General features: G+C 43.8%; 2 protein-coding genes across 2 annotated transcripts; one reads left to right on the forward strand and one right to left on the reverse strand.

Moving 5' to 3' along the window:
- The first annotated feature begins 332 nt into the window (after positions 1–332).
- Positions 333–9,584, forward strand: dusp28 (dual specificity phosphatase 28). The gene is made up of 2 exons (XM_060834332.1): positions 333–887; positions 7,082–9,584. Exons 1-2 carry the CDS (start codon positions 540–542, stop codon positions 7,199–7,201), a joined length of 468 nt encoding a protein of 155 aa, XP_060690315.1. The 5' UTR covers positions 333–539; the 3' UTR covers positions 7,202–9,584.
- Positions 9,585–18,167: 8,583 nt separating this feature from the next.
- On the reverse strand, positions 18,168–70,246 carry LOC132821372 (claudin-7-like). Its single transcript, XM_060833955.1, has 6 exons — positions 70,148–70,246; positions 48,117–48,258; positions 27,410–27,574; positions 21,819–21,900; positions 19,472–19,576; positions 18,168–18,249 (listed from the first exon to the last, which is right to left on the reverse strand). The coding sequence occupies exons 1-6, from the start codon at positions 70,244–70,246 to the stop codon at positions 18,168–18,170; spliced, it is 675 nt and encodes a 224-aa protein (XP_060689938.1).
- Positions 70,247–144,179: the final 73,933 nt, after the last annotated feature.

Consider the following 144,179-nt stretch of genomic DNA (forward strand, 5'->3'; position numbering starts at 1 on the left):
ATGTGCAGGGTAGGTAGATTGGCTGTGTTAAATTGCCCATAGTGTCCTGGAATATGCAGACTAGGTGGGTTAGCCATGGGAAACGGTTGGGATGGCCTTCGGAGGGTCAGTGTGGCGTTGTTGGGCCGAGTGGCCTGCTTCTGCATTATGGGGATTCTAAGTGCAAGAGAAGGGAATAACAAAATATTTGTGTTTGCCTCATATAATTTTTTTTAGTTCCCTAAACTGAGGAGACTAACTCTCCTGCTTATATATTTTTGTAGGAGTCCTTTCTGTCAAGAGCAGCCAATTTGCAGTGTGCTTTAGGACCTGGTGGATTCCTCCCACGCCATGAGTTGACTGTAAACAGAGCAGATTTATTACTCGTGCACACTCAGCTGGGCTGCTTTCAGAGAGAGATGCACTTTTTGAGGATGTCCCAATTGGTTCACCTTGTTGCTACCTGGACTGGGGTAAACTCTTAGGGAGTGGTTCTGACTCCTGTAATTCATTCCAATTGCCACCCAAGCCCAGCTCCCACCCCACCCCACCCTTGTCAGATGTTGCATCTGTGCGCGCTGAGTGACTCGGTGCTGATCAGTAACTCCCGGTCCGCCTGTGACAGCGAGCTGCTCTCCCGAGAAGGGGTCACCTTCTGCATCAATGTGTCCAAGCAGCAGCCCTTCCCGGCGCTGAGGATCGGCGGCATGCGAGTGCCGGTCTTCGACGAGCCCGCCGAGAATCTGCACAAGTACTTCGACCGGTGCGCGGACGCGATCGAGGAGGAGGCGGCCAGGCGGGGCGGCAGGACGCTGGTGTACTGCAAGAACGGCCGCAGCCGCTCCGCCGCCGTCTGCACCGCCTACTTCATGAAGTACCGGCGCCTGTCCCTGCGGGAGGCGTTCCAGGTGAGTCGGACGCACCGGCCACTCCCACTCACATCCCCAGCTGCTGCTGCAACCGTGCGGCAGGAGGCCGTTCGGCCCCTCCTCCCCTTAACTGCGCTCCCACCCTTGGGGTTGCTGGCTGAGTGGTTGCCCTTTTTTGCTACCACCGGCATAGAATCCCCTACAGCGTGGAAACAGGCCATCCAGCCCATGCCTACCCCCCTCTTCAGAGCACCCAGAAGACATAGGAGTGGAAGTAAGGCCCATTCGGCCTATCCCACCATTCAATTGTGGCAGATGGGCATTTTAATGCCACTTACCCATACCCCTTACACGATCAAGAGTTTATCAATCTCTGCCTTGAAGGCATTTAACGTCCCAGCCTCCACCGCGCTCCATGGATTCCAGTGGCCCCACCACTCTCTGGCTGAAGAGATGTCACCTCCCCCCATCACCCTCCCCCCATCCCTGTAACCCAGCATTCCCCAAGGCTAGCCCACCCAGCCTGCACAGCCCTGGACACTACAGGCAATTTAATACAGCCACTCCACCTGACCTGCACGTCTTCAGGCTGTGGGAGGAAACCGGAGCAGGCAGAGGAAACCCACACAGACACGGGGAGAACGTCAAATTTAACACAGTTGACGAGGCTGGATTTGAACCCAGGTCCCTGGCGTTGTGAGGCAGCTGTGCTGATCTCTGAGCCACCATGCTGACCCTTGGGTTAAACCACCACCAGTCACATCTCTCTCTAATGGGAGAGCAGTCCTGTGTGACAGTAAGGCTGTGGCAACCAGAAACAGTGCAGGCTGAATGGCCTCTTTCTGCACCATAACACTCCATGAGAAGAGTCAAATGTTTTCTCCACTGAGTCTTTTACCAACAGCAAGGTTTTACCACTGAAAATTCCTCTGTGTGCTGCCCTCCTGCCACAGTCTTGCCCTATTTACTTTACCAAAGCCCCTCATAATTCTGAACGTCTCTATTAAATCTCCCCTTAACCTTTTCTGCTGCAAGGGGAAGGATGTCAACCTCCCCATATAGCTGAAAGCCCACCTCTGGCGCAATGCAAGTAAACCCAGTCCACACCCTTTACACGATCCTGACCTCCTGAATCAAAGTGATCAGGATGGGGCAAGGCTTCAGCTGAGGCTGGGTCAGCGAGTGAGAAGGTCCAACCAAACGCCTCTTTATTCTTTCATGACATCGTGGCCAAGGCCAGAAGTTAGTGCCCACCCCAATTGCGCTCAAAGTGAGTGGTTTTCTGGGATATTTCAGAAGGCAGTTAAGAGTTAACCACATTGCTGTGGATCTGTAATCAAATATACACTAGCCCGGTTAAGGCAGGCAGATTTCCAACCTTAAAGGGCACAAACTACTGAACCGGATGGGTTGTTTTTAGAATAATCAATGATCGTGATCATTATTACTGGGACCAGCTTTGGAAGGTGATCAAGATCGTATTACCACAAGGGAGCACCTCCCTTCTCTGAACTCTCCTGTTTCTGGGACATGGTCCAATGGATGCTAACAGATCTCATAGGCTGCTCAAACATTGCGGGGCAACACAGGTCAGCCTAACTCAGACTTTGATTGCTGTTCACAACCATTCTCTCTCCAGGAACACTCATAGGATGGCAATCAGGAGTGGGAAGGCAGCTCTTCGAATCCAGCCCGGGGTCAGTGGTAGAGTGGGGGAGGAGGATGGGATCAGGGGCTGGGGAGGGTCAGTGGGATCTTGTCAGTGACTTAGATCAGATACTTTGGAATGAATGGGTGAATTGAAACTGACACCTCCTGGCGTGAGACTTGGCCCTTACCACAAGCTATGGGCATCACTAGCTAGGTGAGCATTCACTTCCCAATCCTGATTGTCAACTGCCCACTGGGCAATCAATCACTTTTGCTGTGGGTCTGAAGCATGTAGGCCAGACCAGGTGAGGATGGCAGTCCTCTTCCCTAAAGGGCTTTAGTGAACCAGATGGGTCTTTTCCTGACAATCGGCAATGGTTTCATGGTCCTTAATAATGATACTCTTAACTTCAGTTTTTTTTAATTGAATTCAAATTCCACCATCTGCCGTGTCAGGATTCGAACCCAGAAGATTACGTGGGTCTCCTGATTAATAGCTTAGTGATAATGCCACTCGGTCATCACCTCCCCTCACCATCGCCACCTTGCTGTAGATTGAGAAAAAAGCCCGGGCACAGTGAGCCCTTGCGTTTTGAAATTTGACAGGTGAGGTGTTTACAGTAATAAAGGAGTTCAGCAGGGTAGATGCAGAGGGATTATTTCTCCTGATGGGGGTCATCAAGAAAGAGAGGCTATAATTTTGAGAGCCAGGACTAAGCTATTTAGGAGGGAGAGTGGGAAACTTTTTTTTCTCAGAAAGGCAGAAATCTGACACACAATCTGGAGACCGAGTTTGACAGGGTTTTGTTATGGATCAGAAGATACAGAGTTGTACTGGCTAGATGGGGTGCAGGCTAACCATAAGCTGATAGAGTGCTGGAGCAGGCTTCAGGGGCTGAGTGGCCTACTCCTATACTTACCATAGAACAGCTTATGATCGAAACGTTGATTCTCCAACTCCTCAGATGCTGCCTGACCGGCTGTGCTTTCCCGGCACCACACTGTCTGTCCCAACCTCCTCACTGGGGAATGACCCCCTAGAGAGCTGAGGCGATGTGAAGTGTAAACCAATGCCAGCCATGAGTCAGCACTTTATTGGTATGGATGTAGAGGAAATTAGGGAGGAATAATAAACTGCTATGCCTGTTGCGAAATCTAGCTCATGACATTATTGGGATGGTTTCTACAGCAACACAGACAGGCAGCCTTAGTTTTACTCCAGTATTATGGGTAACAACACACAGCCATACTTTGTCCCTTCAGAGTTCAGTGTGGTTGTACGTGATGTTCTCAGAAAATGTTATTTTACTGACCAAATTGCTTTTATGGAAATCAATAAGGAAGGACTGTGAGCCATCAGACAGAGGGTCTTCAGTTAGTCCCATTAGCTAAATTAAATTGCTTCAAAGGTTCAGTTCAACCTTTTCCTGCTGCTGATTTATTTTAGTACCGCTGCTTGAACCTCTATTGCTCTCAATATTTCCAGAATGATTAATGCAGGTTAGTCTGTTAGTTGGGAAAAAAAAATCCATCACCACGTTTAGTGTCTGTAGACCAGCGTGCGAAAAGAATGAGCACAAGCAGGAGTTCTTCCTGTTTGATGTGAACTGCACAGTCTCTGCCTGCGAAATGTGGCTCTGCAGCACTTCTCTGTTGCACAAGTGCCACTGGTTGGCCAAATGGTACCCGGAACATCTGCACCTCTGATGCAAAGCATGCTTGGTGAGAGCATAATGAAAGGGTGTTTGTGCCAAAGGTCTGCAGTGCAGACAATGTGTGATATTAATCAGTCAGAGTTTATATAGCAGCAACCTAGCCTTGCTTGACTTTACTCCGAGCTTCCACTTGTTCCACTCAAACTTGGAGATGCACATCGATTCCTCTCCAGCCCCACTCCCCCACTGCTCGCATTTAACCAGGATGATGGTATGACCGATTATATCAGTCTCAGGCTTTAACGGGCTTAGTATTAGAAGTAAGTCAGCCAGGCTTCTTTAATCACGAAAGAAGAGTAATGAAGCTTACCCAAACAAACATGCAAAGGTTATTGACATGAAAGAAGGGTTTAGGTTGTTTTAAGGTAGATAAGACTTATATTCTAACATCCCAAACTTAACGTGATGCAAATATGGGTAACCGGCAAATGATAGTCGAACAATACCACAGAACTCATCAATAATGAATTTAATCAAACAGATCCCTCAGCAATTTTCCCTTTCCCTCCCAGATGTGAATGAAATCGTGAGTCACCAAATCTCATTAAAATTTCACAAGGGATTTGGCTTTCACTCTCGATGATCTGGCCTTGAAAAGTTGGTCTGTTGTGTACTGCCTCAAGCACTGCTGATGTCCTGGGAGTTCACCTTCCTTTCCTGGGAGTACGTTCCCTAGATCTTTGAAAATGGCACTCCAGCACGCCACAGTTATACTGCACTATTGATGGTACACAGATTTCTTTCAAACTCTTCTAGTTCTTCCGACTTCTTTGAGCCCTCGCTTGCTGACTTGCGCATCTAGCAAGCTTGATCAAGCCACTGATGCCCTGGATTAGTTTCCTAAACTCTAATTTGGTTCAGTTGAACAAAGCAAGTGCTGCACTTCGGTTTTTGACCCTCACTGTCTATTGTGCTGAACTATTAATTATTCATTGCCTTCTTATAGCCCTTCACAGTTTCAGACATTCCCTGAGCCCTCACTATGCATTGTTATTCATTTGTTCTAAGACTTCTCTGTGCATCAACTGCAAATAACGTATTGTGTTCAGATTTGAATTAAAATTAGAATCCCTACAGTGTGGGGGCAGGCCTTTCGGCCCAACCAGTCTGCACCGACCCTCCGAAGAGTAACCCACCCAGACCCATTCCCTTGCATTTACCCTGATTAATGCACCTCACCTTTACATCCCTGAATACTATGGACAATTTAGCATGGCCAATTCGCATAACCTGCATGTCTTTGGATTGTGGGAGGAAACTTTAGCACTTGGAATTCCTGGGAATCTAATCAGGATTCTGGAGGAAACCCATACAGACACAGGGAGAATGTGCTAACTCCACACAGACAGTCGCCCGAGGCTGGAATCAAACCCAGGTCCCTGGAGTTGTGAGGCAGCAGTGCTAACCACTGAGCCACCGTGCCATCCAATTAACAATTGTCTAACTGTTAATTCTGTTCTTTGTCTCCAATATCTTCACTGAGCTGTCACAATGTAAAGCTATTCAACTGTGAAAGACTTTTCTTTGCCCCAACTATGCAGAACCTAATGCAGATTGGTTACCTTTAGACAAAAACAGCCATTCCTGATGTGAAATTTGCTTTCTGTCTCTCTCCCAGTCTCTTTCATACATACATGCACTCACACACAGCCTTATAGTCTCAATGGCTATCACCTTTCAACTCCTTTCCAGTGACATCTCTCCAGTGACCTCTGAACTATCCTCAGAAACCTATTGTAATCGATGCAACATGCCCTAATCCCATTGGTAAGCAGAAATGACATTTATACTTTGGGATAATCAACTGTTGCAATTTTAGAACTGACTGCATATTGAATATTACAATCCTCTCCTTGTGTTTACACGTGTAACACGATACAGACAATGGGGGACTTCTGGAAAAACTCAGCAGGTCTGGCAGCATCCGTGGAGAGAGAAACAGAGTCTAGCAATCCAATGTTGGAACTGACAAAGCTGGGAAACGGTGGTTTTTATGCTGATGATGAGTGGTGGGGGAGTGGACATGATGCTCAGAGAGGGGCAGAGAGAGAGAGAGAGAGAAAGTAAAAAAAGGGATAGGCAAACAAAAAGATAGCTTATGATAAGTCAAGAGAGTGATAAATACTACAGGAGTTGCTAATTGGAAGAAGGAATAATTGAAAATGGGTTGGCTGTACAAGGATCAACCTGTACAAAGTGAGACATAAGAGTGTGGGAGACAGTAACTGATGTGGAGGCCAAATATTCTGAAATTATTGAACTCAATTTTGAGTGATCAAGGCTGTAATGTACCTGGTTGGAAGATGAGATGTTGTTCTTCCAGCTGCCCTTGCACTTCACTGGGGCATTACAGCAGGACTGAGACGCTGCATCACAATTGGGATCACACTTTTGCAAATTAAGTTGAACACCATCTCCACTCTAGAAAGGATGGCCTCCAAGTTCTCCATGTTCTAACAGAACCCTGTGCTAAGAAGAGATTGAACCCCTCTATGATCCTTGCCATTGACCACAGGCTTTCTCTCTGGCTTCCTGACAAGACAAGCATTTCACTGAGCAATCCTGTCGACTCTCTTCCCTGGCAATTCCATCATATTCCTCAATTAAGTCCTGATGTGGTATAAGACACCTTCAGCAGGTAGGACTAGAAGATGGACATTCTAGTCCTGAGGTAGTTATGCTGCCACTGTGCCACAGGACCTTTGCATAGAGTTCAATGATGCCAGCTAGATTGGCAATGGGGTTACAATAATTGGCCCCTGGTAGATTTAACTTATGACGTGAAGCAACCCAGCCAGCATTTCCACTTCCCTCTTGTAGAACCTGACTGATGGATTTTAAACCTGTCGTTGTGTTTTATTCTCACAGCATGTGAAATCAGTCAGACCAACAGTGGAGCCCAATGAGGGATTCTGGGAGCAACTTCAACGATATGAAGGGGAACTTCAATCCAGGCGGACTGAGGCTGTTTCTTCAGCCAGTGAATGAATACGTCAAGCAACACATCAGCCTTTGCACTGAAATAGTTCCCTTGAGACTTGCTTCACTGATATTAAGAGAGAATCTATATCGGATGCTACTGTCATTCAGTTATTTTGCCTTATTTTGTCATAGTTCACTGTTTCAACAAGGATGTCATTACAAATTCATCTGGCTATAATGTATGATACCACTGTTCTGTATTGCCTCATGTGTAAGCATCTGCAGATGCTGTTGTAACAAAATAGTCTGAGGCTGGAGGGTTTACAACGAGGGACTGGTCATGAGTTTATTGGCCTTCCAACATTGCACATTACTGTCCATCTCCAACCTTTTCTCTCCACATTCTTTAAACATATGTCACCTCTCAAATCTGTGCATATCTCTCCCAGAACACCATTTAGAATCTTTCCAATTAAGTTTCCACAGAGCCAAAACATCTCCGATTAGAAACCCAAATAACATCCTGTACAAATGTGGCTCATGTACAAAGTTTCTCCTCGTCTTTCTCAATATGATTGCAACCTTTGATATATTGATCACTCCATTATCTGCCAATATATCTCCATTGTTGTCCAACTAGTTGGGACTAGAGTGTCCTGGCTACAAACATCTCTTGCCAGAGAGTCATCTCAATGATTTTTTTTTCCCTGTCCTACATCATCACCTCTAAAGTCCCCATATCCTTGATACCTCCTAATTGTCATCCAAACGCTGCCTGTTGCTGATAATCTATCAGTTTCCAAACATAAACTGACGACACCCACCACTTGGATGGATATTTTCCATCTCTGTCAAAACCCCTGCCTCAGCTTATTGTTTTCTGAAACCCTCCCTCATTGATGTCTGTGTTCCCTCGAGACTTGACTACTCAGCCTTGCCTGACCGCCCACAATCCACCCTCTGTAAACTCCAGTGATCAAAGCTGAGCTTGCAGTATGTATTTTAACTCCCACTAACTTCCTTTTACCCTTCTTCCCTGTGCTTGCAGATATTCATCGGTTCTCAAGCAATTTCTCAATTTCTGAATTCTAGTCTTGTTTGAAAATCACTCGCTGGCCTTGCCCCTCCTGACCTCTGTATTCTCCTCCAGCCTCTCCAACCCACCGAATTACTTTTGTTCCTCCAATTCTGGTATCTTGTGCATCCCTGATTTTAATCACTTCATTGGAGACTTTGTTTGGATCCTCTTGAATTCTATCCCTTCAGCTCTCTGCCTCAAGTTTCCTCCTTAAGACATTCCTAACCTGTCTACCGAATCTTTCAATTATTTCTCTGATGCCTTCTTATGCAGCTCTGTGTCAAATTTGATTTTACATTGCTCCTGTGAACCACCATGTGATATTTTATTGCTTAAAAGCAGGATGCCAATTCAGATTGTTGTTGATGTGACAGGACCAGAGTTACAATATGGCTTGAGTTGTTTATATTGTAATTTGTTTGCCTTAAAAATGTGACCACAGAGGTCTTATGGAGACTCGGATCCATATATAGACTAAGCTTAAGTCTCATTCTAAGACTTGATATCAAGGAGGATGTATCATAATGTGGCTGAACAGGTTGAAGGGTATTAACCTGAAAATCCTTTTAGTGTATGTCAATGGTGTAAGTGGGAGGGATTCCTGGTCAGACCTAGAAAGGAATTAAGGCATTTACATCACTACCTATTGCTCTAGGTGACAACATACAGGTAGATTCGTGTTTTGCCACAGCAACTCAACCCATGGAGAGCTGGTTTGGATCAGATTGGCACCAAGAACATGGGTTCGATCCCTGTTCCAGCAGAGATGGATATGGGACATGATTCCCAGCTTTACCAGTGATGGTAATCACAGTGTCATGGGTCAGACCTGTCTCTGGGCAGAGAATTGAAGAAATAGTTACTTTAGCAACCATTTGTCATGTCCTATTCATCATTGAATTAAAACTCAGGTGACAACCAACTACAAATTCTGGCTTACATTTCCTTTTGCCCACCTTTCTGTCCTTTCTTGGTTTGATTCTTCTTGCAAGGATGGTACTACACTGTACTGTCCTCTCCAAAGTTTCAAATACACAGCATTGCCCACATTTCCTCAGCACTACATTGAAAAAGATGTGCAGGTCAGGTGAATTGGCCATGCTAAATTGTCCATAGTGTTGGGTGCATTAGTCAGAGGGAAATGGGTCTGGGTGGGTTACTCTTTAGAGGATCAGTGTGGACTGGTTGGGCCGAAGAGCCTGTTTCCACACTGTAGGGAATCTAATCTAATTTAATCTAGAATTGTGTTTTGTTTCTCTTCTCGAATTATTCCTTTTGCAGGATTCAGGATCAGTTTAAGACTTCTCACTTCTGCCTATAGTACAAAAAAAACTTTTAAAGATACTAAAACAGAAAAAACAATAAATGCTCCTCCTGTATATTTAATCCATCTGCCTTTAAAACTTAACTTGGCATAAATTTGTTATATTCTATCATATCATTGGTGTTGACCTGGACTGAGTTTCTTGAAGGTTTATGCCTGGTCTCTCAGCAATTAACAGAAAATGAACCAACAGAACAGCGCTATGAAATCCACACTTCTCATTGTTAGCTGTCAGAACCTATTTAGCAGAGGCTACAATTAGAACTCATCAATATTCACTGTGGACTGAGTTTGAAATTTAGCCGTGAAATCATTCAGCCCATCTTTTGCCCATGTCAACTCCTTGAGATCACGTTGCATTTAGTCCCATTGTCCTGCTCTTTCCCTATTGCCTCGTGGATTTTGTCCATGCAAGCCCTTATCCATCTTCTTTTGGAAGTTACGACCGAATCTCCTTCTGTCACCATTAATGTTCGAAATGATGCTGTGAGAAACAAGGCTGCAAATCCCGGGTGCCCCTGAAAGGTTCACACAGTGTATTTTAAAGGTTGTAAGCATGCCCCGCCAGCAATAAACATGGCGGCACCCAAATGGGCACAATAAATATGGGTAAACTGGATGGAATGATGTCATTATGGTTTTCCACCCCAGGAGCTATAAAGGAGTGTGCTGTTTGGTGATCTCTGCTGATATTTTGCTGACTTGGTACTTGTTTAACACCCAAGTTGAAGATCTCTTAAGCAGAAATTCACTGCAGACACAGCTCCAAGTATAGTAACCAGATAAGGACAGATATAGAATCTGGAATGTCAGAGTGACTGACAGGCACCAGCTGTGAGTTGGAACTCACCAACTACATTGCTGATGAATTAAAAAGTTGGATAGGTTATAGGCTTGGAATTCAGGGCAGTGGCTTGTTAACTGAGAGTCAGTCGAGTGTAATGGTTTCATGGATTTCAGAGTTGTACTGGACTTGCTCAAGAAGATGAAGTTCTCCAGCTTGCCTTAGGACTGATCCAGAATCGGGTAAAGTCACCATAGTTCCATTCCCTCACTAGACAGAGGTGGGTTTAACCTGATGGTCAGTGTACCTCAGGCAAGGGGAGAAGCTGAAACAAAAGGACTCTCCTTCAATTAGTGCAGGAATTGCACCTGCACTGTTGGCGTTGCAGAGCAGCCAATTGAAAGAACCAGCCCCCATTTTCAAGAATGAGGTGATTATCCTTTGGGGAGAAATTAATAGGCCCACATACCCTCAATTTGGAAAAAAATGAAAGGTGGTATAATTGAAACACATTGAGACAGGGTAGATGCTGAGAAACTGTTTCCATTGGTCTGGAACTCTGGGTCTGATCACAGTCTCAGAATGAGGAGATGGCCATGTAGGACAGACATGAGAAACTTCTTTACACAGAGGTTTTTGGAGGGAGAAGTGGAAACTCAGTTCCTGAGACCATTTTAACACAGGAATTGATCGATTTTTGGTTACTAAAGAAATGGAAGGAAATACAGGTAGTGAGAGCGGGTGACAGTGAGCAGAAGATCAGCCATGATCTTATTGAATTATTGATTAAAATCCAGTAGATGCTGGAATCCAAAGTAGATGAGCAGGAGGTTGGAAGAACACAGCAAGCATCAGGAGGTGGAGAAGTCAATGTTTTGGGTATAACCCTCCTTCATGACTGGGGTGGGGGTGAGGGGAGCTGCAGATAAAAGGGCGGGAAGTGGGGAGCAGTGGTGAAGCAGTGACAGGTGAACACAGGTAAAGGACACGACCTGATTGGTTGATGGGAGGAATTAATCTGGTTGGTAGCTGGAAGGAAGGGTCAGTAAGGGAAATGGAAAGGAGGAGGAGGAGCTGGAAAGGAGGAGGGGTTTGGGAAGGGAAGTAATTTGAAATTGGAGAACTCAATGTTGAGTCCTCTGGGCTGTCGGCTTCCCAGGCGGAGGCTGAGGTCTTATTTCTCCAATTTGCGGCCTGATTCACTGTGGCAATGGAGGAGGCTGAGGGTGGACATGTTGTGAGAAACAAGGCGGCGAATCCCGAGTCCCCTGAAAGGTTCACACCATGTATTCGAAAGGTTGTAAGCATGACCCGCCAGCAATAAACATGGCGGCACCCATGTTGGAGAGGGAATGGGAAGGAAAATTGAAATGGGCAGTGACTGGGAGATCAAGTTGGCCGCTGTGGGCCTGGCTGAGATGCTCGGTCTCCCCAGAGTAGAAAAGACCACATTGGATGCATTGGATTTGAATGGCAGAGCAATCTCAAACAGGCCAAGGGGCCCATTCCTGTTTCTCGTTATTATATCCAGTTCAACCAGTGTTGGTTGGAGAAGAAGTAGGAGAATGGGATGCATAATTAACCCTTCACAGGTAAGCAATCTATGGGGATCCAAAGTAGGAAGCAAATTTGCAAGGGTTTCCACAGGTAATAAGGAAATGGGAGTGCAAGTGCCTCCTCTCCATCATCCCCACACCTCACTCCCTGCCCTGCCCCACCATCTCTGATGTGAATCATTCTAACTCAAATGCTCATAAATTACTGATACTGCTGATCCCCCAGTTGTGAGAGCGGGGACATGATGACTTTGGAACTGACTAAGGTGCATTGGAGGACTGTTTCTGACAGAGACATGGGGCAGAATGCTGGTGGGAGCTCATTGTTGCCTTTCCATTGGGCCTCATATAAAGGCTGACAGGGTGGCTGCCATGAGGTATGTATCTATAATGATGATTACACAACAGTTTTGCCTTTCAAGAAAATTTGCATGAAATAGACTTTTGTGGCAGATTGGTAGTGTCCCTATCTCTAAGCTAGGAGGCCTGGAATCAAATCCCTTCTGATCCAAAGGAGTATCATAGCATACCTGAATAGGTTGATAAGAAAATATGAAAAATAAAGGGGCCTCCCTCTCTTCCTACCCTGCCCTGTTGTTGGTGCACTGCTACTGGTGAGTCATACTTGTATATATAATTCACTCATGCTTGGTACGTCAATCAGCTGACTGTTATATAAATAACAATAAAATAGAAAGGGCTTCATCAAAGTTCTGGAGGTCTGTTTTAGAAGCAACATGAGAAAGTAGAGAAATGATCTTCACAGGCCCAATCTATTCCTAGTTCACTTCAGCTTCAGTTGATAGTAAAACAATCTCCCTTTTCAGGCTCAAAGGTGAACAAGTGCATTTGGGCAGTTGAACTTTTGATTCCAAGTGTCAAATTTGGAGGGAATTATACTATAAGAGGGAATCAAGGCAAAATTTGGTCCAGAAAATATGAGAAACTGAGAATTTAAAATGTTCACTGGTATGACTAACAGTTCCACTTTGGCACTATGAAATGGAGATGAGTTACAATTGTTGGCATGGACTGCCATATTAATAGGTACCTTTATAATAACACTGTGAAAAGCAGCTAGCACAAAACTGAGTTTGGACGTTTAAGTTTCCAAAATACAGGTAACATTCATGAAACCTTTACTGTGGTTACATACTAACTGATCAATGATTGCATAGACTCGTTTTCTGATTGAATTGAAAGTGCCTCCATTCTCAACAGCGTAACATCCATGACTCGCTGCATTTATTGGAATCCAAACATTGCAGCAGATGCATCTGATGACTCTTTATAAGTAGTGAAGAGGGCATATAGTGTGGCTTTGGGGGCAAACATGGCATTAATCACCAGGGCAGCAGTTGGTATCAGTAGACCCCAGAAGGTGACAGTAGTGAAGAAATTCAGGACCACATTAATGAGCATTGGTAGTCTGTGCCCACCTGGCCCGGCTGGAATGAGGTCTTGCTTTGGGAAGTTGGAATTGTCAGCAATGGCCTCCTGAGCCTCCTGAAGCACTGTGGTTCAGTCATACTGTGGAAGCTGACCCACTGCACGTGTACCCTGAGGAGCAGCACATGGCTCATGAGCAGGCATTCATTAGAATCATGGAAAGTCTGCAGAGTGGGAAGAGGCCATTCAGCCCATCAAGTCCGCATTGACCCTCCAAAGAGCATCTTGTCCAGGTCCGACATCCCCTCCCCCCCGCCCACTCTACCACTGTAACCCAGCATTAACCATGGCTAGCCCATTGTTCCCTCTGCTTCTGTTACTCCTCTTTGCTGTTGATTTTGACACTCCTCTTGCTTCTTATTGAAGGCCCAAGTTAGTGATGCTTAAACTGTCCCCATGTTGCAGAGGTTGCCAGCAGGGAAGTACAGATTGAGGCTAGTAAACATACAGGTTGAAATGACCTCCTGGAAAGCACCTGTGAAGCAGTGAAAGTACATTGTCAGGAAGAAAATCCCATGAGTGAAAGCCTTTCACTTAGGCTTGGAAACAGCTCGTCAGTTTCATTTCTTAAAGGCATTCCAGCCTGTCAATTTCACAGTTTCATGAACCTCCACTCCTTACTGACTGTGGTGACCCTGATAAATGTCACATTCTTCAGTAAAGCTGCCTTCCAGCATTCAAAGAGCTCTGTTGAATTCTGTATTAATTGGCTCTTTAACATGTTAGAATGGAGTACAACACAGAAACGGGCCCTTCGGCCCACAATGTTGTATCGAATATGACGCCAAATTAAACTAACCCCTTCTCCTGCCCTTGGTCCATATCTCGCCATTCCTTGCATATTCTTGTGCTTAGCTAAATGTCCGTTAAACACCTCCTATTGTATCAGCTCCACCACCACCCCTAGCAGCGTGTACTAGACTCCTACCACTTCTTGTGTAAAAAACTTGCCCCTCACATCTCTTTTAAATCCCCCCCCCCCCCCCAACCCTCACCTTAAATACATGGCCCCTGGTAATAGAAATTGACATTCTCCATAGATGTATTCTGGGTGCCTGTGAACACACCCGAATAAAAGCTGAAAATGAGCAGAATCACGTCAACTGCCTTCCGCCCAACCTTTCACCATTAAACTGCTGCCACACATAGAGAAATCTTGTTCTCAATTTTTATTTATTGGGCATGTTATAATTTCAACAAGAACAAACTTTACACTCTATTGAAGCATTTACACAAACAATTAAGAACTTTATTTTCTATCAATCTTATTATTAAAAACTACAAAAAACAGCTGGAAAAATACACAATTATGCAAATACAAAACAATGAGCAACCAATAAATGTTCAGCACTGCAAACTACACAAATGTGTATATAAAAATGAAAATAAATCAGATGAAATAGATTCAAAGCGACGGAGTCGTCCACCTTTCTTCTCAACCATCTCTATTTCTTTGTGATATCTTGATGAGGCACATCAGTTGCGAACTGACTCCACTTGTTTTCTCATTGACTTTTGAAAGAGTTTGTTAAAATACTGTTTTTTTTTCCTCCAAACTGTGCTATTGTGTTTTGGTTCTGAGGTACATCTATTGATGAGTACTATGTTTTTGGACCTCTTAAAGGAGCTTGGTTGTTTTTATTAAATCTCCATTCCTCCCCACTTTTGAAATGTGGTTTGCCTGTTAGCCAAGGTTTACTGGCTGCTGTCTACATTTCTGAGTTTGATGGTTGTGGGTTTTGTCCTACTTTAGGAACATTGACTGTGAAATTCTAGGCTGATGTCCAAGAACAGCATCATTGGAGAGCTTGTTTCATTATGACTGAAACTTTAGGCCCTACCTACTCTCTGACATGCACATAAATGATTTCATGGTACTACTTTGAAGTACAACAAGATATTTTTCTCTTCTGGATGATCTGGACAAAATGTATCCTTCAACCCAATATCACAAAAAACAAATTAACCAGTGAATAATGCTCCTGTTTCCAACATTGCAAAAGTGTCTAGACTCTAAGAGTACTTCATCGGCACTTTAGGACATCCTAAATTTGTGAAAGGCACTGTATAGATGCACCTCTCTGTTTTCCTTTTCTTTAGTTTTTAGATGCAAGGTATTACTGAGGATAGCTTTGGCCTCTGACCTTTACAGATTTGTTTCGTATGTGAACCTCTGGAAATGATATTAGAAGCACATTAAGAGCCATTAAACAATAAAACTTCAAGGTCATTTTGTAACTCCTGAAATTCACGTTAGTAAATCCCCCTGTTCTGGTCACCAGATCTGGAGTTTTAGGTATTAGGTTCTGATTATATTATTGATTGACTTTGTCTATTTGTTTGAATGTTTTGGGGCCTGATAATACCTAGCTTTGTTTCTATGCACAGATTTTAGGTTGCTATTTTTGCGTTCTTGAGGCCTACATCCCAATATTGAAGTTTGGTGATTGAGAAGTCAGCGATTATAAAGCCAGAGTGTTTTGCTTTACTGTGAATCCTATAAGAGCTGTGCAGTCAACGCTACAAAACTGTACTGTTTCAGGATTTTAGACTTTAGACAGTCTTGCTCGTAAGGATTTGTCATGCAGAATACTAAATATATAGTGCAGCTTTCAAACACTTTAAAACTGCCTCATCAGGACTGAAGGGGTTTTGGTTACCAAAGGTTTTTAGAATGGTAATTGGAATCCCTACAGTATGGAAACAAGTCCTTCGGCCCAACAAGTCCACACCAATCCTCTGAAGAGTATCCCACCCAGACCCATTCCCATACAGTTACCCCTGACTCATGCACCTAACCTAAACATCCCTGAACACTGTGGACAATTTAGAATGGCCAATTCACCTAACCTGCACATCTTTGGATTTTGGGAGGACCCAGAGGAAACCCATGCGGACACACAGAGGGAGAATGCGCAACCTCCACACAGACAGTTGCCCAAGACTGGAATCAAACCCGGGTCCCTAATGCTGTGAGGCAGCAGTGTTAACCAGTGAAATGCTTTTCGTTATTTGTGGGGTGGTTAAACTTAGGATTAACAGAATTGAATTAGATTAGATTACTTACAGTGTGGAAACAGGCCCTTTGGCCCAACAAGTCCACACCGACCAGCCAAAGCGCAACCCACCCATTCCCCTACATTTACACCTTACAGGCAATTTAGCGTGGCCAATTAACCTGACCCGCACATCTTTGGACTGTGGGAGGAAACCAGAGCACCCGGAGGAAACCCACGCAGACACGGGGAGAACGTGCACACAGTCTGAGGTGGGAATTGAACACGGGTCTCTGGTGTGCTAACCATTGTGCCACCATGCCGCCCACTAATTCTCACTTTCCAATACAGTGACCTGTGACAGCGTTACTTGAAGAACAGAGACCAGTACACTGATTTACAAAAAGCATTTCTGTCTGTGAGCTACCTCCCAGCAAAACACTTTCCTGATATGACACATGTCTGGAGGTATAATGCAGGTGATCCAAGTGTACTTGGACATAATGGTGGAAGTAAAGTGAAAAATTATATTTGTGCCATTTTTCAGCCAAAGCTAAGAAGGACAAGCAGAAAGACTCTCTGTGAGAATTCACTTATGCTTTCTCAACCGTACACAAAAACAGAAAACCAGGATAACTTTGCAGAAGTGCCATGCCATAATAAGCAATAAAGGTGGAAGACGGACAGCTACTGTGTTTTAGCATGCCCAAAGGTAAACAAAGTTTGTTGACTCCTCCAGTTTTGTTCAATATCTTACTGATTGATGAAAAGAAATGTCCCCTCCCTTATTCTGCCATGAAAACTATGATGAGCTTTGATTACATTTTGCTCTGAGTTTACCCTTACTGAGTTCTGCACCAAGCTTAGTTATTATATGTCTGTGCAGAAGTTAATTATAGTGTGGTCTTTGTATAAGGTAAACACAGTGGAATCTGTGTGGGTCTTAAGCCTAGAAACCCATCTGAATTTGAAACACAGAAAGTTGGTACTGCAGCAAATCAGAATTCCAAATGACAAATTCTGACTACAGTTAGGCTCCGGGTAGAGTCAATAGAGGACTCAGACAGTTCCTGCACTGTAATGGTGTCAATATGTTTATGTCTAAACTGATTTTCATTAAAGAAACACAAGGATTATTTATTTGGTTCCAGTGAGCTGTGCACACAATATACATAGAGATCACAAGTCTTCTCACCTTGGTGTACCACATGCTTAAATTAATGGATTACAAACCAAGGCCTTCGCTTTATGTCTACAGCTCTTTGTGATCACTTGTCCTCACCAGAAGTGTTCAAGTGGGAACCAGCCCCCATCAAGACTACAATTTTGGTGCATCTCATTCTCTGAATAATATCCACTGCACCCTCATCATATTCTAGCTTCCATCCTGGCAACTCATCTGCCCCAATGTTTCAATGAGACATTCCCCCTCTTTAAAAGCCTGGGATAGCCAAACTCGCAAGGTGATCTATTCCTGGCTGATGCTGGCAGGTAGATCTTAAACAGATTTTCCTTCCCTTTGCTCACTCACAGGGAGAATGCCTATTCTCAGTCCAATGACAAATCCCAACCCAGTAAAGCAAATGAGACTGAAACCCAGCCATATAACTACAATACTCTACAAATGGATTCATGATTTATGTTGTGTGGCAATTAAAACAAAACAAAAATCTCTGGCATTATAATTTTAGAACCTTCAAAACATTTAGCATTGCAGTGCAGATATATGCTCTACTTATTTAAATGCTTCACAGAGTGGCATAATGATTTTACAAAATACATATGATTCAAGCAAGGCTCTCGAAGACCTGAGTAACATAATTTTTTTTTTGGTCAGTCTCTGATTTAGACGTAAGCTTTTGAATGAGCTGACTCTGTCTTTGTGTAGATCCGTTGTCCACTTTGGGCAGAAGAATATTTGTAGCCACTGTTGAAGAGAACAGAGTGTGGTCATTACTTGTACTGGGACATACCACTCTCCTTCCTATGTGCCCTCATGCAAAACCAAAGCTTTGCTCCTGCCTGGCTTACATCGGCCTTTCTACATACATTCATTTTTATCTTGTTGCCCTCCTTCAATTTTCCTACAGGAATATAAAGGCAAATGGGTCTCAAAATATCATGAAAACAAAATAGAAATAAGAAAAACCAATCCAAACAAGTACTTTGACAAAGCTTAGCAAGTCATTTTATAATGGATGAAGCTGCTGTAGCAAAAATAGCCTTGGGCAGTAGATTCATCTGCCAGACACTATTTTGGCCAAGAATGAACAATTATGCTATCTTCCTTGGTAATGGAAAAGAAGTCTCTATGGAACTTGCTCAGGCGGAGTCTAGTATGTAGCCTACTCATAGGCACATGCAGTGCTGACATACAGTTGGACCTATGGAGAGCCAGCTTATCACTGAGTCTATTTAGAATCTACTAGTTATGAGACCTATCTGAGGCTATATCAGCAGGCTATGTAAAAAATACAAGTTATTGCAAACCTTTAAAGAGACAACTCATCATTTTGAGTCCAGGAGTAAAGAACTCTTGCTTCAATTGCATAAAACACCACTCACATGACACCTGAAATATTGTGTGCAATTCTAGTCCCCTTGCCAAAGCAAGGATATATTTGTTGTTGATGGAGTACAGTTGACATTCACCAGACTAATTCCAGTGAAAGACATGACTGTCCTATATTGGGCTATTGAGGAAACTGAGTAGGTAGCCTCTGGAGTTTAAAAGAATGAAATCCCTATGTGTGGAAACAGGCCCTTCAGCTAAACAAACTGTAACCTACCAAGACCCATTCTCCTAACCTATATTTACCCCTGACTAATATACCTAACTTACACATCCCTGAATACTATGGACTACTTAGCATGGCCAATTCACCCCAACCTGCACATCTTTGGATTGTCAGAGGAAACTGGAGCACCCAGAGGAAACCCACGCAGACACTGGGAGAATGTGCAAACTCCACACAAACAGTTGCCCAAGGCTGGAATTGAACCCAGATCCCTGCCGCTGTGAGGCATTACTGCTAACCACTGAGCCACCCTATGCTGCCCCAATGGGAGTCTATCTTATAAAAAAGTGCAAAACTCTGAAAGGGATAGTCAGGATGAATTAAGTAACCAACAGGAAAAATACCACTCACCTTGGTTGCACATTTCTTTTACAAGAACAACACAAGAATGCACCTCCCAAGATGAGGAGACATGCTCCAGCCCACCCAATGTAGAGAGCAGATCCCAGCTCATATCTGAAAACAAAGAAATCATTAAACTTATAAATCTTAAAGGTGATCATTTACTAACCAATTGGACCAACAACCAATTTTTGGTGACACTTTAAACACTAATGCCATCAACTACTATATTTTATTAACTTACATGAATCATTAAGCCACTGATTACCAATCTCTGCATGTTATGTTTGGGGTGCTACTCAGGCAAGGAGAATAACAGGATTAACCAGCTTTAATCACTATCCAGTATATGGACATTGAGAAAACACTTAAACATCAAACATAGTAATCCTTATGAACGGTACCTTTGAAAAGTAACATACTTAGACAGAAACTGGCATCAACCCACATATATGATATTAAGGCTGATGAGGATATTTCTTGAAGGAAGATAGAGATGTAAAGAGCCTGGAAATTTAGGGAGAGCATTCCGGAGCTTTGACCAACTTAAATAATTGTCATGGTGAGGCAATGCAATCAGTGATGCTCAGGAAGTTGTGGAGGACCTCTTTGAGGAATGTTGTAGAGTTCAAAGAGGTTGCAGAGAGATAGAGAGGGGGTGAGGCCATGGAGATGAGAATCTTCAATTTTTGGGTGATGCTGGAGCCAGTGTGTTAGTGAGAATGTCTGTGACCGCTGCTCATATGCACTCATTGCATAGATAGTGAATGGTCATGTGGCCTTTGGTGGCGGAGGTGTTTCTAGTGAAGGGCAAGGCCTTCTAAGTGAGAACAGCAAACTTAAACAGATAACTTTTGTTGAATGACACAGGAAAGCAAATTTGAACAAATAACTTGTGCTATTAAGCCCAACAGGTTTTATGGTTACTATCGTCTCTATTTACTGTCAGGCTTAAACTCACAAGATCACAAACTGTTCCTTGTTTCTGACAGATTTCTTTCACCAGATAAAACTAAATTACCAGGCTGTGAATGTGCTAAATAGCAAGACCCATATGAACAGTCAGCACCTGCTGATGCAGTTGATAGACTTGCAAGTGTGGAGCTTATCAGTCTCAAATCTGCTTTGGAAACTAAACATTTTGGCAACACAAGGTGATGCTGGAAAATCGCAGCAGGTCAGGCAGCATCCAAGGAGCAGGAGAATCGATGTTTCGGGCATGAGCCCTTCTTTCGGGCATGCCCAAAAAGTCGATTCTCCTGCTCCTTGGATGCTGCTTGACCTGCTGCGCTTTTCCAACAACACATTTTCAGCTCTGATCTCCAGCATCTGCAGTCCTCACTTTCTCCCAACACAAGGTGGTGAACTAGTAAACACAGTGAACATTTGTACAGAGCCTTTTAAACGTCATGACATTTAGCCTTCTAGTCTCAACTTTGTGATCAGCAACTTCAACTTGTAACCAAGCTATTACTAATGAATTGGTATGTGCCAGGTATATCCCTATTTGCCGGATCCTTTATTTCCTTGCTCACTCCATTACAAACTCCCTTTGTCTTTCACATCAACCTTTTTGAAAAAAATTAATAACTTCTGCTACCCAGCGTGGATGATTGCTTTGGTTCTTTGACCCTCGAGTACACTATGTTCATTGAAGTTTAGCAGAATGAGGGGTGATCTCATAGATGCTGATAAAATACAAACAGGACTAGACAGGATAAATGCAGAAAGGATGTTCACGATGACTGGGAAGTCCAGAACCAGGGATCACAGTTTAAGGACACAGGGCGAAGATGAGGAGAAAGGTCTTCACTCAGAGAGTGGTGAGCTTGTGGAATTCTCTAGTGCAGAAAGTGTTCCAGGCCAAAACATTGAATGTTTCCAAGAAAGAGTTAGTGATGAAGGGCCAAACTGATGAAAGGGTATGGGGAAAAGCAGGAACAGAGTATGCAATTGGATAACGATCATATAAAATGGTGGAGTTGGCTCAAAGGGCCGAATAGCTTACTCCTGTGTTTTCTGTGTTTCTAATTTCCAGTTCCAAGAAAGGTCATTGACCTGCAATGTCAAATCTGTAAGACTCACTCCACAGATGCTGCCAGTCGTGCTGAATGCTTTAATCATTTTCCCAATGTACTGATTACGAGATATAGAAATTTAAGTATATTTTGCAAGTACAAGTATTTAATCCTAGTAAAAATCTTTTCCCCATCCATTTGTTCTCCAATATACAGACACATGACTGCCAAGCCATTCTCAAAGGACAAGGTAGAAAAATTGATCCTTTTGAATGTGTTTGACATTTGAAAGAGTACAGCTGATAATACCACACTTTAATGAAATGCTATATACATACTTTGTTCCAGCGTAGACAGGATTGTAGAACCCCGTAACGATGCTGTGAGCATACCAAGAAATGGGAACCATTCCACAAATACCTGTCAACCAAGCAGAAAGAATGTGTCAAACCTCAGACGTAAAAGCAGATAATGAATGGAGCATTTTTACTGATTTGCTTAAGTTCTACTTAAGGAGTGAATCACAGAATTGTAGAATGGTCACATCACAGATTGAGGCCATTCGGTCTATCAAGTCTGTACTGGCTGCTGCAATAGCAGCTGAGTTAATTGCACTCCATCTCCCATTTCCTACAGCTCTGCATCTTTTTTTATAGATAGTCATCAAATCATCCTTTGAAAAACACGCCTGACTCTTCCTTTAGAGTATTCCACATCCTAACTACTCACTGCATTAAAAAAAATCTTTTCCATGTGTAATTGTTTCTTCTTTGAGTGATTACCACAAATTGGTGCCCTCTGGATCCTAATCCTTTCGTTAATGAGAAGTACCTTGATCAGGATGCCCTGTGATTTTGAACTCTTTTTTTCAGAACAATCCCAGATTCTTCACTCTATCCTCATATCTGACATCCTCCAACCCTGGAACCATTCTTGTAAATCTTCTCTGCACCCATTTTAGTGAAAGACTTTGCTGAAGCCTTTTAAGACTGGAGCCCATTCTCCAGCTGAGGGCAACCCCTTGTGTTTTCTACCTGTGTCTCATAGTATATTGGGTTACTATTCAAATAGTCCACTTTTCAAGCCTGGGATCCATATATCTTTTTAACCACTTTTTCAACCTGCCTGGCTAGGTTCAACCATGTGTACCTATAGTCCTGTGAATCTTTCTGTCCCTGAAAACCCCTGCAAACACTGTAGCCTGCATTTTGTGTTGCCTCCATGAGACCAAATGAAGTAGGACCACAAGGAGGCCATTCAGGCCCCTAAAACCTGCTCTGCCATTCAATAGGACCATGGCTGATCTGGCATTCCTCAATCACAATTTTCTGCTCTTCCCCCCTAACCCTTGATTCCCGACTAATCAAAAATCAATCTATCTCAGCATTAAATATGCACAACTCTCTGTGGCAAGGAGTTCCAAAGACTCACAACTCTCTGAGAGAAGAAATTCCTCCTTGCCTCAGTCTTAAATTGTCACCCCTTCATTCTAAGATTATGGCTTTTGTTCCTAGACTCTCCCATGAGGGGGAACATCCTCTCAGCATTTACCCTGCCAAACCCCTTAAGAATTCTATATGTTTCAGTGAGACCACCTCCCCTTCTTCTAAACTTCAATGAGTAAAGTTCCAACCGGTTTAACCTTAGTTTATAAGACAATCCCTCCATACCAGGGATCATCCTAGTAAACTTTCTCTGAACTTCCTTCAAAGATATCTTTCCTTAAATGAGGGGACCAAAACTTCTCACTATACTACAAATACAGTCTCACCAGCACCTTGTACAGATGCAGCAAGTCTTCTCTACTCATATACTTCAATTTCCTTGGAATAAGGGTCAACATCTTATTAAATTTCCTGATTACCAGTTGCACCTGTGTAGTAGCTTTCTGTATTTCATGCACAAGTGCCACCATATCCCTTGAGTTGCTGCTTTCTGCAGTTCTTCACCATTTAGCCGTTACACTGTTCTTCTGTTCTCCCTTCGAAAATGAACAACTTCACATCTTCCATACTGCATTTGCTTAACCTGTCAATATCTCTCCATAAAGTGTTCCTATCCCTGTCATTGGCTGCCTTTCCACCTACTTTGCCGCTTCCTGCCAACAGAATCACTCCATAATTCTCTACGTTAAATTTCATCTGCTAAGTGTCTGCCCATTTTACCCGCCAGTCAATGCCAGCTTCAAATCTGTCACTGACCCCTCAAAGTTCACTTTCTACTTAAGTGCTATCTGAAAATTGCCCTCTACACCAAAGTCTAATGCATTAGTATTTATCAGGAAAAGCAAGAGTCCCAGTTCTTGTGGTTCTGTTTGCCGAGCTGGGAATTTGTGTTGCAGATGTTTCATCCCCTGTCTAGGTGACATCCTCAGTGCTTGGGAGCATCCTGTGAAGCACTTCTGTGATATTTCCTCCAGCATTTGAAGTGGTTTGTCTCTGCCGCTTCCGGTTGTCAGTTCCAGCTGTCCATTGCAGTGGTGGGTATATTGGTTCCAGGTCGATGTGCTTATTGATTGAATCTGTGGATGAGTGCCATGCCTCTAGGAATTCCCTGGCTGTTCTCTGTTTGGCTTGTCCTATAATAATAGTGTCCATCCGCATCCGTGAAATCCAACTAGCCATGAAACGACATGACCAGCTATCCATAGTAGCCACACACACAGATGACAAGCAACATGAATTCGACTGGGACAACACTACTATTACAGGACAAGCCAAACACAGAACAGCCAGGGAATTCCTAGAGGCATGGTACTCATCCACTGATTCAATCAATAAGCACATCGACCTCGACCCAATATACCGGCCACTGCAGCGGACAGCCGGAACTGACAACCGGAAGTGGCAGATTCAAACCACTACAAATGCTGGAGGAAATATCACAGAAGCGCTTCACAGGAGGCTCCCAAACACTGAGGATGTCACCTAGACAGGGGACGAAACGTCTGCAACACAAATTCCCAGCTTGGCGAACAGAACCACAACAATGAGCAACCGAGCTACAAATCTTCTCACAAACTTTGAGTCCCAGTTCTACTGAGAAACTACATTGTAGACCCTCCTCCAGTTCGGCAAAATTATATTCTGTTTCCTGTCAGTCAACTTTAAGCCCGGAGCGTAACCTAAGTTGGAAGAAATTTCGATTATGAAATATCTTTTGAATAGTGACACTCATCCTTGGCAATGAATAATCAGCTCAATCGATATTTATATGGAAGTTCTGCTAATGTTAAGTGGGCTATTCAATAATTGATCTCAATGCAGTTCCTGAGGAACTAAATGCTATCTTCAATCACAGCCTCTGCATAAGTTGTCACTCACACTGAGTTGGTAAGAAGCTCAATTGCAGAGAGTCAACATTTGAACCATGATTGATTAGTACCTGGAACTCAGTTACTGTTGATGTAGGTGCTTCCAATCTGGAATCTGTTGTCTGAAACAAGAGTGGAAGCAGATTCAATGGGAATCTTTCAAAAATAAATGAGGACAGCTTCATGAAAAGCATCAATTGGAAGGGCAACATGGAGTCGGGGGATGGGGGAGTGATAATGAGGTGGGACAAAATGGATAGCAGTTTCAAAAAGGCAGCCCAGGATCAATGAACTGTGTCCCCTCCTTTTTCTGTGCTGTATGTTTTTATGGTGCTATAATCGCTAACTTGATCTCAAGGAGAAACACCAAGTAAAGCTTACTCATACAACTAGTACTTTTATTATCAATCTGGCATTTCAATTACAACTAGTCATTTACTTGTGATCTGCAGCACACAATGTGACTTATGTATTTTTTACATGCAAACATATGGACATCCAAATTAGGAGCAGGATCCTAAGGGTCTATCAGTCCCTTTGCCATACAACAAGATAACGGCTGATCATATTGTGGCCTCAACTTCATACTCCCATCTAGTCCCTAAAACAATTGACTCCCTTCAGAGTCAAAACTCTATCGACCTCTATCTTTAATGTACTCAATAACATACGTCTGTTGTCTGGAGAATAGCAGTCCATAGGCTCACGGTCCTCAGAGAGAAAAGGTTTCTCTTCACTTCTTTCTAGATGGAAGATCCCTGATTTTTAATTCATGTCCTCTAGTTTTAGTAACTTCCATGAGGAGAAACATCCTTCAGGTTAACTCACCCATCTGATATCAGTCGAGTGTGCCTATCCTGAACTGTTTATGATGCATATACATTTTTCCTTAAATAAAGAGACCAAATCTTGTATAAAGTACTGGAAATGTGGCCTCACCAACACTCTGCACCACTCCAGTGAAACATTCTGACTGTTAAATTCCATTGCCTTTTCAGCAAACAGCATAATTCCATTGACCTTCCTAATCACTTGCTGGAGATGTATACTAAAGGTTTGTGATTCATGTACCAAGATATCTAGATCCCTCTGTACTTCAAAGCTCCTCAGTCTCTCCCCATTTAACTAATATGCTGTTTTTCTATTCTTCCTGCCAAAGTGGACAAATTCATATTTCTCCCATTATTCTCTTATCTGCTTTCTATTTGTGTCTGTAAACTTATCCAATCTATACTGCTTTGCAGACTCTTCTATGTCTTTTTCACACCTTGCTTTCCTATTGACCTTTATATCATTAATTGATTTAGCAATAAAATATTTGGTTCTTTCTTCAGTTCATTGGTATAGTTAGGAAATAATTGAGTTCCAAACACTGATTCCTATGGTGCACTATAGAGTCATAGAGTCATAGAGATGTATAGCACAGAGACAGACCCTTCAGTCCAACTTGTCCATGCCGAACAGATATCCCAAACTAATCTAGTCTCACTTGCCAGCATCCAGCCCATGTCCTCACAAACCCTTCCTATTCATATACCCATCCAGATGCCTTTTAAATGTTGCAATTGTACTGGTTTCCACCACTTCCTCTGGCAGCTCATTCCATACACGTACCACCTTCTGAGTGGAAAAGTACTCCCTTGGGCCTCTTTTATAACTTTCCCCTCTCGCCTTAAACCTATGCCCTCTACTTCTGGACTCCCCCACCCCAGGGAAAAAAACCCTTGTGATTTTATACATTTTTATAAGGTCACTGCTCAGCCTCCAACACTCCAGAGAAAACAGCCCCAGTCTATTTAACCTCTCGCTATAGCTCAAATCCTCCAACCCTGGCAACATCCTTTTAAATCTTTTTGAAACCTTTCAAATTTCAACATTCTTCTGATAAGAAGGAGACCAGAACTACACACAATATTTCAAATGTGACCTAACCAATGTCCTGTACAGCCATAGCATGACCTCCCACCTCCTGTACTCTTGTTAATTTGTGCTAATCTAAATGCTGCTTATTAATGCCCAGTTTCTGTCAACTTGCTACGCTATAAGCATATATTTTATCTTTGATACAGCATTTTGTCAAATGTCATCTGGAAATCTAAGAACAGTACATCCATCAATTATCCCAAGTCTGCCTTCTCAGGAAGATATACACTATTCCACCGTGCTGAAAATGTGTTGCTGGAAAAGCGCAGCAGGTCAGGCAGCATCCAAGGAACAGGAAATTTGACGTTTCGGGCATAAGCCCTTCATCAACACATTTTCAGCACTGATCTCCAGCATCTGTAGACCTCACTTTCTCCTCGAAGACTATTCCACTGTGCTCTTTCAAAAAAGAGCAAATGAGTTCCTGGCCACTGTTTAACCCTCAACCATAAGAGGCACCATCTCGATGATTTTACAAATGTTTGTGTGTCCTTCTCATCAGCCTGCAGCATGTGTTGGGGGATTTCAAGTCAACACCCACACTTTTCCATCCATTCTGTAAGGTTCTAATGTATTCTCAAGCTCCATTTAAAATATATCACCAGCCATGGACTAGTTATTCCTATTGTTCAGTATGTAACACACCATTCACCTGCTTAACCAATTGTTTGAAAGTTCTTGTCGTTGTCTTACCTGATAGAATGAAGACAAGACCACCAGAAAGGGCTATCTTTCCTTTAGTTTTCTCATCCGTGCTCCCAATATTGATACATTTCATGCCAAACAGAGCTATCAGTGTACCAAAAACTCCCAGAACGATGGCGATGATCATGAGTGCCCGACATGCTTGGACATGTGCTGCAAGAGAAGGAAATAAATGTTTTAAGTGTTGGTGCAAGACTGAGCCAGGCATGGTGTAGAAACAGCCACAAGGAGACATCCTTCATATGAGCCACCACAGTGTGCATGGAAACATTTGAACATTAATATACCCAATATTTTTCTCAACAGAGCTTCAAGAGAATTTCCTTCTTCCCTTTCTAGCTACCTAATCCAGCATGCGAATTCTTCTGGCCATAAGAATTATATGTGAAGTGTTTGGATGAACATGAGCCACCCTTAAGAGCATGGGTTTGCCATGCTAATAGGGAATCTCTCTCAGAGATGGCACAAGAATGATCAAATTGTAATGTGGAGGTACCTCTTTGACATGTTTGGGACTACTCCCCTGAGGCTAGAAGACATACATCCTGTTGGGTAGAGGTTTGAGCGCTCTCTGTTGATTCTAACCGTCTTCTGCTGTCCTGGGAGCTCTTCCTACTAAAATGGAAACCTGAATTTCCCCAGGGATGGGATGAGGTGCCTCTGCTGACTGGTTTCTGTGAAGTTGTTGTTTTATTGTTCCTGCATCTATCCCAGGAATCAATCGACCTTTCTTTGAATGTACAATGGTTGATTCATATGATCTGCCCAAAGATAGGGAAGCTAAAATTATTTAGCCATCTGTCTAGGATATTTGCAAAATGTTGGAATACAATGATGAAATTTGTTGAATACAGCATGGATGCTTTAAGAACATTGTGTGCTGGGGTCCACATGTTAAGAAATCCAATGATAAGCTGTACACAGAAGTGCAGTAGAGACTGGGAATATTCTAATTCCTGCCCCCACACTATGCTGTCAAGTCTCAAAACTTGAGATGCTCACATAATGGATCACTCCATGAACTCATGATCCTTATGGGAAGCTACATATAACAGAGTCACAAACTGAACACTCGATCACAGTGTAGATCACATTCAGGACTCTTGCTCATATTAAGTATGACCACCTTCCAGCATGCGACAATGGGATCATCTCTTGTAATCTTACGGGCAGCAATTCTCCAAATGTGGTTCTTTCTATAATCCAGCCAGAGAATTCAGAAGAAACCTCTTTATCTTGTGTAGTGAGAAAGAGGAACTTGCTATCATACATAAGTCTGAGGTGAATAGGGTTGAGGGTTTTTAAAGGAAGCTGACACACATGAAAGGGAATGGAATAACAATGATTATGTGCAGATAAATAGGTGAGAAAAGCTGGGGGATATGCTAAATTGAAACTTAAACAGTGGCACGGACTGGTTGGAGTTGAATGGCCTGTCTATAATTTTAAAATTTTAATTTTTATGCATGTCTTTTCTCTCTGTCTGTGTGAGTGTATTTGCTCCTTCTCTATCCTCATTGTAAATCCAATGAGCTGGCCTTGCCAAAATATATAAGATGCAAAATAGTAAAAGTAGGATATATCCACAATATTATTGAATGTCCAATCGGAACATAGGCTTAGGCTCTTCAGCTAATTAGCTTGGATTGTGTTTCACCTCCACATGAGCAGTCATTCTAATTCCATGTATTTGTCTTCTTCCCATTTTCCTTTTTCCCTTTGCTGTCAATATCCAACATTCCCATCCTGCTATCACCTTTGCCTCAACTGTGGTATTGGATTCCACAGTCTCACATTTCTCAGGAAAAATAGATAAAAGCTTCACTGATTTCAAAGTACATGTAAAACAGAATAGAACACAACTGGAGTTGACGTTTGACTCAGGCAACAGTGCAATATGGTGTTAGTGTATTTGCAACCCCTTTTACACACTGCCCACTTCATTTTCTGCTGTAAGGGCAGTAGAGTGGAATGCATTGTGGACAGCATATTCACTTTTGAAAATGTGTTGCTGGTTAAAGCACAGCAGGTTAGGCAGCATCCAAGGAATAGGAAATTCGACGTTTCGGGCATAAGCCCTGGGTTTGTGCCCGAAACGTCGAATTTCCTATTCCTTGGATGCTGCCTAACTTGCTGTGCTTTAACCAGCAACACATTTTCAACTGTGATCTCCAGCATCTGCAGACCTCACTTTTTACCAGCATATTCACTTTCATCATTTCAGATTAATCCAATTCTAACCTCCTAACGCAAGGGTTAATACAAGTTCTAGTCATTATGGAAGTAAAGGTGTGAGTGGTTGAAATTAAGTTGGATTCTTGGGATGAATGATGATGGTAGATTATGTTCAATAAGACAAATGACATTTCTCACTCTTCCTTATATTGCCATATTATCTATTTTGACTCACTTTTTAAAGAATCACAAATCTGTCAGATTCTGAGCTTCTATCTGCCTCTCCTTCCTCTATTAATCTGAAATGCAGTATTGGTGTTATCTCACTGACATTACCTTAAATATATCTTTATTTGTGCTGCTTTCAATATTGCTGGAGTCTTCAACTTTGGACACGGACATCATTTTTTTCTTCAGTCTGATCACATTATGTGAGTACACACATGACCACTCACCATGCTCACATATAAATACAGACATGTTGGTGGTGGCATCTTACAGTTCACCTAAACAATCCCCTAATGTATTCATGTTGCAGTCTGAAGCTATGGATAGGAATGGTAATGCTCCAATGCCCATGCCATCACACAGCTGACCAGGAATCTCTTCCACTCTATCTGCTTGGCATTGACATGTGTTGAAGGGATTTGCTGTTTGATACTCATCCTATTTGGCTACAATATAAAAGCACATTGTTTGGGCATGGACTCTGTGGGACTTGAACCTCAACACACTGCTTCTGGCTTAGAGGCAGGGATATCATAACAATGCTCAGGACACCCAAGTGTGCCTATGTAAACAAGTACAGTACCCAATGCTGTATGAAAGCATGCATTATACCTGCAAGCAATGCTCCCATAAATTAGGTAAAGTTGTTGTCAGTAGATCAACGATAGATTTTTAACAAGATCATTTTTGAAATAAGACACTGTCACTGTCACAGCTGTTGACCTAAACAATTCTCTTTCTTCTTCCAGACCCATAAACTGTGATTAATGAATGAATAAATAATTCAATTGACTGGACTTTCTGGGTTTCATTCATAAGTGTTGTTAAATTACGTCCTTCTAACTGGAATCCTTCAAATATTCTTGCGGGTGGATGTTAAGTTCAATTAGACTGCACCTAAAGAATGATTAACATTTATCAGCAACGCCTTCAATCGAGTGAGCTTCCCTTTTCCTTTTTTGGTAATTTTCCTTAGAGCTTAACTCGTATAAATTATGACACTAAACTGGTGGGCGAATATTTCATCATTGCTATGATGGGGCATCACCTTTCGCAACATCATTGTCCTCGGTGAAGCTTTGACCTTATGTCATGGATTTTCAACTAGTATTATCCCAAATCAGTGATGCTACAGAAACACAGCTAGCCCACTCCGATTCTCCTCCAAGTTACATTTTGAAAGAAGTCAATGGCCCCATATGCCGGGTGGTGATAGGCCCTTAATCTGTAATACCTGTTTTATGGCAATCTTAAAGCTACACAAGCACCTTCCATCTGTAGCCTTCAAGGTCTTGCCGTAACAGGTTTTATATTTCATGGAAACTTCCTTGGTAGGGTGTATTGGCAGACATATGTTTAGGTCATAGCAAGGGTATGTCAACCGTCCACAACCTAATTCTTGTTTGTTCATTGTTGAGTCATCCTACAACCTTTTGCTAACATCACAACTAATAAAGACAAAGTAAGGATTAAACTGGACACAATTTAAGTCAATTTCTGGTCACATTGAGTTCGCCAGAAGACACCTATATCTAAAACTAATATTTCCACAAATTGAATTTTCAATTCACGCGGTTGGATAATTTCCTGAATCATGCAGGAAAGGTTCTCATTTTGTGGCACTCCCTAAAATATCACCATTAGCTAAAGACATAGTACAGTGCATTGTACTTCTGCATGCTTCAGTGAATTGAAACATTTCATTTAGAATATCTTGAAGGTTGACGCATATTTAGTCATAGAATCATAGATTTGTAACCAGGTGCATGGACAGAAACAGTAGGCTCCAGTGCTACTCCAGGACCGGGCTCCTGGCTCCTTACCTCTGAGCTGAAGACAATAGACCCTTTAGAATTCGGGTTCTAGTTATCAGGCTCTGGAGTAATCCACCATCCTAAGCCTTGCTTCCTGAAGCATAGACTTACAATGAAGAAGTGAGGCTATTCAGTTCATCATGATCACGTCAATTCTTTGAAGGAGATATCCAATTAAATCCAGACCTCACCCACCTCCTTCCCCATCTCCGTGCAACTTTACCAATTCAACCATTTCTCTGATTGCCCCTGCAATTTGGTTTATTAGTAAATATGATGAGTGTACATTAAATGCATAAATAGTTCACTACGGAGGGAAATTTCTGCCATGAAAGGGTGAGTTACATCATTAAGGTAAATTCAATGATCTTTGGTTGCCCATATCATGTCTTACAGGAAACAGACATTTGAGGCAAGTCTGCTTAATTGTCTAATTCCTGTTACCTTTAAATGAGGTTTAATGCTGGCAGTATGGGATCACTGAACTTATCCATTAGTTACCAGCACAGCCAAGGTTTTTATTTATATTCTTTCATGGAATGTGGAAGTTGCTGGCAAGATCAGCATTTGTTGCCCATCCCCTACTTGTTACTGAGCTGAGTAGTTTGCCCTGCCATTTCAGAGATTAATTAGGAGTCGACCACACTGATGAATCAGGTGTCATATGTAGGCAGGTAAAGATGTCAGATTTCTTTCCCTGAAGGACCTCCGTGAACCAAATGAGTTTTAAAAATGATAATTGGTGATAGTTTCATGGTTACCATTACTGAGACTGGCTTTTAATTCCAGATTTATCAATTAACTTCACATTTCATCCTCTCCCATGATGGGACTTGAACTCATACCCTCAAAGTCATGCTCCTTCAACAGCACCTTCCAAACCTGTGACCTCTGCCTCCCAGTAGGACATGGGCTATAGGTGCACAGGAACTCCATCACTTGCAAGCTCCTCTCTGAGCCACATGCCATTCTGATTTGGTACTATATTGCCGTTCCTTCGCAGTCACTGGGACAAAATCCTGGAACTTCCTTCCTTACAGCACCGTGAGTGACCTGATAACCCAAGGGCTGCAGTGGTTCCAGAAGACAACTCACTATCCACTTCTCAAAGCAATTAGGAATGAGTGATAAATGCTGGCCTTGATGCTCAAATCCCATGAATGAATTTTTAAAAAAAATTGAAATGATCTGATTTTATCTTTTCTGCGCTACTGAACTTTAGCCACTTTGATAACGTCCCCTTATAATCTTCGATCTCAACGTCTGGTCTCTCAACTTTTTGGGTCTCTGGATTATTAATCTAGTGACATTATCAATACAACACCATTTCTGAATCTACAAACATTCATATTGTCTCATTAATCTGACTACTATCACTATATTAGTGTTGGTAATGCTTGATTCTGTGAGTTCTATTTGTGGGCAAGAAAGACGCAGACATTTAATATGGGTATAATGCAGGGTAAAGAATGGAAAGAAGACCATTGGAAAGATATCTTTCCTCCTTAACTAACATGGAAGCACACAGCTGGACTCCTGTTTCCAGGAAGTGTCTGTCTGTAGCTGGATGTTCACTTGTGTTACATCTCACCCATTGTACTTCGGCAGTTCTGCTGTCTACTTGCCACTGGCACTCAAATTGTAATCTACCAGCCCTGCCATATTGTTGCAACCTAAGTGCAGAATGGTTTAGCTGGCAAATGCTTGGTAAACCTGGAGCAGTGTTGTACAATCCAAAAAAGAACTTCTGACTCGTCAAAGGGAGGTCAGATAAAATGATCATTGGACTGTTGACTAATCATCCAACTGCTTTTTGAAAGTTCCACTGCCTTTGCACCTGTAACTTCACCAAGAGGGCTGTAATAAATACTTGTTTGAGGAAAACATTTTCTGGAAAAAAACAACTAAAGTTGCAGATAATTTAACATTACTCCCTCCAGTCCTGGCAACCCAATTCACTTTGAAATGATCTGGTTTTATCTGTTTTGCACTATTGAGTATGTTAGACACTTGAATGTGGTCCCCTTTTAATCTTCGATCTCAATGGCAGGTCTCCCAACTTTCTTCATCTCAGTTTTGAGAGGATTACTGCTCCTCATCTCTACACCATCCCCTTCAGCCTTTCAGTAGCGCAATTAGCATTCAAGTATGATCTGCCCACTGCATTGAAATACAAGGTTATAAGCTTCTCAGACATTCACCTTCCCATCCTAGATATATTCTCACATGCAGCTTGTCATTTTAATAGATTCATCATCTCATTTGAGCAGATGAATTTCATCAAAGTGAGGATCGCTGTTGTACACTTAACGTGCAAGATATTTTTAATTTGTTTAGAGCAAAGAAGATTAAGCAGAGAATTCATAGGAGTGTTCAAAAATTTTGCACAGAATTGATAGAGGAAATAAAGAGAAACTGTTCCCACTTCTGGACAGGTTGTTAAGTAAAGGGATACATTTAAGATAATTGACGAAAGACATTTGGAGAGATTAAGGGAAATAATTTTACACAAAAGTAGTTATGACCTGAAGCTTTTTGTCTGAAAGGAGGGTGGAAGCAGATGCAATAGTAACTTTCAAAAAGTAATTGGATTTATACTTAAAAAGCAAAACATTGAGCCATTATGAGGAGAAAGCAGAAAGATTAGGACTAATAGGATAATTCTTTCAGATATTATGCTCAAGAACAGTGGGTTCTTACTGACTGAAATGGGTCAATGATTAATTCCTGCAGCATTATTTAATGGTGCAGCAAGTGCTCATTGTTATGAACAAGCAATGTTCAACTTCCATCAGCTGAGGCTTAATTCTCTGTGACCTTTATAGATTAAAATGCTTTCTTTTAAAAAAAGATGAAAATCACCAGCCTACAATGGTCACAGTTGTTCTCTAATCAGGTTAGAAACTTATGAAGCTATCAATAAAAAATATCCAGTCTGAAATTAACATGTCATGAAAATGACTGAAACCAGTCATTAGGACTTATATCTCCTGTTTCATTTATGCCTTTTGAATATTTCACATTTTGGGATGAAAGTCACCTGCAGATTATCCAGCTTGGGAAAAAAATAAAGCTAGGCATGGGAATGTACAAATGAACTGTATTTCAAACAACAGCTTTTGGGGCAAGCAGGGAGGGAAAATGTACTTGTAACAGGAGAACTGGAAGCCTCTCTCTCTTCCTGTTTCACAAAATTTCTTTAAAAATAGCACCCAGTGAGAAAGCAAATTGGAAACATATCCATTTATCAAGAACACAAAGATATCTACAAATTTTGTTCTAGTTGGGAGATACAGGTCATCGATGAAACAATTGTGGTCTCAAGTTAAATTGAACAGTTCAAGAACTCTAAAGACTTTTCAAATTGCAAATTCTTAATTCCTAACCTCCCTTTTTAAAAAAACCAAACACTTTCTTTTTTAAACTTTACACCAGTGCATGTGCATGTGTTTGATGTTGTCTTCCATTATTTTTCTTGCAGCTAGCAAGTACTATTATCCTTCTTTCCTTCAGTCAAGAAAACTTTATAATTAACTCCTTAAATAAGATGACATATGCCAAAAAATTAAATAACGTCCTTGCAGCTGAATGAGGGGATTAAAAAGAGGGGAGCTAATTCACCCCTCCTCACCTGGTTGCAACAATATACAAGAATTTGGTGGATTTGAAGTTATTTTTTTAAAAAGTCATCAATTTGCAGGATTTCAGCAAGCCAGAAATCTACTTGGAAACATCTGTTAAACTTGCATTGTCTTTCTAAACTGGTTTAATCCCAGTTACATAAATCAACCAAGAAGATTGTCTTAGCAATTAGCTGATTCCTAGATGCTAATTAAATAAAGATTAAATCTAAAAAATAAAACTCAGAGAGTTAATAAATCTTAGATAAATATATGTAGGTAGAACTAAGTCTTACTAATTGAGTAAAAATTCCATTTGAGCCAAAATTTACAATATCCACGCTGTACATCTCTCTGACTCTATGACTCTATTTCATGAAAATTCTAATCTTTCTTCCTTAAAAATCATGGTTTCAACATATTATATTGTGTGTTTGATATCGTTAAGAGAAAACATCTTCTTCAAGGTTCGTAATCTGTGCCTATAATGCTGGTCTGGGTTTCTGTGCATCCATTTTGATACTTCCACAACTCCTGCGTGGCACTAATGAGACTCAAATCAAAATGGAGATCACAAACTACCTAGAAATAGCTTGATGGTCTTGTAAACCAACTGAAACTTCAATAATGATGTAACATTTCACTGTAAAGCAATCATAATGTTTTCATTAATACTTTTGTTGTTCCAAAGATTACAACCAGTTACCATCAGTTAGTCACCATACATACTTCTCTTAAGCATCTACTTGCTTTTTAATTCTTTTTAATGAGATCACTTTGCTCAGAGGTGCAAATTATTGCCATCATTACTAAGTTGCTTGAGAAGTTAATCCAATAAAGCTAACGATCATCGCAATTGACATAAGCATTTGTTCCAAGCTACAAATTTCAGAACATCACTGCTTTAGAAAGGGTTTAATGAAAGCGATAAACAAAACTTTTTCCTAAGAATTTAGCCTGCTGGTATTTACTTGTATTACAGTCCCAATTGTACCAGATGATGATGAGAAGTTTAAACTGTATTCACACAGATTAGCATTTATAGAGTCATAGTCATGGAGTCATAGAGTTCTGCAGGACAGAAACAGATCCTTTGGGTGCCAACCAGATATCCAAAATTAATCTAGTCCCATTTCCTGTAACCTGTTGATTCACACACTAAATTCAGTTAAAATAAACACAACCCTACAACACAAATCTACATGCATATTATTAATACAAACCTAATTTCAATGAAAAAGCAGATGAATAAGGAGAAAGCACAAATTTTCAGTGATGGTACAAATGTAAGCCTTTCTTATCCTCATTCCTTTAGCCATATAAGTTTAAATAATGGGCATCACTTCATGTTAAACAAAATATAGAAGGATTTTCTTGAATTGACATTGACCAATGTCACTTGCCAGTATTAAAATGCCAATCAATTTTTAAAGAAAAGAAGATTGAAAATTTAAAGAAAGATTCTGCAACAGTTCAATCCTAATTTAAAAGGAAGTCGATTGGATGAAAGAACATCTTGTGCAATTATTAATCTACTACTTTTTAAAACGCTGGTGGCTCGTCTTTTTTGGCTAGGGAGATACTGTTCAGTTAAAATTACTAACTAACACTCAGTTACACATTGAGACCAAGCCACGAAGATAGAGTGATTTTAAAAAAAAAGTTTTAAAACAATCTCTTTCAGTGGTAGCCATTCATACAACAGTTATGTGGTCATCTACCAAGACTTTCAACATGTAACACATCAAAGTGTTTAAAAAGAGATTTTACTGTTATTAGTAAAAGTGAAGCACTTACGGGGTAGACCAAGCATGGTCTCAAACATTCGGCAGTTGAAGACGCCAGTACTATCTTGGGCACAGCTTTTCCACAAATTTTCGTATACCCTGGAGGTTGTGATCGCATTTCCAAAAACTGTAGAAACCTTCCAATAATTGTTCGCCAATGTGGATCCAGTCAGCATCCACCCTGCCAGCCCCATCAGGAAACCAGTAATCTCAATAGCTGCTGCCATAGTCAATCTGTATTGCGGTGTGTTACTTCTCCCAAGATGGAAACCACAAAGAACAGGAATAAAGATACTCCTCTCGTTGCGAGCTTAAGCACTGGGAAACCTCTCACTTCAAGTTTAGGTGCTCTTTCCCTCTCTGTCACCCTGTCACTCTGCGTGCTTCATAAAGGCAACTCAACCTTCGCTCTCTTGCTCAAAGACCATAAAATGATAAGGTGGCACGTAAACGGTAATAACCGGGTGTGACCTGGGGTGGATGTGTTAATTACTCAGGTATGGAGTTTCTAGGGCAGAATAATGGTATTGATTCTACCATTATATGCACATTTTAAAAGAAAGCAGCAAAAAAGACTGACACAATGGTATATTTATACATAGCTGTTAATATGCACAGTTATTGATTGCAATGTGAAAGAAAATATTTGAATTGACATTCAGATGAAGCAATAAGCTGTGGATCAGGACAATTGAACATTTGTTTGAAACAATGTTTTGGCTTTCAAGTGAGATTTTTGCTACTCTTCATAAATTTTGTGCAATGAATTGAAACCCAAATGTTGTGCATTGACTCATTGTTCAGAAAGATACTCTGAGAGAAATGCTCTTATTAGTTTCACCATATTGGAACTCTTGAGTCAGACAGTGAAGTTCAGTTAATATTTGACAAGATATTGATCTACAGTATCTATACTACAGGGGACTTTCAGTGAAACTCGACATTGAGAGTGATACTGCAGGGTGAGCAGATGATTCACTTTGAGAAAGGATTATTATCAAAAATGCAGGAAGGTTGAATGAAGGGATATTTTGAGCTCACAAGTATGTTGCAATGATTGGCAATCAGGAGATGCATTTTAAAAATAGCATAGAAACATTTGGAAAAAGCCTGCCAATAGGTAAACAACTGAAAATCTCTAATATTCGAGCTGCTGGACCAATGGATTCAGATCTTATTCAGTGGGATCGAGTTTGGATCCAGCATGGAGCCTACCAACTTTCTTACTAAAACCAGTCACCTATTCTATCGAGCTGAAGAGTTTGGATAGATTTAATCCAGTCATTGTTGTGTGAAAAGTTTAGAGATTAGTCACCTCTTTCGCAAAGAAGTGGCAGTTGGAGAAAGTGGCAATGTTATTCCTGCATTAATATAGGTCACATTGGAATTGGGGAATGAAGTAAATGGCTGGGCTGAAGCCAAACAGATTCCACTTGGTCAAACCTGGGATGTGCATCGGGTGGAAAAGTGAAAAAGAAGGATTTAATTTTGGGGAATTCCTCAAATAGACAAACCTTAAACAGCTTTTTGCAATAAAAAAAATGACGAGTTGTCAAAGCAATTTGTCTGACACTGACACTGACACTGAATCACACGAGTACCAAATTTTAAAAGGAATAACAATGTGACATAAATTGTTGTTCCCTTTGAAACTTGCTATTCTAGTGTATCTGTCCTGATGAGTGCAAGATGAAAGGTTTCAACAGTATATCATGCTTTCAGCAATACTCAAGTTCTGCACCAACAAGCAATTATACATAGATCTTGCTCTTCCAAAACTAGAAGTGTAAGCAGTGAGATCGGCACGATGACTCAGTGATTAGCACTGCTGCCTCACAGTGCCAGGGGTCCAGGTTCAAACCCAACCTTGGGTGACTGTCTATGTGGAGTTTGCACATTCTCCCTGTGGAGCATGGGTTTCCTCCGGGTATTCTGGTTTCCTCCCACAGTCCAAACATGTCCAGGTCAGCTAAATTGGCCATGGTAAATAGTCCATAATGTTAGGTGCATTAGTCAGAGGGAAGTGGGTCTGGCTGGGTCATTCTTCGGGGGGTCAGTGTGGACTTGTTGGGCTGAAGGGCCTGCTTCCAAACTGCAGGGGAATCTAATCTAATCTAATCATGATTTAATCTCCCAGTGGGCAAGTTGGTGAATATTTTCTAACTTGTGGTATCTTGCCAGAACAATGAAAAGGTTCTATGTTCTGTCTCTAGTCTGTGCTGGGTTTTCTGACTTCATGACTGGAGAGGTCATGGGAACACTGCAATTGCAGTACCCCAGAATGAGCTCCTTACAGCCATGATGGACCTCCTTCTGCACTATATGTTGTATGTTTGGCCACTAGGTGGAGATAGCACTGGGCTGAATCAGATATTTAAATTCCTGATGAAACGTCAACTCTCCAGCTCCTCGGATGTTGCCTGACCTGCTGTGCTTTTCCAGCACCACACTTTTCGACTCAGAAATTTAGCTGCCTTACAGATGTCGGCTTACTTGGGCAAAGTGCTAGAGGCGGCCATTGAAACTGAAATCTCGATGGTAAGAATCGAACAGAGGAAAGGCAAGAAAATTGGAAGTAATAGAAGAAGGAGAAGCACTTTCCAAAATTCCATCTTCACCGATGTGATAGCAATTGAAGATGTGTTTGTCTCTATAGGCGATTAGCTGGGTCGGTCCACTTGTTTTCAGACAAGTGATGTGGCCTGTGATTGTCATTAACAATGAATCTGATTCTTTTCTGAGGTCCATTGGTCAGAGCCTGCTCGGTCACCAGGTGGATTTCCCATAATTCCTTGTCCTTCGTTGACGTGTTTTCAAACAACCTCTCCACGTGTTGCAAAAGTTTGTTTCCCTATGCAGTTTCCACGTTTCACCCCTTTAACATGACATACACCCGAACTTCAGAATTTCCCATGTCCCAGAACATGTCATTCTGCAGAAATTGGCCTGCTAAGTGTGCCTGAAATTCTGCTATCTGCATCACTTGTAATTGCCAAGCCTGGATGTGGACTGCTTCTTACAATTTCCTTGATACATTGGAAATGAGAAAAATCAGAAATGCTTACTTTCCCCATCAGGATTCTTCGTTCTGAAGATATAACCAGGAATTCCAATTGCTATAGAGCATGGCATGGTGCTTCCTGTTAGACAGGCTACAAACAAGCACCCTAAACAGCATTTAGGAAATGGAATTTACACCATTCTTTAGAAATGACAAGTATTGAATGATTTCATTCCCCATGCTGTGGAACTCAAAGACTCCAGTTATATACCCCAAGGCCAGGCATGTCTAATTCTAAAGGAGCCACTGAAGAAGATGGGGTAAGAAGATAAGATTTTGAAGAATTCGTACCTTCTCAGCCTTTGACAGCCAAAGTGCCATTTTCGGGGTTGTCACCATTAATCATTAACCAGAATTATTTCTGGTTGATGGTGGTGGACTTTTGCGAAACACATTGGCAATGGTATGAAATGATGCTGATTTTCCCCTATCATTTCAGTTTTCATGATGCAGCATCATAAAGTTTTGTTTGATGTATTCATGGAACACGTGCATCTCTGGTTAGGCCAGCATTTAATGCCTATCTGTAATTGCCTTTGAGATGGTGCTGGTGAGCTAACTTCTTGAACCAATATACTTGATGGGAGGGTGGGAGGGGTGGGGGTGGTCAGTGGTGGAGGTGTTCCCAACAATTCTATGAGGAAGGGAGTTCCAGTGTTTCAAACCAGTGAAGGGAAAGCGATTATAATTCCATGTCAGGATGCTGGAAGGAAATGTGCACTGGTGGTGATCCCCTGCATCTGCTGCCCTTGTGGGTTTGGAAGGTGCTGTTAAAGAAACCTTGATGAGTTGCTGCAATCAATTAGGTGAATCAGTTAGGTGAATTGGCCATGCTAAATTGCCGTAGTGTTAGGTGAAGGGGTAAATGTAAGGGAATGGGTCTGGGTGGGTTGCTCTTCGGAGGGTCGGTGTGGACTTGTTGGGCCAAAGGGCTTGTTTCTACACTGTAAATAATCTAATCTAATCTAATCCTTTAGATGGTGTCCAATGACTCCCTTGTTTGCAATGGTGCAGGGAGTGGATGTTGAAGGTCATGAATGGGATGCCACTCAAGTTGGCTGCTTTGTCCTGGGTGGTGCTAATCTTCTTGAAGTAGCACCAACTCAGCCTCCCTTGCCTATTAGCAACACCAGGACTAGAATCAGTGGCTGGATAAAGTGAATAGATTGTATGAAGTTGTTGAACAACTGGAGCTAAATAGTAAATATTCATCGAGATGACACTTAGTCTGTCAGATAAGAATAAATATATTTCCAATTCCTAAAACTTCAGACCAAACAAACATGACCCTTGAAGGATTTGGCAAATAAGTTCAAAGTGAGAAAGAGTGAAAATTATGTATCAAAGCTTTGCAGGAGCAATGGTGCAGAGATGTATGAGATGGATAGAAAAAAATTGCTCAACTATGTTAGCAGTGTCTTCACTGTGGCAAAAGAGAAGTCTGAAAAGAAAAACATAACATCTGAAGCTAAGTCTAACAGCAGAAGCAGTTGTATAACAATAAGGGAGAAAATCACAAAAGGTAACAGGCAAAATCGAATCTGAGGCTGCGCACAAAATCATAAATACTCTGAATGTCAATATCCCGCAAGTGAGAGAGTTGAGCAACATGCCCTCTCGAGACAAAGGTATCCCAAATCAAATTAACCACTTCATTGTAAATGTGATGCAAATCCTAGACTGGCTACATTAGCTCACTATGATCAAATCCCTTGGCATGGGTTGCATATACCTCCCAAGTGTTGAGAGGGACTCAGGAGAGGTTTTGTGGAGCACTAACAATTATTATGAAAGATTCATTGGAGGACTGGAAAACTATAAGAAGGTCATTTCCATCTGAAAAAAAAGGCGGTCAAACAGAGAAAGCAACAATTGATGTTCATCCATTCCACACAACCTCATGGGACTGGTAATGCCATTGTTACCTGTACATTAACAATCTACGTAAACAGCATCCAGTAGATTCAGGAGTCTGTCTAGCTGTTGCCTTTGACTTCTTTGAGCAGGTAGCTGCCTGAATGGGCTGAGGGAGGCCCTATGCCAGTGCTGTGATAGCAAAGGTTCAAGTGAATAATAATTGAGCAAGCTGTCAGGGACTAGGATATCCCTGGGAATGGATTAGAAATTGATTGAAGGAAAGGCAAAACTGTCGGCAAAGGAATCTGGGGAGAGAAAAGGGCCAGTAAAATAAATCATATGGAAAATGTTTTTGATTTGTGTTGGCTAGAAGGAACAGAAATTGGCTTGCAATGGAAACCCATGAGGCCCCTGTGTCCCAGGCCTCCTTCCCCAAGTTCTGACCATGACACCCTGCCATTGCTGCTCTGTCATTGCTGCCCTGTTCACATACCTGACTGTTAGGTGCCATTCCTTCAGTCCCCACTGGTGGCCTCCGACTCCTGCCCAATAGTGAGGTAGACCTATGGGCAGGCTGACGTGATTTCACTACGGAGAACTGGGTAGTTACCTAACCTCCTCTCAATTTGGCTTGATTTCTAGTGCTTGTCAGGACCCAAGTGGAGGCAGACTGGTGCTAAAATAACACCTGTTAACCATCCTTCCAATTCCCCACCATGGTAGCCTCGTGTGCAGAGGGAGGAAGAATAAGGCATGGCCAATGTTCCACACAATTGGCAAGGGCCAATTTAGATGTCTGACCTGGCCTGAAAGACCATTTTTAATTCAAAATTAAAATCTTAAAAAACAGTGCGGGTTTCTGACCCCCATTTCAGCCTGAAGACCATATGGAATATCCACCCCAAACTATTTGCAACAGATGTTAAAATCAGGACTTCAATTTCTGCCAATGAAGCAGGATTTGAATCTGCTAATTTAGTAACTTGGACAATTATTCTGTCTATCTGACAGGCTATGAGAGTGGGTAAAGATGTGGCAGATGGAGTACAAATGGGAAAGAATGAAGTTGCGCGCTTTGGTACAAAGAATAAGGCATAGACTGTTTTCTAAATGGGGAATGACTTTGGAAAACTAAAGCACAAATGGACTTTAGAGTCCTAGTTCAGAATTCTCTTAAGGTTAACATGTAGGGTCAGTTAGCAGTTCGGAAGGCAAATGCAATGTTTGCGTTCACCTCACGAGAGCTAGAATACAAAAGCAGAGATGTACTGCTGAGACTGTATAAGGCTCTGGTCAAAGTACATTTGGAATATTGTGAACAGTTTTGGACTCTGCATTTAAGGAAGGATGTGCTGGCACTGGAAGGGTTGGAGAGGAGGTTTACAAGAAAGATCCCAGGGATGAAGGGCTTGTTAAATGAGGAGCATTTGAGGTCTCCGGGTCTGCTACTCAATGGAGTTTAGAAGGAGAATCTAATTAAAACTTACAGAATACTGGTAGGGCTGGACAAAGTGGAAATGGAGAAGATGTTTTCACTACAAGGAGAGACTAGGACTTGCGAGCACAGACACGGAATGAGGGGGCGGCCCTTTAGAAATGAGATGAGGAGGGATTTCTTCAGCCAGGGCATGGTTAATCTGTGGAGCTCATTGCTACAGAAGGCTGTGGATGTCTAGTCACTGGAGACCGACATAGATAGGTTCTTGATTGGTGAGGGGATCAAGGATTACCAGCAGAAAGCAGGAGAATGGGGTTGAGAACTAAATCAACCATGATTGAATGGTGGTGCAAACTCAATGGCCTAATTTTGCTCATCTATCTTATGGTCTTCTACCTAATTAATTCATATGTTAATTGCTTGCCATCTCATTTATTCAATGTTTCTAGCTCAGATCATGAAACTTCTAGTTATTTAGCACAGAACAAAGATGGAGAAAGTGAGAACTGCTGATGCTGGAGATCAGAGTCGAGAGTGTGGTGCTGGAAAATCACAGCCGGTCAGGCAGCATCCAAGAAGCAGGATAAGTGAGGTTTTGGGCTTAAGTCCTTCATTAGGAATCCTGCTGTGCTTTTCAGCACCACACTCTCCACATTGAACAAAGATCTAAACCAGCCAGCGGGCAAAGGTGAGAGGCACTTTCAACAAACAGGCCTTTGCCCTGTGCAAATAGACAGAATTGATTGCTGTTGTTGAAGATCATTTATAACAGTGATGATATTGAGATAAGGGTTGCTTTGATATCAATGCTTTAACAAGAAAGAGGACGAACAATTAAAGGATTGTTCATCACTGAAGATTAACACTGAATAGTGACTTGACATAGTCTTCAATCAGAACCACTCCTTTGTAATCTCTCCTGCTCCTTAGATAAGTATCACCTCCTTTGGCAGTACCACTTAACCATGTGACCACATCACCGTGCCTTATTAATTACTTCCAACTTCACTGCACTCCAACTGTTAATATTACTCAACCTTCCCATGTTTGTTTTGTTAGTCTCTACTGAATGTTGTTGTCTCTTTTACTTTTGCTGTACAATCTTTGATTACACAGAGGAAAGACTCAGTGAAAATTAATTCATCTGTTCTCTGCTTGTGAAATGTAAGGAATAAACAATCCCAGTGTTGAGAAGAATTAAGTATTTTTATTTTCCAAAGTTAATAACATTGGGTTTAATTGCATTCGGATTAATGACGTTATGAAGGAGTGTCTCTAATCATCCCTGAACAGATTGTCCTCTGGGGTTAGACCTGTATTCTATTGCTTTGAGAACTGATTTCATTAAATCCTAATACCTTTCCCCAGGCTTCCATGATGGCCTCTCCTTCTTCTCTCTTCCTTCATTACTGGCAAGTGTTAGGAACTGTCTGTGAGCCAAGCCCTACATTTCACCTTTAGACCTTTGCATTTTGCATTTTAAAACAACCCCAGACAGTCAGCATGCAAATCCTGATAAACGTAAAAGAAATGTACTGAAACCTAGGATGTGTTAAATGACTGCCCAGAATGGGCAGTGATGTTGTTGGGCCTAAAGGGTTTGAGTTGTAAGGAGAGACTGGATAGGTTGAGACTTCTTTTCCTTGAGGAGGTTGAGGGGTGTCATGAGCCACATAGGTAAGGTAAATAGCAAAGAGATTTTCCCTAGGGTGGGAGAATTCAAATCTAGAGGGCATAATTTTAAGGTTAGAGGGGCAAGATTTAGAAGGCACCTGAGGGGTAAAGTTTTCACACAGAGTGTGGTGCATGTAAAGAATGAATTGCCAGAGGAAGTAGCGGCGGCTGGTGCAGCTAAAGCATTTAAAAGACATTTGGACAGGTACATGAATAGGAAGGAGTTAGAGGGATATGTGCCAATTGCAGGCAAATGGGACTAGTTTGTTTTGGGAAACCTGGTCAGCATAGAAGGTTTGGACCGAAGGGTCTGTTTCCATGCTGTACGATTCTATGACTGCATTCGCTGAACTCTCATTTCTGCAGTGATTGCGATCAAAAGATTGTCTCCCAATGCTGACAGGCCCTGGTAGCATCACTGCACTTTATGTCCAGTCTCCAATTCTGTGTAAAGCCCTGAGCCAGCTCCTGTTGCAACCAAAGTAAAGAACCATTGTTAATGTCGATATGATCCATTAGGGGCTACTACATACCAGAAGCTAAAAAGTCTTGCTATTTGATACCAGGGAGAGAATTCCATTGGCACTATTATCAAAAATAATGGTGTTCCAAATCCCGAGTGATGGAGTGAATATCTATGATGATTAGGGTGAGTGCATGCACCATTTATAGTAAAATAGGTTATCCACAAGGGGACGTTTACAGGGTGTTAAAAGTACCAAAGTCTACCCCCTCCATAATTTCTTAGAACTTACTGTGGCGAAGCAGACAATATTACCTTAACCACGACACTTAGCATTCTTCCTGAAAGAAGTGAAAGCCATCAGCTTAATTACATGCGTCCAACTGGAGCATATTGCCATTAATATGTAGTTTTCACTGAATACTGGTTATTGATTTGGATTTGACTCTGCAAAATCCTCAGGGAAAATCCCCAGAGAATCATTTTGTCATTGAAGAGTTGGACTTCATCTCTGTAAGTCAATAGTTACCCCTGGCATCAGGATTCTGTACGTGACAGATCCTGCCTGAAATTCTGATAGAACTGCAGAAAATGTGGCCTTCACACCCAGTCTCCGACCCCACTTGCAGTGGAGCTACACTAAAAGGGCATGAAAAACTCTGAGGGGATTTCCAGCCAGTTCTGCCGTCAGCAACAGCAACATTATTAGAAGGTTTCTAGGACTCAGGAAGGGATTTGTTTGGGAATTCATAAAAGTGCAGAGGAGATTGTTTGGCCCATCGTACTGTCACTAGCTCCTTAAATAAGGATCATTACTATTGACAATCTCCTTCTTTATCCTCATATCCTTGCACATTACTTTTATTTTGAAACGTGTAACGATGCTGTGGCTTTAAGAGGTTATTTTATCTTGTTTTTTTTCTGAAGTGAGGTTGTAAGGCAGAAGTGCTGAGCAATCTACCAAAACCACTACAGTAAACAGCTTGTGAAGCCTTGGGTTTTTATAAAAATTGGAACAATAGAAACAGCTTGGATGGGTGTGGCCAGCTCTCATCGACCAGGATTTCTGTTTTTTTTAGTTTTTAGTTTTAGCTTTAAGCATTTAAAATGGTGGGCTTAGAGAGTACAGGGATGTTGCCAGGTTGGAGGGTTTGAGCTATGGGGAGAGGTGTAATAGGCTGGGGCTGTTTTTCCTGGAGCATCAGAGGCTGAGGGGTGACCGAATAGAGATTTATAAAATCATGACAGGGCATGCATATGATAAATAGAAAAAGTCTTTTCCTTGAGATGGGGAAGTTCATAACAAGTAGGTTTAGGGTGAGAAGGGAGAAATTTAAAAGGGACCTAAGGGACACAGAGGGTGGTATGTGTGTGAAATGAGCTGCCAGAGGAATTGGTAGAGGCTGGTACAATTACAGCATTACACAATTACAGGTTTATGAATAGGAAGGGTTTAGCGGGATATGGGCCAAGTGCTGGCAAATGAGACTAGATTAGGTCAGAATATCCGATCGACGTGGACAAGTTGGACCGAGGGGTTGTTTCCGTGCTGTACATCTCTATGACTCTAAGTGGAAATTATCTTTCCCCTCTCACTCAGTTACAGCTGGAAGCTGGAGTTTCTCTCTGCTACCGGGCTACCTGTGAGACTAATCTATTTTTCTGAACTTTCCTTTTTGCCAAAGGGTATAGAGTCATAGAGTCATAGAAATGTACAGCATGGAAACAGAACCCTTCGGTCCAAAACATCCATGCCGACCAGATATCCCAACCCAATCTAGTCCCACCTGCCAGCACCCGGCCCATACCCCTCCAAACCCTTCCTATTCATATACCCATCCAGATGCCTCTTAAATGTTGTAAGTGTACCAGCCTCCACCACATCCTCTGGCAGCTCATTCCATACACGTACCACCCTCTGCATGAAAAAGTTGTCCCTTAGGTCTTTTTAATATCTTTCCCCTCTCACCCTAAACCTATGCCCTCTAGTTCTGGACTCCACGACCCCAGGAAAAAGATTTTGCCTCTTTACCCTATCCATGCCCCTCATAATTTTGTAAACCTCTATTAGATCACCTCTCAGCCTCCGACGCTCCAGGGAAAACAGCCCCAGCCTGTTCAGCCTCTCTCTATAGCTCAAATCCTCCAACCCTGGCAACATCCTTGTAAATCTTTTCTGAACCCTTTCAAGTTTCACAACATCTTTCCGATAGGTATGTTTCTGGGATGTTTCTAAATTGGAACAGTTAATTAGTAATCGTTGCTGTGTCTATTATTCTGTTAGGTTTTCCAATAGAGTTAAGCTATTCTAAGGTTTTCTTTGTTGTTTGCATTTTAATGTCAATGTTGGAATGAATTGTGTTTTAGCTTAATGTTGAGTAGTTTGATTGGTCGAATTGCCTCTGGAACAAGGCACTTTACTTTTGCCTTAAAAATAAGAAAAAGCTGGTGTCTGGACTACCTTTGTAAAATATTTTGAGGGAGCTTGGTCTGGTCAATAACAAATGGATATCAATTTGTCTTGAATGTTTCACTTTTAATTACCACGACCAGAAATTCGGAAGAATCTGCCACTTACGGTGTAAGGCGAGCAGAGAATTGTAGTAGATACACTGTTCTACCCCCATAGCATTTTGAGTACATGCCTTCCAGAGTCCATCGTAGATCCAAATGGCAGTAATGAGAGTGGTTGATGTGCTGGAGATCCTCCACTCATTGGACTGTATGGAAACATTTGTAAGGACTAAGCCAATCAAAGTTAGAAATAGAGAGAAATTCTGCACGGTTGTCACTCCCATTCCTCCTTGTTGCTGAATAAGTGTGAAGCAAGGGAATCTGAGGTTCCCCTTATCTGCAGAGGGAGACAAGCAGAGTGAGAGTTACATTTAAAATGATGCCCAAGCCACAGTATGGGAAAAGAGCTCTATATTAAAGTGATCAAGCATTGTTTGGATCAGGAGGCTGCAAATTTGCAAACAACAATGGGAATGAATCTCAAGGTCAAGAATTTGCAAAAGTAACCATTTTTCTGTTTGTGAAATGCTGGAACAAGTGACTCAAATAAAAAAGCAAACACGGGACTTTGGAATCCTGTGTAGTTGAGCGTGTTGCACAATTTTAGTTTAAATAGTGGAACATACTGTTGGTTCTAGATTTGTTTTCTCCTGAGCAAGTGTTTTCAATCTGTCATAGATATGAGGTCATATATGGAGCTCTCTTGCTTGTTCCTTGATTATTCCTTCATCTTCAGCTTCTAATCGTTCCCTTCCCAACTTCTGAACTTCCTTGCTACTCTCTATGTTATCAACATTCTCCAGACCTGGGTTAACGCAATCTCTAATACAGAAACATGATTTGGACGTTAGCTTTCTTTCAAGTTTGTTCATGGGATTGTGGGTGTTGCTAGCTGGGCTCTCATTTATTGCCCATCTTGAATTGCCTGAGGGAAGCTGGTAATGAGTTACCTCCCTGAACTGCTGCAACAAACAAAGAGAACAAAGAAAATTTACAGCCCAGGATCAGGCCCTTCGGCCCTCCAAACCTGAGCCAATCCAAATCTACTGTCTAAACCTGTCGCCCAATTCCTAAGCATCTGTATCCCTCTGCTCCCCACCTACTCATGCATTTATCCAGACATATCTTAAATGAATCTACCGTGCCTGCCTCTACTACCTCTGCTGGCAACACGTTCCAGATGCCCACCATCTCTGCATAAAGTACTTGCCGCATGTATCCCCCTTAAACTTTTCACCTCTCACCTTGAAAGCGTGACCTCTCGTTATTGGATCCTTCACCCTGGGAAAAAGCTTATCACTATTTACCCGGTATATACCTTCATGATTTTGTAAACCTCAATCAGGTCCCCCCTCAATCACCTTTTTCCTAATGAAAACAAACCTAACCTACTCAATCTCTCTTCATAGCTAGCACCTTCCATACCATGCAGTTCATTTGGTCTAAGTTTTTCCACAGGGCTGTTTCAGGATTTTGACCCAGTGACACTGAAGGAATAGTGATAAATTTCCTAGGTGTATGGCTTGGAGAGGAACTTGCAGATGGCAACGTTTCCAATAATCTTCGCTCCCTCCCCCCAATAATTTTTAGGTGCCAGAGTTTGCACATTTGGATTATTGCAGCTGACAGACTATGGGTAAGTTTCTGCAGTACATCTTTGTAGGGTACATACTGCTGCAACTGTGCCTTGATAGTGAAAGGAATAAATTTTGAAGGTGCTAGTCAAGTGGCCTGCTTTATCCTTTATCCTGGCCTTTGAAAGCCTTATTTGTGTGTACTCATCCAGACAAATGGAGTGTGTTCCATCCTGGTCCTAACTTGTGCCTTGTAGATGGTGGGAGGACTTTGGGGAGTAAGGAGGTGAGTAACTTGCTGTGGTATTCCTAACCTCTCAACTACCCTTGTAGCCATGGCATTTATATGGCAAGTCTAGTTCATTCTTAGTCAATGATGATCCCCAGAATGTTGATAGTGGGAGAACAGCAGCCATTTTATGTTTTGAGCTGTGTAAAAGTTTGACAGTCCATAGCCATTTTGTGCAGATGCCACTGCTGTTAGCTGATCTAACTACAAACAGCTTGTGAGAGTTTGTTAAGAGGAAGACTCCCAGGAATCCTCTCTTTTCTGCTGTAAAAGAAGCTAGGCACTATTAAAGCATTGTGCTTGCAGAACCAATAAAGAAAAAAGGGGCTTCACAAACTCCCAGAAGCTGCTCTGCCTCTTATGTCCATCTACAAGAGCAAAATCTAACCATTCGAATACTTAAGTCTTCAACTTCAACTCTTTCTTCCAGATAACCAGCACATCAATGGCAAATGCTTGGTCTGCAATGATATCCCAAAGGACTGAATTGAACTTCATCCCTGTATGCATTTTTTATCGTTAACTGTATTTTGTTTTTATTTGCATTTAGTTACCAACTTTATTATTTTTACTTACGAAATGCATAGTCATGGTTTTCTAATGAACCTTACTCTCCTGTTTATCTCCTGACTGCTGGTTATTTTTAAATTGAACGACTCACAAGTTAAAAGGGGGCTACACACAGAGACACACGTGCACGCACACACACAAACATAAACATACACTTACACACACACACACACACACACACACACACACAAAAACCACTTTGAGGTATCTGATTGCGACTTTAATGTAAAACAAGGTCACTGCAATTTTTAGTTATGAATTGAGCAGTGAAAGATTTTTTGAACCAGTAAAAGTAATGACATCTCTAACTTTTCAAGTTTGCACCTGTCTGAACATCTAACTTACAAACAGTTACACATTGGATTCTACAATACAGGGTGATCACTCTAGTACACAAAGACTTATCGTGCTGTTGGAAGGGGAATGTGTTTTATGACAATTCACTGGATTTCTTGGAGAAATCTGGATGATTTGAAGAAAACACTGTAAGAGCAGAACAATCTATGGTATTTCACCTCAAAATCGTATGCTCAGCATTTATTCATTGCTCTCAAATTGAATAAGCTGCAAATTCACAGTAAAATGTTCATCGGTAAGTAGATACTTATTAACAGTGTAAAAAATGAGGTCTGCAGATGCTGGAGATCACAGCTGCAAATGGGTTGCTGGTCAAAGCACAGCAGGCCAGGCAGCATCTCAGGAATAGAGAATTCGACGTTTCGAGCATAAGCCCTTCACACTTCCCGCTCCTCCGCCCTTGAGCCCCGCTCCTCCAACCGCCACCAAGACAGAACCCCACTGGTTCTCACCTACCACCCCACCAACCTCCGCATACAACGTATCATCCGCCGCCATTTCCGCCACCTCCAAACGGACCCCACCACCAAGGATATATTTCCCTCCCCTCCCCTTTCAGCGTTCCGCAAGGACCACTCCCTTCGTGACTCCCTCGTCAGATCCACACTCCCCACCAACCCAACCTCCACCCCCGGCACCTTCCCCTGCAACCGCAGGAAATGTAAAACTTGCGCCCACACCTCCACACTCACTTCCCTCCAAGGCCCAAGGGATCCTTCCATATCCGCCACAAGTTCACCTGTACCTCCACACACATCATCTATTGCATCTGCTGCACCCGATGTGGCCTCCTCTATATTGGTGAGACAGGCCGCTTACTTGCGGAACGCTTCAGAGAACACCTCCGGGCCGCCTGAACCAACCAACCCAATCACCCCGTGGCTCAACACTTAACTCTCCCTCCCACTCCACCTAGGACATGCAGGTCCTTGGACTCCTCCACCGGCAGAACACAACAACACGACGGCTGGAGGAGGAGCGCCTCATCTTCCGCCTGGGAACCCTCCAACCACAAGGTATGAATTCAGATTTCTCCAGTTTCCTCATTTCCCCTCCCCCCACCTTGTCTCAGTCGGTTCCCTCAACTCAGAACCGCCCTCCTAACCTGCAATCCTCTTCCTGACCTCTCCGCCCCCACCCCACTCCGGCCTATCACCCTCACCTTGACCTCCTTCCACCTATCCCACCTCCATCGCCCCTCCCCCTAGTCCCTCCTCCCTACCTTTTATCTTAGCCTGCTTGGCTCTCTCTCTTATTCCTGATGAAGGGCTTATGCTCGAAACGTCGAATTCTCTATTCCTGAGATGCTGCCTGGCCTGCTGTGCTTTGACCAGCAACACATTTGCACTTATTAACAGTGGGAAACTTTAGGATAATCAAACTGCAACTTAGTTCATGACAGAAGTTTCTGTGACTTCTGTTTTGAATTGCTTTCTCTGAATGTTACTCAAAACTCTTTGGAATTCATGGAAGTTACAAATTTCAACACTGAGACAAGTGATGTTGGAGCACAGCGAGAGTGGAAAGGAATTGGGCAAATGGAGTTCAGACACTGATTGACCAGGATCAAAATGAGGAGCTGAATGGCTTACTCTTATTTCTGCATTATGGACATCTGCTGAAAATCCAGGATAATTGTTATCTTGGTTCAATTGGTAGCAGGGAGAAAGTGAGGACTGCAGATGCTGGAGATCAGAGCTGAAAGAAGGGCTTATGCCCGAATCATCGATTCTCCTGCTCCTTGGATGCTGCCTGACTTGCTGCGCTTTCCAGCAACACATTTTTCAGCTCAACTGGTAGCAGTCTTCCTTCCAAAGAAAGATAAGCATATAAAATTATCATGTAAAACTAAAGTGCACCTGATCGGAGGTAGTGTACTGACATGGATAGAGAATTGGCTTTTAGAAACAAACAGATGGTCTTTTTCCAAGCGGCAGTGGAGTACCATAGAGCCCAGTGCTTGGACCCCAGCCATTCACAATGTATAATGATTTAGATGAAGGAACTAACTGTCATGTCACCAAGTTGGCAGGTGACATGAAGCTGGGTGGGAGGGTTGACTGTGAGGGGGCTGCCGAGATGCTTCAGTGTGTTTTGGACAAGTTGAGTGAGTAGGCTTATGCATGGCAGATGCAATATAATGTGCGTAAATGTGAGATTATCCACTTTGGTAGCAAAGACTAGAAAGCAGATGTTTATCGGAAGATTTTGAAAGGGGTGAGGTGCAACACGACCCATCAGTCCAGTTCATTGTCCATCAATCACTGAAAGTAAGCATGCAGGCGCAGCAGGTGGTGACGACACCAAATGGACTTCATAGTGAGGTAATTCAACTACAGGAGCACGGATGTCTTGCTGCAATTGTACAGGGCTTTGGTGAGACCAAACGTGCAATACCACGTGCAGTACTGTGTCTCCTTATCTGAGAAAAGATGTTCTGAGGAAGTGCAACGAATATTTACCAGACCAAGTCATATGATGGCAGGACTGAAGAATGAATGGTTTCGCTTAGATTATATTCACTGGCATTTAGAGGAATGAGAGTGGTTTGCACAGAAATCTATAAAATCCTAACAGGACTAAGATGGAGGATGGGAAAAAAGTTGTGGTTGTAAGAGCTTCTTTCTTGATGTATTTTCAGTATTGGAGCTGATTTCCTTGAATTCTAGGAGCAGACATTACTGTTTTGCAAGCTGTTGCATTGTTTTGGAACTCTGGGGAAAAAAATGACCGCAACTTTCGAAAAGGACGAAGACTGACAAAAGCAGTGGTGGTGACCACATGGGAGGTGATTCAAATGGAGAAAGAATCCCACACTGCTGTCTGACCCAGCAGTGAATCTGCACAGCTACTGCCTCTGCTGTTTGCTTTCAAGTATCTCTGGACATCAGAGTTCATTCTAAGAAAAATTAACAAACAGTGAAAAGAAACCCGTGTGGGAGAGTTCACAGCATGAAGAGCAGCTAAGTGGCTTTTTAGGCTGGTACAATTACAATATTTAAAAGGCGTCTGGATGGATACATGACTAGGAAGGGTTTGGAGGGACATGGACAAAGTGCTGGCAAATGGGACTAAATTTAGCTCAGATATCTGGACGAGTTGGACTGAAGGGTCTGCTTCCGCACTGTATATCTCTATGACTCTATGACTAGCCAATGTAAATGCAGAAAATTTATTCCTTATGACTGGGGAGTCTTAAACAAGGGGGTCATAATTGTGGTTAGACCATTTAGGACTGCAATGAGGAGAAATTTCTCCAATCCAAAAGTGGGGACCCAATGCAATTTTCTGGCAGAGAAAGTGGTTGAGGCCAAGTATTGAATCCTTTCAAGAAGGAGTTAGGTCTAGTTCCTGGGTCTAAAGGGACCAAATGGTCTGGGTAAATAGCAGGAGCAGGGTAGTGAGTCTGATGGCCAGCCAGTATTATATTGAATGCTAGGGCAGACTCAAAGGGCCGAATGACCTACTCTTGCTCCTATTTGGTATGTTTTCAGTCAGAAAGGTTCAAGTCCCTGATTTGGGAATGTAAACCAGATTGACTCCTTGGAGCTATACTGACAATACATTGTCCTGTCGGCGATTTTCCTTTCAAAAGTGAGACATTGAACTGAGATTATTGGTCAGGAGAGACCCCTTGGCTCCATTGATGGAAGAGCTGGTAGCTGATCTGGTGGTGGACTTAGCTTTAATGCCTGCTGACATCCCATAACCCTTCTTTCCCTTTTCATATAAAAATCAAAATCTAAGTGTGTAAGTTAGCTCGCTGAGCTGGAAGGTTTGTTTTCATCACCATGACTAGGTAACATCATCAGTGAGAGTCTCCAGTGAAGTGCTGGGTGCTATGTTCCGCCTCTCCATTTATAAGTTTTGGTTTCTTAAGGTGGGTGATGTCATTTGCAGTTCATGTTTTCAAGGGAAGGTAGATAGGGTCTAAATCGCTGTGTCTATTGGTAGAATTCTGGTCTGTATTAACAGAAACTAGTGATAACATGAACAACAACTAGCCACCAACAGTCACAACCCACTATCACTAGCTTCTATACATACAGTGAAGGACACCACTTTGACTGGGACAACACATACATCCCAGGACAGGCGAAACAAAGACACACACGAGAATTCTTAGAGGCATGGTATTCTAATCAGACCTCCAGCAATAAACACATCAATTTAGATCCTATCTACCTTCCCTTGAAAAAAGGAACTGGAAATGACATAACCTACCTTAAAAAACCAAAACCTATAAATAGAGAGGTAGGACATACCACCAGCACTTCACCAGAGACTCCCACTGACGATGAGACCTAGTATGGTGGAGAAACGTCTGAAAACAATCCATCCAGCTCAGCGAGCTAACTTACATACTTATTATCAACCTGAGCTACAAATCTTCTCAAAAATCTAAATCTAAATCCGGCTTCAACATATTCCGTGACCCAGTCTCCACTGCTCATAAGGTTAGAGGATTCCCAAGATTAATGGCTGTCTGAGAGAATAAGTTGCTCCTTATCCTAATCTTCAATGGTAGACCTCTTATTCTGAAATAATGTATCCTCATTGAAGATGACCCTATGAGGTGAGGCAATAAAACATCATTTACCTTGCCAGTATCACTCAGAATCTTGTATGTTTCAAAACTCCAATGATATTGCAATGAAGTTTATAAATTGATTTGAGAAAATGGATTGTAAAGTAGAGGTAAATGGATTTCAGTTCTGTGAATGATCAATGTGCTTTTTAATGGACGATCAAAAAAATCATTTGGCACAATGAACTAAAGACAGCATTTCCAAGAAATCATGCGATTTAAGTAAAATGACTTGTCAAGCCAGTGAGATAATTGCTGCTTCCTGTTTAGTTGAGTTTTCATAACTTTCAAAAAAGACAGAGCCCCAGGGGCCACAGCAGGTTGAGTTACATAGAACATAGAACATAGAAGGATACAGCGCAGTACAGGCCCTTCGGCCCTCGATGTTGCGCCGACCGAATCCTACCTAACCTATACTAGCCCAATAACTTCCAAATGCCTATCCAATGCCCGCTTAAATGACCATAAAGAAGGAGAGTTCACCACTGATACGGGCAGGGCATTCCATGAACTCACAACCCGCTGTGTGAAGAATCTACCCCTAACATCTGTCCTATACCTACCACCCCTTAATTTAAAGCTATGTCCCCTAGTAACACCTGACTCCATTAGCGGTAAAAGGTTCTTAGTATCTACCCTATCTAAACCCCTAATCATCTTATACACTTCTATCAGATCTCCCCTAAACCTTCTCTTCTCCAATGAGAACAGCCCCAAGTGCCTCAGCCTTTCCTCATAAGATTTTCCTACCATTCCAGGCAACATCCTGGTCAACCTCCTCTGCACTCGTTCTAAAGCTTCCACATCCTTCCTATAGTATGGCGACCAAAACTGCACACAATACTCCAGATGAGGCCTCACCAGAGTCCTATACAACTGCAACATGACCTCAGGACTCCGGAACTCAATTCCTCTGCCAATAAAGCCCAGTACACCATATGCCTTCCTCACAGCACTATTTACCTGGGTGGCAACTTTCAGAGATCTGTGTACATAGACACCAAGATCCCTCTGCTCATCCACACTACCAAGTAGCCTACCATTAGCCCAGTAATCCATCATCTTGTTATTCCTACCAAAGTGAACGACTTCGCACTTAGCTACATTGAATTCCATTTGCCACATTTCCGCCCAGCTCTGCAACTTATCTATATCCCGCTGTAACCTACCACTTCCATCCTCACTATCCACAACTCCACCGACTTTTGTGTCATCCGCAAACTTGCTTACCCAGCTTTCAAGTCCTTCCTCTAGATCATTTATAAAGATAACAAAAAGCAATGGTCCCAAAACAGATCCTTGTGGTACACCGCTAGTAACTGCGCTCCAAGATGAACATAATCCATCAACTACTACCCTCTGTCTCCTTCCAGCCAGCCAATTCCTAATCCAAACCTCTAATGTATCCTCAATGCCATACCTCCGAAGTTTTAGCATTAGCCTACCATGGGGAACCTTATCGAACGCCTTACTAAAATCCATATACACAACATCTACTGCTTTACCCTCATCCACTTCCTTAGTCACCTTCTGAAAGAACTCAATAAGGTTTGTGAGGCACGACCTGCCCTTCACAAAACCATGCTGGCTATCCCTGATCACGTTATTCCTACCCAGATGTTCATAAATCTTATCCCTTACCATTCTCTCTAAGACTTTGCCCACCACTGAAGTCAGACTCACTGGCCTATAGTTACTAGGGCTATCCCTACTCCCTTTCTTGAACAATGGGACCACATTCGCTATCCTCCAGTCCTCTGGTACTATTCCCGTAGACAATGACGACATAAAAATCCAGGCCAATGGCTCTGCTATCTCCTCCCTAGCTTCCCATAGGATCCTGGGGTAAATGCCATCAGGCCCAGGAGACTTATCTATATTCATCCTTTCCAATATTCCCAAAACCTCCTCCCTGCATATTTCCAGGGCATCCATTCTAATTATTTGTGATTCCATATTCACATCAGCAACAGTGTCCTGTTGAGGAGTTGAGGAGAAACCATCCATACTAGAAGAAGGGCAGTTTAGTTTGTGGGAGTCTTCAGGGCATCAGAGCTAGAAAGAAGTCTTAGGTTGGCCTCAAGGTAGTCAAAGTTAGAGAAAGGTTAATGAGTTAGTCTCTCTGTCTGTCATGGGGAGAGACATTGAAAAGCACACTGGTCATGTGCATTTTTTTTCTCTTTTTTGTCATAGATTTAGTTTCTTCTGTTGAAAGTACATTGAAAACCTTGTGTGAATATGGTCAGGGTCTGACCAGCACAGTAAAGAAATTGTATAAAATAAAACTTGAGTCAAGAATCTGACTTGTCCAATATTATCATCAACTGGGACCACAACAAAATGGGGGTTTTCCAGGATAGAATTGAAGAGGGATCTGGGAATTGTTAGAAATATTGGTATCTGTGTAGTGGGTAGACAGGGTAGTTAAGAAGGCGCTTAGCACATGTGCCTTCAATGCTCAGATCTTTGAGTATAGGAGTCGAGATATCATATTGAGGTTGTACTTAGTGAGGCCTCTTCTTGAGTACTGTGTGCAGTTCTGATCACTCTGTTATAGGAAGGATATTATTAAACTGGGAAGGGTTCAGAAAATATTTACCAGGATGTTGCAGGGAATGGAGGATTTGAGATATTAAAAAAAAGACTGGGAAAAGGGGCACAAAGGGGCAATCTTTTTACACAGAGAGTAACTGGAATGAACTGTCAGATAAAGTGGTGGATCCGGCCCAGTTACAACATTTACAATTCATTTGGTTAGGTACATGAGGAGGAAAGGTTTGGAGGGCTATGGGCTAAGCGTAGGCAGGTGGGACTAGTTTAGTTTGGGAAATGGTTGGAGTGGACTGGCTGCATCAAAGGGTCTGTTTCCATGCTGTATGGCTTTCTGATTCCATCCTGTGCAAAAGGTAGTGGACAGAAAAACAGAAGCTCTTTTGAAGTTTATTGCACGGTTTAGAATTTCAAACTGTTGCTAGGAATCTTCTGAGGGGAGAAATTATAACAATGGCTTATTTGAAATCTCAGATGAAAGCCACGCTGAAAAGGCTAGCAGATAATTTGGAGGTACGGTTAAAAGTAGAATTTTGTAAGGGTGAGATGCTTATAGTGATCACCTAGGACTTAAAGATAAAAGAAGGGAAACCTAAAATCGGTATGCCTCTGCCGAAACAGTGAAGATTCAGTTAGAAATTAATGAAACTTGACTTGGAAAGAGAAAGAGAAATAAAAGGACTTAAGTTAGAGAGAGAAAGAGGAATGAAAAAATGTGAATTGACAAACAAAGAGAGGGAAAAATGGATCGGAAAGAGAAGAGAAAGAAAAAGAGAGAAATGAAAAGTGAACTGGAAGTAAATAGAGTTTCAATTGTAATGCGAGGAAAAGGACAAACAAAGAGAAATGCAAAGGGAAATTGACTTAAAGATATTAAACTCTCAGGAGGTGATGCAATCAGACATGTGTCACACATGATTAAAGATATGCTTAAGGTAAAGCAAGAAAGAGAGGTTAGTAGCTCAGAGGATGATCCTGGTTTGAATGCAGGAATTGATTTAACAATAATTCTACATTTAGTGACTAAATTCAGAGAGAACGGGCCTGAAAAATATTTCTCCTCTTTTGAAAAGATAACGAGGATGATGAAGGGGCCAAAAAGAGTTTGATACTTAATGCTACAATGTGTCCTGACAGGTAGAGCAATGCATGGACACCGATTTGATAGAAGAATAATCTGCAGTTCATGAAACTATCAAAAGAACAGTATTCACGCTCATGAACCTGTCCATGGTGTCAAGTAAGCCTGGAAAAACCGAAGTGAAAGGGAATCAGAGGAAAACTCTTCACTGGTTGGAGTTATATTATACAAAGGAAAAGCGTTGTGATTGTTGGAGACCAATCATCTCAATCCTGGAACATCTCTGCAGGAATTCCTTGGGGTGTGTCTTCCAGGCAACCATTTTCAGCTGCTTATTTAACTCTAATTTAAATTTAGGGCTCTAAGATAGAAAGTTGATCAGACGTGTTGAATTCGCAAGGGAAAACAAAGGAAGAAAATGAGATTAGAAGTTTTGATTACTGAGAAAAATTGAGAACACGAGATAATTCATGAATATGGAAGAATTCCAAAATCGTATTCTGGTAACATTTCAGACTTTAAATAGAAGAATGTTAAATATCAGAGATTGAGAAGCAGCCATTCTCGCAAACGCCTACTCTATTTCATACATGCGGTAACACATAGCTGACAGTCATGTGGAAAATAACGAGGCCATTGGAAGAATAGAAAATCCGACGACAAAAAGGGTACTAGTTTTATGTAGCAGGTAGGTGGACAGAAAATAATAAAAGAGAAAGACTAGAACATTAAATGGTATGATGAAAATAATATTCTTTCATTTAAATAAAATGGGACATACTAAAGCCAATCACTGGTTGTTAATGGGAAACCTATTGCAATGATAGGAACACCTTCAGATTCCTCAGAAATGATTGTATCAGGAAAGGGACTGGGTAACAAAACTGCAGCAATGATACAGGTGGAGGGGAAGTGGCTCAGGACAGTCAAGCACAATCTTGTCTGAATATTGATAAAGAAAATCAGACTTCTGGTACTGCTGGTTATTTTATTTCAAAACATTTTCATTCCTTATTCTTCTAAACAAGGAAGTAAACCAATAAAGCTATTGAGAGACATTGGAGCAAGTCAGTCACCAATATGAGCCGATGGTGCCATTTGACTTTCAGAGGGGTCATTCATAAACCTGTCTGAATGTGTTCAGTGACTGACCAGCACAGGAACCAAACTGCAAACAATAAAACTTCTGGTTTGTCATGCCATTGTTTCAGTTTGAAATCTGACATGTCCAATAGTACAGTCTGGGATGATAATTGTACATCACCTTTCTTCATAAGACAACATTATTCCAGGATCCTTTGGGAATCTAATATGTTCCATTCTACATGTTATATCCTCAAAAAACTCTTAAATTTTGTCAAACATATAAAATTAATCAATATCCTTCCTTTCAGAATAAGGTCAGAAGCGGGGATGCTTACTGCTGATTGCACAATGTTCAACACCACTTGAAGCACAGTCCATGCCTGCATGCAGTCAGACTCAGATAATATTCAGGCTAGGGCTGATAAGTGGCTCGTAACTTTGTACCACAAAAGTGGCAGGCAATGACCATACCCAACAAGGGACAATCTCCGCTTGACATTCAACCAGCACTATCAACACGCTGGGGATAGCCGTTGACCAGAAACTGAACTGGGCTAGCCATGTAAAGATTAAGGCTCCAAGAGCCAATCAGAGGCAAGGAATTCTAAGGTGAGTTACTCACCTCTTGTCCATGCAAGACTCCATGCACGGATAAGTTTAAAAGAAACCCAAAATGGAAAAAGCGAGTTGGAATTAATAAAATAAATAAATAAAATGTTTAAAGAAAGAAAGACTTGTATCCCTGTATTTTCCCTTCTGCTCTCAATGACATTCCAAAACTCTTCACAGACAGTGAAATATTTCTGAAACGTGTGCCCTGTCTACTGTGGGAGAAATGGCAAACAATAGTCCATAACAAGCTCTTGTAAACAGTGAAGAAAATTAGATTAGATTAGATTACTTACGGTGTGGAAACAGGCCCTTCAGCCCAACAAGTCCACACCGACCCGCAACCCACCCATACCCCTACATTTACCCCTTTACCTAACACTACGGACAATTTAGCATGGCCAATTCACCTGACCCGCATATCTTTGGATTGTGGGAGGAAACCGGAGCACCCGGAGGAAACCCACGCAGACACGGGGAGAACGTGCAAACTCCACACAGACAGTCGCCTGAGGCAAGAATTGAACCCGGGTCTCCGGCGCTATGAGGCAGCAGTGCTAACCACTGTGCCACCGTGCCGCCCACAAAATATTACCACGCAATCTGTTTTATTTCTGAAGAAGGGTCACTGGACCTGAAGCATTAACTCTGCTTTCCCTCCACATCTACTGAGTTTTTCCAGCAATTTCTGTTTTTGAATCTGCTTTTTTTTGGGGGTCTTGGTTAAGGGTTAAATGTTGATATGGACACCTGGGAAAATCTCATCTGCTCTTATTCAAGATTGTGCCATGGGAATTTTTTTTTTTAACTGGCCCTGAGATGACAGACAGTTGAAAATTTGCATCCGAATGACATCTTAGAGCTCCCTAAGTATCACATCGAGTTTTGGCCTAGACTTTGTGCTTGAGTCTCGAATCACAAAAATTTAAATATATACTTTATTCATAAAAATATCTTTACATACATGCATAGTCATGAGAGCAGTTTGATTTTGTACACAGCTTTTATATACATAGAGCAAACAAACTCAAAATCTCCAGCGGTCAGTTTGAAATCAAAACTTTCCAACTCAGAAGGAAGAGTTCAATCGCAAAACCATCACTGGCACCAGATGGTGTGGTGTTGCTTGTTAACAGGTAGTGACTAAGCCATCTTACCTAAATTAATTTGCAAGATATACTGGTGACTGGTCAAAACAATGGTCCAAACTGTGAGAAGGCATGCCATTAGAACAGCCTTAACAGTAAAATAGACTGAAATCTAAAATAGTTTTACCTCTCTGTGTTTGTCAGTCCAAATGTCCTATCGACTGTCTGTTGTGCAAGCAACAACTAATAGTGAATCTCTCATTTTTCACTCCCCCTCTTAAACTTTGGAAGTACAGGACAGATTGAACATCCCTGGACTAACGGTGCTGACCTTGCTCTGGCAAATACACCAGGGTTGGCAACCCTACCACTGCCTGGTGATCACCTCTCACTCTCCAAAGAGATCAGAGTGCAAGAGGATAAATGATGAGACAACAACTGAAAGCGATATTTATTCCACGGTTAAAACAAAACTTGATTTGCTATAGCAAATGTCAGGGGTGGGTTCTTTACCCAGAGAGTGGTGGGGGCATGGAATGCGCTGCCCGTGGGAGTGGTAGAGTCAGAATCATTGGCGACCTTTAAGCGGCAATTGGATAGGTACATGGATGGGTGCTTAATCTAGGATAGATGTTCGGCACAACATCGTGGGCCGAAGGGCCTGTTCTGTGCTGTATTGTTCTATGTTCTATGTTCTCTATGTTCTAGCACGTTTTGCAAATGCAATGTATCAAAGCACTTCACCGTGAAGGTGTCACGTTTGGAGTGAGGTCATTGCTGTACTGCAGGGAACATGAGAGCTGTATATTTGTCAGTACACAAGTGGGAGGGAGGGGGTCAGTTAGCTGGAAGGCATGTTTTACTGATATATGGGGATGAAATAAAATATAGTGGGCATTTGGAATTGTTTGTTTAGAGTGGTTTAGTTCTATAAAATGTGTCAATTGTATCTGCTATACAACATCATATTTGATAATTAAAGCAGTAAAAAAAGGAGTATTGGGAAGATGGTGGCAGAGTAAGATGTTCCTGACAGAGTCCTTTTGCCCCAGCTGTTCCTTATCTGTCTTTTTCTTTTCTTCTGTCTTATTTTTCTTTTCTGTCCCCTTAGCCCTGGATATAAATCCTAGAGCAGCGGCAGGTGGGGGCAGCAAGTCCTGGGGAGTGAGTCCTGGAGCAGTGTGAGGGGAGTGAGTCCCCGAGCAGTGTGAGGGGAATGTGTCCCGGAGCAGTGTGAGGCACATATGTCCCGGAGCAGTGTGAGGGGAGTGAGTCCCGGAGCAGTGTGAGGGGAGTGTGTCCCGGAGCAGTGTGAGGGGAGTGTGTCCCGGAGCAGTGTGAGGGGAGTGTGTCCCGGAGCAGTGTGAGGGGAGTGAGTCCCAGGGCAGTGTGAGGGGAGTGAGTCCCAGAGCAGTGTTAGAGGAGTGAGTCCCGGAGCAGTGTGAGGGGAGAGTGTCCCGGAGCAGTGTGAGGGAGTGTGTCCCGGAGCAGTGTGAGGGGAGTGTTCCCGGAGCAGTGTGAGGGGAGTGAGTTCCGGAGTAGTGTGAGGGGAGTGTGTCCCAGAGCAGTGTGAGGGGAGTGAGTTCTGGAGTAGTGTGAGGGGAGTGTGTCCCAGAGCAGTGTGAGGGAGTGTGTCCCGGAGCAGTGTGAGGGGAGTGTGTCCCAGAGCAGTGTGAGGGAGTGTGTCCCAGAGCAGTGTGAGGGGAGTGTGTCCCAGAGCAGTGTGAGGGAGTGTGTCCCGGAGCAGTGTGAGGGGAGTGAGTTCTGGAGTAGTGTGAGGGGAGTGTGTCCCAGAGCAGTGTGAGGGAGTGTGTCCCGGAGCAGTGTGAGGGGAGTGAGTCCTGGAGCAGTGTGAGGGGAATGTGTCTCTGAGCTGTGTGAGCGGATTGAGTCCTGCAGCAGTGTGAGGGTAGTGAGTTCCGGAGCAGTCTGAGGGTAGTGAGTCCCGGAGCAGTGTGAGGGGAGTGAGACTGCAGGTGTTGGTGATCAGAGTTGAATAGTGTGTTGCTGGAAAAGCATAGCCAGTCAGGCAGCATCCGAGGTGCAGGAAAGCCGATGTTTCGGGCAAATCCCCTTCATCAGGAATGGGGCTTGTGGGCCGGTGGCTGAGAGATAATTGGGAGGGGTGTGGGGCTGGGGGCAAGGTAGCTGTGAATGTGATAGGTGGATTGAGGTAAGTGCGATGTTGATAGGTTGGAGAGGAGGGTGGAGTGAATACGTGTGAAGAAAGATGGTCAGGTCGGACAAGGTTCAGAGAACATCTCCGGGACACTTGCTCCAACCAACCCCACAGCCCCATGAAAATAAAGGACCTCCAGCGCATCTCATCCACTTCCCGCACCTCCGCCCTCCAACCCCATCCCTCCAGCCGCAACAAGGACAGAATCCCTGGTTCTCACCTTCCACCCCACCAATCTCCAGATACATAGCATCTTCCTCTGCCATTTCCGCCGCCTACAAACAGACCCCAACACCAGGGATACATTTCCCTCCTCACCCCTCTCCACTTTCCATAAAGACCATTCCCTCTGTGACTCCCTTGTCAGTTCCACAACCCCACCAAACCACCCTCCCCTCTTGGCACCTTCCCCTGCCACCGCGGGAATTGCAAAACCTGCGCCCACACCTCTCCCCCTCACCTCCATCGAAGGCCTCAAAGAAGCCTTTCATATCCATCAGAGTTTCACCTGCACATTCCACACATGTCATTGACGTATCCGTTGCACCCGATGCGGTCTCCTCTACATTGGGGAGACAGGACGCCAATTCACAGAGCACTTTGGGAACATTTCTGGGACACCCGCACCAATCAACCTCACTGGCCCATGGCTGAACACTTTAACTTCCCCTCCTACTTCGCCAAGTACATGCAGGTCCTGGGCCTCCTCCATCGCCACACCCTAACCACCCGAAGCCTGGCACCCTCCAACCACCTGGCATCAATGTGGATTTCACTATTTCCCCTCCCTGCACCTTCTCCCATTTCCAACCTCCCAATTCAGCACCACCCTCATGACCTGTCCTACCCGTCCATCTTCCTTCTCAATGATCCGCTCCACCCACCTCTCCCACCTATCACCATTACCTCCACCTCCATAACCCTGTCACACTGTCAGCTACCTTACCCCCAGCCCCACCCCCTCCCATTTACCTCACCACCCCCTCGACTCACAAGCCTCATTCCTGACGAGGGGCTCTTGCCCGAAGCATTGATTCTCCTGCTCCTCGGTTACTGCCTGATCTGCTGGGCTTTTCCAGCACCACACTCTCGACTCTGTACCTAAGGGTTAGCAGTGTCTGGAGAGAAAAAACAAAATTAACATTTCATGTTCAGTGACCCTTCTTCACAACTCGTCACAGGAAGGGGATGTTCATACCGGGGGGGGGGGGGGGGGGGGGGGGGGGGGGCTTCATCATCACAGAGTCCTGAAGAAGGCTGCTAGTTTCTGATCTCTAGCATCCACGGTTCTTTTTGTATCTCAGGAGACGTGGTGAGGCGGGGTGGGGGAACAACCTTTCAACACAGAAAATGGTTCATGTGTGGAATCAACTTCCCAAGGAAGTGGAGGATGTGAGCACAGTTACAACGTTTAAAGGATACTTGGATAAGTTCATGAGTACGAAAGATTTGGAGGGATATGGGCCAAGTTTAGTTTGGAATTATGGCAGGACCAAAGGGTCTGTTTCCATGCTGTATGACTCTGTGACTGCTTGCTTGCTGTCCCAGCTCTCCCATCACTTAGTACCCAGCACACAGCTTCCCCGCCATACCTTGACTTGCCTTTTAGCATCCTGCCCCCTTGGTCACTCTTTGAAAGCTCACGGTCCTTCTTTTTCACTTTGCAGTTTCGCACAGACACAAAGCAGGGCGGTAGGTCATTGCTGGTCAGCAGCAGTCAGTCATGGGGGTGAACTTGTCACTTAATGTCACTGTGTTAGGTCAATCCCACACCCACACTGTGTAACAGCTGCATATACACCAAACACACTGCATGTGCGGCGACAGGCTCAAGGTTTAAGAGCAGTGTTCCTCTGTCAGGTCCAGGGGAGACTCCTTGCATTCTGTGGGGCCAGGACAGTAAGTCAAGCTGCTATCAGTCTGGGGTCCTGAGCACAATCAGGGGGCCACTTGGGGCAGTGTCTGGAGATCCATGCCTCCAAAGTTTGGGGAGTGAGCCCATGGTCATCTCTGTCAGTCCAGTGCAAGCAATCTGAGGAGTCATGGGAAGCCAGTCAGGGAGCTGCACAGATATAAATCAGAGGGGTGGTCACTTGTTATTCAGTGCTGTCTGGCCAATTTTCTCAATCCTGCCCAGGGGACCGTCCACTAACAGTCAAGGAGGATGGGGACAAATTATCAGGGGGTGCTGTGAGGGACGAAGACTGGGGAATCTAATTGTGTGGATTTGAGTCAAAATGCTGAGGAGGAGAGGGGATTATAATTGTGAAGGTGTGACAACTCGATGTATAAGGAGTCGGGGGAAGAGAGGATAGAGCATGGGAGGAATAGTGGTCATAGTGAGCAGGGGAATACCATTGATGGTAAGCAACAGGCTGGCTTCCATTGGGATGGGTGTAAGGTGGCAAGATGGAGATGTTGATAAAGTGGTTGGATGGGGAGTTGGGGAGGTGTGAAGCCTATGGGGTTGATTGGGAGCAGGAAGGAGATGCTCATGCATGGGGATCCATCAATGCAGAGAGGCAGAGCCTGAGACTCGCTGCTCAAGGAGCAACTGCTGTCATTCTCTCCTGTGTTGTAAATATCAGGTCGCCCGCACATAACTGACCTGAGACCCCTCCCCCAAGCAGGTGCTCTGCGCCCAGCTCCTGAATGGCAGGCAAGCCCCAGGTGGTCAGAGGAAGTGCTTCAGGGATACCCACAAGGCCTCACCGGCAAAATGCAGCATTGTCACAGACACCTGCCCCCAGACTGTTCAAATTGGAAGGCTTTGAGCACTCTGGGACTTGTTGTCAGGTCAAAGCAGAAGGTGGGCGGAAACAGTGAGAGGAAACACCCCACCCACTCCTTCCTCTGATCACCACCTGCCCCAAGTGTAACAGAGCCTGCAGTAGCCAGATCGGTCTGTATAGCCAGCTGGGGGCTCACCCTGACAGTGGAGAGAGGGACTGCTGATATTGATGATGAAATAACAAGTGCGCAATGAAGATGAAAATGTGCTGTGCCCACACCCAGAGTGGGCAGGGTCAAGTGTTTCATTCTGTGTGGAGATGGGCTTTTGAGTGATGTGAGGCCCTTTGAAGGTAATAGTACTCCCCAGGAGCAAAAACACACAACTGGGAGCATGACATTCCCTGAGAGCCTTAAGCATTTACCTTGTGTGTGCAGTCTCGAGCCTACAGTGGAACTTGTTGCCATCGAAGGCCCAGGCAGTGCTCGGTGCACCCTGCCCAGAGGTAAGTGCACCCTCTGCAATATGAACACTCAAAGGGTTGAGGAGTGAGATGGCAGTGCTCTGTGAGGACATCCTTTGGGGCGCGGTGAGTGGTTCCTCTTCCTGCTGGGTGCCTCCTGGTACCTCCTTTATCCCCTTGGTGAAGAAAGGGCATCTGGAGTGACCTTATCCACCTGTTGCTCTGCCATTGCGGCTGAGCGCCAATGACTAGAGTGATGGAGTGCAGGACTGTGCTGTATACCCAGCACTGGCTGAGTGTGCTGGATCTGGCTCTCTGTGGGACCTGCCAACCTTTCAGTCCAGAGGCTCATGTACCTGATACAGCAGGGCCCTAACTGCAGTGTTGTAGCCCTGCGGCATTTCTGTCAGGTTTGCCCAGTGCCCACCAACCCAACACCCTGCGCCTACTTGTGTATTTGTAGGTAGCCATGTGGTGTTCTGCCCTGGGCAGAGTTCAACTGATGGTCAGTGTCTGGCAGCCCTCCAAGTGCCAGCAGCCTGGTCTGTCTCCCCTCGGCCAGCCTTGGTTGCTCCTGAATCTAATCTAGAAAAAAGAATACCCACCGAGGAGTCAGTGTCTGAGGGTATACAGGAGGCAGTCTTGCAGTCCTTCTCCTGAGTCCTCTGTACTCTCCTCCTTCCTTGTGGAGAAGGGCAGGTCTTGCAGAGTGACCTACTCACTGTGGGCACTCTGCTGGCACCTGCAGGATAGAATGTTGAGATCAAGGGGGTAAAGTTGCAGCCCGTTAACAGTAAACCTTATACTGGGGCGATCAGAGAGCAGCACAACCAGGAATAATGCATCTTACTTGACTGTGGTGCTTGAAAAGCACAGCAGGTCAGGCAGCATCCAAGGAGCAGGAGAATCGACGTTTCAGGCAAAAGCCCTTCATCAGGAATGAGGACGAAGGGCTTATGTCTGAAACGTCGATTCTCCTGCTCCTTGGATGCTGCCTGACCTGCTGGGCTTATCCAGCACCACACTCTCAATTCTAATTTCCAGCATCTGCAGTGCTCACTTTCACCCATCTTACTTGATCATCAACACAGAGGTTCCTGAGTCCCCAGAGGAGGAGTCCCAGTCTTCACCAGCCAAAGCCAATGGCCTTTCCTCATAGGAGGGAGTGAGCAGTTGGAAATTGGACAGCCTTCCACCCGTCCTGGTTCTTTCAACCCTGCAAGGGGTCATTTCCTCCTGCAACAAAAGAAAGGAAGGCATTTGAGTGACATGGGAGTTGGTGGCATAGCTGTTAGCACTGGTGCCAGTGGGGTACAGGTGTGAGGTGACCTGAGTGAGGGAGTGAGTAGGCAGCACTGAGGGCATGCAAGCTTTATATTCTGGAGAGGGCACAGGGTTGGGGGGCGCGGATAAGGTTGAAGGAGATAATTTGCGATGGGCAAGACTGAAAAATTCCAGATACTGCAGGCTACGGTGGGAATAGTATTGCACGTGCCTTGATTGGAGCTGGGTACAGTAGCAGAGACAGAGAAAGTGTGAGGCAGCGCAGAGAAGATGGTGACTCCTACCTTGGCAGAGTGAGAACATTACCCAAGAGTACTGGATGTTTCCCTAGACTGCTGACTCAAGCGGCAACCTTGGGATCAGAACGGTGGGATCTGAGCTCGTTGGGTTCCTCTGTCAGTCCTGAGGGAAGACGTCAACCCTCAGCTGCTCCAACCCATCCAGCAGAACCTCCATGTCCCTTTCCACAGAGCAGGGATCCAACTTCCTGTTCTCACGTGCAACCATTGTAGGGCAGTGCTCGACTGAGTGAGCAATGGCCTTTCAAATACGGTGTGGTTTCAGGGATGTTGGATTCCTGATATCCTGACAGTGGCAAATGCTCCCGGCTTCAGATAGTGCGAAAATTGGACAGTAGGGGCATCACAGAGGCGTAGAAGGTAGTGAATGAAGGCAGTTTGGGATGATTGTGTGAGAAAACCTGTTAGGTCTTATTCCCTTATAGGATGTGAGCACCGTTGGCTGGGCCAGTACTTATTGCTCGTCCATAGTTGCCTTTGAGAAGGTAGCAACATTGAATTTTTCTTACACTGCCTCCATGCCTAGTTTTTCCATCAGGACTCCTACCCACCCTCTGAGGACGACTTTGCCCACCTCCATCATACTCAATCCACTTGGACACCCCATGCTGGTCTGTTAGCCACCCTCGATCTCTTCATCTCCAACTGCTGCCATGACATTGACTGCCTCAATCTTTCCAACCGCCTCACCCACTGCAACGTCCCGCCATCGCAACACGCAGCCTTCCACTCCCTTCCCAAACTCACTATCAAACTAGTGGACAAGGGGGGTGCAGTGGTAATTTGGTGCACTGGCAACTACACTGCTGAGGCCAGGTGCCGACTCACGGACACCTCTTCCTACTGCCCCCTCAACCACAGCCTCACCTCCCATCAACAAACCACCATCTCCCTGACAATCCACAACCTCATTTCCTCAGGGGATCTCCCACCCACAGACTCCAACCTCATAGTCCGGAAATTCCAACACCGTCCAGTTCTACCTCTTACCCAAAATTTACAAACCTGACTGCCCCAAACGACCCCATCATCTCCACCTGCTCCTATCTCACCAAAGTTATCTGCTCATATTGACACCGTCCTGTCCACCTTGGTCCAGGATCTCCCCACATACATTAGGGACACCACCCACACCCTCCAGGACTTTAGTTTCATTGCCCCCCCCCCCCCCCACACACACACACACACACCCTGCCAATGCCTCATCTTCACCATGGACATTGAATCCCTTTACACATCTATCTGCCACGATGATGGCCTCCAAGCCCTCCATTTCTGCCTCTCTCACCGACCCAACCAGTCCCCCTCCACAGACACACTCATTCGATTGGTTGAACTGGTCCTCACCCTCAAGAACTTCTCCTTCAAATTCAGATCAAAGGTGTAGCCATGGGCCCCAGCTATGCCTGCATTCTCTTCCGGAACATGGAACAGTCCATCTTCCATAGTTATATTGGCACTATTTCTCCACCTTTTCCTCCACTACATTGATGACCGTATTGGAGCCACCTCGTGCTCCCATGAGCTGGTTGAATAGTTCATTACCTTCATGAATACCTTCCACCCTGACCTGAGGTTCATTTGGACCATCTCAGACACCTCCCTCCCCTTCTTGGACCTCTCCGTCTCCATTTCCACCGACCAGCTCAACACGACAACTACTTCAAATTCACCAACGTCCACAGCTGCCTGGACGACATCTCTTCCCACCACCCCCTCCTGTAAAAACACTATCCTTTATTTCCAATTTCTCCACCTCCACTACATCTGCTCAGAGGAGGAGCAATTCCATTCCAGAACATCCCAGATGGCCTCCTACTTCAAGGACTGCAATTTCCCCTCTAACGTGATCAACAATGCCCTCCAGTACATCTCCTCCACTTCCTGGTCCTCCGCCTTGAACACCACCTCTCCAGCCACAATAAGGCCAGAACCTCCTGGCCCTCTCCTTCCATCCCACCAACCTCCGGATATAACGCATCATCCTTTGCCATTTATGCCACCTATAGTCAGACCCCACCACCAGAGATATATTTCCCTCCCGATGCTTTTCAGCGTTGTGCAGAGACCATTCCCTCCGCGACTCCCTTGTTAGGTTCACACCCCTCTCCAACCCTCCCTCCACAACTGGCACCTTCCCCTGCCACCACAAAGGGTGTAAAACCTCAGCCCACAGCTCTCCCTTCACCTCATCCATCACCTCCATACTTGGCCCCAAAGGATCGTTCCACATCCGACAGAGAGTTTCCTGGACATCCACCCACCTCATCCACTGTGTCCGTTGCTTTTGATGTGGTCTCCTCTACGTTGGGGAGACAGGATGCCAACTCGTGGAACGTTTCAGAGAACATCTCTGGGACACACGCACCAAACAACCTCACTGCCCTGTGGCCAAACACTTCAATTTCCCCTCCCATTCTGCCAAGGACACGCAAATACTGGGCCTCCTCCACCATCAAATCAAAGCCACGTGATGCCTGGAGGAAGAACGCCTCATCTTCCACCTTAGGACACTCCAACCATACAGGATCAACGTCGGCTTCACTAATTTCGTCATCTCCCAGCTCCCCACCTCATCCCAGATCCAAACCTCCAACTTGGCACCGCCATCTTGACCTGTTCTAGCTGTCCATCTTCCCTCCCACCTATCCACTCCACTCTCCACTCTAACCTATCGCCATCACACCTCTACCTGTTTCTACCTATCATCTTCCAAGCTACCTTCCTCCCAGTCCCACCCCCTATTTGTCTGTTAGATTCCTTCCCAACCCTCACATTCCTGATGAAGGGCTTATGCCCGAAATGTTGACTCGTCTGCTCATCAGATGCTGCCTGATCTGCTGCGCTTTTCCAGCGCCACACTTTTTGACTCTGATCTCCAGCATCTGCAGTCCTCACCTTCTCCTTGGGAAGGTGGTGGTGAGTTGCCTTCTTGAGCTGCTGCGGTCTATATGTTGTAGGTAGTTCCACGATGCCATTACGGAGGATTTTGACCAAGCGACAGTGAAGGAACGGCGATATTCTTTAAAATCGGGATGGTGAGTGGTTTGAGGGGGCATTGAAGGTGATGGTGTTCCCATATATCTGCTATCATTTGGAGAGAAATCCTCTGAGAAACATGAGGCAAATAACACTTTGCCAAAATATGGTAAGATTCAGCCCAAAGTGTTTAGTCATGATCACATATATTGTTTATGGGAGCTTGCTGTGAGAACATTGGCTGCTGTATTTCCTGCTGCAGTGACTCATCACTAAAGTTTTGTTCTTAAGTATTCTGACAGTCATGGGAGATTCTACGTAAAGGCAAGATTTTCTTTCTCTTCTCTTCATATTTAAGCTTGAAGAGTAAAGTCCACACTTATTGATCAGTCTTATCATAATACTGAAAGATATGTGTCTAAATAGGACAATATAGGTTTCAGTGTCATGCAGTTCTTAGATTGTGTTGGGCATCACAGCAGAAACCCAACCCAGTCAGTATCAGACATCCAAGCCAAACAGCCTGAATTTCAGTCAGGAAATGGAATCTCTTCGATTTCTATTCCCCACACCAGCTTGCGTGCCACTGAGGTCATTCATGACACCTCTGTCCTATCTGAGAACTGCCTCAGAACACAACCAAGATGGTCTACTTCCACATCAATTTTGTCAAATGGGGGACATATTGCACCTTAGCCAATAGTTACTATGCTGCATTCAGGCGATCATTCTCTGCCAGCCATGCTTTGTATTATGTGAACACGAAGTTCTTTCAGTACTTTGGAACCTGACCCATTGATTATCTAAGGTAATGATTAGCCAAGAGCCTTCTTGTGAATCATTCACCAGATAAAACAGACAAACCTTCTCATCTCAGAGCCAAGACTAATGCAGCAGCAAATACATCCTCACAAGTAGCAATGACTTTGATGATCTATCATAGGGCTTCTCTGCGCTTGGCTTAGGTGAGGTTCAATACCAGCAATTTCTTCGTGGTTAAAGATATTGTTCTAAACTTCCCTCCTATCATTTCTTGACCTCTGCTCGTGGTTGACCCCTTTCTGACTGAGCTAGGTGACCATAGTCTCAGCAAAAAGTGTTATAGAGTCAGAGAGTCAGACAGCATGGAAACAGTCGCTTCAGTCCAACCATACTGCACATGATCCCAAACTAAGCTAGCCCAACCTGCCTGCTCCTGGTGCATATCCCTCCAAACCTTTCCAATCCATTTATGTATCCAAATGTCTTTTAAATATTGTAACTGTACCTGCGTCCACCACTTCCTCAGGACGTTCATTCCACACGAAAACCACCCTCTGTGTAAAAAATATGCCCCTTGTGTCTTTTTAAAATCTCTCTCCTCTCACCTTAAAAACGTGCTCCCTTGTCTTGAATTCCCCCTTCCTAGGGAAAAGACAACTACCGTTAACCCTATCAATTTGGCTATTCTATCATGGTGAGCCCAAAGTTTAACTGATAGACCTATAAGGCGCATTTTAAGTCATTTGGCAAGCGGTGTTCTATCCCACTGTACACCAGCCTGGGAAGATTTTTCTTCATCACAATATTACTGAATTAGCGAATCTTGAGATTCTAAGCCCAAATCGCTCCTGTTGATAGTTAATAAAAAAAGAGAGGCGCTGTGCCGCACTGTGTGTGTGGATTTTATTGATCACCAAATCCTTTGGGCAGGTGTCACCAAATAGTGTATTTTTCAATCCGGGGCTTTATAACATTGAAAGGGATGGACAGAAAATCAAAGATCAGCACAATCCTGGACATTACACTCTTGGTATGGACCATGGACAATGCAGCAGGAATTTCATCCCACCACTGACTGATGGAGATCATTGCCACCACCACTGCCCCAGCTGAGTTATGAAAATTCCCAAAATACAAATGGTGGAAACATTCAGAAGAACTGTATCGATGCAGTGTTGCTCGGAGGATTCTTAGATGGAGAAATGCATATAACACATAAATGAATGAATATCTTTCTTTGTTCATGTGATGTGGGCATCACCACCTGGGACAGCTTTTATCACCCATGGGGCAGTTATGAGTCATTAGTGTGGGTTTGGAGTCACATGCAGTCTAGACCAGGTAATGCCAACACTTTCTCTCCCTAAAGGACAGAAGTGAACCAGATGGGTTCTTACCCAACAACCAATCCGTGGCCATCATTAGTCTCTTAGTTCCAGATTTTTATTGAATTCAAATCCCACGATCTGCTGTAGCAGGAATTGAGCCCAGTTCCCCAGAACATTACCTAATCCTCTGGATTAATAGTCTAGTGATAATACCACTAGGCTATCACCCCCCCACTATGCAATTTATATAGGTTGCAAATGAAATAGAAACTGTTTGATCATTGGAACCTTTCACCTTATATCATTCCCTTAGGAATTGGTTGAACTAGATCCTTTGGGGTAAGGTTTGGCCTTCGTATTTTGTTGATGTGCATACTGAGAAAGAAAGCCATACATTTACATAATGAATTGAATCATCTCGGGCTGCACCAGAGAGCTTTAAAGCTGTTAAGTTTTTTTTTCATATAGCTGTCGTTAAAGCCCATTTGTGCACAGCATGCTCCCACCAACAGCAATGAAATAAATATCAGGCATTCTGTTGTATTAAAGCTGTTGGAAATAAACACAAGAAATGCTGGAGAAACTCAGCAGATCTGGCAGCATCTATGGAGAGAGAATCCAAGCTAATATTTCAAGCATGACTCCTCTTTGGCACAAAAAAACTTGAAATTGCTGGAAAAACCCAGCAGGTCTGGCAGCACCTGCGGAGAGAAATCACAGTTAATTTTTCAGTTCCAGTGACCCTTCTTCAGAATGTGGGTCACTGGACCCGAAATGTTAAGTCTGCTTTCTCTCCACAGGTGCTGCTGAGTTTTTCCAGCAATTTCAGCTTTTGTTTCAGAGTTCCAGCATTGGCAATTCTTTCGTTTTTTTGGTTGTTGTTTAGTATTTGGCTCTTGTCTGGAGCAGCTACTCTGTTTTTCAATGATGTTGGTTAAGGAATAGATAATAGCCAGGGGAGCAATGGAAAACTCACCTGCTCTTGTTGAAAACAGTCTGGTGGGGCCTTTGAGGTCCTCTGGAGAGGATAGATGCATGCTAATAAAATGTCTGATCTGAAACACAGCACCTCTGACAAAGTCAATGTTTACCAATAACTAATAAGGCGAAAAGGTACACTTACATTGGATTTGGCTATGAGGCACTATCTAACACCTCTTTCTTTTGATTCACTCTCTAAAGTGCATTAGTCCCATGATTAGTTGTTTTTCTTGTTCAGGTAACTTAATGCACCATGTGATTAAACATTCATAGGAACAGGCCACCAGGGAGCGGGAAGAATGGCTGAGTTCAATTTCAGGTTTTCATTATCAGATGCCCTACAGTATGGAAACAGGCCCTTCAGCCCAACAAGTTGACACTGACCCGCCGAAGAGTAACCCATTCTGACCCATTCCCCTACCCTATATTTACCCTGACTTATGCACCTAACACTATGGGCAATTTAGCATGGCTAATTCTCCAAACCTACACATCTTTGGATTTTGGGAAGAAACCAGGGTAACCCACACAGACATGGGGAGAATGTCACACAGACGGTTGCCCGAAGGTGGAATTGAACCCAGGTACCTGGCACTGTGAGGCACTGAGCCACTATGACAGCTCATGTGCAGGAAGACAGCTCAAAGTTTGTTGCCTGAAGGAAGACAAAACATAAGTATTGGTGCAATGGAAAAGAGGGAGGAGTAAAAAACAGGCTTTCATTTTAATAGTGCCTTTCATGACTTCATGACATCACAAAGCACTTCAAGCCATTAAGGAACTTTTAACGCATGGACATATCGGTAATGTAGCAGAGCCCTGTTTTTTCCATTCACCTGACCACAGTTTCACATCCAGACCCCACTCAATGAAACTTCCTATTCAATGAAAGGGTGCTGTCATCTCTGCTGGTTTCACATTAGTCTCCTTGTAGCAATAGAAAACAATAAATTTGACATTGTGGGGACAGAAGAGGATGCAGTGTAGTTAATTTTTAACATCTGAAAGCTCTTCTCTCCTCTTTCTGTTCAAAGTCTAAATGTGAGCAGTAATTTCCTAGCACAATACAGCATGCTATTTACAGTTACCAATAACCAACACAGTGAATTCAATGATCTGAAGATGGAGTACTCTTTAACCTTTTGGAATCCCTTTCACTTTATGCTCTTTGCTTGTGACTTCACTAATGCTATACATAAAGCCTTTTTAATAGTTTGGACATGTTGGTTAACAATTGGTGTGTCTTACTAGCTTTTCAGGCATGCATTGGGTGCAAAATAACCAATTAAATGGTCAGATGTCCTGTGGATAATTTGTACAATGGTTGATCCAATCAGTAAATTGTGGGGCACAGTGGTTAGGTTTCTCCAATGTGTTAGAAGTATCAACAACCTATGGAAAAACTGCTTTTCAAAATTAGTTCCCAAGGATTCTTTGCAGTCAGCAGGTGTAGGTAACTCTGAGACACTAATCCATACATCTGTCTTTTTAATCGCTACATAATCTGTGTTGTTTGAAGGATCAGGTTTCTAAAGTTTTCCTTGACTCTGTTAAGAACCCAAAGGGAACTAATTGGCCTCTTTCCAGAAAATATTCTCCCTTCTTCCTTGTGCCATATTAGAATGGTCCATAGTTTGACAGTCCAACAATGTTTTACTCTCCAGTTTACCTCTTTCCTACAGGGAATCTACCAGGCCTTTATCACTTGCCTAGAACACCATTGAGAGTGGGAACATAACATCGCACAAATTACAACTCCAATGCAATAGCTCCTTGAATTGTCACATCACAAATCTAAAACACCTATGCTGTCATTCTGAGTCTTGAAAATTTAATTAAGCCACTGTACCCGCAGTGTTGGGTGGGAGGGTTGGTAGCAGGCAAGTTCAGGGTTGGCAGGTTGACAGTGAGCAGGCTGGCTGTGAACTGGGATTGCTTAAACTAAGAGTATTTCACAAAGAAATGAACAGACAAAATAAAGGACAGTTTTATTGAGAGATTGAACAGAACTAGCAGGAAAACAACTCAATGAAATGTGATACAGATCTTACATGAGATACGATGTGCAGGTTAGGTGAATTGGCCATGTTAAATTGCCCATAGTGTTCAGGGATGTGTAGGTGCTTTGGTCAGGGGTAGTGGCATTCGGAGAATAGAGTGGAGGAATAGGTCTGGGTACGTTACTCTTCGGAGGGTTGGTGTGGACTTGTTGGGCCGAAGGGCCTGTTTCCACACTGTAGGGATTCTATGACTCATAAGTAGAGAGAATTGAATAGAAAGTTAAAGAAAATGTTAGAAAGGAATTGAAACACAGCTACAGAAAGAGAATTAATTATTTTTGCTCAGGTGAACTGTTTTATTATCCGTCTGAGGTGTCCGCAATTGGATATATGTATTGGTAAAGTTACAGTGATGGACAGCTCCAATTAAAATATCCATTATTGCTTTTTTTACATTGTATAATGCTCCTGTCATTATGATCAAGTATACTCTGTCTCATCTTGGGGAACGCTGGGGGAGAACTATTAGTTTGAAACTATTGAGTTTATGGTTCTGTTAAAACAGCTGAAATATCAACATGCCAAGTGTTTGAAAGCTAGTGTTTATACATTGTAACATCAGGCCTTAACAATCTTTTGAAAATTTGTATGCTGTAAACCTCTCTGCTGCTGGGTCATTCTTTGCGTTGTCCTTGCTAGTTCAATCAAGGATTGACCTTCCACATTATCTCGTCTCTATCCAGCCTCAGAGAGTTTTTGTTTTTTTTCTTCCAATGTCCCAGTCTCCATTTCAGAAGTTGACCTTATGGTTAGAAACTGACCTAACTTGGTTGAAGCTTAAAAATATAAAGATGGAGTACTGCCTCTGTCAAATAGATGTGACCAAGTCAACCTCTGACCTCACAGGAACGGAATTACATTAGATCCATGCTGATACTTTCAAACTGATTGAATTCAGGGATAACTTGCCATTTCCCAAGGATTACAATTCGTTTGAAAAGTACAAAGTTAAAAATCAAACAACATCAGGTTATAGTCCAACAGGTTTAATTGGAAGCACTAGCTTTTGGACCGCTGCTCCTTTAGCAACAATCTAATGAAGGAGCAGTGCTTCAAAAACTAGTGCTTCCAATTAAACCTGTTGGACTATAACCTGGTGTTATGTGATTTTTAACTTTATGCACCCCAGTCCAACACCGGCATCTTCAAATCACTTGGAAAGTAGCCCTGTTATCCAGGCTGATGTCATTCTCCTAGGTCTTCAATGATGAAGACGCCGTAACTACCATATCTCACCAACATGTGAAACTCTCTTTTCCTTCTACCTTGCTCCACATCTCCACCAACCATTCAAACATCACTGTGTATCAGGAACTCTGTGATGGGCCATCTGTACATTGTACCTTTAAATTTGTGACATCTTGTTACAAATTAACTAACCCAAAGACACACTTACAAAATCCTACATCTGCTGTATAAGGAGGAGTTTATGAAAACAGTCCAGGCCAGCCCATTCAAACGTAGCATGTGGTGTTTCAATTACATTCCTTATATGGAGACTCCATCCTTCAATGCGCAGTAGATTTCATATCTCTTCCCATACATGCAGGACCCATCAGTTACCAAAACACTAACACTAAACAAATTGTAAATAATGTCTGACTGTTTATCCTTGTCACTGTGTTAATGACTCACCCACGCAACGTAGTTGATAATGAGTTGTCATTGAGTTAATACTCAGTCTATGTAAGCCACCCATATCACCAGTCTCACTTTCTGATTCTTGTTAAGCATGGGCTTTACATGGGAATATTTGAGCCAGTCAATTAACACTGACGTTATCCAGTGACCAGAAAGGCACGGTTAGCTTGAGCATACCGTCTGACTGAGTTGAAGGGACGAAGCTGGAATGAAGACGTGCCGTAGGATAGGAACCTAAACGTTGTTTTTTTTTAATGTCATGTTAGTACAAGACATGAGATATGTTTTAAAAACTTACTGATTACAGATATCAGAGTACTTGCTTTTTCTTGTTGGGTTTCACAACAGGGGAATCATCTTTAACACAGGTCAGCTGGGAATGTCCATCGAAACAAGTTAGAAACATAGAACACAGAAAATAAGAGTAACGTCAAGCCATTTGGCCTTCCAACATTCGGTATTATTATGGATGATCATCCAAACCCTTCATGCAAATATTCGCTGTTGTAGCCTCATCTGCTTGATTCCACAGGCTAGGTGAGATTGAAGTTCACAAGGAGGAGGTGATAGCAATCCTGGAAAGTGTGAAAATAGATAGGTCCCTGGGGCCAGAAGGGATTTATCCTAGGATTCTCTGGGAGGCCAGGGAAGAGATTGCAGAGCCTTTGGCTTTGATCTTTATGTTGTCATTGTCTACAGGAATAGTGCCGGAAGACTGGAGGATAGCAAATGTTATCCCCTTGTTCAAGAAGGGGAATAGAGACAACCCTGGTAATTATAGACCAGTGAGCCTTACTTCACTTGTAGGTAAACTGTTAGAAAAGGTTATAAGAGATAGGATTTATCATCATCTAGAAAGGAATCACTTAATTAGGGATAGTCAACACGGTTTTGTGTAGGGTAGGTCATGCCTCACAAATCTTTGAGAAGGTGACCAAACAGATGGATGAGGGTAAAGCAGTTGATATGGTGCAAATGGATTTTGGTAAGGCGTTTGATAAGGTTCCCCATGTTAGGCTATTGCACAAAATATGGAGGCATGGGATTGACAGTGATTTAGCAGTTTGGATCAGAAATTGGCTAGCCGAAAGAAGGCAGAGGATGGTGGTTGATGAGAAATGTTCACCCTGGCGTTCAGTTTCTAGTGGTGTATTGTAAGGATTAGTTTGGGGCCACTGCTGTTTGTCATTCTTATAAATGACCTGGATGAGGGCATCGAAAGATAGGTAAGTAAATTTGCGGATGATACTAAGATCGGTGCAGTTGTGGATCATGCCGAAGGATGTTGCAGGTTACAGAAGGGCACAGATAAACTCCAGAGCTAGGATGAGAGGTGGCAAATGGAGATTAATGCGGAAAAGTGCGAGGTGATTCACTTTGGAAGGAGTACTGGACTAATGGCAAGATTCTTGGGAGTGTAGATGAACAGAGAGATCTCAGTGTCCATGTACATAGACCTCTGAAAGTTGCCACCCGGGTTGATAGGGTTGTAAAGAAGGCATATGGTATGTTAGCTTTTATTGGTAGAGGGTTTGAGTTTCAGCGCCATGAGTTTATGCTGCAGCTGTAAAAAATTCTGGTGCGGTTGCACCTGGAGTATTGTATATTGTTCGAATCACCACATTGTAGGAAAGATGTGGAAGCTTTGGAAAGGGTTCAGCGGCGAATTACCAGGATGTTGCCTTGTATGGAGGGAAAGTCTTACGAGGAAAGGCAGATGGACTTGAGGCTGTTTTCATTAGAGAGAAGAAGGTTGAGAGGTGACTTAATTGAGACATATAAGATAATCAGAGTGTTAGATCGGGTGGACAGTGAGAGCCTTTTTCCAAGGATAGTGATGACTAGCACAAGGGGACATAGCTTTAGATTGAGGGATGATAAATATAGGACAGATGTCAGAGGTGGTTTCTTTACTCAGAGAGTAGTTAGGATGTGGAACACACTGCCTGCAACAGTTGTAAACTCACCAACTTTAAGGGCATTTAATTGGTCACTGAAATGACATATAGATGGAAAAGGAATTGTGTAGGTTAGAGGGCTTCAGATTTGTTCAGTAGGTCACTGCAACATTGAGGGCCGAAGGTTCTGTACTGTGCTGTAATGTTCTTTGTTCTAGGCTCAACATTCTCTGGGTGAAGAAATCCCTTCCCATCTCTGTCCCTAATGGCCTACCCTGTATGCTTGTGCTGTGGTCCCTGGTCATCAGGAACATCCTGCATTTAAACTGTCTGGTCTTTTAGAATTTTTTCATTTATTTTATAGTTAATTTCTATTAATGCCAGAGACTGCAGCATTGGTAGTTGAATTAGAGTTTGTGGGTAATGAATTAGGTTGCAATGACGGGGACAAAATTGGACAGCTCTTTCAAAAACACCTAACAGCTGAATGATGCATGAATGGCGCTATTCTGTGATTCTCTGATTCAAGGACACCAACAACCACTTACAATCTTCTTTTAAAAGAAAGGTCATGATTCAATTAGACTGAAATGAATGATGCAATCAGTAGATTCCAGATACAATAACTCTATTGAATGGAGCTGCAGGCAGCTGTGACTGTCGCAATGCATTCTGGGTAGCCATAGAAATTGTCAATTATCTGAGTGAAACAGAAAAGGGTTCCTAGTATGTTAAATAACCCTGAATGGAAGAAGAGGAGTACTCTTTGAGGAGGTAACAAGCAAGTGAGACAAAGAAGAGCCAGTGGATGTGATTTGGATTTCCAGAAAGTCTTTGACAAGTTGCTGCACAGAAGGCTGCTAAATAAGATAAGAGCCCATGGTGTTAGTACCAAGGTACTGGCAAGTATAGAGGATTGGCTGACTGGCAGAAGGCAGAGAGTAGGGATAAGGGGTCTTTTTCAGGCTGGCTGTTGCTGACTCATGGGGTCAGTGTTGGGAGCACAGCTATTCACATTCTACATTCTGGACGAAGGGACTGAGGGTATTGATGCTAAGTTTGCAGATGATACAAAGGTAGGTGGAGGGACAGGTAGTATTGAACAGGCTGTAGAAGGACTTGGACAGGCTAATAGAGTGGGCAAGGAAGTAGGAGATGGAATACAATGTGGGAAAGAGTGAGGTTATGCACTTCGGTAGGAAGAATAGAGCCATCGACCAGGGTCAAAATGGGGACAGGCATCAGAAATCTGAAGCACTAAGGATCTTGGATGTCCTGGTTCAGGATTCTTTTAAGATTAACAAATGAAAGACAAATGGGAAGGCAAATGCAATGTTAGCATTCATTTCAAAAGGGCTAGATTGCAAGCGCAGGTATGCACTGCTGAGGCGGTACAAGTCTTTGGTCAGACCTTCTTTGAGAAGGTGACCAAACAGGTAGATGAGAGCAAACCGGTTGATGTGGTGTATGTGGATTTCAGCAAGGAATTCGATAAGGTTCCCCACAGTAGGCTATTGTACAAAATGCAGAGGAGTGGGATTGTGGGAGATATAGCAGTTTGGATCAATAATTGGGTTGCCGAAAGAAAACAGAGGGTGGTGGTTGATGGGAAATGTTCATCCTGTAGTCCAGTTACTATGGTGTACCGCAAGGGTGTTGGGTCCACTGCTGTTTGTCATTTTTATAAATCACCTGGATGAGAGCTTAGAAGGGTGGGTTAGTAAATTTGCAGACGACATAAAGATCGGTGGAGTTGTGGATAGTGACAAAGGATGTTGTAGGTTACAGAGACACATAAGTAAGCTGCAGAGCTGGGCTGAGAGGTGGCAAATGGAGTTTAATGCAGACAAGTGTGAGGTGATTCACTTTGGTCGGAGTAACCGGAATGCAAAGTATTGGGCTAATGGTAAGATTCTTGGGAGTGTAGATGAGCGTGGAGATCTCGGTTTTCAGGTACACAGATCCTTGAAAGTTGCCACCCAGGTTGACAGGGTTGTTAAGAAGGCATACAGTGTTTTAGCTTTTATTAACAGAGAGATCGAATTCCAGAACCATGAGGTTATGCTACAACTGTATAAAACTCTGGTGCAGCCGCACTTGAAGTATTGTGTGCAGTTCTGGTCACAGCATTATAAGAAGGAATTGGAAGCTTTGGAAAGGGTGCAGATGAGATTTACTAGGGTGTTGCCTGGTATGGAGTGAAGGTCTTATGAGGAAAGGCTGAGGGTCTTTAGGATGTTCTCGTTAGAGAAAAGAAGGTTGAGAGGTGACTTAATAGAGACATATAAGATAATCAGAGGGTTAGACAGGGTGGACAAGGAGAGCCTTTTTCCAAGTATGGTGACGGAGAGCATGAGGGGGCATAGCTTTAAATTGAGGGGTGATAGATATGGGACAGACGTCAGAGGTAGTTTCTTTACTCAGAGAATAGTATGGGTATGAAATGCTTTGCCTGCAACAGTAGTAGATTTGCCAAGTTTAAGTACATTTAAGTCATCATTGGACAAGCATATAGACGTACATGGTATAGTGTAGGTTAGATGGGCTTCAGATTGGTATGACTGGTCGGCGCAACATCGAGGGCTGAAGGGGCTGTACTGCGCTGTAATGGTCTATGTTCTAGTGTCTGGAATGTGGTAAGCAGTTTTGGGCCCTGTATTTAAGGAAGGATGTGTTGATGTTACAGGGGGATCCAGAGGGAAATCACAAGAATGATCATGGTGGCGAAGGGCTTGTCGTAGGAGGAGTGGTTGAGGACTTTGAGTCTGTATTTTTTTTTACCTCCAAGATGGCAAGCTGGCAGCATTCAGGCTCCTGAACCTGTTTGCTCCAATCGGTCACTTCCTCCCTTCTTTCCTGACCCTTTGTTGCCTTTCTTACTTTTCTTTACCTTCATCTTCTTCCTGTCGGCAGCTGCAGAGAAGGTGACATCGCGGAGGAGGTTGGCTGGAGTGGCACACTTGGTGAGGTAGCAGCCTGGCCTAGGATTCCTGTTTGCGGGGTGTGTGTGTGGGCCCAGCACGGGACCCAGAATTAGTCACCTGTTGGCGAGGTGGGCCAAGCAAAGAAGTGATGACATGTTTAGAGCGAAGATTCTGACATTGGTGGCTCCATTACAGGTAGCGGAGGGCTGGCAGCCCAGGTGTCTTTGGTTAGTGGCTCAGGGCTCATGGTGGAGGTAGTGCAACAGAGATGGACTTTCTTTCAGCTCTATCTTTTTATTCTTAAAATGGGACCGGACTGGGGCGACAGTTGAAGCTTTTCACTAGACTTAACTGTGCTGTTCATTGGGGAGTACAGTGACAGGAAATCATTCATGTATTACTGTATGGAGTTGAGAAGGATGAGTGGGAATTTTGCTGAATACTAAGAGGCCTGATAGTTTATTTGTGGAGAACAACTACAGAAATCGCTGGAAAGGCTCAGCAGATCTGGCAGCATCTGCGGAGAGAAACCAGAGTTAACATTTCGATTCTGGATTAGTGGTGCTGGAAGAGCACAGCAGTTCAGGCAGCACCCGAGGAGCAGGAAAATCGACGTTGCGGGCAAAAGCCCTTCATCAGGAATACAGCTGAAGCGACCCTTCCTCAGAACCCTTTGGTTCTACCATTTAGGAGCAACCAGGACTGACAGCCTCAGGGTGAAGGGATGACCCTTTAGAACTGAAATGAGAAAGAATTTTCTTTCAGCCAGAAGGTGGTGACTCTGTGGAGCTCATTGCCAGAGAAGGCTGTGGAAGGCCAAGTCATTGAAAACCTTTATGACAGAAATTGATAGGTTCTTGATGGGTAGGGGATAAAAGTTTATGTGGGCAAGGCAGGAGAATGGGAGTAAAAAACGTATCACCCATGGTCAAATGGGGGAGCAGACTTAATCGGCCAAATGGTCTAATTCTGCTTCTACACCTTATGGTGTATTTTTGAACGGCTCATGTACAATGTACAGAAAAGGAAAACATTCTCAACATTGTTGTAAGTTGAAATATTAATCCCTAATATCTTCAGTTGCAATTGAGTCAAAAAGTTTTAAAGTTTGTTTGCACAAAGAAGAAAAGATTTCTGCCAAATCTTTCATGACCAGAGGACATCTCAAAGCACTTGAGAGTGTGGCCCCTGTTGCAAGGTAGGAACTGTGGCAAACAATCTGCTGCAAGGGTTCATTAAAGCATTAGATCAGATCACCTACTTTAAATACACATGTCAAAGGACAGCGCATATGCTGTTTGGAATAATGTAATGGGATCTTTTAGGTCCACCCCAGTTGCTTTTGGGAGACCTGCTCTGCTTTTTACACCTTCTTGAATGGTGTGTCCAGAGAGACCACTGTGGTGAGACCACTCGAAGATCAGAACCAGCCCTAGATGAGAGGGGAAGCCCTAATCGATGACTGGAGATCCTGAAACATCAGCCAACCCTCAAAGACCAAGGAACAGCCTGTCTCAACCTTACTGAACTGGTATGACCAGTCTTTTCAAACCAACAGATCAAAACCAGCAGTGGGAACTTGATAGGATGTAACAAATCATCAGAAGAGCATGGCAGAAGGAGATAGCTAGTGTAGATTTGAGACTGTTACAGATTCAGGACTGCTGACTGAAGAGTCCTGTGAAGAGAATGAGAGTATTTAATTAAAATACTACAGCCTGGTAGATGTTGTTTTTCTTTGATTAAGTGTTCAATGAAATTGTGTTGGATGTTCCCCTGACTCTTGCCCCTTTTGTCTGTCTCACCATGGAATGTGCCTGAGTTAAAAAGGGTTATTATGAACTGGCCAATATTAGTCAGGTAACGTTTATCCACCTTTCACTTTCCAACATCCTCTTGGTGCAGCAATGGTTCCATTGCTGTGACGGAGGCCCTTTGCCACTGGGAGCACCCTCTGTTCCTCGTGAAGCATGTGTCAAAGAGAGCTGGCATGGAAACCTGGAGATACGTAACATAGTTACTCCTCATCCAGCAGCAACATAAACAAGAGGAGGCATGAACTTACACTCAATTGGTCCAAATAGCTCGATCTGCCATCCAGTGGTCGACCAAGCCCCTGGGTTGCTTGCATCAGGAAATTAGAACTCCCCTCCTAATGCATCCCCCTGCTATATTGCGAGCCCTCCTATCTCCCAGCCCGAGTCCAATGAACCTGAAAAATGTAATTCTTTGACCAGGTCTCTCTTTCTCTCCAGTTGGTCCACCCATGAGCTGTTGAGTAATTGTTGAATTTTCTGTTTTCATTTCAGATTTCCTGCATTGGCAACATTTTGCTTTTGTAATGATCTGACCTCTGTCAATGTCTTATTTCATCTTCTACGAGTTAAATGATCCAAAACCAACTGAACAGCAAAGAGAATCGCTACCCCCCCAAAAGAGAATCGCTACTCACCAAAATAATGAGAAATATTCTAAAACGTGTCTGATAAATCACATCCAAAAAGGCAAACATTGCAACAAAAGGAAATTTGAGCACTCTGTGTTTCAGGGCCCACCTCAAGTGGGTGGACGAGGAATACATTTAGCTACAGGTTCATCTAAATGTTATTTGCATCCAATGTGACTCAGGCCAAAAAGAAATGGTGTTCCGTTCATGAGATCAATTCATTCAGAAAATTACTGAGCTCTAGCAACAGATGAATTTGTGATATTTGGAAAAATGGCCCTGTTCCCTCTGCACTGGTGATGGGATGCCTGCTCTTTCAGTTAACAGACTGCCCTCTGTTCACACCTAGCGTCAACTGTGCAATGTCAAGTCTCACTCTTGGCTTGCTGTGTTATAGCAACATTTTACATCCAACCCACATATCACAGCCAACTCTTCCTATTGTGCTGTAACACTGATAAGAGTTATCAGTGGATCTTTAGCTCATCTTCAGGACATCTCAACATTACACTACGAAACTATATACATTTATGATGTGCTATTAGCTCATTCATGCTGAAGGAACAGCTTCCGATGTACGCAGGAACTGTCTGCTGAGGCATACTGAATTGGTTTTGCTAACTTGTGGCCTTCGCTAGAATTTGAAAAATTGCTTTGTACTGCTAATTGCCATGACTCCTTGCAATTGTTATTTCAGTGACTTGTATGTCCAGTACTCAGAGGCCAAATGGTAAGGGTGATAAGCACAACTTAGTGCAGCTGGAGATGCCTATTTTTATAGTTATGGTCCTTTGGTAGTAGCCATCCTGATTAGTGCCATTGTCTTTCATATTTGATCTAACTTAAAGTAAAGGTCACTCCAAAGCAGCACAGCCAGCAGAAGAGCAACCAAAGACCACATTGTTCTCAGTAGCACAGCAGTATCTAACCTCCTCAAGAGTCATGAAAACCATTCGTATTCCAGATGTTTGTCAATAATGTTTTGTTATCCTTAAGACTTGTTACATATTACATAAGATATAATTCATTTAGGGTGTAGGTTTGCTCGCTGAGCTGTATCATTACCTGGCTAGGTAACATCATCAGTGGCAACCTCCAAGTGAGGCGAAGCTGTTGTCTCCTGCTTTCTATTTAAATCTTTGTCCTGGATAGGGTTCCTGAGGTTTGTGGTGATGTCATTTCCTGTTTGTTTTCTGAGGGGTTGATAGATGGTATCTAGGTCCACGTGTTTGTTTATGGCATTGTGGTTGGAGTGCCAGGCCTCTAGGAATTTTCTGACATGTCTTTGCTTAGCCTGTCCCAGGATAGATGTGTTGTCCCAGTCGAAATGGTGTTTTCTTTTCATCTGTGTGTAGGGCTACGAGGGAGAGAGGGTCGTGTCTTTTTGTGGCTAGCTGGTGTTCGTGTATCCTGGTGGCTAACTTTCTTCTTGTTTGTCCTACATAGTGTTTGTGGCAGTCCTTGCATGGAATTTTGTAGATGACGTTGGTTTTGTCCACGGGTTGTACAGGTCTTTTAAGTTTGTTAGTTTTTGTTTGAGTGTGTTGGTGGGTTTGTGTGCTACTAGGATTCCGAGGGGTCTTAGTAGTCTGGCTGCCATTTCTGAAACTCCTTTGATGTATGGTAAGGTGGGTAGGGTTTCTGGCTGTGTTTGGTCTGCTTGTTGTAGTTTGTTCTTGAGGAATCTGCGGACTGTATTTTTGCGTATCTGTTTTTCTTGAATACATTGTATAGGTGGTTCTCCTCTGTTTTCCAAAGTTTGTCTGTGCTGCAGTGTGTGGTGGCTCGTTGGAATAGTGTTCTGATACAGCTTTGTTTGTGTGTGTTGGGATGGTTGCTGGTGTAGTTAAGTATTTGGTCAGTGTTTGTCGGTTTTCTGAATACGCATGTTTGTAGTTCTCCGTTGTCCTTTCCTTCGACTGTGACGTCCAGGAATGCGAATTTGTTGCCGGTTTCTTCCTCCTTGGTGAACTTTATGCCTGTGGGGGTGTTGTTGATGATGTTAAATGTCTCTTCTATCTTGTTTTGTTTTGTGATGACGAAGGTGTCATCTACGTAGCGGACCCAGATTTTTGGTTTGATGATTGGTAGGGCTGTTTGTTCTAGTCTTTGCATTACCGCTTCTGCTATGAATCCTGATAGCGGAGATCCCATGGGTGTGCCGTTGGTAACAAACAAACCTACAGCACACCCATGGGATCTCCGCTATCAGGATTCATAGCAGAAGTGGTAATGCAAAGACTAGAACAAACAGCCCTACCAATCATCAAACCAAAAATCTGGGTCCGCTACGTAGATGACACCTTTGTCATCACAAAACAAAACAAGATACAAGAGATTTTTAACATCATCACAACACCCTCACAGGTATAAAGTTCACCAAGGAGGAAGAAACCAACAATAAACTCGCATTCCTGGACACAGTTGAAGGAAATGACAACGGAGAACTACAAGCCTGCGTATTGAAAAAAACCGACAAACACTGACTAAATACTCAACTACACCAGCAACCATCCCAACACACACAAACGAAACTGTATCAGAACACTATTCCAATGAGCCACCACACACTGCAGCACAGACGAACTTTGGAAAACAGAGGAGAACCACCTATACAACGTATTCAAGAAAAACAGATATGCAAAAAATATAGTCCGCAGATTCCTCAAGAACAAACCACAACAAGCAGACCAAACACAGCCAGATTACTAAGACCCCTCGGAATCCTAGTAGCACACAAACCCACCAACACTCTCAAACAAAAACTAACAAACTTAAAAGACCCAGTACAACCCGTTAACAAAACCAACGTCATCTACAAAATTCCATGCAAGGACTGCCACAAACAATACGTAGGACAAACAGGAAGAAAGTTAGCCACCAGACTACACGAACACCAGCTAGCCAGAAAAAGACACGACCCTCTCTCCCTCGTAGCCCTACACACGGATGAAAAAAACTACCATTTTGACTGGGACAACACATCTGTCCTGGGACAGGCTAAGCAAAGACATGTCAGAAAATTCCTAGAGGCCTGGCACTCCAACCACAATGCCATAAACAAACACATAGATCTAGATACCATCTATCAACCCCTCAGAAAATGAACAGGAAATGACATCACCACAAACCCCAAGAACCCCATCCAGGACAAACATATAAATAGAAAGCCGGAGACAACAGCTTTGCTTCACTTGGAGGTTACCACCGATGATGTTAAATAGCCAGATAATGAAACATCTGGATATCAAACCTACAGCTCAGCGAGCAAACCTACACCCTAAACCTCAACCTGAGCTACAAACCTTCACAAACCTTGCAAATATAATTGATTTGGCCGAACCTACGTATATCAGTGTTTATATGTCCCTCATGCTTCCTACCATTTTTTCTCCTTTATTTCACGTTCCCTTTATCAAAATTCCTCTCGAATGTATCAGCATTGTTCACTTCAGCCAGCCCCTGTGCTGGTGGGTTCCACATTCTCACCATTCTTACGCTGAAGAGGTTTTTGCTGAATTTCCCATTGGATTGATTACTTGGTGACTATCTTATATCGATGGTCCCCAGTTATGATCTTCTAGACAGATCCCTTTGTATTCGCTCGGTCAAAACATTTTGTAAGTGTAAGCACTCTAATAGAGTCATCCTCAGCTGCTTTTGCAAAGAAGAAATAGACCCAGCCTTTACTGATACATATACTGACGTATTTCTGGTATCATTGTTGCAAATCTTCTCTGCACCCTGCCCATTATTTCTGTCTCCTTTTTTTACAATCTGACAACCAGCACTGTACACAGTTTCCTCTTTGAAATCTCACAGTCTCCCCTAGGAGAGAACAATGCTTCCTCACAGAAGAATCCCATAGTCAAGAAAAGCTGCAGCATGATTGAGCCAAGGCTATCACCAGCTTCTCTCTTTACGAGTTCCCTGCTTAAAGGCATTTCCAGGGCAATTTTTCCCTGAACCCTGGCAAAGGTGATATGATCTTTCTTTGTTTTACAGTGGCTAGTGGGAGGAGGCAGGCTCTGAGTTTCTCTCAGCCAGGGTAGGGGTCGAACCCCATGCTGTTGGCATTAACCCAATCCACATGCTAACTGCCTAACTAACTGAACTAAATGGATTGGCATTCCATCCACTCTCAACATCCACTGCACCCACCAATGATGTACAGTACCAGATACAAATTGCACTACAGTAACTCACATAGGCTCCTTCAATTGTACCTTCAAAACCTATGACCTCTGGAAGTACAAGGGCAGCAAGATGCATGGGAACACCACTTCCTACAAATTCCTCTCCAAGTCACCACCACCCGAGATTTGGAACTATAACTTCATTATTGCATTGATATTTGGTCAAAAACATGGTATTCCCTTCTGGACAGCACTGTTAAGATGTCCCAAACACTCATGCACTGCAGCACTTTCAGGACACTGCTCACCACCACCCTCTCCAGAGCAATTGAGGATGGGCAATGTATGCTGGCCTGGCTAGTAATGTCTATCTCTTGGGAACAAATTAAAAAAAAAGTAGCTATATTTTCTCCAGCCATTGGGCCTATATAATGGGAAGTTTCTGTGCTCCCATTGCCTATGGTATCATAGACTCACTGGACATACGTATACTGTTGGACATCGGGACAGTATTCAGAGCCATGCATGAGGCTCCACGGCTTGGGACTACCTGGAGGAGAGCTTGATTGTTGCAACTTCTGGCTGAGGCAGAATTGCCACCACTGAGCCAAGGCCTAGGTCCTTTCCCTGAGGATATAGTTACTCATGTGAGTGAACAACTTAAAATACCTCAAAACTTCCAAGGCCAAGTTTGATGATATTTTTCCACTCATTTAGCTTCACAATGGCAAGACCATTGTGCTGTCTCCTATTCCAATGGTTAGTGTACAGTTCTGTCATATGACCCAATAACGTCAGTCCCATTGCTTGAGGGCATTTTAATATTGCAGCGAGATAGCCTCAGTACATGCCTGAAGCATGTTAGTACATATGTTGGATGGTGAATGGAGAGTTCAAAGAGGCGCTGGGAGTGACTATGTCCATGTCACATCAGAGCAGCACTGAGCTAGACTACCGAGTCAGTAATTTAGCACAATACCTTGCAGTTATTGCATTTTTTGAGGAGGAGACTAGGTGTGTAGACGAGTGTAGTCCACATCGACTTCAGTAAGAGTTTTTACATAATCTGACATGGAAGGCTGGTTAAGAAGCTAATGGCCCACGGGATACTTGGCAAATTAAACCAATATTGACTTAGTCGCTGGAAGCAGGGGGTCACACGTTAGGTCACATTGGCACAGCAAGATGTACTCACTCAGATGCCAGTGCCTAGGCAGGGCTGCATCAGTGTGGTCTTGAAATGAGCTTGTTCTGGAAAGAAGGTGTTGGCTGTGGGCAGCTGCTTTTCAGCACAGAGTTCCAAAAGCACATATCTGTTTTCACTACACTTTCTAAATACATGTCTCCCAAGCAACCCTTCCATACCAGAATTTCATTGCCAACTCTGCACTTGAAATCATCAAGGGTAATAATTTTGCCCCTAGGAGGGGCATTCTGGATGAGTTCATGTAAAAGCTATCTCTTTCAGTTGGCAGTCTTTCAGGCCTGGAGCTGAAACACTGATGAAAGTTGTCTAGAAGAGAGAGACACAGGACTATGATGGATTGAGATTGGCTGATTCAAAGCTTACGGTGTCATGGCAATGGGGTTCCATTACCACGAAGCCTAACACTGAGGAGGTAGTGATCACCTTGACATCTAATCAATAATAAAGGGGAGAGAGGGAAAGTGTGGTTATGGAAAAGTACAGCAAGCCAGGCAGCATCTGAGGAGCAGGAGAATCATCAAGAATGAGGCTGTGGGCCGAGGGGTTGGAGAAATAAATGGGAGGGGCATGGGGCTGGGGGTAAGGTAGCTGAGAGTGCGATAGGTGGATGGAGGTGGGGGTAATGGTGATAAGTCAGAGGGGAGGGTGGAGCAGATAGGTGGGAAGGAAGATTGACAGGTGGGACAGGTCATGAGGGCAGTGCAGAATTGGAAGGTTGGAACTGGGATAAGGTTGGGGGGGGGGGGGTAGGGAAATGAAGAAACTGGTGAAATCCATATTGATTCTGTGTGGTTGGAGGGTCCCAAGATGGAAGATGAGGTTGGTGGGGTGGAAGGGTATGGGGAGGTAGTGGAGTGGGGTCCTTTGCCTCCATCACATCTGCTCCCAGGTGGACCAGGTCCACCACAGAACACATCAGATACCCTCCTTCTTTAAACACCGCAATTTCCCCGCCCACATGGTCGATGATGCCCTCCAGGGCATCTCATCCATGTCGCACCTCTGCCCTTGAACCCCACCCCTCCAACTGCAACAATGACAGGACCCCTCTGGTCCTCACCTTCCACCCCACCAACTTTCATATACATCGCATCATCCTCTGCCATTTCTGCTACCTACAAATGGACCCCACCACCAGAGATATATTTCCCTCCACACCCCTTTCTGCTTTCTACAAAGACCATTCCCTCCACGATTCCCTTGTCAGGTCCATGCCCTCCACTAACCCACCGTTTCCTTCAGGCACCTTGCCCTGCCACCGCAGGAATTGCAAAACCTGCGTCTACCTCTCCCCCCTAACCTCCATCCAAGGCCCCAAAGGAGCCTTCCACATCCATCAAAGTTTTACCTGCACTTCCACATATGTCATTGACTGTATCCGTTGCTCCTGGTGCAGTCTCCTCTACAATAGGGAGACAGGACTCCTACTCACAAAGACTTCAGAGAACATCTCCAGGACACCCACACCAACCAGCCCCACCATCTTGTGGCTGAACACTTCAACTCCCCCTCCCACTCCACCAGGCATGCAGGTCTTGGGCCTCCTTCATCGCCACTCCCTTACCATCCGACACCTGGAGGAAGAACGCCTCATCTTCCGATTCAGGACCCTCCAACTACACGGCATCAATGTGGATTTCACCAGTTTCCTCATTGCCCCTCCCTCCACCTTACCCCAATCCCAACCTTCCAGCTCAGCACAGTCCTCATGACCTGTCCATCTTCCTTCCCACCTATCCACTCCACCCTCCTCTCTGACCTATAACCTTTACCCCCACCCTTCTCCTGCTCTTCAGTTGCTGTCTGACATGCTGTGCTTTTCCAGCACCACACTCTTGACTCTAATCTCCAGCAGCTGCCATCCTCAGTTTCGCTGAATAAAGGGGAGAGCTGGCTCTATGTTCAGGCTGCCTGACCACAGTCACGTTCACTATTCATAGAATTCCTACAGTGTGGTAACAGGCCATCTGATCCAAAATGTCCACACTGACCCTCCGAAGAGTATCCCATGCAGACCCACTCTCTTATTACTCTACATCTCCCCTGACTAATGCACCTAACCTACACATCCCTGAACAATATGGGCAATTTAGCTTGGCCAATTCCCTTAACCTACACATTTTTGAAATGTGGGAGGAAACAGGAGCATCCGGAGGAAACCCACACAGACACGGGGAGAATGTGCAAACTCCACACAGACAGTCACCCAAGGCTGGAATCAAACCCAGGTCCCTGGGGCTGTGAGGCAGCAGTGCTAGCCACTGAGCCACTGTGCTGCAATATTGATGCCTAGTCTGGCAGGCTCATTGACTGGGTGCTGTCTGGGGGTAAGGTCTAGTGGGGTTGGGGGCACTGTTGCTGTAATCAGAATCCTGTACTGTTCTCACAATCCAGCAGACACGTTTCAGAATTGTTCTTCTTTTCCCAGCTTCTGAAGCAAGGATAGGAGTTGGCATTTTCTTCTCTGTTGTGGTTCTCCTGATGTCTGCCGCAGGTCAGCTGGGCAGGTGGGGAGAAGAATATTTGTTTCAGCCACCTTTGCTAGGCCCCTCTCTGATTCAGCAGCGAGCAGGGGCATCCTCTGAAAAGGCAGCTCAGACACTAATGGTGCTAATCGGCGATGAAATTGTCATCATTAAAATGGTCATGTTGATGCAGGAGGCTCCATTTGGCATCTTACATCTGCCATTTTCATCCCTTTCCCTGCATTACTGATCTTGCAGTTGGGGTGAACCATTTATCCCTTCCTGTCTGCACAAGGAAACTTTAAGATGGATTGGCATTGATTGACCTTACCCTTTCACCCTGTCGTGGCTGTCTGAACTAGGACAGTGGCACCAGCATCTCCAATCTGATGCTAACCAAAACTTGACTCTTCATTGCATTCTGTCCACTGCTGGTCAATAATAGTAGTCCCTACAATAAGGTGCAGTATGCCTCTGGTGGAGAACAGGCTATCATCTAGGAATCCTCCTGCCCTGGCATTTATCATTATCTTTATCAAGGGAGACAACTGCCCAGGGTGCCATACTCAGCATTTCTCCCCTCACTGCATTTTGCCAATCAGCTGTGATGGTGTATCACTCAGAACCAACTGTGATGGTTGGATGCAGAGGAGGACAAGTGACTCCAGTCTATTCTACAAGTAGGTTACAACTGACTGATAGTGCAAGGTTATGATCTCACTCTGAATACCTCAGGCATATCACCTCTGGGTTGTCAGCCCACCAACTTGACCACTGCACCACTCTCACCCTAGTGGGTAAGATGCATTACCAAATGCAGGAAACACTTTTGTTGCTGCGTTACACAGATTGTAAAACTCCCTCTGAGTCTCCGAGGTGACACAGGATGTTGAACATCAATTCGTAATATGCAAATATTGACCTTAATATAATGACATCATCATCCCAATCGAAACAGCAGACTCCCACACAAAAATGAGTCAACAAAACATGACAAACAATCATTGGAGTAGCAAGTGAAACTGGATGTATGGTCAGAAAAATAACACATAGCATTCCTTTCCCACTCAAATTTCCAACATGCAACTTGAGCCAAAGCTTTCACCCGGATTCGGAAATAAACCAGTACGGCCAGTGTGAGGTGTGTAGTGAGTGAGAGAGGATACTTTACATGTACTATGATAATATTACTCAAATCATGAGTGTAAACATTGGCCTTATGTCTGTGATAAAATCTTCAGTATCCTTCCACATTCATCTGGAATTTCCCTCACGACTGTGCTCATTTAAAGTGATTGTGTAGACTACTTATTATTCAAGTGTGTATAGGCTATTGTGAGATCATATTGGGAATGTAGAGATGTACAAGTCTGTCGTCATACTGGTGAACAGCATCTTTTCATGAACTGTTTATGAAATGAGGCAGGAAAGAGTATTCACAAAGCCTTGCAGACTCAGCTATAGTTCAAAGTATGTCGCATGTCGATAGTTATCACTGAAGACTTATGGTTTCTGTTTGCGTACTAGGACTTACTATTATTCTACAATGCTGCCCAAGTCTTTGTTCAATCTTACTAACATTTTCCTCACATCCAATTCTTCCCAGGCCTGAAGATCTCTTTTGGCCAAAGTTTCCACTGCTGCCACCATGTTGTGAGAATATAGAGAGACTGTCCTCATGCTGGTGAACAATCAGTGTTCATTAACAATTAATATCAAACACATGGGTGGGCAGGACTGAACATTCTCAAAACCCTACAGGATGTAGATCCAAGTGTGTGCCTCATCAGCAGGTATCACTGATGATATATGTCATTCATCAGGAACCAGTTCCAAACTTTAACCAGTACAGGTTGTAAACAATTTGACATGTTCTTTGAGTCCTCATGGTTGAAGAGTCTGATGTGGGATTGTCATGGATGTCCACAGAGCTGGCAGGTCCTGTTTTGTTCTTGGTGCTTGAGGGTTCCTCTCTATCTATGTTACCCTAAAATTGTTTTGTCAGGTGAATGTCACAGATTTGTTATAGCAGCTCCTCAAAGTGGAAATAAACTTTAGTAAACTGAAGTAAAATAGCTGAGATGATCATTCCAAGAGAATACATCAATTACTGTGACACAATTTCAAACTTCATCGTCAATTCATGCTTAGAATCCTGCTCTTATTTAGTCTTATTTTGAAAAACCTCTGAGGCTTTCATCTCACAGTCAGACAGAGGATATTGAACAGTCAGACTACAACCTAAACTTGGAGAAAGTGAGGGCTGCAGATGCTGGAGATCAGAGTTGAGAGTGTGGTGCTGGGAAAGCACAACAGGTCAGGCATCATCTGAGGAGCAAGAGAGTCGACGTTTTGGGCATAAGCACTTCATCAGGAATTACAACCTAAACTTCTCCACTAGACATTTCAGGGATAGTTTATTGACTAGGACTCCTTGCTAGATACTTTTCCAGTCAAGTATAGAATTAAATGCAATCACAGAGTCATTGGGCTAAATCTCAATGCAATGACATTATCAAACAATGAAGCATAGCTGTAGAGTTGCTCAGAGTAGCGTCCATCTCTTTTAGACATATCTGCCCTAAAGGATATTAGTAAACCAAATGGGTTTTTCCTGACAATCAACAATGATTCCATGGTCATCATTAGATTAATAATTCCTGAATTTTTTAAAAAATTGAATTCAAATTTGACCATCTGCCATGGCGGGATTTGAACCTAGGTCCCCAGAACTTTAGCTGATTTCCTGAATTAATAGGAGAAAGTGAGGACTGCAGATGCTGGAGAGTTAGAATCGTAAAGTGTGGCGCCGGAAAAACACAGCAGGTCAGGCGACATCCGAGGAGCAGGAGATTGATGTTTCTGGCATTAGCCCTTCATCATGTATTCCTGGTAAAGGGCTTATGCCCGATTCTCCTGCTCCTTGGATTGTGTCTGACCTGCTGTGCTTTTCCAGCGGCACACTTTTTGTTTTTGAATTAATAGCAATATTCCACTAAGCCATGGCTTTCCCTTACAGAGTTTTTTTTAAAAGTAATTCATCACAGGAAAGCTGTGTCTTCAAACAGGCAGACAATGCTAAATGTAACAAGGAACAAAGAAGCTACTTCTGATAAGAAGAAAAGCTACAGATTGCACTATTGCAGATGAAAGAATGTTGTGGTTCTGTTCGCCGAGCTGGAAGTTTTTGCTGCAAACGTTTCGTTCCCTGGCTAGGGAACATCATCAGTGCTAATGGAGCCTCCTGTGAAGCGCTGCTTTGATGTTTCTTCCGGTATTTATAGTGGTTTGTTCTATACAAACCACTATAAATATCGGAAGAAACATCAAAGCAGCGCTTCACAGGAGGCTCCATTAGCACTGATGATGTTCCCTAGCCAGGGAACGAAATGTTTGCAGCAAAAACTTCCAGCTCGGCGAACAGAACCACAACAACGGATACCCGAGCTACAAATCTTCAACCAGACTTTAGATGAAAGAATCTAAAGGATCATCGATAATGTCACATCATAAACCTGAAGAATAAAAAAATTATATAAGAATTCAACTCCAAGATTCTTCAGCAGCAGAACCCTGGACAACAACACTACAAAAAGAGTGAACCCTTTAGGCACCCAGAGACAGCTACCACCATAGCTAAATTCAACCATTAATTGGGGAACAGCCAAATTGAGTTGCAAGACTTAACTTGCTAAACTTGAAGGGTCTTATCTCAGTTGTTACATGCAATAAAGTTTAAATCATTATTTCAGTACTTCATGCTCTGTGAGATTTCTTAATAATTAGCTGAATTAAAGGTAACGTGTGATAATTTACCCACAATAATATGCATTCGGACACAGTATCAGTGGGTAAAAACAAGGACTGCAGATGTTGGAAACCAGAGCTTAGATTAGAGTGGTGCTGGAAAAGCACAGCTTGTCAGGCAGCATCCGAGGAGCAGGAAAATCGACATTTCGGGCAAAAGCCCTTCATCAGGAATGAGGAGATGACCTGGGGGTTGCAGTGAGAGAGAGACTCACTGAGATTCTTGTAGAGAGAGGAGGAAAACTTCTTCAAGGCAGGCATCCTTGCAAGAGGATTCGCAGTAGGGTTAAAATCAACCAGGTAAAAACAAGGGCTACAGATGCTGGAAACCAGAGTCTAGATTAGAGTTGTGCTGGAAAAGCACAGCAGGTCAGGCAGCATCCGAGGAGCAGGAAAATCGATGTTTCCAGCAAAAGCCCTTTATCAGGAATCAGTGGTACCAGCCAGAGGACAATCACAAGAAGGGGTAACTCTAGTAAGGTCACTCCTGTCCTCATACATGGACCACCCATCTGAATACTCCAGCAGGATGTTGGCAAGATGTTGGCTATAGGAGTGTGTAGGATAATGGCTTAGTGCTTTTGTGCTAATGAACCAGCAAGCCTGTTGAGGTAGAGGCACGTTTAGAATTAGGACCAAGTCTAAGGCTATAACAGTAATAAAGAGGTTCCCTCCTAACCATTTATATATATTCTGCAAACAACTAATAAAGAGTGTTGCCTGAGGACAACACTTTCCCTGACTTCAATATTACCTTAGAAATGGAGAGCTACCCCTCATTTCAGAGCAGAAAGCCGTAGTGCCACTCTAACTGCCAAGTTGAAATCAACTAATTGAGCACAAACTAAATTTGGGATCTTCCTGACCTGAATGACTGGTGTGGTGTATTCACTGGTCCCACCAGGCTACAAGGCCCCCAGAGTCAGGCAGTAGCACTCTTGCACCTCAGTCAGAGAATGATGTGTTGAAATCAAGGCTATAGAACAAAATCCATGCTATGCATCAATATTGAGGAGGTATCACCTTTCATAGGATCCCTACAGCATGGAAACAGGCTATTTGGCCCAATAAGTCCAACATTCCTGATTCCTGCCTGAAACATCGATTTTCCTGCTCCTCGGATGCTGCCTGACCTGCTCTGCTTTTCCAGCACCACTCTAATCTTGACTCTAATCTCCAGCACCCACTTTCACCAACAAGTCCACACCAAACCTCTGAAGAGTAACCCACCCAGACCCATTTCCCTACCCTATTTCTCTACCTTTATCCCTAACTAATGCACCTAACCTACACAGCCTTGGACACTATGGGCAATTTAGCATGGCCAATTCACCTAACCTGCACAGAGTTTGGATTGTGGGAGCACCCGGAGGAAACCTACACAGGCACGGGAACGACACGCAAACTCCACACAGACATCACCCGAGGCTGGAATTGAACCCAGGTCCTTGGCGGTGTAAGGTAGCTGCGTTAATCACTGAGCCACCATTTCAGATGAAGCATTGCATCAAGGCCTGTGACGTCTCTTTCAGAAAGCATCAGAGCAATCCTCGCTCGTGGTGTCCTGATCAATAATTATTCTTCACCAAAGATCACTAAAGTGTTTACCTTGCTCATTGTCACAATGCTGGTTATAGGAGCTTGCTGAGTCCGAAGTCGTCAAAACTTCCTTACATTAGAAAAGTGACTCATAATTTATTGGCTCTGAGCAGAAAAAGTGGGTGACCATTATTTTCAAACCTGCAAATTATCATCTATTACTGGCAATGGGTGGGGAAGGGAGAATGGCAGCAGGAAATCCACTATTGTCCCTCAGATGATCACCACTTGGCAGATTATTGTGTTCACTGCCTTTATTTACTCTGGCTTTGTGCAATCTCTTGTTCCATTACGATGACAACGTGTCCTTTGATAAGCTCATGTTGTACCGTTTGGATTTATTGCAGCTTTGCAAATCATTAATGCAAGGCCAACCACATTTTTAAAAATGTCCCCGCCTAACTGATATGGAAATATTGAAACTACAAATACGTTGTCACAGATGGTGTCTCAGTGTGATCTGAAATCGACCTTGCAGAGAAATACAACACAGAAATAGATGACTAAGCATCAGATAGCCTCCAGATAAGCATTTGTCCTTTTCTGGACATGTGCCTACTCCATTTCATATCCCTTTATATCCATTTCCTTTAGCTACCCATCTATGCAGTGTACTGTATTCTTAAGTAGATCAGACAGCATTTGAAGGGAAGCAAAGTTATCAATTAGATTTGAAAAGCGTGGCATTGGAAAAGCACAGCAATTGAGGCAACGCCCCCAAAGAACAGGAGGGTCGACATTTTGTGCATTAGACCTTCATCAGGAAATGTGGCAGGGGGTTGGTGCTGAGAAATAAATAGGAGGGGTGGGGGTTGGGGGAAGGTAGCTGGGAAGGCAATAGGTGGATGTTGGTGGGGGGGGGGAGGTTGATGGGGATGGGTCAGGGCGGACGGTGGAGTGGATAGGTGGGAAGGAAGATGAACAGGTAAGACAGTTCAAGAGGGTGATGCTGAGTTGGAGTGTTGGATCTGGGATAAGGTAGGGGTAGGAGAACTGTTGAAATTGACATTGACCCTGTGTGGTTGGAGGGTCCCAAAGCGGAAGATGAGGTTTTCTTCCTCCAGGCATCGGGTGGCTACGATTTGGCGGTGGAGGAGGCCCAGGACTTGCATGTCCTTAATGGAGTGGGAGGGGGAGTTGAAGTGGTCGGCCACAGGGTGGTGGGGTTGGTTGGTGCGCGTGTCCCAGAGATATTCTCTGAAACATTGTGCAAGTTGGTGTCCTGTCTCCCCAATGTAGAGGACACCACATCAGGGGCAACGGACATAGTAGGTGAGGTGTTTGGATGCGCAGGCAAATCTCTGCTGGATGTGGAAGGATCCTTTGGGGCTTTAGACAAAGGTGAGGGGGGAGGTGTGGGCACAGGTTTTGCATTTCTTGTGCTGGCAAGCAAAATAGATGGGAGTAGAGCATGGCTTGGTGGGGGACATGGACCTGACAAGGGAATTGCAAAGGAATTGGTCTCTGCAAAATGCAGATAGGGGTGGGGAGGGAAATATGTCTCTGGTGGTGGGGTCCGATGTAGGTGGCAGAAAAAGCGGAGAATAATGTGCAGTATATGGAGATTAATGGGATGGAAGGTGACCACTGGGGGATTCTATCTTGTTGCGGCTGGAGGGGTGGGGTTCAGGGGAGGAGGTGTGGGAAGTGGAGGAGATATCCTGGAGGGCATTATTGATCACATGGGAGGAGAAATTGCAGTCCTTGAAGTAGGAGGCCATCTAGGATGCCCTAGAATTTCTCCTCCTGGGAGCAGATAATGGCGGAGGTGGAGAAATTGGGAGTAAGGGATAGTGTTTTTCAGGAGGTGCAGTACACCTCCTCCCCTTCACCCCCTCCTGTACTACACCTCCTCCCACACCCCACCCTCCTGTACTACATCTTCTCCCATCCCATTCCCTGAAAAAACGTTATCCCTTACTCCCAATTCCTCTGACGTCGTTGTTAACTGTTCCCAGGAGGAGCAATTCTACTCCAGGACATCCCAGCTGGCCTCCTATTGCAAGGGCTGCAATTCTTCCTCATTGTTTGCCCCCTCCACATTCCTGGAGGGCTAGAACTCAGGGACAATAACTCAGTTTCTTTCCACAGATGCCGAATATTTTCAGCATTCCCTATTTTCATGCATTTCAGCTGTCCTGCATCTGCAGAGTTTCGCTGTGGTACTCTGAAATATCTCTGCTTCTAATCACTAATTCTAGCCGTACTCTCCCTAGCCATGGGACTCTATGTGAATAGTTCCCTGCCATGCCGTCCTCAATAGCTTCAACGTAACATCAGAGTTCAAGTCTCACCTATCAAACTCTGGAAGCAAAATGGGCTGAAGTGTACACAGCCCCTCCACTACCACCTCTCCTAGTAACTACCTCCCAATAGGCAGAATGGCAGATGGCATAAAACTAGGCGCCATGCCAGAGGCACTGTGCCTATCTGCTGCCTGTCCTTAACCTCCCATCAGATATATTAACTATGCTGGAAGATGTATTCTGGAATTTTCAAGCACATTCGTCAATTGAGTCATGGCCAGTGAAAGGTCAGTGAAATGTCTCCTATCCCCCATTGCTGGAAGTTTTTTCTATGACAGTGGAGTTGACATCAAGTAGAAAACCAGTGACCCACTGTCTGGGCTTATTTGGGTGGGGCTTTTGGGCACTGTCTCCCCATGGGAGGTACCATCCCCATCTCAACCTCTCCAAGGCTTTCCCCATCCTTGAGTTTTCCTTCCCCACTCCTGCCCGGGAAGGCCTGAGAATCACCTTTTTTTAAATCATGCATGGCATGGGGACTTCCCAGCATCCTTAAGCAAGGGCAGTCAGGTGGTTCAGTGGTTAGCACTGCTGCCTCACAACGCCAGGGACCCGGGTACAATCGCAGCCTCAGTGTGGGAGCTTGCACGTTCTCCCCGTGTCTGTGCGGGTTTCCTTCAGGTTCTCTGGTCTCCTCCCACAGTCCAAAGATGTGCAGGTCAGGTGAATTGCCCGTAGTGTCCATGGATGTGTAGGTTAGGGATAAATATAGAGTAATAGGGAAGGGGAATGAGTTTGCATGGGATATTCTTCAGAGTATTGGTGTGGACTTGTTGGGCTGCAGAGCCTATTTCCACACTATAGGGATTCTATTCTCTTAATTACACAGAGGGCAGTTAAGTGTCAACCACATTGCTGTTCATCTGGAGTCACATGTAGTCCACACTGGTCAGGATGGCAGCTTCCTTCCCTGAAGGACATTCAAGAAATAGATGGGCTTTTTCCTAACAATCAACAATCGCTTCATGGTCATCATTTGACTTCTAATTCCAAGTATTTGCTGAATTCAAATTCCACCAGCTGGCATGGCAGGATTCGAATCCAGGTCCCAAGAACAATACCAGGGACTCTGGATTAATGGTTTACTGATAATACTCACTGGGCCATCACCTTCTGGCTCCGTTCCTTCACAGAACTTGCTGCAGTTCCAACAGTGACCACTGTTCCCAGTGGCGCTGCTGAGAGGAGACAGCTGCTGGCCAGTTGACTGGCTGGAGGCTCCCGTAGGCAGAACTTCCTCTTGGAAGTGGGTACAAGTCCCACCTCAGCCCAATGAAAGGGGAATGGCTGTGGGGGAAGAGCAGACTGGCTTTCCCCAAAAGCTTTATGTTATGGGGTCTTATTGCCTCACACCACATCATAGCTAGTTCTCTATTTCTAACTACGTGTACATTGGGCCATCTTTTCATACATTTTAAATAACTCGATCAAATTACCCTGAAAACAAACCTTTGATACAATTAAAGTAGGATTCATTTCTCTTGTTTTTTTTCTTGTTGTACTTGCACATCCTCTCACCAGGCAGCATCCAAGTGAACCTGCACTCATCTGTAAGACCACAGGATAAAGGAATAGCATTAGGCCATTTGGCCCATCGAGTCTGCTCTGTCATTTGATTACAACTGATATGTTTCTCAATCCCATTCTCCTGCCTTCTCCCTGGAATCCTTGATCCCCTTAATAATCAAGAACCTATTTATCTCTATCTTAAATATACTCAATAACTTGACCTCCACAGCCCTCTGCAGCAATGAGTTCCAAAGATTAACCACCATCTGACTGAAGAAACACTTCCTCATCTCAGTTCTAAAGGGTTGCCCCTTCACTCTGAGGCTGTACCCTCGGGTTCCAGTCTCTCCTGCCAGTGGAAATGCCTTCTCCATGCCCACTCTACCCAGGCCTCTCAGTACTCTTTAAGCTTCAATCAGGTCCCTCTTCATCCTTCTAAACTCCATTGACTCAAAGTCCCCAACTGCTGCTCAAATGACAAGACCTTCATCCCAGGGATCATTGTTGGAAACCTCTTCTAGACTCTCACCAATGCCAACGCATCCTATCTTAGATATGGTGCCCTAAACAGCTCACAATATTCTAAATGCGGTCTGACGACAGCCTTATATAGCCTCAGCAATACATCTCTGCTCTTGCATTCTAGCCCTCTTGGATTGAATGCTAACATTGCATTTGCCTTCCTAACAACCAGCTGAACTTGTATGTTAACTTTAAGAGAAATCTGAACAAGGACTGCTAAGTCCCTTTGTGTTTCAAATTTCCATTGCCTTTCCCCACTTAGAAAACAGTCTATACCTCTATTTTTCCTCACAAAATGCATAGCTTGACATTCCATCTTGCTCTTCTTTGGCCACTCTCCTAGCCTGTCCAAGTTCTTCTGTAGCCTCCACGCTACCTTAACATTGCCTATCCCTCTGCCTATTTTTGTGCCATCTCCAAATTTAGCAACAATGACCTCAGTTCCTTTGTCCAGATCATTAATATAAAATGTGAATAGTTATGATCTCCACACTGATCCCTGTGGAATTCCATCTTGAATAAGACCCCTTTATCCCCACTCTCTGCCTTTTGCCAGTCAGCCAATCCTCTATCCATGCCAGTACCTTGCCCCTAACACCATGGGTTCTTACCTTATTTTGCAGCGTCCTGTGATGCACCTTGTCAAGGCCTTCTGGAAATCCAAATAGATCATGTCCACTAGCTCTCCTTTGTCTAACTTGATCATTACCTCCTCAAGGATTTCCAACAGATTATCAGGTATGACCTCCTGACAAAGCTGTGCTGACTTAGCCCTATTTTACCATGCACTTCCAAGTAGTCCGCGATCTCAACACTAACAATGGATTCTGAAATCTTACCAATGACTGAGGTAAGGCTAACCAGCTATAGTTTCCTGTCTTCTGCCTTTCTCCCCTCTTAAACGGGGATATTACAATAATAATTTTCCAGTTCTCATGGACCATTTCCTGATGGAGGGCTTATGCCCGAAACGTCGATTCTCCTGCTCCTCCGATGCTGCCTGACCTGCTGTGCTTTTCCAGCAACACACTCTCGACTCTGACCTCCAGCATCTGCAGTCCTCACTTTCTCCAGTTCTCAGGGGCCTTATCTAACTCCATTGTTTCCTAAAAGATCAGCAACATTACCTGCACAATCTCTTCAGGACCTTGATGTGTAGTTCATTCATCCTGGATGATGTGTTGGTCTTCAGACCTTTCAGCTTCCCCAGCACCTTCTGATAGTGATGGTCACGACAATCACTTCTGCCTCCTGAAACTTCTGATGTTCTGCTGTATTCCCTCTCTAACAGCATCCTTCCTGTCATGGTGATCCAAATTTGTACACAGTTCTTCACAACTGTGATCATACTAAGGTTTAGTGTAGGTTTAGCATTACAGCTCCACTTTTATAATTCCACACACTTGCCAGAAAGTCCAGTATTCTGTGAGCTATCTTTATGGTATTGATGATTTGATTTTAAGAACTCAAGATTCTCTGAAACCATTTGCCTTTCCACATCACCAAGTTTCTTGCTTCACCCAGAGTGCAATTATTATTTTTGCAACAAATGAAAATGAACCTCCTATTCTTTCTGGACAGAAGGCCATCTGAAACACTTTGATTTCCACTTTCAATATGTCTTCTTTCTACACCCTTTGGTGCTCAGAATGACCCCCTTCCTGTTGTGTAACTGGTTGGTAATTACACTGGAACAGGAGGGCCAATGCAGCTCAATGTGGCATGATAGAACTAAGATTGATCTGTCTGTTATTCCTAAATGGAGACTCTACTTGGAACTTACTTTTCAAAGTGAAAATCAGGAAGACAAGGAATTTAGTCCCCACTTCTAACAAGTTTTTTTTTCTGTCTAGTCAAATGCCTTGTGAATTGAGCAGGAATACCAGGAGATTGGAAGCCCATCAAACTGGGTGGAAAACTAACAGCAGGCACTAACTGACGGGCGGCACAGTGGCTCTGTGATTAGCACTGTTGCCTCACAGCACTGGGGACCCAGGTTCGGTTCCACCTTTAAGTGACTGTCTGTGTGGAGTTTGCACATTCTCCCCATGTCTGCGTGGGTTTCCTCTGAGTGCTCTGGTTTCTTCCCATGGTCCAAAGATGTGCAGACTAGGTTAGAATATAGAACATAGAACAATACAGCACAGAACAGGCCCTTAGGCTCACAATGTTGTGCCGAACATTTGTCCTAGCTTAAGCACCTATCCATGTACCTATCCAATTGCTGCTTAAAGGTCACCAATGATTCTGACACTGCCACTCCCACAGGCAGTGCATTCCATGCCCCCACCACTCTCTGGGTAAAGAACCTACCCCTGACATCCCCCCTATACCTTCCACCCTTCACCTTAAATTTATGTCCCCTTGTAACACTCTGTTGTACCCGGGGAAAAAGTCTCTGACTGTCTATTCTAACTATTCCCCTGATCATCTTATAAACATCTATCAAGTCACCCCTCGTCCTTCGCCGTTCCAATGAGAAAAGGCCTAGCACTCTCAACCTATCCTCGTACGACCTATTCTCCATTCCAGGCAACATCCTGGTAAATCTCCTCTGTACCCTCTCCAAAGCTTCCACATCTTTTCTAAAGTGAGGCGACCAGACCTGCACATAGTACTCCAAATGTGGCCTTACCAAGGTCCTGTAGAGCTGCTACGTCACCTCACGACTCTTGAATTCAATCCATCTGCTAATGAACGCTAATACACCATTGGCCTTCTTACAAGCTCTATCCACCTGAGTGGCAACATTCAAAGAGCTATGAACATAGACTCCAAGATCCCCCTGCTCCTCCACCTTACTAAGAACCCTACTGTTAACCCTGTATTCCGCATTCTTATTTGTCCTTCCAAAATGGACAACCTCACACTTGACAGGGTTGAATTCCATCTGCCACTCCTCAGCCCAGCTCTGCATCATATCTAAGTCCCTTTGCAGCTGGCAACAGCCCTCCTCACTATCCACAACTCCACCTTTCTTCGTATCGTCTGCAAATTTACTGACCCACCCTTTGACTCCCTCTTCCAAGTCATTAATAAAAATTACAAACAGCAGAGGACCCTGAACTGATCCCTGCGGAACTCCACTCGTAACTGGGCTCCAAGCTGAATATTTACCATCTACCGCCACTCTCTGACTTCGACTGGTTAGCCAGTTCTCTATCCAACTGGCCAAATTTCCCACTATCCCATGCCTCCTGACTTTCTGCATAAGCCTATTATCAAATGCCTAACTAAAATCCATGTACACTACATCCACTACTCTACCCTCATCCACATGCTCCTCAAAGAATTCAATAAGACTTGTAAGGTAAGACTTAACCCTCACAAATCTATGCTGGCTGTCCCTAATCAAGCAGTGTCTTTCCAGATTCTCATAAATCCTATTTTCAGTACCCTTTCCATTACTTTGCCTCCCACCGAAGTAAGACAAACTGGCCTGTAATTCCCGGGGTTATCGCTATTCCCTTTTTTGAACGGGGCACAAAATTCGCCACTCTCCAGTCCCCTGGTACCACCACCGTTGACAGTGAAGACGAAAAGATCATTGCCAATGGCTCTGCAATTTCCTATCTTGCTTCCCACATAATCCTAGGATATATCCCGTCAGGCCCGGGGGACTTGTCTATCCTCAAGTTTTTCAAAATGCCCAACACATCTTCCTTCCTAACAAGCATCTCCTCTAGCTTACCAGTCCGTTTCATACTCTCCTCTTCAACAATACGGTCCATCTCATTTGTAAATACTGAAGAAAAATACTCATTCAAGACCTCTCCTATTTCTTCTGACTCAATACACAGTCTCCCACTACTGTCCTTGATCGGACCTACCCTCGTTCTCGTCATTCTCATGTTTCTCACATACGCATAAAAGGCCTTGGGGTTATCCTTGATCCTAACCGCCAAAGATTTTTCATGCCCTCTCTTAGCTCTCCTATTCCCTTTCTTCAGCTCCCTCCTGGCTATCCTGTATCCCTCCACTGCTCTGTCTGAACCTTGTTTCCTCAACCTTATCTAAGCCTCCTTCTTCCTCTTTACTAGACATTCAACCTCCCTTGTCAACCAAGGCTCCCTCACACGACCATCTCTTTCCTGCCTGACAGGTACATACATATCAAGGACACGTCATATCTGCTCCTTGAAAAAGTTCCACATTTCAATGACATCCTTCCCTGACAGCCTATGTTCCCAACTTATGCTCCTCAGATCCTGTCTTGCAGCATCGTATTTACCCTTCCCCCAATTGTAAAACCTACCCTGTTGCACGCACCTATCTCTCTCCATAACCAAGGTGAAAGTCACAGAATTGTGGTCACCATCACCAAAATGCTCACCCACTAACAAGCCCATCACTTGTCCCGGTTCATTACCGAGTACCAAATCCAATATGGCCTCCCCTCTGGTCGGACAATCTACATACTGAGTTAGAAAAGCTTCCTGGACACACTGCACAAACACCGCCCCGTCCAATCTACTTGATCTAAAGAGCTTCCAATCAATATTTGGGAAGTTGAAATCGCCCATGACTACTATCCTGTAGCTTCTGCCCCTTTCAAAAATCTGTTTCCCAATCTGTTTCTCCACATCTCTGCTGCTATTGGGGGGCCTATAGTAAACACCCAACAAGGTGACTGCTCCTTTCCTATTTCTGACTTCAGCCCATACTACCTCCAAAGGCAGTTCCCCCTCGAACAGCCTTTCTGCAGCCGTTATACCATTTCTAGTTAGCAACGCCACACCCCCTCCTTTTTTACCACCCTCCCTAATCTTACTGAAGGTTGAAGGGCTTTTGCCCGAAACGTTGATTTTCCTGCTCCTCGGATGCTGCCTGACCTGCTGTGCTTTTCCAGCACCAGTCTGATCTAAAGACTAGTTGGATTGGCCATGCTAATTGCTCATAATTTCTAGGGATGTGCAGGCGAGGTGGATTAGCTATGGGAAACGTGGGGTCACAGGAATCGGATAAGATCCCAGGGGGGGGGATGTTGGGCTGCTCTTTGGAGGGTCAGTGTGAACTCCAAAGGCTGAATGGCCTGCTTCCACAATGTAGGGATTCTATGAATATGTTCCCGGATGACCTTACCTCACTTCCTCAATACACTCCACCATTTAAAGGGGTGAGCTAAGTCAAAAGAATATTCTCAACAATGCTGTTTAAATTTGTTTGTTTTGGTGAAGCAAACAGCAAATTAGATTAGATTAGATTACTTACGGTGTGGAAACAGGCCCTTTGGCTCAACAAGTCCACACCGAAGCGCAACCCACCCATACCCTTACATTTACCCCTTACCTAACACTACGGACAATTTAGCATGGCCAATTCACCTGACCCGCACATCTTTGGACTGTGGGAGGAAACCGGAGCACCCGGAGCAAGCCCACGCAGACACGGGGAGAACGTGCAAACTCCACACAGTCAGTCGCCTGAGTCGGGAATTGAACCCGGGTCTCAGGCGCTGTGAGGCAGCAGTGCTAACCACTGTGCCACCGTGCCGCCCATAGTATGAGCCAGACAATGGGGGTACAATGGTATGATGTGCATGCAACTTTAATGCAGCTTAATTTGGAGACATGTCAATCGTTAGTACTTTGATGTGTGCTTAGTGTTCCAGTTAAGTCTATCTGGATATTGTCTTATCTTCAAATGAAGAAGCCATATTATTGATTCCCCAAACGTTAAATATGTTTGGGAACTTTATATTGAAGAAGCTAAGAGTGCACTGGAAGCCAGGTTCATTCAAGACTCTTGCACCTTATTGTGAGTTGGTGACTTTTAAAGTAAACAGACACCTGGAAACAAGGCTGGGGCTGTAGATCCACCGTGGTTGAATACTTCACCAAAGGTCACACATGAAGAGTAAAAAGTGAGGTCTGCAGATGCTGGAGATCAGAACTGAAAATGTGTTGCTGGTTAAAGCACAGCAGGTCAGGCAGCATCCAAGGGGCAGGAAATTCGACATTTCGGGCATAAGCCCTTCATCAGCATTCCTGATGAAGGGCTTATGCCCGAAACGTCGAATTTCCTGTTCCTTGGATGCTGCCTGACCTGCTGCGCTTTAACCAGCAACACATTTTCAGCGTCACACATGAAGACACTCATTTTGACAAAGAGACGCCTAACGTTCTTGTAGGTGGAGTCAGGAGGCCCAATACTGAGTGGCGAGAATAGTATCTGTCAGCTGATTGAAAGGAAATATTGTTCAAGTTTGTACATTGATAACAACACACAAATGGACAAAGGCAATAATCACATGTATTGGTCCAGTGCCTTTCATGTGGGGAACAAATGGGGAAAGTGAATGTGAACCTCATTGAAAGAGAGTCATTGAAAGGGAAAGTAAACTGGGGAATAATTTAAGAAACACGGAAATCAATTTGTTTAATATAGATATCACAAACACCAATCAGATATGTGATTGCATAATTTCCTTTCAGACCATAAAACCAGAAGTAGACCTTTCAGATCACCAAGTCTGCTGTACCAGTATTTGAGATCATGGTCGATCTGATCATCCTCAACTCTCCTTCCTTCCTTTTTCCCATAATTCTTGATTCCTTGACTAATTAAAAATCTCACTGTCTCAGCCTTGAATATCCTTAATAACCCAGCCTCCACAGCCCTCTGTGGTAAAGAACTTTGTAGTATCATTACACTTTGGCAGAAGAAATTCCTCTTCATCTCTGCCTTAAACTGTGAACCTTTATTCTGAGATTATGCCCTCTGGTTCCAGACTTTCCCACAAGAATAAACAACCCCTCTGCATCTACCCTGTCAAATCCACGAACAATGTCATTGTTTCAATCATGTTGTCTCTGACTCTAAATTCTACATTCCAACTAGTTACAGGCTCAACCTCTCAACTTCTAATAAGATAGCCCCTCCATACCTAGGATCAGTCTAGATTAGATTAGATTAGATTACTTACAGTGTGGAAACAGGCCCTTCAGCCCAACAAGTCCACACCGACCCGCTGAAGCGCAACCCACCCATACCCCTATATTTACCCCTTGCCTAACACTATGGGCAACTTAGCATGGCCAATTCACCTGACCCGCACATCTTTAGAATGTGGAAGGAAACCAGAGCATGGGGAGAAGACACGGGGAGAACGTGCAAACTCCACACAGTCAGTCGCCTGAGGCGGGAATTGAACCCGGGTCTCTGGCGCTGTGAGGCAGCAGTGCTAACCACTGTGCCACCGTGCCGCCCACAATGCCACCGTGCCGCCCACAATGCCACCGTGCCGCCCATCGTCTGCTGAACCTTCTCTGGATTGAGTCTAACGCTAGTATACTTTTCTTCAGACAAGGTGACCAAAGTGTTCACGACCTTCCAGCTGTAGCCTGCCTAGTGATTTCTATAGCTTTAGCAAAACCTTCTCACTTTAATACTCTATTCTTGTTGTGATAAAGGCTTTAGTTATTGCATGAGGAAATATTGGCCAAGACACAGGAGAGTTCTCGCTGCTGTTTTGAAATTATGTCATGGGATCTCTCACAATTACCTGAGGGAGCAAATGAGGCCTTGTTTTGTGGCTCATCCATAGACTATCTGACTTTACAATATTCCCTAAAGGCTGCACAGAAATATCAGCTTGGATTACCTTCCTGAACGCTCCTCTTTATGAATCAGAAGTGAAACTTATGTATGAGTCAGCAAATTAGAGAACAAATGATATTGGAAAAGAAACATGGAATTTGCAATGATCACTCCCATTTCTACACAAAATATGAAGTCTTCCATACTTTGGGTCTTGTATCTTTCTCTGAAAACACCAGTTCCATGTGGATCAAATGGAGTTTGGTGTTCCGGTTGTCGATACATCAGGGCTAGTTTTGTTAAATCCTGAGTACTCAATGTCCTAATAAGGGCAAGGAAAAGAAGCCTCACTCAGACAGAGAGAGAGAGAGAGAGAGAGAGATCCGATGAGTCATTTCTGTCAAATTATGTCTCTTTTGAACCCACAGCAGGATTTTTTTCCCCCCAGTGAACTGTGTCATAGTAGTAGTAAAGTATGGACTATTGATTCTTGAATACCATCATTCGATTTGAATATCTGAGATTTTCACAGACTTGAAATTATTTTAAAAAGGTGAAACAATGCTGGGGCCATTTAAAACAGTATACAGTTTTAACTCTATGGGATGTCCATGAAGTCGAAGTCCAGGGAGGGGACATGAAGGACAAGTGGTATTACCGCTGGGTTGTTAGTACAGAGACCCAGATAACATCCTGGGGACCAAATCCTGCTATGGCAGATGGTGCAATTTGAATTCAATAAATGTCTGGAATTAAGAATGTAATGAGTTAATTGTCAGGAAAAACCCATCTATCTCACTAATGTCCTTCAGGGAAGGAAACTGCCATCCTCACCTTGTCTAACCTACCTGTGACTCCAAACCCACAGCAATGTTGACTCTTAATTGGTCTCTGGGGTAATAGATGCTTTAGCCAGCCTTCATCCCGAAGGACTCAAAGCCCTCTGCTTCTTCCTTTACCGCCGTACCCTTCCACTGACACCCTCCTTCGACTGACTGAACTGGTCCTCACTCTGAACAACTTCTCTTTCCAATCTTCCCACTTCCTCCAAACCAAAGGAGTAGCCATGGGCACCCGCATGGGCCCTAGCTATGCCTGCCTCTTCGTAGGATATGTGGAACAGTCCATCTTCTGCAGCTACACTGGCATCACCCCCCACCTTTTCCTCCGCTGCATCGATGACTGTATCGGCGCTGCCTCGTGCTCCCACGAGGAGGTTCAACAGTTCATCCACTTTACTAATACCTTCCACCCCGACCTCAAATTCACTTGGACCGTCTCAGACTCCTCCCTCCCCTTCATCGACCGCTCCATTTCTATCTCAGGCAACCAAATCAACACAGACATTTACTATAAACCAACTGACTCCCACAGCTACCTAGACTACACCTCCTCCCACCCTGCCCCCTGTAAAAACGCCATCCCATATTCCCAAATCCTTCGTCTCTGCCACATCTGCTCCCAGGAGGACCGTTCCAATACCATACAACCCAGATGGCCTCCTTCTTCAAAGACCGCAATTTCTCCCCAGACGTGATCGACGATGCCCTCCACCGCATTTCCTCCACTTCCCGCTCCTCCGCCCTTGAGCCCCGCTCCTCCAACTGCCACCAGGACAGAACCCCACTGGTTCTCACCTACCACCCCACCAACCTCCATATACATTGTATCATCTGTCGTCATTTCTGCCACCTCCAAACTGACCCCACCACCAGGGATATATTTCCCTCCCCTCCCCTATCAGCATTCCGGAAAGACCACTCCCTCCGTGACTCCCTCGTCAGGTCCACACCCCCCACCAACCCAACCTCCATTCCCGGCACCTTCCCCTGCAACCGCAAGAAATGCAAAACTTGCGCCCACACCTCCTCCCTTACTTCTCTCCAAGGCCCCAAGGGATCCTTCCATATCCGCCACAAATTCACCTGCACCTCCACACACATCATTTACTGCATCCGCTGCACCCGATGTGGCCTCCTGTATATTGGGGAGACAGGCCGCCTCCTTGCGGAATGTTTCAGAGAACACCTCTGGGACACCCAGACCAACCAACACAATCATCCCATAGCTCAACACTTCAACTCCCCCTCCCACTCCACCAAGGACATGCAGGTCCTTGGACTCCTCCATCGCCAGACCATAGCAACACGCCGGCTGGAGGAAGAGCGCCTCATCTTCCGCCTAGGAACCCTCCAACCACAAGGGATGAACTCAGATTTCTCCAGTTTCCTCATTTCCCCTCCCCCCACCTTGTCTCAGTCCCAACCCTTGAACTCAGCACCACCCTCCTAACCTGCAATCTTCTTCCTCACCTCTCTGCCCCCACCCCTCTCCGGCCTATCACCCTCACCTTAACCTCCTTCCACCTATCGCATTTCCAACGCCCCTCCCCCAAGTCCGTCCTCTCTACCTTTTATCTTAGCCTGCTGGGCACACTTTCCTCATTCCTGAGGAAAGGCTCATGCCCGAAATGTCGATTCTCCTGCTCCTTGGATGCTGCCTGACCTGCTGCGCTTTTCCAGCGACACATTTTCAGCTCTGATCCCCAGCATCTGCAGTCCTCACTTTCTCCTCCAACATGCATGATGGCCTTGGCCCCTTTGCTAGGCCACCTTCCTGAAAACCTTCCAGGTATTAAATTAGGGCTTCACTCAGGCAACCACTTTCGAATTGAAAAACGTTCAGCCAATCGAGGTGAATCTTTCTCAACTAATTTCACCCCATCAGACTTGGGCCCAAGCCTTTTACTACAATCAGTAGGAACTGAACCAGCTGCTTCTCACGTGAGAGCGGAACCGAAGTTGCACCCTTAATCTGTGAAGGTTCTCCGGTATAGGGTCTCATTTTAACTGAGGTCTGGTTCAAACTTAAGGGCTGGAGTCCAGAGTGAATCTTGTTAAAGTTGAGTTCTGGAATCAAAAAAAGCCTCATCAAGATCAATCCCCGTTAGAACCAGGTGACCATTTAATGCGATGTTTAGATTAGATTACTTACAGTGTGGAAACAGGCCCTTCAGCCCAACAAGTCCACACCGACCCGTCGAAGCGCAACCCACCCATACCCCTACATTTACCCCTTACCTAACACTATGGGCAATTTAGCATGGCCAATTCACCTGACCCACACATCTTTGGACCATGGGAGGAAACCGGAGCACCCGGAGGAAACCCCCGCAGACACGGAGAGAACGTGGAAACTCCACACAGTCAGTCACCTGAGTCGGGAATTGAACCCGGGTCTCAGGTGCTGTGAGGCAGCAGTGCTAACCACTGTGCCGCCGTGCCGCCCACTATTTTGACTGATTCTGATTTGGATGTTGCGAAGCAATTTAATTATTCCAAGATGTAGGGTGGGGGGTGGATTTCCAGGGTGTGCACTCTCCTGGATAACAGCCGATGAGTTATCTCACTTAATTCAGATCGAGTGGGACCCTTTCTCTGTCTTGAGCCTGCTTACCAGCTACAATAGAATACCAGTGCTGATCCTGAAGAAAATGTTAACCCTTTGGCTGAGGCATGGCTTTGTTTTGGGGTTTTGCTGTGGGCTGACCTAGATGCTATCTGTTCAGGATATGTCCTGACTGAGGCAATGCAATTGCTTTCACTCAAGTGGTGTTCCCTAAGCTCAGGTAGCCTGGTGAGGGTGTCCATTTCATTCAGCACTTGTATGCTCCACTTGCTAGATTTTCTAATGATAAAGCCAGCTTTTGTGCCCTTTTGAAATCTAGTTGGGCTTCAGCCTGTGGGCACTTTTGCATGGTTACATAATTTATCCCACATACTAAACATTGTCTTAGCATCTCAGAAGGGTTAAACCAAAGTCACATGCCTCTGTCAGTCATCTTAACCTCGTCAGAAATCCTGATATGGATTTCTCCTGTTTCTCAAGCTGCTGAGTAAACCAATCATGTCTCAGAATTAGAGGAGGCTTTGGGTAGTAATATTCCTTTTCAAAATCTGTCAACTCTTAAAAGATTTCAGTACCTGGTGCCTTAAGATAAATTAGGCTCCTAATAACCAAAAAGGCAGCAGGTCCACAGGCTGTCAGGAGAATTACTTGATGTTTTTCATTGGCCCTACAGTCATTTGCCCAGAAAAAAAAACACAATCTTTACTCATACTGGGGGCGGTCTTTGACAGCAGGGTCAAACAAGTCAAGCTTTCCAAATAATTCCAAAATGCCAGAAATACTTACCCCAATTCAAAAATAACTGTTGTGAGCAAATGTCTTCAGGAGCATACTTCTTTTCTCTTATCGCCACGGAAATAAGTCCATACAGGCCAGCATCCCATTACCCCGTCACCCTTTATTTGCAGATGGAGGGCCCTTGACACTGCTCTGACATCTTCAGAGCCAGCTCTCAGGGTGAACAGACCCTCTGATACTTCTGTTTATATCTGTTAGACAGGGACCACGTCAACAGCCCCAAACAGGGAACTCATATTCTATAAGACCGCGCTTGGCTGACTTTGTTAGAAGCACCACAATCTCATTCAAGAAGACCTTGTAATTGCTCCTTACACATCAGACATGAGGTGACCACATTTTTCACAGATCAAGGTGCAGCCTCATGCTCGAAATCAAATGTAAACTTTTGCATTAGCCAACGGGGGAGATTGAGAAGAGTGAGGCTCTTCCTTTTTTGGTCACAAGGGGGAGACAGATTCCCCCCACTGGGTTTATGTGTTACTGGAGCACTGATCTAGTGTCATGATTTCATGAAATATGTATTTTTCTTGAAAACCATATTGGCTTACTTTCCTATAAAACGGCGGTGAGGCTCCCTGAGTGCAAGAGTAACATCACGAGCAACCCTTCATGTTTTTTATCAGCAATCCTTATATAGAATGACCTCGGTTATCCGAACATCAATTATCCGAATTTCGGATTATCTGAACAAGATCTCAAGGTCCCATAACAACGTTGTCCATTATCAGAACAATCAGTTATCCAAACAATCAGTTATCCAAACAAAATACTCATCGCCCGTTGTTTTTGGACAATCGAAGTTGTTCTGCTCAAAGATTCTCCAGTGACCCACACAGTTAAGAATTAAGGGAGAATGAAGGTAATTTTTATAAGATGAAGGAGATTAAAAGTTTGGCTACTTGAGTTAGGTGAAGGAGGGAAGGCTATGTCTTCGTCCAGAGATGGGTTAGTGCAGGTGGGGGTAATGGTCTTGAATGAGTGGCTGTGGTATTGAGGCCCAGGCGGAAATGGGATGTGAAACTACTTGTGAGGGAATACCTGAAGGATTATTGGCGATGCTACCCAATCACTCAGGCAGCCTCGCTGTTACTAAAGGATAACACGCGCCAAAAAGCAAATTCCTTTTTCAAGGATTGTCATTATACTGGATCAATGCTTCAGGAACATACAACAGTTTAGGGTCTGCCCCATCACTTTAATACCTGGTGTGGATTACGAGAGGCAGAATTCAACAGAAATGGTGCACTGGTTGAAATTTTTATTTCTCTTTGCCCTTATCAAGATCTTGTGTGTCAAGAATATACCAAAGCCAGTCCTTACATATCCACATCGGAAACATTTGACTCCTTCAAGTCAAAGGAGGTGGTCTTTAGCAAGAAAGGCAAATGTCCCGGATATGAAAAAGACTATATTTTGTGTAGAATTGTGCCCTATAATTGCACAACTTTTTAAATTAAATCACATTTGTTCTTCACTTTGCTGAACCGTACCTGTCACTCATGAGGTTCTGAAATGAAAGTGAGTGGAGAGCATAGACTTGGGGGATTGCTCCCTCTGGTGGAGACATGCAGTATAACAGAATGCAGTCTTGGCATACTCTTGTGAAGTACAACAGGATCTATTTCCTGTTCGCGGTGGTTAAGGTTTGGGACCAAAGTACAAAAAGCTGTTGTCGTCCCATATCACAATCAATCAGCCGAATGCAATGTCCTGAAATCAACCTGAATATGTACAAAACCTAAAGAACTGCGAATGCTGTAAATGCTGAAACAAGAACAGAAATTGCTTGTAAAGCTCAGCAGATCATAGAGTCATAGAGATGTACAGCACGGAAACAGACCCTTCGGTCCAACCCATCCATGCCGACCAGATATCCCAACCCAATCTAGTCCCACCTGCCAGCACCCGGCCCATACTCCTCCAAACCCTTCCTATTCATATACCCATCCAAACGCCTTTTAAATCTTGTAATTGTACCAGCCTCCACCACATCCTCTGGCAGCTCATTCCATACATGTACCACCCTCCGTGTGAAAAAGTTGCCCCTTAGGTCTCTCTTATATCTTTCCCCTCTTACTCTGAACCCGTGCCCTCTAGTTCTGGACTCCCCCACCGAGAGAAAAGACCTTGCCTATTTATCCTATGCATTACCCTCATGATTTTATAAACCCCTATAAGGTCACTCCTCAGCCTCCGACTCTCCAGAAAAAACAGCCCCAGTTTGTTCAGCCTCTCCCTATAGCTCAAATCCTCCAACCCTGGCAACATCCTTGTAAATCTTTTCTGAACCCTTTCAAGTTTCACAACATCCTTCCAATAGGAAGAAGATCAGAATTGCACACAATATTCCAAAATTGTACAGCTGCAACATGACCTCCCAACTCCTGTACTCAGTACTCTGACCAATAAAGGAAAGCATACCAAACGCCTTCTTCACTATCCTATCCACTTGCGACTCTACTTTCAAGGAGCTATGAACCTGCACTCCAAGGTCTCTTTGTCCAGCAACACTCCCGAGGACCTTACCATTAAGTGTATAAGTCCTGCTAAGATTTGCTTTCCCAAAATGCAGCACCTCACATTTATTTAAATTAAATTCCATCTGCCACTTCTTAGCCCATTGGCCCATCTGATCAAGATCCAATTGGAATCCGAGGTAATCTTCTTCACTGTCCACTACACCTCCAATTTTGGTGTCATCTGCAAACTTATTAACTATACATTCTATGTTTACATCCAAATCATTTATAAAAATGACAAAAAGTAGTGGACCCAGCACCGATCCTTGTGGCACTCCGCTGGTCACAAGCTTCTAGCCTGAAAAACAATCCTCCACCACCACCCTCTGTCTTCTACCTTTGAGCCAGTTCTGTATCCAAATGGCTAGTTCTCCCTGTATTCTATGAGATCTAACCTTGCTAACCAGTCTCCCATGGGAAACCTTGTCGAACGGCTTACTGAAGTCCATATCGATCACATCTACTGCTCTGCCCTCATCAATCCTCTTTGTAACTTCTTCTTCAAAACACTCAATCAAGTTTGTGAGACTTGATTTCCCATGCATAAAGCCATGCTGACTATGCCTAATCAGTCCTTGCCTTTCCAAATACATGCACATCCTGTCCCTCAGGATTCCCTCCAACAACTTGCCCACTACCAATGTCAGGTTCACTGGTCTATAGTTCCCTGGCTTGTCCTTACCACCTTTCTTAGACAGTGGCACCATGTTCGCCAACCTCCAGTCTTCCGGCACCTCACCTGTGACTATTGATGATACAGGTCTGGCAGCATCTGTGGAAAGAAATCAGAGTTAACATTTTAGGCTGAGGGACCCTTCTTCAGCAGGGATCTGAAATGTTAACCCTGATTTCTCTCCACAGGTGTTGCCAGACCTGCTGAGATTTTCCAGCAATTTCTGTTTTTGTTTCTGAAAATATATCCCTTCCATCACAAAAGGTGGCTTCAATTCTACATCCATTTCCGCTGACCTTTAACACTGAGAAGGACAATGTCATGGCCACATTATTTCCTCAGAGTTCCCTTCCCAGTTAAGGTCATATCGTTGCCATAACGATTGGAATAGTTCAAAGAGAGAGCTCATTACTACTCAGATAGGACATGTAGGTTTGAGTAATACAAGCAGGTTTATCAGTCAAACCCATGTCCTGAGAATAATTAATAATAAATAATGGCTCAATCTTGGTTAAAAAAAAATCTGAATGATACAAATGATTATTAATGTGCAAATTGGTCTTACCTTGAAGCAGGAGGTAATATCCAACAAAGAAACCTTGAAGAGCAGGCTCATAGTTCCTCAAAAGTGGAGTCGCAGGTAGGTAAGACAGTGAAGAAGACGTTTGGTATACTTACCTATATTGGTCAGAGTATTGAGTACAGGAGTTGGGAGGTCATGTTGTGGCTGTACAGGACATTGGTTAGCCCACTTTTGGAATATTGTGTGCAAATTCTGGTCTCCCTCCTATCAGAAGGATGTTGTGAAACTTGAAATGGTTCAGAAAAGATTTACAAGGATCTTGCCAGGGTTGGAGGGTTTGAGCTATAGGGACAGGCTGAATAGGCCCCAGGTTTTCCTTGGAGTGTCGCAGGCTGAGGGGGTGACCTTATAGAGTTTATATAGACCTTAAAGATAAAATCATGAGGGCATGGGTAAAATAAATAGCCAAAGTCTTTTCCCTGGGGGTGGGGGAGTCCAGAACTAGAGGGCATAGGTTTAGGGTGAGAGGGGAAAGATATAAAAGAGACCTAAGGGGCAACATTTTCATGTAGATGGTGGTACGTGTATGGAATGAGCTGTCAGAGGAACTGGTGGAGGCTGGTACAGTTACAACATTTAAGCAGCATTTGGATGGGTATATGAATAGGAAGGATTTGGAGGGATACGGGTTGGGTGCTGGCAAATGGGACCAGATTGGGTTGGGATATCTGGTCAGCATGGATGGGTTGGACCGCAGGGCCTGTTTCCATGCTGTACATCCCTCTGACTCCAAGCGACACTTCTTCATGAAGTTCATGAAGTTGTCTGTACTTCGACATTAATCACCTCATGAACATGTTACAGTAAGTTAAGTCTAGCATTTAACAACTTAAGTAACCTCTTCACAATGTGGCAATCATTATAGATGAGCAATCAAACTCTCAGAACCAAGAAGTCGTTCGATAAGGTTCCCCACAGCAGGCTACTGTACAAAACGTGGAGAAATGGGATTGTGGGAGATATAGCAACTTGGATCAGTAATTGGCTTGCTGAAAGAAGACAGAGGGTGGTGGTTGATGGGAAATGTTTATCTTGGAGTCGAGTTACCAGTGGTGTACCGCAAGGGTCGGTGTTGGGTCTACTGCTGTTCGTCATTTTTATAAATGACCTGGATGTGGACATAGAAGGGTGGGTTAGTAAATTTGCAGACAACACTAAGGTCGGTGGAGTTGTGAATAGTGACAAAGGATGATGTAGGTTACAGAGAGACATGGATAAACTGTAGAGCTGGGCTGAGAGGTGGCAAATGGAATTTAATGCAGACAAGTGTGAGGTGATTCACTTTGGTTGGAGTAACCGGAATGCAAAGTACTGGGCTAATGGTAAGATTCTTGGTAGTGTAGATGAGCATGGAGATCTCGGTGTCCAGGAACACAGATCCTTGAAAGTTGCCACCCAGGTTGACAGGGTTGTTAAGAAGGCATACAGTGTTTTAGCTTTTATTAATAGAGGGATCGAGTTCCCGAAGAATGAGGTTATGCTACAGCTGTACAAAACTCTAGTGCGGCCGCACTTGGAATATTGTGTACAGTTCTGGTCACTGCATTATAAGAAGGATGTGGAAGCTTTGGAAAGGGTGCAGAGGAGATTTACTAGAATGTTGCCTGGTATGGAGGGAAGATCTTACGAGGAAAGGCTGAGGGACTTGAGGCTGTTTTCATTGGAGAGCAGAAGGTTGAGAGGTGACTTAATAGAGACATACAAGATAATCAGCGGGTTAGACAGGGTGGACAGGGAGAGCCTTTTTCCAAGTATGGTGACGGAGAGCACGAGGGGGCATAGCTTTAAATTGAGGGGTGATAGATATAGGACAGATGTCAGAGGTAGTTTCTTTACTCAGAGAGTAGTGAAGGTATGGAATGCTTTGCCTGCAACAGTGGTAGACTTGCCAAGTTTAAGTACATTTAAGTTGTCATTAGACAGGCATATGGACGTACATGGTATAGTGTAGGTTAGATGGGCTTCAGATTGGTATGACAGGTTGGCACAACATCGAGGGCCGAAGGGCCTGTACTGCGCTGTAATGTTCTATGTAAGTGAATAGTTCTAAATGTTTTTCGCTCTAAATGTATTTTGTTCTTTCATGTCGAACAACACTTAGAGGAAGCACTAACAGTGGCAAAGATGCAGCATGAATTCTGAATGGGGGACTTTAAGGACTATAACGAAGAATGGTTCAGCAGCCACACTACTGATTGAGTTTATTTTTTGTTCATTTGTCGGATGTGGGTATCAATGGCTGGGCCAGCATTTATTGCCCGTCCCCAGTTGCCTTTGAGAAGGTGGTGGTGAGCTGCCTTGTTGAACTGCCGCAGTCCACGTCCTGTAGGTTGTCCCACCATGCCTTTAGTGAGGGAATTCCAAGATTTTGACTCAGCAACACTGAAGTCAGGTCCTAAAGGACATAGCTGCTAGAATGGGTTTGAGGCAGGTCTTGAGGAAAATGATAAGAGGAAGAAACAAAGTCGATCTTACCTTCACCTATTAGTCTTCAACAGATGCAGCTGTCGGTGACAGTATCTCCAAGAATGACCATCAGACAGACATTGTGGAGACAAAGTCCTGTCTTCATATTGAGAATACCACCGGTCCCCTACCCCCAAAATCAGCTTGTTGTGTGGCTCTACGTATATATATGTGAGGTGCTGCATTTTGGGAAAGTAAATTGCTTAATGGTAAGGTCCTAGGGAGTGTTGCTGAACAAAGAGACCTTGGAGTGCAGGTTCATAGCTCCTTGAAAGTGGAGTCGCAGGTAGATAGGATAGTGAAGAAGGCGTTTGGTATGCTTTCCTTTATTGGTCAGAGTATTGAGTACAGGAGTTGGAAGGTCATGTTGCTGCTGTACGGGCCATTGGTCAGGCCACTGTTGGAATATTACATGCAATTCTGGTCTTCTTCCTATCGGAAGGATGTTGTGAAACTTGAAAGGGTTCAGAAAAGATTTACAAGGATGTTGCCAGGGTTGGAGGATCTGAGCTACATGGAGAGGCTGAACAGCCTGGGGCTGTTTTCCCTGGAGCATCGAAGGCTGAGGGGTGACCTTATAGAGGTTTACAAAATCGTGAGGGGCATGGATAGGATAAATATGCAATCTTTACCCTGGGGTGGGGAAGCCCAGAACTAGAGGGCATGGGTTTAGGGTGAAAGGGGAAAGATATAAAAGAGACCTAAGGGGCAACTTTTTCATGCAGTGGGTGGTATGTGTATGGAATGAGCTGCCAGCAGAAGTGGTGGAGGCTGGTACAATTGCAACATTTAAGAGGCATTTGGATGGGTATATGAACAGGAAGGGTTTGGAGGGATATGGGCCGGGTGCTGGCAGGTGGGACTAGATTGGGTTGGGATATCTGGTCGGCATGGATGGGTTGGACCAAAGGGTCTGTTTCTGTGCTGTACATCTCTATGACTCTATGAGTCTATGTGCTGAATGGGAAAAACTTTGAACAGAGCTAGCAGCTCAAGATTGGGCATCCAGGAAGCACTGTGGGCCATCAACAGCAGTGGAATTGTACTCCAATGCAAACTGCAACCTCATGGACCAGCACATCTTTCACTCAAACATCAACATCAAGCCAGGGGATCAACTCTGGTTCAATGGAGAGTACAGGAGGGCATGCCAATAGCAACACTTAAAACTGAGGTGTCACCTTGGTGAAACTACCAACAGGACAGCTTGTACAAGCAACAAATGATAGACAAACCTAATCAATCCCACAACCAATACATCAGATCGAAGCTCTACAGTCCCACCACAACCAGTTATGAAGTTTGGCAGATAATTAAACAACTCACTGGAGCAGAAGCCTCCACAAATATCCTCATCCTCAATGTTGGAAAAACCCAACAAATCAGTATAAAGGATAAGGCTGAAGCATTTGCAACAACTTTCAAGCAGAAGTAAATGGGATAGTGAAGAAACTGTTTGGTATGCTTACCTTTATTGGTCAGTGCATTGAGTATAGGAGTTGGGAGGTCATACTGAGGCTGTACAGAACATTAGTTAGGCCCCTTTTGGAATATTGTGTACATTTAAAAGGCATCTGGATGGGTATATGAATAGGAAGGGTTTAGAAGGATATGGGTGTTGTGAAACTGTGGATAGTGAACAAGGTTACCTCAGATTACAACGGGATCTTGATCACATGGGCCAATGGGCTGAGGAGCAGCAGATGGAGTTTGATTTAGATAAATGTGAGGTGCTGCTGCATTTTGGGAAAGCAAATCTTAGCAGGACTTATACACTTAATGGTAAGGTCCTAACGAGTGTTGCTGAACAAAGAGACCTTGGAGTGCAGGTTCATAGCTTGTTGAAAGTAGAGTCACAGGTAGATAGGATAGTGAAGAAGGTGTTTGGTATGCTTTCCTTTATTGGTCAGAGTATTGAATACAGCAGTTGGGAGGTCATGTTGCAGCTGTACAGGACATTGGTTAGGCCACTTTTGGAATATTGCATGCAATTCTGGTCTCCTTCCTATCGGAAGGATGTTGCGAAACTTGAAAGGGTTCAGAAAATATTTACAAGGATGTTGTCAGGGTTGGAAGTTTTGAGCTACAGAGAGAGAGGCTGAGTACACTGGGGCTGTTTTCTCTGGAGCGTCGGAGGCTGAAGGGTGACCTTATAGAGGTTTATAAAATCATGAGGGGCAAGGGTCTTTTAATAATCAATAAACAGACAAGGGTCTTTTCCCTGGGGTGGGGAAGTCCAGAACTAGAGGCTTAGTTTTAGGGTGAGAGGGGAAAAATTTAAAAGGGACCTAAGGGGCAACTTTTTCATGCAGAGAGTGGTGCGTGTATGGAATGAGCTGTCAGAGGAAGCGGTGAAGGCTGGTACAGTTACAGCATTTAAAAGGCATCTGGATGGATATACGAATAGGAAGGGTTTGGAGGGATATGGGCTAAGTGCTGACAAATGGGACTAGATTAGTTTACGATAACTCATCAGCATGGACAAGTTGGATCGAAGGGTCTATTTCCGTGCTGTACATCTCTATAACCCTAAGTGCAGAGTGGATGATCCATCTCTGCCTCCTCCAGAGGTCCTCTGCATCACAGATAGTAGTCTACAACCAATTTGATTTACTCCACATGATGTCAAGAAACAGTTGGAGGCACTGGAGTTTGCAAAGACTGCAGGGCCCTTATGACATTCCAGCAATTTCATTCTACTCTCAATCATCAGTAAAGATGTCATCGACAGTGCTATCAAGCAGCACCTGCTCAGCAATAACCTGCTCAGTGATGCCCAGTTTGGGTTCCCCCAGGGCCACATAGCTCTTGACGCCATTCACAGCCTTGGTTCAAACATGGACAAAAGAGCTGAATTCCAGAGGTGAGATAAGAGTGACAGCCCTTGACATCAAGGCTGTTATTTAAATTTGTTTGTCTTCAAGAATCCCTACAATGAGAATTAGGGGAAAATCTCTCTGCTGGCTGGAGATATACCTGACACATAGCAAGAGGTCGTGGTTGTTGAAGGTCAGTCATCTCAACCTCAACCATCTTCTGCTGCTTCATCAATGACCTTCCGTCCATCATAAGGTCAGAAGTGGATGTTTATCGATGGTTGCACAATATTTAATACCATTCATAACTCCTCAGAGACTGAAGTAGTCCCCGTTCAAATGCAGCAAGATCTGCAAAATATCCAAGCTGGAGATGAAAAGTGGCAAATGATATTCATGTCACACAAATATCAGGCAATGTCCATCTCCAATAAGAGACGATCTAACCATCATTCCCGAACATTAATTGACATTACCAGCAATGAAAGAACATCTTTAGAGTTACCCATGTCCAGAAATTGAACTGGACTCTCTCTGTAAATAAAGTCACTTCAAGAGCAAATCAGACGCTGGGAATATTGCAATGAGTAACTCACCTCCTGACTCCCCTAACTCTGTCCACTATCTACAAGGCACAACTCAGGAGTGCGATGGAATACTCGCCATTTGCCTGGATGAGTGCAACGCCAACCACACTCAAGAATCTTGCCACCAAGCCTGCTTAGTTGGCATCACATCCACAAACACCCACTCCCTCCACCATTGACACTCAGGAACAGCTGTGTGTACCATTTACAAGATGCACTGAAGAAAATCACCAACGATCCTTCAACAGCACCTTTCAAAACCATGACCATTACCATCTAGAAGCACAAGAGCAGCAGACACACGGGAAACACCATAACCTGCAAATTTCCAAGCAATTCACCATCCTGACATGGAAATATATCACCATTTCTTCACTGTTCCATGGGTCAAAAGCCTGGAATTCCCTCCCTAACAGCATTGTGGGTCTACCTACAGCATAGAGACTGTAGCAGTTCAAGAAAGAAGCTCACCACTACCTTCTCGAGGGCAACTAGGGACAGACAATAAATACTGGCCGAGCCAGTGACACTCACATCCGATGAGTGAATAAAATGGGTAGTAAATTGGTTTCTGAATCTTCCTTCCCCCCATCTCATCCCAGATCCAACCCTCCAACTTGGCACCGCCCTCTTGAATTGTCCTGCCTGTCCATCTTCCTTCCCACCTATCCGCTCCACCCTCCACTCCGACCTATCACTATCAGCCCCCACCTATGTTTACGTACAGCCTTCCCAGCTGCCTTCCTCCCACCCCTACCCATCTATTTACATCAGCTCAACACCCCCCCCCAACATTCCTGATGAAGAGCCTATGCTCGAAACGTTAATTCTCCTGCTCCTCAGATGCTGCCTGACCTGCTGTGCTTTTCCAGCACCACATTTTTTGATAGTAAATTGGTTTTGGTGGCTTGAAATATGTCAGATAATAAATGATTCATTTTTGCTTATTTCTTCAAAGCATCACATTTTTCCTTCTCTTACTATCCTCTTTCTTTCTCACTCTTTATTTCTTCGGCTGTACTAGGCTGGTTGGTGAATGAACCCACTCAAATTCACCTCCCTTTGCATGTAATGCTTTCAATGATTATTTCTCAATGCTTTAACCTTATTGGTTAAGGAAATGTACAATTATCTCCATACAATGTCCAGCAAAACTGTTCATATATTCACTCATGAGATACAGGTACCATGAACTAGGTCAGCTTTTCTTTCCTATTACAATTGCCTCCTGCTCTATAATCCTCTGAACTAAAGACTATGTATCTGAATACACACTGCCGGGGAATATCAAAGCAGGCAAATGGACAGCTCAAATAAAACAAATAAATATGGTCAGATGGCCATCAGGGAGATGTGGCTGCAGGATGGTGGGGATTGGGACCTGAATAGTAAAAGATTCAGGAGAATTTGGATGTGCAAGACACTAGGAAAATGTGGAGCTATGGCTCCATTACCAAAGATGGACGGTACAGTTGAGGTGGAGAATCTGGAGCTGTTTTCTTTATCTTATCTGCCCTAAAGTGAAGACTGAATACAGGTTGTTAAGATCCTGGATCAGACTGCTAAATGTATGGTGCAATCTGGCTAGGGAGCCAGTAACTGAGTTTTTTTTTAAGTAGAGAAATCCAGGGGACCTATTAAAAGAATAAAGCTGCACTGTTTTAAATTAATAACAATAACTTTTTTTATAACTCTGACAAGAGAACTGTGCTGGCAATCAAACATCATTACGCCGCAAGTCATACCGAAAATGGAAACGTTCCTTTTGGCACAAAAACAGTCAATTGTTTCTCTTTATTACTAGATTACTTACAGTGTGGAAACAGGCCCTTCGGCCCAACAAGTCCACACCGACCCGCCGAAGCGCAACCCACCCATACCCCTACATATACCCCTTACCTAACACTACGGGCAATTTAGCATGGCCAATTCACCTGGCCCGCACATCTTTGGACTGTGGGAGGAAACCGGAGCACCCGGAGGAAACCCACGCAGACACGGGGAGAACGTGCAAACTCCACACAGTCAGTCGCCTGAGGCGGGAATTGAACCCAGGTCCCTGGCGCTGTGAGGCAGCAGTGCTAACCACTGTGCCACCGTGCCGCCCTACTGTTATCAATAACAATAGCGATTTCCAATAGTTTATTCAATAAACTCAAAGATAACTTGTTTATTAAGGACAGAATTATTCTTTAATCTGGTGGAAAAATGGTTTATTAACTAAGATACCATGCACTCAAACTATATTCCCATAATGTTGAAAGGTACAAGAGATTTAGCATGCACACAGGAAGCTAGGAGAATGTGGAGGTATGGCTCAATCACCAAGTCTGAAGGGCACACACATTTCATGGACAGACAAGATAAGGCATCACTGCTCCATGAAAAAGTGGACAATGGTGTGAATTCAGAACATTGAATGTGTTGACTTCTGATAGTTCCTTTTATTTCTGTTAATGAGATCTGATTGATGACAAGCACAGAATGATTGAAGATCTTCAGTCCACATTTCAGAATGAGTTGGGAGACAATTGAAACTTGGTCAGGCTTTTTCAAGCTCCTCACAAGTGACGCAAAGAGCTTTTAGCTAGTCTTGCTTTCAGGATTCTCCTCTGAGAGAGAAAGTATCATTTTCCTTCCAAGTATCAACATAACTGCTGCACCGTGGTCCATCCTGAGAAAGCAACTTTAATTCTGAGGCTGTTGCTAGGCAACTCAGGAGGGAATCCTGAGGGACAGGATGCATATGTATTTGGGAAGGCAAGAACTGATTAGGGATAGTCAACATGGCTTTATGCGTGAGAAATCATGTCTCATAAACTTGATTGAGTTTTTTGAGGAAGTAACAAAGAGGATTGATGAGGGCAGAGCAGTAGATGTGATCTATATGGACTTCAGTAAGGTGTTTGACAAGGTTCCCCATGGGAGACTGGTTAGCAAGGTTAGATCTCACGGAATACAGGAAGAACTAGCCATTTGGATATAGAACTGGCTCAAAGGTAGGAGACTGAGAGTGGTGGTAGAGGATTGTTTTTCAGACTGGAGGCCTGTGACCAGTGGAGTGTCAGAAGGATCGGTGCTGGGCCCTCTACTTTTTGTCATTTACATAAATGATTTGGATGCGAGCATAAGGGGTACATTAGGAAGTTTGCAGTTGACACCAAAATTGTAGGTGTAATGGACAGCGAAGAGGGTTATCTCAGATTATAACATGATTTTGACCAAATGGGCCAATGGGTTGAGAAGTGGCAAATAGAATTTAATTTAAATAAATGCGAGGTGTTACATTTTGGGAAAGCAAATCTTAGCAGGACTTATACATTTAAAGGGAGTGATGCTGAACAAAGAGACCGTGGAGTGCAGGTTCATAGCTCCTTGAAAATGGAGTCACAGGTAGATGGGATTATGAAGAAGGCATTTTGTATGCTTTCCTTTATTGGTCAGAGTATTGAGTACAGGAGTTGGGAGGTTATGTAGTGGGTGTACAGGAAATTGGTTAGGCCACTGTTGGAATATTGCATGCAATTCTGGTCTCGTTCTTATCGGAAAGATGTTGTGAACTCGAAAGGGTTCAGAAAAGATTTACAAAGATGCTACCAGGGTTGGAGGATTTGAGCTACAGGGAGAGGCTGAACAGGCTGGGTTTGTTTTCCCTGGAGCATCGGAGGCTGAGGGGTGACCTTATAGTTTTACAAAATCATGAGGGGCATGGATAGCGTAAATAGGCAAAGTCTTTTCCCTGGGGTTGGGGAGTGCAGAACTAGAGGGCATAGGTTTAGAGTGAGAGGGGAAAGATATAAAAGAGACCTACGGGGCAACATTTTCATGCAGAGGGTAGTACATGTATGGAATGAGCTGTCAGAGGAAGTGGTGGAGGCTGGTACAATTGCAACGTTTAAGAGGATTTGGATTGGTATACGAATGGGAAGGGTTTGGAGGCATATGGGCCAGGTGCTGGCAGGTGGGACTAGATTGGATTGAGATATCTGGTCGGCATGGACGGGTTGGACCGAAGGGTTCTGTTTCCATGCTGTACATCATGGCAATGAGTTTATGGCACGGTGGCACAGTGGTTAGCACTGCTGCCTCACAGCGCCAGGGACCTGGGTTCAATTCCCACCTCAGGCGACTGACTGTGTGGAGTTTGCACGTTCTCCCCGTGTCTGCGTGGGTTTCCTCCGGGTGCTCCGGTTTCCTCCCACAGTCCAAAGATGTGTGGGTCAGGTGAATTGGCTATGCTAAATTGCCCGTAGTGTTAGGTAAGGGGTATGGGTGGGTTGCGGGTCGGTGTGGACTTGTTGGGCCGAAGGGCCTGTTTCCACACTGTAAGTAATCTAATCTCTATGACTCTATCACTTCAGCACATATCCAATTTTTTTAAGCCTCTTTGTCCAACAATTTATCCATAAACTCATTGTAGAAAGATCTTAAGAAGAAATAAGCAAAGTTAGTTGACTTTTATAAACAATGGATAAACAATCTTCCATTTGAACTTTTTAACATTTCTTTTCCAAGAAAACGCATGATAAATTCATCATCAACCCAGTAATGTCCAAACATTCCATATTCCAGTTTCTCATAGTCTGTAACTATATTTTTATCTCTGACAACTTTGCTGAACAACTTTATAACAGTAATAAAATTCACAATGCATGGACAACTTATTTTTGAATACCCAAAAGTTATGCATCGTTGTTGTGGTTCTGTTCACCGAGCTGAGAATTTGTGTTGCAGACGTTTCGTCCCCTGTCTAGGTGACATCCTCAGTGCTTGGGAGCCTCCTGTGGAGCGCTTCTGTGATCTTTCCTCTGGCATTTATAGTGGTTTGTCTCTGCTGCTTCCAGTTGTCAGTTCCAGCTGTCCGCTGCAGTGGCCGATATATTGGGTCCAGGTCGATGTGCTTATTGATTGAATGGTTATGTATGGTAAATATGGATGATGGACTGGGATCAATCATTCTGCAGCACTCATTAAATAGCAAATGTAATTAAGACAAACCCCATGATTTTCTCAGGAACTCCGTCCCACGACATTGATGTTTTGGTGGGTCATCAAATGTCAATAAACTTCATAAATAATTCCAACTCTTCACTTCTGCACATCTGGCTTTGAAACTCACTCTCAAACGTTGTCCCATCATGGATTGCCTCAACAACTGCTCCTGTCCTGTTTGTTCACTCTTCTTTCCTGAGTCTATAACACTCTGGGTCCCAGAACTTTATACACTCCAACACTTTCCCCAGGGCATAAATCTAAGACTTCAGAGGCAGTTAGCCTCTCCAAACCAGCCCTGCCCTTGCTATTTCCCCAGGCTCTCATTTTACGCAATTACATCAAGCAATTGTGGCATTTTCAATGTCCCCATTCAAACATACAAAAGTATTGATTGTGCATAGGCTTCTTTCAAGTCCTTTGTAGTTCCTAGGACTTCTCTGAGTCCTCCCTTACTCACAGGCACATCTCCAGCTTTTCAGAAATACCACGATTTACCAAACCACTCCTGCTTGTGTTATTATCTGGCTCAGTGGCCCAAAGCAAAAGCTGTGTGGACATTCAACTTATAGTAGGTGAAAATGAGGACTGCAGACACTGGAGATTAAAGTTGAGAGTGTGGTGCTGGAAAAGTACCTTTCCCGATAAAGGGCTTTTACCGAAATGTCAATTCTCCTGCTCCTCGGATGCTGCTTGACCCACATTCAACTTACACTCTCTACTGTACTGAAATACTTATTGTGTACAAACATTTTTTGAGTCTGTCACTGTTCCTGGCGCTTCCCTGAGCCCTCCCAACACAGAGTTATTCAATTACTTTTGGACTCTCTTGAGCCCCAACTATATGTTCATATGGAAATCCTGTATTCTAGCCCCACCCTGACATGAAGTCTACTACAAACATAAAAACAATGAACAAGGGTAGGCCATTTGGCTTTTTAAGCTTGTTCGGCCATTTGATGGGGTGGCTGATCTGATTTTAACCTCAACTCTACATTCTTGCATATCCCGATACTTATTCATCCCCATGACAATCAAGGGCGTGTGTCTTAAAAATATTTAACGATTTTGCATCCACTGTCGTTTGAGGAAGGCAATTCCAAAAACCTTCTGAGGGAAGATGTTCTTCTTCATCTCTGTCTTTTTGGGGTGACTCCTTAATTCTAAATAATGACCCCTAATTCGAGGTTCTCCCAGAAGAGGAAACATGACTTCAGTATTCACTAGTAGAAAGTGAGGACTGCAGATGCTGGAGATCAGAGTCGAGAGTGTGGTGCTGGGAAAGCACATCAGGTCAGGCAACATCCAAGGAGCAGGAGAATTGACGTCCTCACTTTCTCCTCATTAGCATGCTCCTCTCTCTCACACATACCTCTCTGTTTCTCTCTCCACCTATCGGTATCCTAGAGCTGCTTTTTAGTGACCTCTGAACTGTTTTGAGTCATCTATTGAAAACCTTAGAGCAAATGCCGGCTTTGTTGCCAGGCAGAATTGAATTTAAGTGATGTTTTGGAACAGTCAAATGCAAAAATCTTAGAACGCTCTTTCCATTAAATATTACCATTTTCACAGGAGGCTGACTCAGAGAACAAATTGCCTTACAAATAAATATGAATTCATCAAAACATGTTCAACTTTATAAACAGGAGAAAGTGAGGACTGCAGATGCTGGAGATCAGAGCTGAAAATGTGTTGCTGGAAAAGCGCAGCAGGTCAGGCAGCATCCAAAGAGCAGGAGAATCGACGTTTCGGGCATGAGCCCTTCTTCAGGAAGAGCCCTGAAGGAAGAGTCCTGAAGAAGGGCTCATGCCCGAAACGTCGATTCTCCTGCTGTTTGGATGCTGCCTGACCTGCTGCGCTTTTCCAGCAACACATTTTCAACTTTACAAACAGCTTTGATCGAGTTAATGTAGAGATAGCGCCTCCGTTGGTTGGGAGGACCATTAATCATAGGACGCAGATTTAAAATAGTTGACTAATGGACTAGATTGCATGGTGAAGAGACGTTTCTCTTTGTCTAATGAGTTACTTTGAATGGGAATGGACTGCTGAAAGGGTGATAACGGAAAAAAATGCAGAAGCTGGACTCCAAAATTGACAATCAGGACGCTGGAAGAACACAGCAAGCCAGACAGCATCAGGAGGTAGGGAAGTCAATGTTTTGAGTGTATCCCTTCTTCAGGATGACATCTCCAGCTCCTCATGTTGCCTGTCTTGCAGTATTCTTCCAGCTTCCTGCCTTCCAAGAAAAAAGAGTGGTAGCAGCTTATTCAATAGAAACATTCAAAGGCCAACTGGACAACAAGTTGAAAAGATAAAAATTGTGGTTCATTGGGAGAGAGGAGAGGTGGGGGAGAGACCTCCACTAACTAGAATAACAAGGGCAATAGACACACAAAAACACCAGCACCTACAGGTCCCCTCCATTCTCCATTCCATCATTGGCATTGGATCAAAACCCATAATTTCCTTGCTAGGAACACCAGGGGTGTACCTACACCACGTGGATTGCAGTGGTTCAGGATGGAGATTACCACCACCTTCTCAAATCTTCAATTAGCGCTGGACAATAATTGCTGGCCTCACTAGCAACATCCAAAGAGTAAATTTAAAGAAAGCTGCAGGGGGCAGGAGTTCAGTCTTGGGTCTGACTGGTCCCCTTACAGGGAGGTGAAAGTTACAAACGCAGGAGGTGACAGGGATCTCTTACTGCAGAGCCGCCTTTAGGATTACAGGCAGGATTTATGCCAATTATAAAATCATGCACCACATCTAATTGCTTCAAGCACCCTTGTAATAAAGGTCAGGAGTGTTCAAATAGGGTTGTTCTGTTGGATTGGAGCTCATTCTCCTTAAACCCTTTTCGTTTAATGTTGCACTAATGTCACAAGGTAGTGCTTGAGATAGGGTAATTTGCTAAATTCCTAACGATAGCTAAAAGCTTCTTCAGTGTTTCGCTAATATATTCCAAAAGTCTCATTTAAAAGCTACTTAGCCTTCCCTCCATATCTGTGCCAGTTGAATAACCACTGATAGATAAAAGCTTTGTTAAGAAAATGTCACTCCTGAATATGGGCATATGCTTGCATCAGTCATTTTTCATCTTAATTCGCTTCGCTTTGTAATTGGATGCAGTCCCAGGGTTATTTTCGGAACGCAGTGATACCTTGTGCAACCTTTCAGGTTCGGGGTCATCCACTGACGGGCCACACAGTGGTTGTTTAAGCTGTGTCTATTCTCCTCAGGGCAGAAGAAATTAAAGGAGATTTGATCAAGTTGTCTCAAGCTGTGAAGAGTTCCAACAGAGCAGATGGGATTTCCAGCGGTAGAACAGTTGCTGAATCAAAGATAAAAATGTAAGATGACTGATGAAATGTGTCTGAAAGGGCAGTGTAAGCAAATTCGTAGCAGTTTTCAAAACATTGAATATAGGTCTGAGAAATAATACTTACAGGGCTGTGTAGAGTCACATCAGAGGTCGGGGTGAATTATGGTAACTTCTTCAAAGCAATAATCTCCTTCTGAACTGTAACGCTTAAGGTTTTCATGAATTCACTGAACACCCTCCAGCATATATAGGGTGGCACGGTGGCTAGCACTGCTGCCTTACAGCACCAGGGATCCGGGTTCAATTCCCGTCATGGGCAACTGTCTGTGTGGAGTTTGCACATTCTGTGTGGGTTTCCTCCGTGTGCTCCGGTTTCCTCCCACAGTCCAAAGATGTGCAGGTCACGTGAATTGGCTATGCTAAATTGCCTGTAGTGTTTGGGGAATGGGTCTGGGTGGGTTGCTCTTCGGAAGGTTGGTGTGGACATGTTGGGCCAAAGGGCAAGTTTCCACACTGTGGGGAATCTAATCTAACATATTGTAGAGTGGGAGCCATTAGAGTGGCTGAAAGCAAGAGCTCTCTCTGATCTACACCCTGCTCTACTCCATCCCAGAAGAACTTGTGATTTTAACACAGCAGCGATCAAACCTTTAATCCTGGTGATCAGTATAGCCTTGATCCACCACGAGCAACAATAGTATAAGGAAATAACCTGAGCAAATTTTGTTTAATCATACGTGGGATGTGTGGCTGTGATTCCAGATCTGAACCACTCACTGCGTGAAGCTGTTTCTCTTCATTTGCCCACTGCTTCTTTTGTCAATGTAGGATGCTTTAGAAAATAAGAAACAGGAACAGGAGTAGGCCATTTAGACCCTCGAGCCTGCTCCATCATTCAGCAGGATCAAAGCTGGTCCCACATTTCTCTTGCACCACTTTCCTGCCCTTTCCCCATAATCCTTCATTCTTCTGATGATCAAGCAGCTATCTACCTCAGCCTTCAACATACACAAGGACTCTGCGTGAACTGCGCTCCATGGCAAGGAGTACCAAAGACTCAAAAAAAAATTGATCAAGACACCATTGCCCTCCTCCTCTTCTTCAAAGTTGTGGGACTTTTGACACTGCCCTGGGCAGACCGATAGAGTCTTGGCTAAAGTCACATCCGATCAATGCCACCCAGAGCATGACCCTGGAGTGGCAACCCGGTTATTTCTGTGTGAGCTCAGGAATAGAAGTTGAACCCAGGCCTGTGCAAAGTTAGAGTCAAGGGCATACACAACTGAGCCACAGCTAGCCCTGTCAGGAGTTGCTGTGGCCCATGAGATATTCCAACATCAGGATGGAGCTGGGCTGGAAGGAGTTAAAGAAGGCACAATTTTGAGAATAACTAGGAAGAATGGACTTGGAATTAAAGGCTGCAGTTCTTTTCATGAAAGTATATGCAGGATTCTTATAAAAATACAAGAGATGTACATCACTGAGCAAAGGACTGCTGCCAAAATGAGAAACTGCACAGAATATCAGGATGTCATGAATGGTCCCAGGCATATCCTATATCTTGATGCTACATTGGCGAAGCTGTTGGGCCATAAAATCATAAAGGTCTACAAAATAGACAAAAGGAGCTTTAATCCATAGCATCTGCTCCGATCAAGAACAGCAACCTAACAATTCCAATCCCATTTTCCATCACTTGGCTCATAGCCTTGTATGCCTTGACATTGCAAGTGCACATCTGAATACATCTTAACCATTCTGAGGGTTTCTGCATCTACTACCCTTACAGGCAGCGAGTTCCAGATTCCCAGCAGCCTCTGGGTGAAAATGTTTTTCCTCACATTTCCCCTGAATATTCATCCCCTTATCTTAAATTTATGCCCCCTGGTCATTTATCTTCCATCAAGGGGAAAACTTCCTCCCTGTCCAACCTGTCTGTAACCCTTATCGTTTAAACATCTTAACCTCCTCTGCTCAAAGGAAAATAACACCAGTTTGTCCAATCTCTTTTCATAATGGAAACTCTCCAGCCAGGCAACATCCTGGTAAAGCTCTTCTGCTCCCACTCCACTATAATCACATTCCTTCTGTACGGTGGAGTCCAGCATTGTACACAGTACTCTACAGCTGTGTCTTAACCAATATCTTACACAGTTCCAACATAACCTCCCTGCTCTTAAACTACGTACAGTGGCTAATAAGAGTAAGTATGTTCTACGGCTCCTTAACCAATTTATCCATGTGCCCTGATAACATAAGTGACCAGTGGATATACAAACCAAGGTCCCTCATATGCTCAGTGCTTCATAGCATCGTACTATACATCATGTATTCCCTTGCCTTGTTTGTCCTGCCCAAATACAATACCTCATGTTTAAACAGACTGACTTCCATTTGCCACAGATCAGCCCATCTAACCAGCCCATAAAGATCCTGCTGTAATCTAAGGTTATCACCTTTCCTATTTACCACCCCACCAATTTTTTGCATACAATGCAAACTTATCAATCATCCATCCTACATTCAACTCTAAATCATTTATCTACACCACCAGCAGCAAGGGCTACTCCTTTGGAACAGCAAAAGAGAGCAAAATGTTTCCTCCGGGTGCTCCGGTTTCCTCCCACTGTCCAAAGATGTGCGGGCCAGGTGAATTGGCCATGCTAAATTGCCCGTAGTGTTAGGTAAGGGGTAAATGTAGGGGTATGGGTGGGTTGTGCTTCGGCGGGTCGGTGTGGACTTGTTGGGCCGAAGGGCCTGTTTCCACACTGTAAGTAATCTAATCTAATCTAATAACATTTCCAGTCAGTCAAATATCTCCCCAACTATAACCTTCTGCTTCCTGCCACTCAGGCAATTGTGAATCTAATTTACCAAATTTCCTTAGATTCCATGGGATCTTACATTTGCTCTCAATTTCCCAAGCGGACCTTATCTAAAGTCATGCTGTCAAGTCACCTTGAGTGTAAGGAGTGTACATTCCTGGTTAGCTCTTCAAAAAACTCAGTCAAGTTGGGTATGTCGGAGCTGAAACCCAATCTGCTCGAATGTTTGAAAGACTACAAATTTGGTCAGGGTCTTTCCTGAAATGGGCTGTTGCAATCAGTCAGAATGACAAACTAAATTAGAAAGGCTTGTCAGCGATTGTGATGCACAAGCTCCAATTTGTATTCCTGGGGACTGACAGCATGTCAAGGGGTCACTGGAAGCCACTCAAAAATAATTGAGCTTGTTTCTCATGGTTCAAATGGCCAGCTCAGGCTGCAGCCAGGCCACTTTCACCTCCCTTATAATTGCCCCACTTGATCCTTCTTATAGGTACTAACTGGTTGGTTCCAGCCACGTGAACTGATTGATTATCCTTTGCATCTCTTCTAACATGAAGAGTGCAGAATCTAAGTATGGATTGCACTGGCTCTTTGCTGTGATATTTTCAACAAGTGATGGCTATTCCCCTGGCTATATCAAAACTTTTCATTCAGGCACAGCTTGAAGGGCTTTTGCCTGAAATATCAACTCCCCTGCTCCTTGGATACTCCCTGACTTGCTGTGCTTTTCCAGCACCACACTTTCAATAGCTTTAACACAGTCAAAGGCCCTCCACAGGAGAGTAATCAGAAAGAAAAAAAAACATTCACTGGAGGAAAGGGAACAGCATGGACGGGCAAAAGGATTGTCACAGTGGCTAAAGCATTAACAAGAGGTTCAACTTCAGATATGCTGATGTACAGAGCGGGAGGTTGGGCTTTGGGGGTGAAACACAGATCTGTCATTACTAGTAGAATGAGCACCAACAGCACTCGAGGGGGTTTACAGGGAGAGGGTGAATTTGTGGTTCACTGTCCCTTTAAGGATGTGGACAACATTCAGCTTTCATGCCCTAACAGTCTATAATGAGATAGAGAGGAAGTGCACACTTTAAAGTTTAAAGGTGATAACTGTATAATTAAGATAATTTCACTACAGCTTGCTGGTGGCGAGAAAAGTAATTTACATGCAGGTTAATCAAGTCTGACTGTCAGATTAAGATAGAAAGTGATTTGAGGAAAATCAGAGCAGACAAAGCAATGGATTCCAACCAGGTAGCTGCAGGAATTTTTCAGCTGATTCGATTCACCCAGAAGCACATTTTGTCAGCATGTACAGAGCCAGGAGTTGGAAGCCCAGATTTATGTCCAGAGATTTGCTGATTTCTCTTCAACCTTCCTACTCCCCTCTTCAATTTAAAAATGCTTTCTAATTTCAGATGAACAGTATTAATGTCATTCATACAGCACAGAAAGGAGGAGGTATAATGGGGCAGTCAGATAAAATTCAACATGCAATCATGGCAGAAATTAGTAGGGAACTAAATCCTCTAGGAGGAGCTGATTAAAATTCCCTGCTGATCGTGGTTTACGTAAAATAAATTATTTTTGCTCAATTTGACGGCTTGGCTAAAGAGCAAGTGGTTTATTTTCAGCACTGTCGCATGACATTCACACGCAATAGTGACCTCAAGATGTTGTAGTAATCTCACTGGTCTATTAATGCTGATAATGTGGCTGACTCCATTTTGCACAGGACCTAGATGAGATGTCCAAAGCCTTTGCCTGTTTTGGGAGGCAGACTTCTTTTTAGCAGAGAAATTGTGGTCCCATGATTGTAAATGAAGTGAAGAGGAGGCATGTTAACCATTTTTGATAAAATGTTTGATTTCTTGAAACACACACTATTTAAGCTGGGTTTTAAGTTATTTTTTTGTGGGCCTTCGTGGAACAGAGAGGCTACCTGTCTTCTAAGGCAGGGATAAAGGTTTTTGGCCCAATGAACATGGCACCAGTACATCTACTCAATGCATCAGTGCACTGGAAATTGGCTGGTCTGATATGGTGACTAGGACAGAACTGGAGCATCTAAGTTGAAAGGATTTGTGATAAAAACAGAAAGTGTTGGAGAAACTCAGCAGGTCCAGCAGCATCTGTAAAGAGAGAAACAGATTTTTGAGTCCACTTTGATTATTCTTCAGAACTGAGGGAATTTGTGCCCTGGATTTCGATGGATATTGATTGCAGCTATCACACAGCAAATTTTCATTTTGACCTATAACCAGTGAAGGCATTCTCCTAAGTCATTGAAAAATAAATTTCCAAAACAGCATGTATGATTTCTGGCATAACGGGAATGTGGGAAAGCAATTCCAAGTCCAGCTAATCTATGCCGCTTATCCCAAAGTGGATAAAGTACTTTAAAAAGACAGCTCCTTAATTTTACATGCTTCTTGCACAGGACTTCCCAAACACTCAACATCTACTGTCTGGAGGTTCAAGGGTAGCAGGTCCTTGAGAACATCACTTCCTCCTGTTTCTTTTCCAGCTTACACACCTTCCTAACCTGAGCACCTTTCCTCCACTATTGGTCAAATTGTAGCAATGTCCTCCCTATCAGTGAATGGGCTCATAGGTCAATAGCGTACTAACATCAGTGGACCAATAATCCAGAGGGCCTGGTGATAGGGGTTCAAATCCTACTGTGTACTGTTGACAGTATGGTGGCTCAGTGGTTAGTGCCACTGCCTCACAGTGCTAGGGAGCTAGTGGGTTTGATCCCAGCCTCGGGTGACTGCCGGTGTTGAGTTTGCACTTTCTCCCTGTGTCTCTGTGGGTTTTCTCCCACAGTTCCAAGATGAGCAGGTTAGGTGGATTGGCCATGCTAAATTGCGCATAGTGTCAAGGGAAATGTGGGCCAGGTGGATTAGCGAAAGGGAGGGTTAGAGGGAAAGAAAAGGGGTTAAGTCTGGGTGGGATGCTCTTCAGAGGGTCGGTGTGGACTTGATGGGCTGAATGGCTTACTTTTGCGCTGAAGGGACTCTACAAACTAATTTAAACTCAACTGGTGGTAATAGATAACTAGACTTAGCAGTGGCAAGCATGACACTATCATTGATTATCGTTAAAACCCATCTAGTTAACTGATTTTTTTTACTGAAGAAAAGATTCCAGCCTCACCTGTTCTGGTGTATGTGTGACTTGGGACTGAAATTGGTGATTATGAACTATCCTCCAAAATGGTCTAGTAGTCACTCAGTCCTGGGGCACTTCAGGATGGGCAACACATGCCAGCCTTTTCGGTGATGCCCAAGAAAGAACCAATAAAACAAAATCAGAGATACAAGAAGGTTCAGCCCGTCGGTACCTGGAATTGTAGCAGGTTCCTACAACGGGTGTGCGTTATGTCTATTGAAATAAGGTCAGGTCAAAGAAGTGACTACCCATTTCAAGTTGGTGAGGATGAAATTAAGAGTTTCTGCTGTCTCACTTCTCTTTACAGTGCAGTTGGAAGAGAAACTGCTTCCGTTTGTTGGACTGACTCTCAGGTCCATTTACTGAAGTGCCGCTGCATTATCAGAGTGCCATTCTACAGCTTAAAAGCTGAACTGATCCCCCACTCATTCTGACATTCGAGCAGCAAGTCCTCCCAGTTCATGATAACCCTTCAACCAGCACCATTCAAACATAGATGAACTGCTCATGTTTGGGACATTTGAGGGAAAATTGGCCATCAGGTTTGTCTGGCCTGAAGCATTAACTGTGATCGTAAAGCAATCTATACACCCTGGAATGGTTTGGGAAGCTTCACATTTTGTACAGGTGTGTTCCTGCACCCTGCATCCTGCTATCTGCGAAATCTGCTCCCTTAGATTGATGCTGCAGTCTTCCCTGGTTGATATCTCTCTGTACCACCCGCATACCTCAGTGCTGACACCCACTCACCAGGTCTGTTCAGACAGGATAGGTAAAGCTAATTAGAAAGGAGAAAGTGAGGACTGCAGATGCTGGAGATCAGGGCTGTAAACGTGTTGCTGGAAAAGCGCAGCAGGTCAGGCAGCATCCAAGGAGCAGGAGAATTGATGTTTCAGGCATGAGCCCTTCTTCAGGAATCATACCTGAAGAAGGGCTCATGCCCAAAACATTGATTCTCCTGCTCCTTGGATGCTGCCTGACCTGCTGCGCTTTTCCAGCAACACATTTTCAAAGCTAATTGGAAAGTCTACTTGCACAAATCATGATCCCCTCCCATCCCTGGCCCTATAAGAATGCTAGATGTTATATTCTAAGGCAGGATGTTGACATTTGGGCTGATTTACCATTCTTGTAATGAAAGGGAGACTCTCTGCAAGTTGTGAAACTCCACACCTTCAAATGCACGTATATTAAGCTCTAAGTGCTGGACATTTCGAAGCCATGTTTTCTGTTATCAAAGTGTATCAGATTCCCATCCTGCTATTTGTGCCTGTATTCACTGCACTTTGTGTAAACAGAGTTGTGCAATGATGGTGTCACCAGCGGTTGTGAAAACTATTGTGCTGCTAAGTTTCTTAGTGTAGAAGTCCCAGACACTTGGAAAGTTGCCGATATAACTCTTTTACCCAGAAATGGACCAGATAGCTTCACGTTAAGGGAAATAATAGCCAACATTTAGAAATACAGCCAACATTTTATTAACCGGCAACTATGGGACCAGGAGTGCTCAAATGTTCCGGTTGATCAAGAGCTCCGTATAATCAGTGTCAAAACTCACACTAAATAACAGAAACATAATGCAGGAGGTATACAGCATAAATCGCTTACATAATAAGGCAACTCTGCATTAAATAAACTTATCGGCAGAGACCCTTCCCACTCACCCTCAACTGACTATTCGGACACCATGTTAAGTCACAGTGTTTGAGGAGAAATTGACTCAAAATTGAATCAACTGTTGATATTTTTTTGTGGCCATTTGATTGATGAAGGAGTATTTACATTGTGGTAAATAATTTTTAAAAACTTATAATATCTGGATAGAATAATACAAGAAACTTTGTGGTATTTGAGGCATGTAATATTTGCCAGCTTATTGAGAGTGCTGGTTCTTAAGGTGCTAGTTAAGATAAATTTTGCTGTGCACAGTATGACGAAACAGAGTCAGCATGACTTTACAAAGGGGAAACCACACCTGATAAATTTATTTGAATTTTTGAGGAGCTAACAAGCATAATAGATAAAGAGAAAGCAATGGATGTAATATACTTGGATAGGTGTTTGATAAGGTACCACAGATTAGGCTACTTAAGAAGGTAAAAGAGATGTAACATATTAACATTGACTAACCAAAAGAAGACCGAGAGTTGAGATAAAGGACACATTTTCAGGATGGCAGCCCGTAATTAGTGGAGTGCCATAGGGATCAGTGCTAGGGTTGCAGTTATTTATATGTATTAATGATTTGGGTGAGGAAAGTGAATGTACTACAGGCAGACTTGAGAATGATTCAAAAATAGGTGGCAAGGCGAGTGGTGAGGATGACGGAAGGAGTATGAAGAGGTTATAAACACATTAAACAAGTGGGGAAAGAAAAACTTGTCTGCTGGAATATAAGGTGGGAAAACATGAGGTTATGCATTTTGGCAGGAAGGATAGAAGAACTGAATATTATTTAAATGAAGTAAGACTGAAGAAAGCAACAGCACAGAAGGATTTGGGAGTCCTTATGAGATAAATCACAAAAAAGCTGGCATACGCGTTCAGCAGATTATAGGGAAAGCAAATGGTACGTTGGCATTTATCTCAAAGGGAATAGAGCATAAAAAGAAGGATGTTTGCTAAAACTGTGCAAGATGTTAGTTTGACAATAAAGTGATCAGTTTTGGGCTCCTTGTTTATACTAGCATTGGAGACAGTCCAGAGAAGGCTCACGAGGCTGATCTCATGTATGGAGAGATTGTCTTATGAGGAGAGCTTGAGTAGGTTGGGTCCATACTTGTTGGAGTTTGGGAGAATGAGAGGAGACCTTACCGAAATATACAAGACTCTTAGTGGATTCGACAAGGTAGAAGCAGAAGAGTTATTTCCCCTTGTGGAAGAGTTTAATATTAGAGGGCATAACCTCATAGTAAGGGGTTGCTCATTCAAAACAGAGAAGAAGAGAAATTTCTTCTCACAGAAGGTACTGAATCAGCCAAAGACAAAGAACAAAGAGCAAAGAAAATTTACAGCCAATGAACAGGCCCTTCAGCCCTCCAAGCCAGAGCCAATCCAAATTCACTGTATAAATCTATTGCTCAATTCCTAAGCAAATGTATCCCTCTGCTCCCCACCTACTCACGCATCTGTCCAGATGCACCTTAAGTGAATCTATCATGCCTGCCTCTACTACCTCTGCTGGCAACGCTTTCTAGGCACTTACCACTCCCTGTGTAAAGTGCTTGCCGCGTATATTCCTCTTAAACTTTTCACCTCTCGAGGCTCCTTTTACTTCTGAATGCTGAAGAACCTTAATAGGTCTGACAGCATTTGTGGAGAGACAAAGTTACCATTTCATACCCAGTGTGATGCTTGCAACTTTCATGCAACTTGGACTTAGCTGAAGGATGTAAGATGCAGTCCATAGTTACTGTGTTGTCAGACAGATTTAACATAACTTAGAGATGTTACTTTATAACCCTCACCTGTACAATCATTCAGCCCTCAAAAATCAAAACTCATGGTAAAAGGCCAAAGTTACAACATAAAAATAGACAAATTATGGAAATGTTATATATTCTCTCCGATCAGGAGAAAGTGAGGACTGCAGATGCTGGAGTGCTGATGAAGGGCTTATGCCCGAAATGCCAAACCACTTGCTCCTCAGATGCTGCTTGACCTGCTGTGCTTTTCCAGCAACATACACTCGACCCCCATACTTGGTACTCAGCAGGAGAGCATGTACAACTTGCACCTCATCCCTAAGTGAGATGCAATTGTCAGCCAGATACCCACAAGTGAATTTAGGCAACAGTTCTCCAACCAATTTACAGGTCTACGGAGCCTCAATATTGTGTACTTCTTCAGGCTCAAAGCCGTTATCAAGCCCATCTGCCTGTCTACACCTGGGAAATCCCATATCTACTTCGAGTCAAGGTAATACAGGAGATTGATACAATGTTTAGGAAGGATATTATTTCAAAATTCATATCACAAGCAACATGGTGCTAAGCTATTGTGCCAATCCTAAACTAAACAGATCCATTCAAATATGAGTAGATTTAATCCAGCTGAACAAAGCAGTGCAATGTGAGATACATCCAATAGTGTCTGTAGCTGGCTAAGGTCACTAATAGCATATTCTTCACTAAGTTTGGTACAAACAGCCACTTCTGGCAATTTCCATTTGATGAGGACTTCAACTCATTGATGATGTCATTGCTTTAACTACCTGCCCTTTGCCATCTCATCCTGACCTGAGATTTTCAGTGGATATTATCCAATAGATAAGAAGTTGCAGGGACATTAGATGGACAATTTTCTCACCCACGGGGCTCCTCTAAAGCTCACCAGGATGATAGCATGTGGAGGGTCTTGTGTAAGTTAGAGAACCGTAGATTCATACAGCATGGAAACAGGCCATTCAGTACAAGGTCTTGTATAAGTTATAGAACCATAGATTCATACAATTCAGTACAATTTGTCCACATGAACCAGACATCTCAATCTGATCTCGTCCCATTTGCCAGCATTTGACCTATATCCCTCTAAACTCTTCCTAATCATGTACACATCCAGATGCCTTTTAAGTGTTGCAATTGTATACACCTCTACAACAAACACACCTCTACTACAAACTCTGGCAGCTCATTCCATACATGCACCACCATTTGAATGAAAAAGTTACTCCTCAGGTCCATTTTCAATCTTTCCCCTCTCACCTTAAACTTGTGCCCTCTAATTTGGGACTCCCCCCACCCCAGGAAAAAGAACTTGGCTATTCACCTCAGGATTTTATAAACTTCTATAAAGTCACGCCTCAGCCTCCAAAGCTCTAGGGAAATTAGCCCCAGCCTATTCAGCCTCTACCAATAACTTAAACCTGAAAGTTCTGGCAACATGCTTGTAAATCTTTGCTGTACTCTCTCAAGTTTAACAACGTACTACCTATAGAAGTTGCAGGATGCTGAAGTGACACTCAGTGATAGATGTCAGTTCTGTAAACTAACAATCAAATACTTGGGCCTAGTGGTTTGAGCAACAGGAATAATGAGGTAAAAACAATGACTGCAGATGCTGGAAACCAGATTCTGGATCAGTGGTGCTGGAAGAG

The sequence above is a fragment of the Hemiscyllium ocellatum genome, chromosome 13 (assembly GCF_020745735.1).
Source record: "Hemiscyllium ocellatum isolate sHemOce1 chromosome 13, sHemOce1.pat.X.cur, whole genome shotgun sequence".
Classification (NCBI taxonomy): domain Eukaryota; kingdom Metazoa; phylum Chordata; class Chondrichthyes; order Orectolobiformes; family Hemiscylliidae; genus Hemiscyllium; species Hemiscyllium ocellatum.

Coding starts and splice junctions, on each gene's coding strand:
- dusp28 (XM_060834332.1), top strand. CDS start 540: ATGTTGCATCTGTGCGCGCTGAGTGACTCGGTGCTGATCAGTAACTCC. Junction 888..7,081: donor CCCTGCGGGAGGCGTTCCAG/GTGAGTCGGACG, acceptor TTATTCTCACAG/CATGTGAAATCAGTCAGACC.
- LOC132821372 (XM_060833955.1), bottom strand. CDS start 70,246: ATGGAAGATGGACTGTTCCATGTTCCGGAAGAGAATGCAGGCATAGCT. Junction 19,577..21,818: donor CCTGTCTACGCTGGAACAAA/GTATGTATATAG, acceptor CTTTGTTTTCAG/ATATGAGCTGGGATCTGCTC. Junction 18,250..19,471: donor AAAAGAAATGTGCAACCAAG/GTGAGTGGTATT, acceptor TCTCTTCAACAG/TGGCTACAAATATTCTTCTG.